This window comes from Lytechinus pictus, chromosome 7 (assembly GCF_037042905.1).
Source record: "Lytechinus pictus isolate F3 Inbred chromosome 7, Lp3.0, whole genome shotgun sequence".
Lineage (NCBI taxonomy): Eukaryota > Metazoa > Echinodermata > Echinoidea > Temnopleuroida > Toxopneustidae > Lytechinus > Lytechinus pictus.
This window is the reverse complement of record NC_087251.1, coordinates 24,734,408-24,878,586: the sequence shown is the minus strand read 5'-3', so window position 1 is coordinate 24,878,586 and position 144,179 is coordinate 24,734,408. Positions and strand designations below refer to the sequence as shown.

General features: G+C 35.9%; 5 protein-coding genes across 8 annotated transcripts in view; 2 read left to right on the top strand and 3 right to left on the bottom strand.

Moving 5' to 3' along the window:
* The first annotated feature begins 39,686 nt into the window (after positions 1–39,686).
* On the top strand, positions 39,687–53,445 carry LOC129264698 (uncharacterized). The gene is made up of 5 exons (XM_064102301.1): positions 39,687–40,809; positions 41,265–41,531; positions 42,961–43,062; positions 47,890–48,102; positions 49,500–53,445. Exons 1-5 carry the CDS (start codon positions 39,753–39,755, stop codon positions 49,826–49,828), a joined length of 1,968 nt encoding a protein of 655 aa, XP_063958371.1. The 5' UTR covers positions 39,687–39,752; the 3' UTR covers positions 49,829–53,445.
* A 3,902-nt stretch (positions 53,446–57,347) lies between these two features.
* Positions 57,348–71,215, bottom strand: LOC129265359 (dynein regulatory complex subunit 7-like). The gene is made up of 14 exons (XM_064102300.1): positions 70,388–71,215; positions 68,248–68,542; positions 67,551–67,745; positions 66,976–67,134; positions 66,281–66,499; positions 65,110–65,229; positions 63,508–63,712; positions 63,057–63,185; positions 62,555–62,778; positions 61,800–62,126; positions 60,999–61,109; positions 59,870–60,064; positions 58,927–59,066; positions 57,348–58,406 (listed from the first exon to the last, which is right to left on the bottom strand). Exons 1-14 carry the CDS (start codon positions 70,561–70,563, stop codon positions 58,325–58,327), a joined length of 2,577 nt encoding a protein of 858 aa, XP_063958370.1. The 5' UTR covers positions 70,564–71,215; the 3' UTR covers positions 57,348–58,324.
* On the top strand, positions 70,936–112,589 carry LOC129264700 (tetratricopeptide repeat protein 27-like). 2 transcript variants are annotated; one of them, XR_010294131.1, is made up of 22 exons: positions 70,936–71,350; positions 78,379–78,553; positions 79,479–79,602; positions 86,722–86,862; positions 87,172–87,274; positions 87,966–88,130; positions 89,467–89,600; positions 90,156–90,268; positions 91,151–91,217; positions 92,396–92,509; positions 93,230–93,325; positions 94,084–94,206; positions 95,029–95,256; positions 95,860–95,958; positions 96,951–97,003; positions 99,081–99,159; positions 99,909–100,056; positions 100,535–100,671; positions 101,529–101,640; positions 102,288–102,388; positions 110,002–111,421; positions 111,551–112,552. XR_010294131.1 is itself a non-coding variant. In XM_054902620.2 (21 exons), exons 1-21 carry the CDS (start codon positions 71,185–71,187, stop codon positions 110,122–110,124), a joined length of 2,601 nt encoding a protein of 866 aa, XP_054758595.2. In that variant the 5' UTR covers positions 70,936–71,184; the 3' UTR covers positions 110,125–112,589. The 2 variants fall into 2 exon arrangements, 1 of the variants encoding a protein (XP_054758595.2); XM_054902620.2 differs by having other exon boundaries at positions 110,002–112,589.
* Positions 112,590–116,533: 3,944 nt separating this feature from the next.
* Positions 116,534–137,288, bottom strand: LOC129265360 (uncharacterized). Of its 3 annotated transcripts, none has more exons than XM_064102298.1 (11): positions 136,992–137,288; positions 131,919–132,035; positions 130,480–130,620; positions 124,398–124,616; positions 124,079–124,156; positions 123,462–123,584; positions 122,760–122,900; positions 121,921–122,097; positions 119,759–121,039; positions 119,278–119,382; positions 116,534–118,613 (listed from the first exon to the last, which is right to left on the bottom strand). In XM_064102298.1, the coding sequence occupies exons 1-11, from the start codon at positions 137,023–137,025 to the stop codon at positions 118,234–118,236; spliced, it is 2,796 nt and encodes a 931-aa protein (XP_063958368.1). In that variant the 5' UTR covers positions 137,026–137,288; the 3' UTR covers positions 116,534–118,233. The 3 variants fall into 3 exon arrangements, with proteins under 3 accessions (XP_063958368.1, XP_063958369.1, XP_063958367.1); XM_064102299.1 differs by lacking the exon at positions 136,992–137,288 and adding an exon at positions 136,791–136,966; XM_064102297.1 differs by lacking the exon at positions 136,992–137,288 and adding an exon at positions 134,494–134,586.
* Positions 137,289–142,052: 4,764 nt separating this feature from the next.
* LOC129264701 (heparan sulfate glucosamine 3-O-sulfotransferase 1-like) overlaps positions 142,053–144,179 on the bottom strand; it is a 5,103-nt gene continuing 2,976 nt past the window's right edge. The window contains exon 1 of the mRNA XM_054902622.2: positions 142,053–144,179. This exon is cut by the window's right edge and continues 2,976 nt beyond it. The gene's annotated coding sequence lies outside the window, so the exon portion shown is untranslated.

Here is a 144,179-nt window from a genome sequence, read left to right as displayed (position 1 = left end):
TCAGGTACAGGTTACACTGTGTTGGAAGGATAGGATATCTGTGTAACAGCACAGAAAAATTGAGATAATGGGGCCAACTTTTCACACACAAAAATAACAGGAAATGCATATAGCCCAACGACAGAGAAAAAAAATGGTTACAAAAATATATTTCAAGCAAATGTTAATATATTAAACCAAAGATTTTTATTTCAATTTCTTATTGATTTTAGTCTTTTAAACCAATATTATTTCAACAGATAGCATCTTTATTTCTTCATCAACTAAACCTCAACTTAAATTTTGAAAGCTGAATCATAATTTAGTAATATATTAGTTTGGGGGAATGACCTGTTATGGGTTTGAATAATAATATTCAAATTTTATCAGTATGGTTCCACCAGCAAGTCTAATAACACACACACAAGACAAAGGTAATGGGTGCCAGCAAAAAGGTATCAATTTCCTGTTCAGATGAATGATTAATTTCAAAAGTGTTTAAGAGGGGTATGCATCGTAATGCATGTGTACATCACAGGGATGATATTGTGAATTTAATGTAAATCCTATAAAAAAATCTGTATCGTTTGGTGACTATAACATCTAGATGGAATCTGCTTCATCACACTGTGAAGTGCAAATTATACTTCATAATATTTTGTTTTGTTTTGCTACCCATATTTTGACCTGCCATCTGTTTGGAATGAAAGTATGAAATGATGGACTTGCATGGTCTGTATGTCTGCTATGTTGTCTTGAACTAAAATTAAGTCCTGATTAAACAACACTTGAATATCAGGAGGGATGTCTGAAATATGATTTACATGTACATGTAGTAATGCACTAAAACAAACAGTATTATACGTACAGTGAATTAAAACAGGTGCAGATTAAAAAGGACAAGGGGCCATGTGGACCTCTTTTTCATCAAATTGAGCCCCCTTTGACAAGAGCCTGTCATCCATTTGGGAAGTAATTTTTTTCTCTTGGCAGTGGGTGTCAAGTTTTTGTGCAACTTTTCATTTTGTAGCAAATTGCAACCTTTTTGAGTGATTTTCTTTTGTTGAAAATTTGAAAGCTATCAGCTCACTTTTCCTTCTGCACCCCCCCCCCCCCTCTGGTTGAAATCATGGATAAATCCTAGATCCATACCAAGCTTGAAATATGCGCTGGTCCAAGCCTACATATATCTTCATCATAATGATTATGAACTTGATGAGAAAATGTTTGAGGTACAATTGAAGCTCCACAAAATGACAACTATTTCCTTATTAATGATTTGAAGACATTGGCGGCGGAAGGCAAAAAATTTAGGGGGGTCCACCTGAAATTTTGGGATGGACACAGGTAAAAAATTTGACCAAAAAAAAGGTTATCAACCAAAATTTTAGGAGGGACCACCAAAAAATTTTGACAAGCCAAAAAAAAAAAAGGTTGTCAACCAAAATTTTAGAGGAGGACCACAACAATTTTAGGGGGGCCCACCTGATTTTTTTTTTTTGGGGGGGGGGCGCAGGAAACAAAATTGACAAGCAAAAAAAAAAAAAAGTGGAACGCCTCTGGCAGTCTCGCCTGCATTATTAATATAGCAGCAGTGCTAACTTTGAAAACTACTATAAAATAATCATTCACAAAAACATCATTCATATAATGACATAATACCACGTTCATTGACCATAAATGACATTTGAACGAAGACTTAAGACTGTCAACTACACCCATGTCCACATTTCATTCACTCTATCCATAAACTTTCAAAGTTATGATGGCACTTCAACAATTACCCCAACATGGCCTAAGTTTATTGACCTTAACTGACCTTTGACTTGGTTTGTGACCTGAAACTCACAGGGGATGTTCAGTGATGCTTGATTACTCTTATATCCCAAGTTTTATGAACTAGATCCATAAACTTTCAGAGTTAGGATGGTAATTCAACAAATAACCCCAACACGTCCAAAGTTAATTGACCTTTAACGACCTTTGACCATGGTCATGCGACCTGAAACTCGCACAGGATATTCAGTGGTACTTGATTAGCCTAATGTCCAAGTTTCATGAACTAAATCCATAAATTTTCAAAGTTATGATGGTAATTCAACAAATACCCCCAACTTGACCAAAGTTCATTGATGTCCCTAAATGACCTTTGACCTTGGTCACGTGACCTGAAACTCAAGCAGGATGTTCACTAATACTTGATTAACCTTATGCCCAAGTTTCATGAACTAGGTCCATATACTTTCTAAGTTATGATGTCATTTCAAAAACTTAACCTTCGGTTAAGATTTTGAAAATAATTTTCCCAACATGGACTAAGTTCATTGACCCTAAATGACCTTTGACCTTGGTCATGTGACCTGAAACTCAGGCAGGATGTTCAGTAATACTTGATTAACCTTATGTCTAAGTTTCATGAACTAGGTCCATATACTTTCTAAGTTATGATGTCATTTCAAAAACTTAACCTTAGGTTAAGATTTGATGTTGACGCCGCCGCCAGAAAAGCGGCGCCTATAGTCTCGCTCTGCTATGCAGGCGAGACAAAAACAGGTTCTCAACAAAAAATTTAGGGGAGGGCAAGTCCCCCCCCCCCCCCCCCCCGCTTCCACCGCCTATGTTTGAAGAGAACCTTGGGCTGGAACACAGTCATGAAGAAGGTATTTTCACGCACACTTTTTTTTTATCAACTACATGTACATGTATGTACCTTACTTCAACAATCAATATATTTTTTTTCTTGACAATTATGAAAAAATGTTCTGCAAATAATAAATACAGAGATCTGTAAATATGAAATATGCTGAGTTATCTACAAGTACAAATATCAAGTAGGAGTTGTGTAGTCTGCAGACTCATACCCTGATTGAAACTTCAATCAACAAGTGGGTCTCAAAACAAGTCTAGCACAAAAGCAAATTGTTTCACTTTCAAGCAACGCAATACACAGTTTAATACAACCCCTGGTAGGATTAAAATTGAGACAACCTGTGACAGATCAAGGGCTTGTCCCTACAATCAAGGAATTGTGCTCATAATATTTACACATTTTAAAATCAATGATTCAAACTGTTTTGCTTCATTTTTTCCCTGTCACCACCAGCAAGTAGGCCTACATACATGTACTTGTATCAAATTTGAAGATTGTCTAGACAAGATTTCTATCCCCCCCCAAAAAAAAAAAAAATATATATATCCATAAGTTTACTTAAAGTTTCATATTAAGATGGTGAACTTTGTGAAATAGTAAATTTGATGATGACTTACAGATAACACTGTCATACAACTTTAGAAATGAAGGAAATTAACCTGACTTGTTCAAACAACACCAACTTGTTGAACTTTAGTCAATTAACTCATGGCAAACTATTTTGTCATACTATTGACTTTGTGTCCATGTTTTACATTATCATGTTTTCCAACAGTGATATTTGAAGAACCAATCTTAATATTTCAATGTACACGTACAATCACTGCATAATTACAAGAGCTCCTTCCGATATGAAAAATCTACATGTAAGAACAATCAGGTGGCAGCAGGCCAACTAATGTACATGTACAGTATAGCATATTTCTCAAATCTTCAGAGTGATTTTCACTTTCAGTATAAAATTCAAGATAAACACGTTTAATGTCTTGGATGTCACTTGTTTTCGTGTAGAAACATCAACACTGTTTTACAACAAATCACTACTGTAATTTGGGAATATCTTTTTTAATCTATATAGATTTATCTGCAAAACAATCATAGGCAATAAAACCCCCTCATAATTATACTATGCTGTAAACAGTATAAAGGAAAATCACTATAAAAAGCAAGTAATGTAAAATAATACTGTACACTTCCGACTCTTTAATAATGCTGATAGCTTCTTGAGTTGCTCTTTAAAGAAATTTTCAATGCTTCATTTTAAAATATATGACTTTAATTTTTGCACCCAAAGTGGTACCAAGAGTGTATGCACCCCCTGCCCTTACTCACATTTTAAAGCACTTTTAGAAGAAAAAAAAACATTGTATAAAAGTAAACATTTGTTAGGATGAATCACTTCCTAAAAAGAATATAAAGAACGAACATGACAAAGTTTTCATAATCTTATATGCTTTTCACACTGCATTTCCTTAACCCCATACTATCCTTAACCCTGGACTTTCCCATACTATACTATCTTTTTTTCGATCCACACTGTCTTTCTTAACCCCGTACTATTGCTTAGCCAGGGTTAATGCCTTAACCCAAGGCAATCACACAGCTCATAAATATTGATGATTTTACCATACAGTGCGCGATTAACGTGCAATTTCGACTTTCGACTAACCCTGCTTTTTTGCAGGGCCAGATAGTACCGTACTAGCCCACTTTGCTAAAACGTAGTGTGAAAACGAAATGGGCTAAGCTTAACCCCGGGAAATTGGTGGGGCTAAGACCCCCCCCTTAGCCCCACCAATTTAGGACAAAAAGTGCAGTGTGAAAAGCATATAAGATGAAATTCGCTCTCATGCAGACATGAATCGCGAGTTCATTTTTACAAGTACTATCAAGTAACTTTAATACATGTAAGCAGCCTACTAAACTTTCAAAGTTTGTTTACAATGTTCGAAGCCTCTCTCCCTGAATCTCATTTTTCTTGTTGGAATGATTACTTTAACTTCCCTGTCTGGGATGAAATTACTTTGAGAAATCTCAAAAGCACAATTGATACCTGTCTACACTTCTTTATAAAACCTTTTTTTACAGAGCAATAGCCCTCAACGATTTTCTTTTTAATATAAAAAGAAAGGATTCTCCTGTTTGCTCGTAAATTGTACTAATTCACCAGAGATGTCCTTGCTATTGTTTATTTCATGTCCTCAAATACAAGCGTTGTGGCAAAAAATGGTTGATTTAATCATCAGAAGGAAAAGAAAAATATATTCTTGTCAGATGGTGCTCAGGGAGACTCTTTTATATATGATACATTTTCTATCGTTAAAATATTTGATATATCTCTGCAAATTTAAATTTCTGACTTAACTTACTTTACACCTTACTTAATGAGTATTACAAAGAAATCAAATATAACATTACTATAAAGAAAGGTTAAATTTCTGCTCATTTTCATAAATGGAGGTTTGAATTTTGAACATTCTCTGTCTGTACACTTTATGCACTGTAAATATGTTCATTACTACATGTACTGTATGTATGGTCATAATTCTCTTGAAATATTTGTAATTTTGTGTTGATTATGTCATTTGTTGTTATATTCTCAACAAATACTTAATAACAAAAAAAATATCAAAAAATTGATAAATGTGGGATAACTTGTTCATGAAAACAACATTTCCTTCCCATGTGTGTATTTGCAACATTTTAAATTGCTGTGAACATGTACATACACTTATCATCATCACAATCGATAATGTCGATGACATTTGTTGACCATAGTATCCATGATACTAACCAGCTTCACTTCTTAGGGGGTCATACATCTACAACCATTTTTTTATAATGTTAAACGATACTGCAAACTTGACTATATTTCCAGATAAATTTTATCATGTGCAATGAATTGAACACACTATGACTATGAAGTCTATACTGGGCCTGCCTTACTATGCACAGTTAGTGAAATACTGGGATGTGACTCGTGTACAGTAGGCAATGCAGCAGTAAGATCAACACACATCCATGAGCCATAACCCCTTGGGATGACATAGCAAAACCTGTACATCTGCCTCACCTGGTTCTTGAGTACAACTCCAAGGTTTCCAGCCTTCATGATATCTCTAATGATCATCCCTGCCCTACTGGCTATAGCATGGGATGCTGACATCACCTGCATGAGCAGAGGCACACCTGATGCTGCTGCCGCCGAAGACATCTTTACTTTCAACACCTACACTACCACAAGGAAGCCAAGATCACACTACAAGGATAACCGGTAAGCGTTTCCAACCTGCTTGGCCCAAACACGCCTTGAAGAATGATGGTTCGTGCTGGTGGGGAACCTACGCTCCTCAGTCTGAGTGACTGTGTACGAACACTATCATAAAGCTTGCTGGTACTTATGGCAATTTATTGTGTACCTATCCATCCAGAGCTATGGTACTTGTTTGCTCTCCCCAACCTGACCTTTGTTCCTTTAAAAGTTATAGTAGTATATAGGCTCCTCCTCCAATTACAAGCTTGTAACAGGGGAAACACACAGATATTAAAAGTCAACTATGACAGCTGCACTCCCAGGGCCTTCCCACAGGGGAACTAAGGTTCAAATGGGCTGTCCCAGGCCAGGGGTATCACAAGACAGACACGCCCATTTCAAAACTCAGATCTTAAAAGCCTTGGAACAAAAGAGGATGTTAATCTATCCAGATATGAGATCTATTTGAATAAACTAAGAAATTAAGCCAGCAAATCATATCAAAAGTTAAAAGCCTATCTTTAGTTTTGGTAAATCCACCAAAAGGGCATGTCACTATCCAAATTAATTTAATGTGAATGTTTGTGTCATAAAATGATAAACACGTGAAGGACGTGAAATGAAAATGTATTTTAATGGATAAATTTACTGGCCCGAATTCTGAAGTCAGGTTTAAAGTTGTGGTTTAAGTATGGATAGCCAATTGTTACATAAATCACTAACAGTAGAGAAACTAAAGATATCATATTTCAGCTCATTTGGCTTTCAAATCATTCATAATTGTCTAGAAAGTATAAATAGATTTTTGCCTTCACCATTGAAGAATCAGGAAAGAGCACAGTAAATATAAGAAACATACAACTTAATAAAAATGTTGACACTTTTGGCTTCCCATAATTTTAGCACAGACAAAGACCATGGTCTAAGATAAACCCGACTTCAGAATACAGGCCACTGATTTTACATCAAGATTTACTTTGATCAAAATAAAATATCTGGGTACTTTTGTCTAGTTTTTAAAAGAGCTCTTTTAAAACATAGAATGGGCAAACAATTTTAAAGATGTAATTGCTGTAGCTTTCTAATATACAAATACTAAATTTGTAAAGTTATTTGAATTCTAACAGCTTAAAAAATGCTCAATTGAATTCTAAAAGCTGAAGAAAAATCAAATGAATACTGCACTTTTGTAAAATTGAATGTTAGATGATACTTGAGTACAAAGCTTTAGACAGGCTTTAAAAATATTGAAATACAGTTAGTGCATTTTCTTATAACAGGGATTTGACAATACATGTATCAAAACAAGTGAGCCAAATCTGGGAAAGATATGTATCTGTTAACTTGCTTTGTAATGATCTGTATACTGTAAAGCCGTTAGAGACATTCTGGTAAGTTACATCATACTTACAAGTACATGCATGATTACGCATACAAAAGCGCAATATTATTACTTGTCTTTTGTATTTACTAAAACAATGTTTTCTCTTCTTTTTTTTTTTTTTTGGGGGGGGGGGTGTTTAATTTCTGCCGGTACATTGGATGGCCTATGTTTATTCAATTATGCAACTCAAGTTGACTTTTAAGACACATCAACCGTGCATGATGTACCCAAAATGACAAAAATATGTATTTGTTTACAAAGAATCTTATTTCAAGTGGGATTCGACAAACATATTTGATTGAAATTGTGTGATTTATACCCCTTTCATAAACCCATCCTCCAATTATCCGCCTAAGAGTAATGCGGATAATTCAATAAAAATTGCATTCACAAACTCCGAAAATAATCCGCACTATTTTTTACGAGCGCCCGACCTGAAAAAGGCGGATAATTGTCATGGCAACTGCACACACCCCCTCCGATGGGGTTGTGTTGAAAAAGCGTGACCTTGTGACCACACCATGGCAATTATCCGCATTACTTTGGAAATGCGTTCATAAAGTCAAAATCTGGTCCCGATGCCGCTATTATGCGGATAATTGCAGCATCGAAATAATGCGGATAACTCTGGTCCCGCTCCGATTTTACGACCAAATTATGCGGACATTATCCGCATAATTGGGTTTATGAAAGGGGTATTAATGGTTTTCATGAGCTTATGTCATTCTGACTCTAAAATAAACACAATATATGAATATAAACTTTTTATAAATTTCATCGGCTTTTGATTAGTACACGCTGTATATTAGGGATTTTCCCTAAGTTGAATGCTTAATAGAGAAAGCAGCTTATTATTCGCCCCCAGTGAGTGATTCACATACTATCATCACTCCATTAACTACTGAGATAAATCAAACATTCAACACAAGATTGGCCCACTTACTCAAAGGTAAAACTCAATGTTTGACTTTTATTCTCCTTTGCGAACCTCACAAGAAGAAATGAAAGGTCAAATAACAGTTCAGCCTTTTCATGACAACTTGGGAGAAAAATTAACAACAAACTATTAAACCAATTGACAGGCCTTAAATTTTGATGTTTTAAAGGTAAGGCCACTTCTTTTCCCTTTTTTTCATTTTGCACTGTATCCCTCTATTACAATGAAAAGGGCACACAAAATCTCAAAGACCAATGAGACATTTAGGCTGATGAATGGGGCATCCAAGGACAATGTCATGTCATTAGATGACCTTGGATTAAATTAATCCCAGTTGATAATCTGGATAGCTAAATGGCTTGATGCCTGGTTACAAAATCGGAAGGAATATTTAGGGCACACAGGAGAACATTGTGATCATTTTTCTTTCTTTAATCTAAATCAAGATGAAATATGTACATGAATACATCTAATTTCATTTATCTAGATTTTTCACCTAGCTTTGTATTTATGAATAATTTCTTCTTAAACTAAAAAGAAAATGAATGAAAGTGTTAGAAAAGGTAAAAGATATTCTGTTAGATTATCTTCTCACTGGGAGACAAAATTCGAAATGCCCTGAGAAAAAAATGATTTTTTTTCGAAATCAATTTTAAACATTGACTCAGATCTATATATCTATCGAATATCTATACATCTCTCTATATATATCTATTATTTATGACTATGAGGTTGGCCTTGTTTTAATATGTCTCACATATTACACCATTAACTACATTATCATTTTCCAAAATCTAACAAGGAAATGGCTGTCACAAACAAAGATCAATATCATTTTCATATAAAGGCTCGGAATATAAAAAAAGAAAAACATCTTTGCCTTTGGACTCACATGCTCATCCCATTTTCAGGATGGAGCATTTTTGTTTCCTCAGGCAGTTTATTTCAAGTTTTGGATCCACAAACGTTATACCTTTTCTCATAGCAATATTTTTTTCTGTTCATATGGGCTAAAAAATGCTAAATTGTCTACCTCAAAGTCAATCTTTGGTAACCCCAGACCATTGGTTTTCTTTGTGCTTTCGGCATGCATGGAGCTGCAATCCTGCCTTAGCTGGGTTTCTGAGAGCTCCTAGTCCCCTTTTACATGTATGCCTTAGCATCATAATCGCCAGGCTAGCCGCCTTTTTATGCCTTAGCACAATTGCCTGGCTAGCCCCCTTTTTAGCACCACAATGGCCCGGCTAGCCCCTTTTTAATGCCTTAGCACCACAATTGCCTTGCTAGCCCCCTTTTTTATGCCTTAGCATCACAATTGCCCGGCTAGCCCCCTTTTTATGCCATAGCACCACAATTGCCCGGCTAGCCCCCTTTTTATGCCTTAGCACCACAATTGCCTGGCTAGCCCCCTTTTTATGCCTTAGCACCACAATTGCCTGGCTAGCCCCCTTTTTATGCCTTAGCACCACAATTGCCTGGCTAGCCCCCTTTTTTATGCCTTAGCACCACAATTGCCTGGCTAGCCCCCTTTTTTATGCCTTAGCACCACAATTGCCTGGCTAGCCCCCTTTTTTATGCCTTAGCACCACAATTGCCTGGCTAGCCCCCTTTTCATTTTTTAGCACAATTACCCAGCTAGCCTTCTTTTTATGCCTTAGCACAACAATTGCCCGGCTACCCTTGCTTTTTTGCGCGGTTACAGAATCCCATACTACAGTTGGGGTTAGTGCACTTTGCAAAAATGTTGTGAGAACAGAAGGACTCGACCTAACCATGAACTTAAGATGGGGCGAAATTGCAAGTTCAGGTACAGGTTCAAGATAAATTTTGCTTATGAGAAAAGGGTATAAAAGCAGAATTCTCAAAGAGTTTTTATAGATGAAGTTTCTTTAGAAGCTGCTTGTCCTACACTTTGAAATTACATGGATTATGAAGATTTACTGAATAGCAACCCAAAGACCTGGATTCAAAGAAAATCTTCCATTTGATTGCAGACATAAAAATCCGCTTACATTAATTAAAAAGTAAATCTGAATGAAGATTTGAATTAATATACAAATCTTGTTAACTTTGGGTGTTTTTTTTGCAACATTAAGAGATTATTGAACAATTGTAAATTGGATTTAGAATCGGATGTACTTTCTTAAAATATTTGGAAGGATTTAAAGAGTTTTGTAGGCCTATCTTGAAAGCTTTCAAAGATAGGCTTGTATAATTAACATACACCTTTAATAAGTTATCCTTTTCCATTATTTAAATTAAACATGTATCTATAGAAGGATCCATGATTAAAGGAATGCATCAATGCAATGTTCCATCATTCTCAAAAGAGAAACAAATCACATTTACAGATTCTCCACAGAGATTGAAGAAACAAATGCTCATCCCTTGCATGTTTGCATGGCCCACTCTTCCACCCATGCTATGATCTAGTATTAGGACGTTAGATCCAGTTGAGGACGTAGGCTAAAAACCAAGATAGAGGAACCTACATTATAGGCCTACACTATGGTTGATACTAAGGGTGTGTTAAATGTCAATTTTCATTTAAACAGCAACAGGAATCATGATTGAAAACTCAATTACAAAACACATAACACAAACACGATCAGCGGTGCACTGTTCACTGTTGAAAATATAAAGCTGATTATTATTCTACCATCTTTATATTTCCCCGCTTTCGTTAGCACAGCTTTATTGTGATAGGGGGTCTACATTTTACAAGCTTTGCTTTTTAGTAGACCCCTCCACTTTTTTCATTTCATTGCTACGTTTCAATCCTGTGTGTTATGCATTTTTTTTTAAGTGTTAAAATGATTTATTATAAATGTACTTTGATGATTGTGGAATATGAATATATCAATAAATAAAAAATAAATAAATTGTGCAGTTTGACCAATGACAAGAAAGGTCAATTCTGGCACCTGCTTGTGCAGGCTTCTTTGAGAGAGCATGACGTTTCAAAACTCAATTGTGTTCAATGTCGCATTTGTGATGCTGAAGGTTGTAAAATCCGAGATGATCGCATTTACAAATGCATCTTTTTCGACGTTTGAATTTTCCTCTGAATCGTGTTTTGAAAGATGTTTACTTTTACGGCGGAATGGAGGACATTGTCATTATATCCATGTTTTGTAATCACGTTTTCAATTATGATTCATGTTGCCATTTAAATTTGGGAACCGACATTGAACACAACCTGAGTGTCTATCTAGGCAAGAGATCTAACATATACTAGTAGTGTTAGTGCAGCAGTCAGCACACCTACATTGTATTTCAGGTCTAGAAGGTCTAAGTCTAAGGATGAGGAACTAAATCTAAAGCTAACTATAGGCTATGTATCTTGCGAAAATGTTTAAATTCATTTCATTTGGATAGGATATTAGATTGGTGTAATAAGGCCGGATGTGCCCATGGTAAATAATTGAACTTTTTTGTTTTGCTGATCCCTTCTGCTAACATAGTCATAATCACGCACTATGAATGATTTTGAATGAATGCAAAAGAAGACATCACAATTACCTCGCTAACATAGAGTTATTTAAAGGCAGTTTCCACAATACACAAGCAACAAGCATCTATCTGCATTGACTCCATTGATTTTTTTTCTTCAAAAACCTATCTTTATTTTTGGTAAATCCCCCTCAAAGTTGCATGCCACTACTCCATTACATTGTATGATGCCCCAAAATGGCTGTGATGTGGATTGTGAATATCAATATAAACTAGAAATTTATTTTATCGGATAAACTTACAGATTTTACATCACAATTTAATATGTTCAGGTACCTCATTTAAATAGAATATCTGCATTCTTCTTTTTAAAGACCTTCTCAAGCAGGGAATGGGCTGAAAATTTCAGGATATAATCATGTCATTAGCTTTGAAATATGATTAGGTTGGTGCACAAATGGCTATTTTAAATATAAATAAAAAAAATAATGAGAGAGGGCACTAGATTTGAATTAAATCATAAGTGCCAGAAAAATGCTATATAGGTAGAAATGCATTCAATGACCACTACTACATTGTAATATTACAATGTTCTATGACACTAGTATAGTTCAAATTACTGATCCTTTGCCAAAACCTTTAATAGACATGCTTAAATAGGGATTAGGAAACCTTAATTTTTACATTTAATTCTTTTATTATTAATATTGTATTCTTCAGTTATATTTAAGATAAAAGCAAAGAATCACCTCTTGATTCCGGGAGACGAGATGGACTATCACTTCTTTGTGGGCTGGATGTACAAACTATCTTTCTTCCGCTTCACTTTGGAAAGATAACTAACATCCAAAAGATATCTACTTCCAGCGTGCCTTGGAAGTGATAGTTTGGCCATCACCTTGCTATTGGAGTAAAGCTATCAGTATATTTTCTTTCTTTCAATATTGCATAGTGTTTGGACACCCTTAGAAAAGGAAATTGTTGATTTTGTCTAACACCTTCTGACTGTGTACCGATACATTTTCAAACATCATAATCTTATATAGCATGTACATGTATACATAGAACTACATGTAGGCCTACAGGTAACAATTCTGCATAACATTTTTTTTTGGGGGGGGGGTTAACAGTCCTTTCTCACTTCAACTTGTAAATCTCTAACAATAAAATAATTTTACTACCCAAGGGTTAACTATTTTTTGGTGAAATATCAGAAAGCAGGGCTTTTTTTTGGGGGGGTGGGGGGCACTGAAGCCATACATTTGTGGAATTCTGTTATCATTGCACCTAAAATTTACAATAGAATAAGAATTTCTGTAATAATTACAAAGAAAAAAAATCAATAGGCCTACCATATCATATTTTGAAGAAAAATATACCAAGAATCGCAATAAAATTATAGCTGTGTTAATTGTAATGTTTCATTTTTAAAGGAAAATCATCCATACATGTATATCATTTTTTACATTAAAAAAAAATCACAACTCTTCTTCTTCAATTAGAGTACATCCCTCTTGTATAGTTATTGTCTTACTAGTACTCATCCATTTTACACAAACTTCAATTTCTTTTATGAGAAAGATTGCATCTTGAGCCCTTTGCATGAATAAAACAGAACTCAATTTTTTTTATGAATATCTGTCACCCTAATGCAGATGGAAAGTTTTAGCTTATTGCTAGTCTTGTTTGATTGAGATCATGTGGATATATGCACGTTTGCTACTTTGCTGAAATAATGAAATAGTCACTGTGCTGACTGCACCAAACATTTAACTATAAACACAAAATTTAATGTCAAATCCATTCATAAATCTTAATCAGCCTAACATCATTATTAATGCTGCTTAATAATAAAAAGAGAACATTAGAGATTAATATGGCATTAACAAACATTTCTGATAATGATATGTGTAAATTATGTTGGATCTCAACTTTTGTAACCCAGTCCATTTTCAAGTTCTTCAGTTTTGGTCCACCATGATAATAATTTTGCACTTATTTCTCTTTCACCCCCCCCCCCCCCCTCGTATCAAGCATTTAAACACCACAAATCTTTCAACCTTAAAATGAGTAGATCTTCATGCATACACATCGCATCACATCCAATCATGGTTTACAAACATGCGACATGTCTGCACCGTTACTACTCTGACTTTCTAGTTCCTCTTACCTGATTTTTCATGACAACCCCCAAATCTCCTGCTTTCATGATATCCCTCACAATGGACCCTGCTCTGTTTGCTATCGACACTGATGCCGACATCAGTCGCATCACCAGAGATATTTCACCGGCCATCTCGATGCTGAATGAAAAAGAAATAACTCTGAATGTTCAGTTTCAATGTCAATTTTCCTTCCACAGCTCGGTGATCAGTTCCGCGAAATACTCAGTCATCCACTCTTACTTGCTCCAGTATTGTGATATGGTGAATAGCGCACAGCAGTTTCATGCAGCAGGCAGGGACGACTCGACAGCGGCGAAGCGAGCGAGGAGGGGCGCGGGCGCTGCAATACACTTCACTTTCTGCGGCTTGCATGCCTGCAATACTGGCGATGGCCGATATCAGAGCTGATTACGACGTACGCATCATCAGCGCAGCGCGGCAGTACCGCGCACTGACCTGTACGCGTGGGAAAACGGAAATGGTGTTCGAAGAATGTAAACAAAACATTAAAAGGTAGGTCAAGGTCATTTGCTCCATGTTTTGTTTTCATCAAGTAGCGCTTTGGTGCCAAATGGTTTGTGCATGGATAGACCGCCCTGATTTAATTTATGGAAACAGCATGTTTGATTCAAATTTCAGAGACCTCATTATTGCGAGACTGCTGTTATTTGAAAAAGAAATTGAATTTAAAGCAGTAATGGCGCAGTCACATTTCCCCTACGACGGCCGTACGGCGAGTAGGTTCGAATAAAAATAAATAAAACTGCTATTTTCGACTCGCCGTACGGCCGGAAATGGGACTGCAGCATAATCAGTAGTAGCCTTGAACCTTGAAGAAGCTAAACTGGGATGGGATTGTTGTGACGGTAGGTGGTGGTGCACGCAATTTTGTTGGAATTCGGGCCTAAGCAAATATTTCATAACTCCTTGAAAATGCTGTCAGATATTAATACTTGCACAAACCTTCACAATCATTTTTGCTATATTGCACATGTGTGATGACAAGAATTGATATAGAAGGTCAAATTTCTAGAACTGCATAAAAGAAAGAGAGAGGGGGGGTGGGTCGATCGGGAGTAATTAAATTGCCACCATGTCTACTTTATATTATTTTGTTCTCACTAGGATCCATGGTCTAATCCTACTTTGTCTGTTACCACTTTTTCTACTTACCATTTTGGTTCATTGGCTTTTTTTTTAAATTTTGTCTAACTTCGATCCAGTTAGGCTATACCTTCTTGGTCTAAAAACAACTTGTTCTATAATGATAATTTGAACTTCCTATGAAGCAATTATTATTTTTACAAAGTGCAATATAATTAGAAGATGAAGTGAGAATATTCGATCTGGCCATTAGAGCAAATGATCATAAGACTAATTGATTATTAGACTTATTGGTGGTTGGGTCAAATATTAATTAGACCAAATGAATCGGATCAAGTGGATTGAGCCATGATCTGAGAATTATGTTGCTACATAAACTGAGAGAGGGGCTGGAGTGGAAAGTGGGGGGCGGGGGACAGCGGCGTAACAGGGGTCGGTGGCCAGGGGGGGGGGCAAGAGCCTAAAATTTCCCGGTCATATCATGCATTGAACAGGCGTAATGGTGTAATGAGGCGACTATTTTTAGAAGGCCAGATATCGCGTATTGGGCAGAATTTATCTTTAAAAAAAGATGCGAGCGAAGCGAGCGAACCAAAATTTTGACCCTTTTAATACAAAAATCAAATTTTGTGATAGATTTTGACATGATATCCAAAGAATAATATATTTCACTCTTCTCTCTTTAGATTCCTTTTTTGTGGTCTGTACGCCACTGTGAACATGATTCTTTGCGGCAGTGAAGAGTAAAAAAAATAAAAAACCAGGGGTGCAGCTACAGCACATGTGCTAAAAAGCTGTCCCGAGCGAGCGAAGCGAGTGAGAAAAAATCACTGCTTCATGAGAATCTAACTTTGAGCTATTTTTTGACATATTCAGTAAATAAAATCATATCCTACACTTTTCCTTTGCTTTTATTTCCTCCTTTTTTGTTTGTTCTTTGTAGAACTTTTGGGGCCATGGCCCAACCCTTCCATACAAAGTGCTGTGCGGTTGGGGTCCGGGGCGGAGCCCCCGAACTTCATGATATCAAAGCCATTTAAACCTCGCAGATTGCCGCTATTTTAATCAAATCGCAGGTATATATAGAATACAGCTTTTACACAACACATAGATTCAACCCAGTTGCGTAATTAACCAAATATTTTGATGGGGCAAATCATAGCAATGTGGGAAAACTTTGTAAAAAGTGCTAGCGTTCAAAGCGAGCTGGAAAAAAATTGCCTATTGAAATTAAATTCTAATTATGTGATATATTTTTCCATTATATATTCAGCAAATAACACATTTCATTGTTTCCATTCATTTCATTATACGTTGTCTCCTATAATTTCTTTTATTTCCTCTTGGGTGTGGAACCAAGACCCCCCCCCCCCCTCGCGCCTGTATGCCAGTGATTGAACATGATTGAACGGGGGGCGTTATAGAGCCATTTGAAGGTTATAAATAAAGAGCCTGCTTGGGGTCTGGGGGGGGGGGGGGCAAAGCCCCGGTAGCTTATTTGAATATAATTTAGCAAACTTATAGCACAATGTTGTTTGCAGTCCATCTTTCTTCCCACTCATGAATTTCAATCATCGGCAGCCCGGTCATGTTATTATTTTTTTCTTGTCCCTTTTCTTTGTTTTCCAATTTAGGTTTTGACTAATCCCATTCTACCTACGTTTCCCGCTATTGTTTGCCATTTTTTCATCTTTTGATTTATTTCCCACGGTGCTATTGCATTACATATAGGCCTTTTTCCGAATTATTTGTTCTTTCTCAATTGTTCTTTTTTGGTATACATTTCCTGCTTTCCTTCCTTTCCCATTAAAAAAATTCTTCGTTTTCTTTTCCCTGTCCCTTTCCTTTCCCCCTTTCTTTCCCCTTTCCCTTTCTTTCTTCCTCCTTTTTTTTTCTTTTCCCGCTTTTCTTTTCTTTTCCCGGTGAAATCCGCTAGGGGGGGGGGGCAACTTGCCCCCCTGCCCCCCGCCTGTTACGCCACTGGCGGGGGAGTGTTATCATATTATGATGTTTTTATAAAAACCTTCTTTAATATAGGTAAAATTTTATAATCAGTAATTGATTTACAAGTTTTTCTAATTTTCCCTTTTCCGTAAACAGGCAATAAAATTCTGAATATTGTACTTTGTAACTCTTAATGAGATTTTTAATGATTTTTTTTATTTCATTGTCAGTGATTTCATTTAATTTTAATGGATTTAGTTTTATAAATGACAATGTCTTGTTATTCATGTTTTCTTATACATTTATTATCTTCTTTTCTTTTCCATAAATTTCATCACAGCAGGTTTTGAATAGAAGTTGATGTAACAAAAAAATTATGAAATGTTAAGAATTTCTAATCAGTTATGTATGCACACAGGTGATATGAAAGTGACAGAGTTGATTATTAAAATTAGGCCCACTGTTTTGACATGCATGTGAATTATTTGATAAAAAGTATTTGCGAGGGAGTGAAGTGATTAAGCTTATCATAGAGACAGGGGTTTTCTTCGTATTTAAAAAAAAATAAAGAAGAATTTAAGGAATGTTTTGTGAATTGGTCATTCTCTATATGGGCAAAAATATAAAATATTTTGTTGCATATACGGTTGTCTATAATACTTCAAACACTCTCAAAGTTGGCTCCTCATCTGGTGCATATAGTTAAAAGGGAAGTTTACCCTGACGAACAGTTTATGGTAAAAATAGCAGAGAAAATAAAACAAAATATTGGTGAAGGTTTCAGGAATGCATAAAAGAAGAAATAAAGTTATTACAAATTCAATTTTTTCAATTTGTGACGTCATATGCAAGCAGTTTATCACATAGTAAAAAATCAATAAGTTATTATTTTCTCCCCAAATCGACAATTGTTTTTATTGTACCTTAAATAGGCTTATATCAACAGACAAATCATTTCACATCCACTCCTGAAAGGAACACATTTTATCATGAACCATTTTTATATTATAACATAATGGGGCATCTGCTATTCTGCTTGTATATAAAGTCACAAATCAAATATTAATATTCTAATAACTTTCTTAAACTTTGATGAATTTTCCTCAAACCTTCACCAATAATTTATACTATTTTTTCTGGTATTTTCAATTTGTCAGGGTAAACGATCCCTTCAAGACGGGCTTTAAGATCAATCAGAAAACGATTTTTTTTTTCCATAAATGTGATGTTAAAGTTAATGCTTTTCAGGAAATCTTGTTTTGTACACCCTATCACCTTTCTGTTCATTTTGAAAAGTTGCCCTCAGTTGGACTTTCATTTCCTTCAACTTCATTTTTTTTTAAATTTGATCATCTCCAAAGGTGCTGGTCCTGGAAATTACACGGATAAATTGGTGGGGGTACGGTGGGCCTGCTAGCTAGCGATAGCTGTTCCGGTACCGTACTGAGCATGCAGCGAAAGTAACGTTACCTAGCTGCCTAGCAACTCTAATTGATTGCGCCGTACTGTGCTTTATCGGAAACCCGGCCCTAGATCCATCTCATACTTATGTGAGTAAAATGTTGTGATTTACATGGAGTTGATGAATGATATTTGTAGAAAATAATTAAGGTTGTGCAAACATATTGTGGTTGATAAATTGGCTACATTTCAAAGGTAATTTGTGTGTCAAAATGGGTATGTTTTCGAGCCTTGGTGCTACCACTGGTATCAGCTTTGTGCCGCATCCGTCCCGCAAATAGCTGCCGAAGCTTGCCGGTGAAAGAGAACGGGCGTGTGGCTTGTCGTGTGCTAGCTGTAATCCCAATCTAACACCCCGAGATAGACCTCTATTCGCTCTAAGACTATATTTTATTTTAAGATTCAATTAATGGTCATGCCTAACTAGTAAGTGTAGCTAGGCTACGTAGGAAGTGTTTTCATGCAAAGATGACTGGGAATAGTACGGTAGTGGGTTCGGCTAGACTCTTATTTTTATTTTAAATAATTGTTTAAATGTTGACCGACCGCAGCTCAGTGAGAGTGTAAGAGAGGAGAAAAGTGAAACAGGATTGTGAAATTTTGAAGAAAATCGGACAAGTAATTTACCTAACCTTGGAATTTACCTTGGAAGTAGGCACAAACTTTTTATGCACAACTTATTTGCCCCTCTGCCTCCGAAAGTCGGCATGGCCCTGGGAAGCGGGGGTGCTCCCCCAAGATTTTCCCCAGGGGGTGTTGCATGTATTATACTCCATAGGTTAGGCAGCACCCCCAGGAATTCTGGTAGGTGCGGAAAATCTGGAAAAAAATTACCCACATTTTGTAGTGGAACTTCTTTTTTTTGGCTTGTCAAATTTAATTCAGTACCCGGCGCCCCACCAAAAAATTGTTCCAGGGCCCTGATAGTTGGAACCTAAAACTTACTTGGTGTTGAGTGGCATTGGTGGAGCATAGAATAATTTCATGGTTTAATTCAAGTTGGCAAAAAAGTAAATGACAAGTAGTAGGGATAGCTTTCCCATAGCCATGTACTTTATTATCAGGGATTTCAGGGTTTGCTCCACCTATTCCCCCTGTGACAATAATAATCAAGGTATATTATTCTTTGTCTTCATGAAAGAAAAATATAATTTCAAGTATTAAAAACTTTTGAACAAAAAAAAAGAATTTTTTAGCTTTCTATGTATTGGATTAAATGGAAGAGTAGTCATTGCCTTACTTCACTAGGCCATCACCAATATGACCAATTTGAAGTCTCCATGGTATAGTGATTACCATTTTTTACAAGTAAAAAAAAAAAATTGTTTGTCCAATATTGTTCAATCTATCACCTATCTACTTGACTGATTTTTCTTTTCCTCCTAAAAACAATGTTTTCTTTGGGTTAGATTCCCCTTTAAAAGCAAGTTTAAAAAATACAGTAAAGAGAGCTCCTGTAAAATCTACATGTTTTCCAGGCTACTCTAGATCTCCCAGTCTCAACCCCCTCAATTATTCAAATTTGTATTCTTTTCTCATGTGAATATTTAATACTCATAACATAGCTGTTAATGAAATTGATTAATCTTCAATTGCCTTGTTCATACAACACATTTTTTTCTTCAAACCAACGTTTATATTTTCATACTTGATAACTAAACAGATCATTATAGAAAGGTTTCCATAATTGTTACCAGAACCTAGTAACAATTCTCTGCTGGAACAGTATATTTAATACTACATGTTGAATTTTCTCTTCATTAAAAAAAAATAATGCCATGAGAAGAACAGTTTGAGATCTATATGTACATGATAAAATATAAGAAGTCAAAGAAACGTGCAGAAGCTAGAAGCTGTGGAAAAGACAGTTGATCTAAGAAAGAAAAGGTAAAGAAAAATAATATGCAGTGCATCTTATACGTGCACATGAGTTGTGCTCTTATTGGTTAGACTGCAGTATAGGCCTACTCAACAAAGTGATTATAAAACCTAATTTAAACTGTACAGTTTTCCTGGGATCTCTAATCCTTATTCTTCCCTATGGTCAAGAAGATTCATTTTTCAGTTAAATATATATTTTTTCATATTTAATTTTTGCTCATGGCCCGTGCTATCTTTTATATCTTGGGAAAAGCGGTTTACCCACAAGCCATAAAATGATAGTTGAAGTTGTTGACATAATGTATGTATCACTATTATGAAATGCACATTAATCCATCAATATTGACTGGTTTGAATTTCTGTACTGGGGAAAAAACATCTGTGAAGTTGATGTTTGTAGCAAAGTGTTTCATTTAGAAGCTTTTATTTATTCCAAAGCTTTTTTTGTACATGTACATGTAGATATAAATCCATCCATTAGCTTATGTTGGTTTAGATTTTTTGTTTAAATTATAATATGCCTGTAGTAGACTGACAATATTACACATGTATATTGTGTCTTTAAACTAAATCACCATAATAAAAGTTGATTTTAATAAACAATTAAGAGAAAAATCAAACAAAAAATTAGCATAATGCTGAAAATTTCATTAAACTTGGATGTGAAATGATATAAGGTCATTACATTTGAAAATATTGCTTGATTTCACCAAACAGTATAGATGATGCCTCTTACTATTTCTTTTGTAAATGAAATTTGATGTATCCTTGTAACATTTTTTTTTGGGGGGGTGGACTTGCTCTTTTGCTGTTATTGGTACCAAAGATGGTATAAAATCTTTTGTTCTGTCAGCTGTTTGACAATATAATTTATGCCTTGTTTAGCACCATAGATCTGTAACATTAGTTGGCCAGACTCTCTGAATGTATTGCACTGTTGAAAGCATTCATACTGCCCTCTGGTGACAATATGGAGTATAATATTGTTTAAGCTGCTTTGATGATGGTATACACAATTGTTTCATTTTTTAAATACATTCACGTGTCACTGAAAACAAAGATTTTTTTTCCCAATGATATTGTCATGTGAGGAGAATAAAGATCAATCAAGATATTGATCAGTTTTAATGAATAAAAAGGAAAGATGATTTCTTTATTTTTAATAGTTACAGAGGTAAAATAAACATGTTTCATAAGAGGAGGGAGGATATTATCAAGTTTTGACAAAGACTCCCTTTAGGCTCCAGGTGATCTGAGTCATGGTCAGTGCCCTGTTGAGGCAACCTCCTTGGCAGCTACACTGTACCAAAGAGTGTCCCCCATCTCCTCATCTTGTGCCTCACCTTGCATAATTTACTTTTACTTTACCTGTTAATTTGTCAATATTAAAGTATTTTATAATTTTGTTTAATTTTTAAAGAGGGGGGAGGGGGAGATTTTGAGTTAACATGGGTTTTTTTCTGTCTCCCTTCGTTACTTGCACTAATCATAGGCTGAGTTGTGAGGCCTTGTCATAAAGCAAGTCCTACTCTACATAGCCTGAAGGCTGAGGCTTCATCTGCAGGGTCTATCATGACTTTACAATTATAAATCCTGCTGCCATCTCCGGGAAGTGGAATTGAGTGCACAAACAGAGTAGGTGCTTACATAGATTTTGACAAGGCCTTGCAACTTGGCCCTATTCCTCGTCCAGCGATGGCTGAGACGAGACTAGCAGTCAATGAAGAGAACTGGCGATATCCGAGTGAGCACGAGCGTGAGCGATTTTAGTCGCGAGGTTTTGGAATCTAGTGAAGACGTGAGTATATGAATTATGAGCATGCTGATGCGCCAATCCACATCGTCGGTGTCTATGAAGTCATGGGACCGGGTTTGTTCGCTTCTGTGGCACAGCTAGGGTTATACGAAGTTCACTGATGCGAGAAATACACTCGCTGATTAGCCACTACCTCTCAGGTAGCGATTCCGATTCGGAAACAATGGTAACCTAAGAAATCCAAATCAGGTTCCTAAAGGCCCTGTGACTGAAATCCTCACACTCACTCGGCCTTTTGCGAATAGTCTTTTTTTTTCCAGTCGGTAGGTATGTGATATAAATATCACAACAGACACAGGGCCTTGTTTAAGGCTGATGCTTACATGAAATGGTAATAGTAATCTCTAAACAGTGAAGACATGCAAGATACATGTTAGACTATGTCCGATACTTTGTTGCCATGGTAATTACATTATGGGAAAAAATTAATGCTGGATGTACTTCTTTCTCATGTTTTGCCCAATACTCACAACACTTGGTGTTTTGGAGTGAAAATGTGCAAGACACAATATTTAAGCAAGCCAGAAACTGATCACATAGAAATGACCTATTATGTTATTGTCACCATCAACGCTCATACGACTTGGTACACTGAACACACATTTGTCTTGGATTGAAGATGTGCATGACAAAATGTGTTGGTTATTGCATTGCCACAAATAATGACATGGCAATAAATCAAGAAAAATCTTGCCAGCAAACTGCTTCGATCCTCACTTTTCGTCCAATGCTCTTGAGACTTGGTACATACATTGGTCTTGGTCTGAAGACATACTACAAGGCACACTTTTTTGCCATGGTGACAGCGTATCAGGGAAAATCTTATGGATCATTCTACTTCCCCTGTTTTTTTTCCCCAATGCTCATGAGATTTAGTGCCTTAGAGTAAAAATGTGGAAGACACATCATTTGAGTGTGACAGACACATTGCCATGGTTTGGCATGTATTTTCCAATATTCATGTTTCTCACCCAAGTCATTTGTGATAGGGCTGGGGTATTTAATAATTTATCACTTTTCATGATGTTTCTCGGTTTGATTAGTTCAATTTAGTTTCTCTTTTAGGTTTGAAGCTTAGAAAATTAGAAAAATGAAATTTTCATATTGATGCATTCTCTGCCTGTATTAAAGTTTGATGTAATTTAATTCTTCGTCTGTTTTGTTAATTTCTAACAGGTGGTTCTTCCCACATGCTTGCAGCTAACAAATCTTTTATAATGGATGATATGTGTGTAGATCTGTTTGGAGTGAGTCACTTGTCAAAGGCACCCCAGGGTTGCTATCTGAAAATGGCCTTGTATAACTGACAACTGTATCCAAACCACTTGCAGAGGCTCACATCCAAGGTAAGAGGGGGAAGTGGGGGAAATAATACCCCTAATGAAAACTTGGTACTTTCCTTCCAAGTATAATTTATACCACAAGTGCCATGATATAAAGAATCTAAGAAGTTGGCAAGGAGCTGCACTGTTCTGCCATTGGGTCAAGTTTTTCTTTCCGAGACCCTGGATATATATTGTGTTGAAAGCCAAGATTTGATCTTGTGCCAGTTGTGATGTAAGAAGGAGCTATGTAGGAATCCTTTCAGAGAATCTCTGTCATCATTTGGTGAGTTTCTGTCAACAGACTTTTTTTTTGTATTTTCATTGGACTTGTTCTTTATTCCTTGTTCCTGTTTCTGTCGGGAGGTATTTGCCAAGTGTGGCTCTGGGTGGCCATTATAAAAGCAAGCTGTAACGTTACACATGACTTTATGCGTGATTGAAATGTATTCTTAGGTGCTAATTCAGCTACATAGGGATATAGTGTTACGGCCCAGAGTTATGTGTTTCATGACTTAGTTATTAAGCAGCTGTTGTTCGCCCCATCTTATTGAAGTGTAAAGTCTGTTTGTTATTCCCAAGGGGTTTTAGTTCATGTAATATTATTAATGTTAGTAATATGGGAATGACCACTGAGTCAATGCTCCCTTCCTGCTTAACAGGTTACTCCAGCATTTGTTTGCATTTCCCATGGACTGTTCAGTTGTCTCCTCTCTTTCATGTATTCTGCTCTTTTGTACACTCCATGTGATTATCCTTTGTTTACTACTTAATTCTTGTTAAGCTTTCTGTTCTCAAGGGATTGAAATTGGGTGTATTGTTCCTTATATAAACTGTTACAATTGTAGTCCATATGAGATCAGATCTGCTGGTAGGTTCAATACTAGATTATGGTGATTTGGACATATTGAGTCAGTCTTGATTTTGAAGTGAACAGGAGAACATCTTAACTTGTACCACGCTACCCTCGTAAAATAAAGCAGATGAAATCGTGAACTATATTGTGCAGAGTCTTTTGTGCGTCCAAACAAGTTTACCCAAAGAAAACGTAACATTTGGTGGCAGCGGTGGGATCAGGACTTGCACACGTACATTGATATTTTTATTGTCAGATATTTCTTTGGAAAATTGTGTAACATCATTATGCCGAACACAAGAAGAAAGCGACAAGAGGATGTGCCTGTGGAGGTCACTGATACTTCATCAGAAGTAGAAGCCTTAAGAAATGAGATACGGCAAATCAAAGCAGAGAGGATTCTGAAAACTGTGATACCACTTCCTCGGCAAAACTCATTTGATGGAACATCATCACTACTTGCGTTCAAAAATCAATTTGAGACTCTCGCATTTTCAAGTGGATGGAACTCAGAAGAAAAACGAATAAGGCTTGCGTCAGCTCTACAAGGGGAGGCAGCCGAATATATATTCGAATTGCCAAGCTTTAATGAACTGACTTATGACGAGCTCATGACTAGTCTGCTGCGACGCTTCGGAGACCGTCGTCGTGCTGCGTCATACCTGGCGAAATTGGAGTCAAGAAAATTGGAAAGGACTGAATCCATTGCCGAATATGTAGCCGACATACGCACATTGACAAATAAAGGCTACCCAAGAGCAGACGCTGTGACAAGAGAGTCGATCGCCATTCGGCATTTTGTGAAAGGGTTGAATGATCAACATTTGACAATAACTGTGGGGATGAAAGAGCCTGCATCACTAGAAGAAGCCATGGACATTGTTGAAATGTATAGGAGTTTGAAGGAGGAAGAAATGAGCAGTGCAGGATCAAGAATTCGACAAGTAACTGCATCAAGCCCGGTGACGGAGGAGCGTCTCAATGCATTCGGGGAAAAGCTGACGTCAGAATTGTCACAGAAAGTAAGTGAACTTGCTAACGTATTATCAAACATCTGTACAGACATTCAAGGACGCCAGTATGGTGCTCATACTCGTGGTCGTGGAAGAAGTCGCGGACGTGGGCATGGGAGAAATGCGAACTACGGTCGAAATAAAGATCACATTACATGCTACAACTGTGGTGTTCAAGGACATTTCGCGCGGGAATGTAGCCAACCTGAACAACCATTCAAGGTGAGTGGACAACAACAAAGCCAATCTTCGATGTCGGGAAACTAGTGATGACCGGGTCATCCGGCTCGACGCCGGTCACACCAGTTGTAGAGATTGAGGTGAGAAGGAGTGGAGCAGTCGGAATGTCAGCATCTATACGAGGAAAAGTAAATGAAACTGATGCAAATTTGTTGATTGACACTGGTGCTGCTGTAACAATCCTTTCCCAAACTTTGTACAATAAAATGCCCCTTGATTGTCGACCTCCGCTTGTAAAACCCTCAGATAAGACCATACTAAAAACAGCAGATGAAAGCACCATGGATATAAGTGGACAGGCAACATTTCAATTTGACATCAATGGTAGCGTTTTTACATGGAATGCTTTTGTGGCCCCTATACATGACGACGCTTTAATTGGATATGACTTTTTGTATCATTTTGACTGCATAATTGAAGCCAGAAGGGGACTGATGATTGCTGGTTTGTGGGTGGACTGTGACTTAGGAGGAGTTCCAAATATTGCGAGAAGAGTTACACTCAACTCGTCTATTGTGGTTCCCCCACATAGCGAAATACTGACTGTTGGACTTGTCGAGGAAATCGCTGGGAGCAGTTGCAGTGACGTTATTATTGAACCATTGCCCGCTGGACTTAGCAATAAGGATACTGTGTTGGTTGCCGCCACACTTTGTACCGTGGAGCAAGTCAAATCGGGTGCTCCAATACGATTGATGAATACTACTTCTGAGGAAATATCAATGGAGAGGGGGAAGACTATTGCTTACGCAAGTGATATCATCGATCTCCATGAAATTGATAATCAGGAGAACTCTCAGAGTGTGATCATCAATCGTGTAAGCGGCACAAGTGTCACGGGGACTAGCAGACCACAGTCAACCCCAACAATGGAAATAGAAATTGAAAAACAACAACTACATGAGAATTTGTATGAACTTTATGAGAGAAGTTCAGAAGGACTAAATGACACAGAAAAGGGAAAATTGAGTGCATTGCTTCAGAGGCATGCAGATATATTCGCAAAGTCCAAAAGTGACCTAGGGAGGTGTGGTGTTCTTCAGCATGAAATCAATACCGGAGAAGCCAGGCCTATTCGCCAACCTGCTCGTAGACCACCTCGTGCTTTCGAAGGAGAAGAAGAAAAGATAATTCAGGAGCAGCTGGAATCAGGTATCATTCAACCCTCAACCTCCCCATGGGCATCTCCCCTCGTCTACGTGAAGAAGAAAGATGGCACCACACGTCCCTGTGTGGATTATCGTAAACTCAATTCTGTGACTGAATTTGACTGCTTCCCACTCCCCAAAATTGATGAATGTTTGGACAGCCTAAGCGGCAGTAAAGTTTTCTCCACTCTCGATCTCCAATCAGGATATTGGCAGATTGAAGTTAAGGAAGACGACAGGCCCAAAACTGCTTTCCGAACAAAATCTGGTCTGTATGAATATATTGTAATGCCGTTTGGACTATCTAATGCACCAAGCACCTTTGAGAGATGCATGGAACTAGTGATGAAAGGTCTGCAATGGAAAACTCTGCTAGTCTACCTGGATGATCTTATAATCTTCAGTAAGACTTTTGATGAGCACCTGTCCCATCTCGATGAAGTATTGCACCGCTTGAGCAGAGCCGGGCTCAAGTTGAAACCCAGCAAGTGTGCATTATTTCAAGAGGAGGTTCTCTACCTGGGCCATATTGTGACAACAGATGGAGTAAAACCAAACCCTGAGAAAGTTAGTGCTGTGACCGAGTGGAAAACTCCAACCACTGTAGGAGATGTGCGTTCCTTCTTAGGACTTTGCTCTTACTATCGAAAGTTCATTAAGGGTTTTTCAACAATCGCGCGTCCATTAACCCGACTGCTTGAGAAGGGCGTACAATTTGAGTGGAGCGATGACTGTGGGAAAGCTTTTGATGAACTGAAAAAGGCCCTGACTGGTGACAATCTGATGGCGTATCCCAGCAACTCTGGCAGATTCATCTTGGATACCGACGCGTCTGCATTTGGAATTGGTGCAACGTTGTCACAAATCCAATTTAATCATGTGAGTGGGAGGATGGAAGAACGTCCCATTGCTTACGCCAGCAAAACTCTGACAAAAACCCAGCGGCGATATTGTGTGACGCGGAGAGAACTCCTAGCCGTCGTCACATTTGTCCATCATTTTCGTCATTATCTGCTGGGACACAAGTTTACCATCCGCACCGACCATTCGTCACTTAGGTGGATCATGTCTTTCCGAGAGCCGACGGATCAGATGGCCCGTTGGCTCGAGATCCTTGCCCAATTCAATTTTGTCATGGAGCATCGATCAGGAAAGAGTCACGCCAATGCCGATGCACTGTCACGAATCCAATGCAGCCCGGAATCATGCAGCTGTTATGACTTCGAACCTATTTTGGACGCTTTGCCGTGTGGCGGCTGTACAGCTTGCAAGAGGAAGCACCTGGCATGGTCCAGCTTCATTGACTATGAAGATGTTGTGCCACTTATAAATATGCGACGAGTACAAGCAACAAAATCGACCTCAACTGACACTGAAGTCCAATTTCAAGAACCCGATAAAGAGAGTAAGATGTATTGTTCAGAACTAAGACTGATGATCTGGTATGTTTTAATGATTATACATCTTGCTCTCTCTTTCTTTTCTAAGAATATGCGATCCTTCTATCATTCAGTCAAATGTGTTTGTGTAAAAATGTGTAGCAGTACTAGTTGTCAATATGTTAGGCAAGTAACCACAAGAGGAAGGGCAAGAAATACTGCAAGCTCGAATGAATCGAACAAACCAAGTAATGGAAGACCAATTCTAGATAATTTAGGGGTGACTGCATCAAGCCTGTCAACAATTCAAAGGCAAGATAAAGATATTGGTGTTGTTTGGGTTTGGATGAAAGAATCAAATGTGAGACCTAATCGTGAAAAGATACAGGACAAGAGTCCAATAATCAGAAATCTGTGGTTATTGTGGGACCAGCTTGTATTAATTGATGATGTATTATACAAGCGGTATGATGAAGGTCCATCCAAATCACACTTGACACTCGTCACACCTAAATCATTGATAAAGTTGATTTTGGAAAACAACCACGATAATGTGATGTCAGGCCATTTGGGCATGAAGAAATCTTTGAGTCGAATCAGACATCACTATTACTGGTATAAGATGAAAGAAACAGTTAGGAATTACATTCTAGCTTGCAGTGTTTGTGGTGCGAGGAAAAGACCTCACAGGACCCCTCGTGCCCCACTCAAAAACTACCAACAAGGTGCTCCTTTAGACAGAGTTTGTATTGACATCTTAGGACCTTTTCCTGAATCTGAGAGTGGTAACAAATATGTACTGGTAGTGGGTGATACTTTCACTAAATGGATAGAAGCATATCCCATCCCTGATCAGTGTTCAAATACAGTTGCCGATAAGGTAGTTCATGAGTTTATTTCGAGATTTGGAACACCATTCGAAATACACACTGACCAGGGAAGGACATTCGAATCCGCTCTATTTCGTGACATGTGTCATGCACTTAAAATACATAAAACTAGAACGTCAGGTTACCACCCTCAATCGAATGGATTCATAGAGAGATTTAATCAAACTTTAGTCAATATGATTTCGTCATATGTAAGCAAAAATCAAAAAGACTGGGATGGCAACATTAAATTGTTAACAGCTGCTTACCGCAGTACGACTCATGAAACAACAGGGTTCTCTCCCAATTATTTAATGTTGGGAAGAGAAGTGAAAACCCCCCTCGAAGTAGTCCTAGGGTTGCGGCCTGACTCTGTGCCTAATAAGGTTGAAGAGTATGTACTCAAGATGCAAAATGAGTTAGATAGGGCATATGATTTGGCCAGAGATCAAATAGGGAAAACGGCCGAACGACAGAAACAGGATCATGATGTCCGATTGAGCGAAAATGCATTTAATGTTGGTAACCTGGTCTATTGTCTTGATAAGACAAGAAAGAAAGGTTTGAGCCCTAAATTGAATCCAGAAAAGTGGCAAGGGCCATTTGTAGTAGTGAGAAAAATAAATGATTTGTTGTTTGAAATCAAACAAAATAAGTCACAGTCAAAAGTAGTCCACCATGATAGGCTCAAACCGTATGTAAGTAATGACTTGCCTGACTGGGTTTACAAATTGCAAGAACAAGTTTTATCAGGCAAGAACAGGACAACAAAGTCACGTACTGTCCAAACAATGTTTTAGTTGGTATTTATGAGTATATGTTTTGTGTTGAGAAGGGCTTGATCTTTTCTTCATTTTCTTTTTCTCTTCATTTTATTCTTATCCCTTGTTTTCTTCACTGGCTAACTTTCATCGAATATATGAATTATGTTTCCTTCCTGAATCCCCCCCCCCCCCCACTGCACAACCACCTCTTCCACTGATAATCGTTAAAGATTGTTTCTTATTTTGACTGAAGTGAGAATATACACCAAAATCCTAATTTGGGTTCATATTGCTTATAGTTTAGTAACTGTTACTTATATTATATAGAGAACAAAGAAGTGTATCGGGGAATCAAGTGATCTCAATCTAACGTTGTGTTAATTACGACACCAAGTAATTTGATGTGTATTGACGAGGTGATGGTTGTTTGTAATTTGGGATACAATAATGATGGAAGTCGCCAATTTGATGATGCCCTGCACCTACACAAAGGTGCCTGAGCTGGTGTTTCCAGGCCGTTTGATTCAAATTGTGCTGATTTATGTATATAACTAGCAACAAAAAGTGTTGACTATTAGGATTGGGTATATCCCTGCATGTTGGTTTCTACTGTTATCTATAATATATTTCCAGTTTATGAGTTGGTTAATCTTATGACTGACCCTTACCCCCCCCCCCTTTCTCTCTCCCGTGAAAAAAAAAAACACTTTCCTTCCCACATCTTATTTTCATTATTTTTTTTTTTTTCACCTTTTCTATCTCTATCCTTCTTACCTCCAGCCTTAATGAATTTATGCATATGTACATGTATATGGTTTTTTTTCTTGCTTTCTTGTTAAAAATATATTTGTTCAGGAATAATGATTTATGTTGTTACTCTGAAGATGATGTAAAAGAAATTGTTCTGAGAATATTGTACACTCATTGACTAATTTGGGTAAATGTTGGTTCATATCTGATTCTGTCAGTTTCCTTCTCAAATTTATGTATCCGCAGTCTATCTCTGCCTTTTTTCTATATTGTAGTCTTTCCTATTAGATCTAGAACTTACTCATGAAATACATATCAATTATATTCACCTTTCTTTGATTTCAGCTTCAAGATAAAATGTTCTATTAGTTAAACAGTTGTTTTTATCAATGATTATAAAAAGTTTTATTTATTCATTTTTTGTTTTTCATTATCTTCTGTTCTGGGTAGAAGTATATTGGTATGCATATTACGTAAACCGTACAAGCACTGATTTCATAATTTACATTATTAATTGCCTTAAGTGTTGTTGTAATCATATTGGGTGTTTGGTTTTGATAGTTATGTAAATGCTTTTGTTGATGTTGTAGTTTTAATTCGGTATAGGTGATTTAATCCTCAGCTATAGACCTACGATACATTCAATGCCTTTTGTTAGGTATTGAAATAGATTCAGCCACCTCTTTTCCACAGTCTTGAGTATTGATATACTCCTTATAACATAAATACTTGTGATATTTGATTTGGTATTTCATTAGTTTATCACTTAAATACTCAATATCCAATGCGATGTATCGACCATCAATCATCAAAAATAAGTTCCTAATTATTTTGTATTGGGTTTTGTCATTACTCGCATGTTCCTAAGTACATTATATCTTTGTACATTCACATTTCCCCTTATCTTTTCTTTTTTTTTCTTTCTCACGCTTTTAAACTGCTGTAAAAACTATATTATAAGATGTGTGTATTGTTGTTACTGTTATTGTTTCAAACCTATACTACATAACATGTATATATAGCAATTGTTTTTGGTTTTATTTTTTTTTTATTTTTTTTTTTATTTTTTTTTTTGGAATGCCACTATGTTTGTATTGAGGGCAATACATTTTTATTGGAGGGGGAGCAGTGTTACGGCCCAGAGTTATGTGTTTCATGACTTAGTTATTAAGCAGCTGTTGTTCGCCCCATCTTATTGAAGTGTAAAGTCTGTTTGTTATTCCCAAGGGGTTTTAGTTCATGTAATATTATTAATGTTAGTAATATGGGAATGACCACTGAGTCAATGCTCCCTTCCTGCTTAACAGGTTACTCCAGCATTTGTTTGCATTTCCCATGGACTGTTCAGTTGTCTCCTCTCTTTCATGTATTCTGCTCTTTTGTACACTCCATGTGATTATCCTTTGTTTACTACTTAATTCTTGTTAAGCTTTCTGTTCTCAAGGGATTGAAATTGGGTGTATTGTTCCTTATATAAACTGTTACAATTGTAGTCCATATGAGATCAGATCTGCTGGTAGGTTCAATACTAGATTATGGTGATTTGGACATATTGAGTCAGTCTTGATTTTGAAGTGAACAGGAGAACATCTTAACTTGTACCACGCTACCCTCGTAAAATAAAGCAGATGAAATCGTGAACTATATTGTGCAGAGTCTTTTGTGCGTCCAAACAAGTTTACCCAAAGAAAACGTAACAATATCTCTTAGCACAAGATGGTCACCAGTCATACATGACATCATTCATAGCTTACAAACAGCTTTGTGAAACAGCCCTCAGTTCGTGGTCTCTCTTATAAAATGCAGTTTTCCTTGACATCAATTATTATGTCTGACATCGGTTTGAATCTTTTTTCAATATCTTATTGTAATCACCACAAAATTAATTAAATGGCAATGTGCCCAAGTCATTCTGACTTCTCTAATCTCTATTGAATAATGTGTACAGGACTTGAAGACTCTAAATGTCATAACATCTAAATCTAATGAAGTAAATAGATCATCTTTTATGTCTTTGCATGATAAAAGTTCATGTTCTCCCCCCAAATAAATTGATTTTAAGAGAAAAGTCAAAGAATTATTTTTGTATTACTGAAAATATCAAAATCGGACTTCAGAAGTGAAATAAGGAAGTTCTAACATTTAAAATTCACTGAATTTCTCAAGAGTTTGTGTATGTGATATGAACAACATGATTGATAGGCTTTTGAGTTGATGTTGTCACTCACTAAATTTTGTATAAAATATATAATATTTTTAATTGTTGTCTATTTGATATCAAAGAAACAGTAACAATAATGAGAATATTGCATACGTTCAAGCCAGGTGAAGTAAAACCATGTTTTTTTTCATTTTCGGAGTCCTAAAAAAAATTGAATATTTCACATACAAATACAGTTGTACCAGCTTGTGCTGTGCATGTATATGTATAAAAGGGTATTTTTTAATATAAAATGTTATCAGTGTTGACTTGTTTGATTTCACTCTGTTTACTGACCGGATATGGTGGCTTAGTGGTAGAGCATCCGCCTCATGAACGGGAGGTCGTGGGTTAGATCCCTGGCCGAGTCATACCAAAGACTTTAAAAATGGGACCTTCTGCCTTCTTGTCAGGCTATAGATGTATGATAACGGAGAAGGGTAGTAATAACATAATGTTATGCAGGACCCGTTTGAAGAAAAGCTTACAGCTGAGAGTGGTTACCCTGGGTATATAAGATTTATTATTATTATTAAGTCAACTTGATATTGAAATTCAATTCGACCCTTAGAGTTAAAACAATACAATTCCCTCTTTAGGTTGTTAAAAAGATTCATTTCAGAGTAACAATCATTCATGCCAAACAGCTTCAAAAATCATACCAACTTCATTGACATGTATTTTAGGCAACTCAGTTTTACATACAAACCATCTTCCCAATATTTAGAACTTTTAAATGGTTAAGAACTCTCCCTGAAACAGTGGCCCCATTGATCCCAGAAAATGCCTTTTATTGGCAATTGGTTCTGACTAAGCTTAGTCATGACCAATTTCCAGATTTATTATATCTAACCCACTTACTTCCCTGGTCTTGTCAATCATGATGAGTGATTTATGATTTTATTCCTGTATTTCTTTAACAGTGCTAGGGGTCCATTGCCTAATTTGGTTGTAAAAAAAACCTTCAACTATTTGGAAGTAGCATCTTAAGTCTTGCTTTGATTTTTCAGTTACATTAAAGTTTTCTAAAATGGAAACTGTTCGAAGGTGCCATATATGAAAAAGCACAGTTCTCTTTGTTTTTACTTGAAATTTCCAGTCATGTGCTTTAATTTAAACCCACCCGCACTTGACATGAAATGTACACTGCAATTAGAGAATAAATTCTGGATATATATTATTTACTATACATTCATTAAACAGATAGCTTTGAAAATTGCATTTGGATCCGATTGTATTGAAAAACTTAAAAAAAAATAATCACTAGGCCTTTGAAATTCATGTATGTATCCCGTATAATGATATCAGTTTGATGATATTTCTTCTTGAATTTATTACACGTCACCAATGGATAAAGAAAAATCATTTCCAGGATTAGAAATATATATATAGTTTAATTTTTCTTCAGATGAATTAATTAGAATTAATTAATTAATTAAAAAGACAAGTTACATGTATGTTTGTCTCTCTAAATCTTTTTTTTTTTTGGGGGGGGGGGGTAATATTTTTAAAGGCCTTTTCATTTTTTTTTTGGGGGGGGGAGGTAAATATTATAATTAAGTCTAATTATTTTGGTGAGTCTGGGATAGGAAAGTTTCTTCTGAGATTAGGGATGAATTATCTAGATTTTATGTTGCTTTAATTTAAGTAACTATCAAATTTTCCTCATGACCCTGAAACATTATCTGTCTTGCATCATTACTGGGGAGATTAAGTAGCTTATTTCCCCTTAAATATCCTGTCAAATATCAAGCGCTACTGAGTAAGATATAGATCTATAGGAATGTAACAAATTGTAAAGACGAGATTTAATGACCTGAAATATCCATTGTTTATTTGGCTCGAGATCTGCCCTCATCTTTCACCACAATTAAGTGTTGTATGAATAATGCAGAAATGGTAACAAAGCACATCTAATCCTTTGAGCAGACAGAATAAGTCATTGGATCAAAGCATATGACAGGAATGTAATTGAAGATCAGGTCATAATCTATTTCATTCTATGAGTTGGAAAAGATAATGACCTGTTCACAAGATATAACCAGCTCAATAACCTTTTTAAATCTGATGTCAGCATCCCTTCAGCATCCCTTCAGCATCCCTTAAATACAATTATAGTTATCTCTGGTACTCTACAGTTAATTTTTTGAACAGTTGAATACTCAATAGTTCTTTGATTAATTTATAATCATTTAGTAAGCTGAACTCTCAAATGAAGTGTTTGATTGTCAGATCTGAGGACCATTAAATTTTACATTAAAAAAATATGCACTATTCATGTTCTGTGAGATATGTAAATTAAGTGGGCAAAATTATTCTTTAAATACATTCACCAGTTGGTCTCTTTTAGTTTGTAGCGAGAACATGATGGAACATGACCAGCTGCAGACTACTAGGTGAAAAAATACAGTTTCGGGCATAAATTTGTGATGATGTTGATGTTGTTGAACCAAGAATAAACTTGATGTGAATAATCATGATGACAGGGAAGAAGAGTTTCCTATAACCTTAGATGGCCTCTTGTAGATCTTGGTCTTTTGAGATAAAAACCCTCACCACTACACACCACACCAAACTGTGGTTGTGACTGAATTTCCTTCCTTGTCTTAAGTAATCTAGGGTGTGTTCAGAGAAAATTTGAAACCAGAGTGAGGTACATGAAATGTTGATTAAAATATAGTGGATTTGAGACACTAGCCCATCTGCATCAGATATTGTTTGGAGGCAAGTGTTGTGCTCAATAACATCCTATGCTTGAAAATTATGATTTTTGTTTCACTTTTATTTTGCTTTTTGTTGGTGATGAATGTCAACCATTAATTGTTTTTAGAGTTGAAAGGGATGATTGCTTGCAATGAAAATTGATCAGAAATTGGAACATGCAAGTTGTCTCACATATTCTCTTGTTAGAGTGGTATATCAGACTGATTTTGTGCATTTGTTTTACTCAATACATTTTCTACTCCCCCCCCTCCTGTTAAATGCACATTAAAAATTGGCAGGTGAACTGAAACTTATCAATTGGAAGTCAGGGAACACTACATTTTTTTAATGCTGGGACTCAATGATAACATTGTCCATTTCCATTTAATATAATTTATGCTAAAAATATGACATAAATGCAATTCAGATTGTTGATTTTTGATGAAGCAAAAGAAATGTTTAGCAGAGAAATGTTATTTCTGAACTCAACCCTGGATAGGTACAGGAGATAGAATGATTTGGTAGAATCTAATACCTGGCATATCTGTCATCTAATATATCATGACAAAATGAGATATCAATTTTTCTATCAAGTCAAGGATGTTTCATCATTGTTAAATGCACATTAAAAATTGGCAGGTGAACTGAAACTTATCAATTGGAAGTCAGGGAACACTACATTTTTTTTATGCTGGGACTCAATGATAACATTGTCCATTTCCATTTAATATAATTTATGCTAAAAATATGACAAAAATGCAATTCAGATTGTTGATTTTTGATGAAGCAAAAGAAATGTTTGGCAGAGAAATGTTATTTCTGAACTCAACCCTGGATAGGTACAGGAGATAGAATGATTTGGTAGAATCTAATACCTGGCATATCTGTCATCTAATATATCATAACAAAATGAGATATCAATTTTTCTATCAAGTCATGGATGTTTCATCATTGACAGATATGTGATTCTTAGATTCTTTCTCTCTCCTTTTGAAAAGTACAGTGCATGTACAAGTCATATTTTCATGTCAATTGTTTTGTTTTGATTTATAACTGGGATTATTTTACTCTGACCAGGAGCCCTGGTTAGTCTTGATCACAATGCATAGCAATTGATTGTAGGGCCGATATTAACAATTGATTGTATTAATCATGAAAGGCAATCAATCGGATAAGTCAACTGCAAGAGCTATCGCTAAACTTCAATTGTGTTAGTCCCGAGGAGTGATGTAAAACACTGAAGTTTAGGTGAGAAAATGTAGAAAAAATATTATGATAGTCTTGGACGTTTGAATTGTTGTTCTTACAACTCTTTGAGGTTTGTCTCGAAACAACAATTGCTTCCATTATAAATCCCATTGATGATTTGCTTATAATATGAGACCAAATCTGACCCTGACTCTGACTCTATAACCATGGTCCTACTCTAGTAGGCCCATGCTCTAACTGACTATCTATTTACTCATTTAAAAAATGATTTAAAAAAAATCCTATTACCTTAACCAAGAGTACCCAACAGTTAGAACTCTGTTTTTTAAATGGCATATTCTACTTCCTTTGGTATTATGGGAAAAAAAACATGACGAAGCAATTGCAAAATTTGTTACTAAAAGTTGACTTTATCTTATGGTTAATACTGCAAATAGGTTTGATCTAGATTTCCTGCTGATGACTGGAGGGTTTTTTTATTGGATTTTTCTTTGTTCATTAGAATTGTTAAATGCTTTATTTCATTTTGGTGTTTATTGTATTTTTTACACCCCCCCCCCGAACCTTATTTTCCATGAAATTCAGTATTTTCCCTAAATTTCACATTTGTTTTCCCCTTTGTTCTCACCTTAACCCAACACTAATCCTAGACTATACATAGTGAGTCCTATAAATATTTGTAATTTTAGATATTGGAGAGTGTCCTTCAGGAGCAAAGGTCAGGACAACTTTTGCATACTGGATGTTTCTTTTCTTTTTATTCTTATTGCATCTGGAGCGTCGTGGCCCAGTGGATTAGTCTCCGGACTTTGAAACAGAGGGTCGTGGCTTGAAATCCCAGCCATAGCATAATTTCCTTTAGCAAGGAATTCATCCACAGTGTGCTGCACTCAACCCAGGTGAGGTAAATGGGTACCGGCAGGAAGTAATTCCTCAAAACAGCTGTGTGCACCGAATAGGTAGCCTAGCTTAGCCGGGTAATAATAGCACGGCCCGCTGGGAGAACAGTTTTCGGAACTGAAGTGGCTACCCTGGGTAAATATACCTTTATTATTATTATTATTTGGGTCCTAAGCATAAAAATATGATTGATTGTAACATTAAACGCAATTAAATATTGGCAAACTATACAAAACAATCAAATTACTTTTGAAAATAATTGTATCCCTTCATGTTACAAGCCATTGATGTGGAAAAAAAATCCTGATTTAGACCATTTAGTAAACATATTTTGAAGAAGAAAATCTTTGAGTTTTGAATATATCAGTATTCTTATCAGCCATCAATGATATGTGATAAACAAATGTGAATTTCTTATAAATCAGAACATCCTGATTTGAAAAGTGGATTGTGAGATTGAGGTATGAAGGTTGCACATTCAGCCAATTAGAATGTTGACAGAAACTTTCATCTCTAATGACTTTCATATATTTCAAACATATGTTTTTAAATAACAAGCTTTTCCATGGCATACAGTATCCCCAATGATGACTTTCATTTTGTGTAGTTGTATACTGTTACCTTAGACTTCAAATCAGTCAAAGATTATTTTTATTGTAGGATACACATATTCAAGTTTTTTAATATTAAAAGTTATCTTGCTAATGTTTGCAAGATTTTTTTTCAGTATACATAGGCTCTAATGTTCTTTAAAAAAATAAACATATACTCTGCACATTTTCATCAAATGAAATGTTGAAATTTAAAAAAGTAGAATTTTATATAGAAGTGCCTAACATTTTTCTGTGATTGTATTTTTGTGAATTCCCAACAAAGCAATCACACAAATGTTAAATTCCGGACAACGACTAGTACAAAGTGAATTAAGAAGCAATAAGATCATGAAAATATATGATTTAGTGTACAAAAATTTCCTGTGTTGAAACAAAGTTGCAAAATATTACCTGGAATATTTATATAATATTGACTGTCCTTGAGGGGAACATCAAATACATGTATGTCGCCCACCCGCAACAGAATCATATTGGCCCAAGTCTTTAGACGAGGGCCAATATTGACCTCTGTTTTGACTTTCATTTATCTCCTAAAATGCTTTGTATAGGTAATAATGTGGAATATACTACTCTGTTCATAAAAAAACATATCTCAGTCTAAGCAGAAAATCTATCTTTCAGAATCAAAATTGATTTGCATGGTTATTGTCATATTTTCATTGATGATATTCATATGTATATTTTTTTCCATGATTTGATGTAATGATTGTTGTAACGGTATCCAAGGAAGAATACAATAATCAACCATTTTTTAAACACAAACTCCAAAACTTGACAGTGACATTGCATCATGTAATATGGTAAACTTGACGTCTGTAGATGATTAATCAAATTAACCTTGCATTGTGGCTTGATAGGAGACGGATATCCCTTTGATCTTATCTCTATGAAATTGAATTTTCATAAATTCACTGACTTTATTACTGTTACACTGATTTTCTCCACAAGAGGACGAGAGGAAAGCCGGTTTGCATTCTTGTATACTGTGTTATACCAAGGGGAATTAAGATAAAGCAACATTTTAGGCCGAAAGTAGGTATCGGTATAAACTAGCATGCAAACACAACTTGGAAATTGCTTTTGGCAGGTTCTCAATGGTTATACGAATTGGATGGAGATCAAAATAATATTTCATTTTTCAAGTGACATTTCATCACAAAGTCTTTCTTGTTTGCATGAACTGCATGTTACATTTTGTGTTTGAAATGATTGATATATATAGGCCATATCTACACATTATCATTCAAATCAACTTAATATATGAAAAGCCAGCTCGCAACGCCATAATTCTTCTGATGTCGGAATGAAGTGCTGTAAAGAAATAACATACTTTTGTGGTCAAATAATAATGCTTCTTTTTGTTTACAAAGGAAGAACTCTTCCACCTGCATGACAAAATTATGGCATCACTGTCTTTCTGTAGATGAAATTTATATTTGATATATGAAGAAAAAAAAAACATTGCCCTTGTTTGGGGCAACTTGCCAAGCCTTGAGATGCACAGGGTGTCAACAAATGCAAGTAACTTGTATTGTTGCGTGACTGGTCAGTCAAGTCACAGAGTAGATCCAAGCATATGTCAACCTAGTGACCTTTCCTCAAAATGAGTCAGATATCCCATGTATTTGATATCCGTACATCCACCTTAATTTCTAATCTCCGTTTGTCTCCCCCTCCCCCAATCGTGCAGGGTCTCTGGAAGCTTGAGTGTGCCAAACAAAAAAAACTCAACCAGGAAGTGCCATCTACAGCTGCACCATGGGCACTGTGATGAGTAGTCAGAAGAAGGGTCGGAAGGTGAGAGGCGTGGATCAGATAGATATGCCAGCAGAGTTGGAGAAAACAGCACCAGATAGAGGGAAGACGGACCTAGAGGAGGATCTTGCTTCTGCAGCAAAAGAGAAGTTTGAGAGGTGGATGCAGGAGACTTCTGAAAATATGGAGTATCTGCAGAGCAGCGATGACTACGCTACAGAGGACTGCTTCAAGATCTATGATAACCTTCGAAAGGCCAGTACCCTGAAACCAAAGTCTAATCGAGTCTTGCTGGCAGATCATCTACTCTCTTTAGGATTTGTGGAGATATTTCCCAGGATGTGGAATGACCTTAATAGTTATCAGATGTATATTGATGAACCTGTTACCAAAGCCAAACAAGCACTCACCAATCTCAAGAGAATGCTGGGGAGTTATTGGAACTTTACAGATTGTTCAGATAAAGTCTGTACTGAATTTGGTAAATTGAAATGCTTAGACTTATTAATTGAAGGGCTAAAGGATCCTGAATTGAGTGTTGATCGTTTGAACGATGATGGAAAACGTTATGTCGTTAAAGGAATTCTGGGAATCTTGCATAACTGTTGTAGGAGAAAGTTCAAGAACTGTGCTCGTTGTTATGGTGCCATAGAAAACCTGCAGGAGTTATCAACATCATCATACCTTATTGTTCGGGCAAAGGCTTTCATAATTCTTGCATACGTTGCCAAGAAATCCGAAGTAGAGAAGCTGCAAACGAACGATGCATGCATGAAATTCATGCTGAAGATGATCGAAGAGGCTCTGACGTACAAGAATCATGTGACCAAAAAGTATGGCTTCAGTGCCTGTGAAACCCTACAGGGCTTGAATCAGTTAGCAATCAATGACGAGAACAAGAAATTGATTGTTGAGCTTGATGGGTTGACATTGATTGGCAAGATGCTGGCAGAGAAATGCACAGATGAAGAGAAAGAGACTGCAGCTGCTGCTATTTGGCAACTGGCTTTTGTGGATGAGAACAAGGAAAAGATAAGACAGGATCAGCAGATAATTAAGTGTATGTATGTTTTGTCATTCTTACAAACATGTGCCTTGGAGAGTGAGAATGATATTTACTCATGTACTTGTCACTACATTTCTATTCTGTATGTGCCAATACGAAGTGGTGTTCAAAATAAATGTGTACATAATGCACCTCTGGTTTCAGACCTGGCATTCCTTGATATTTCAAATAAATCAATAAATAAATTTCCCAAAGGATGCCCATTTACTACTTTGGTTGTAGATTGGCTATTCCCTTGTTGTCATGGCAGGAGTATAAACTTGTTATATCATGATACCAACATTCACTTACTAAAAAAAAAACACATAATGTTTTTTAATATAAGAACAGTTACAAAAGCTGTGTGTGGTATTGCTGCAGTATCACCATAGGTACTCTTTTAATTCACTTGAATTCTTTTTTTTTTATCAGCATAAAAATGTATGTTTCCTTTTATTCCTCTTTGACAGCTCTAATGTTCTTGAAGAACAGTGAGAACGCAGCCATCAGGGATGCATGTACTGGTGCATTATGGGAGATTTACGACACTAAGGTTCCTCTTGGTGTACACAATGACAAATCTGAGAGATCCTTGTCATCCTCTACCATTTCCATCAGTAGTGAGTCTCCACACATCATGATCAGCTACCAATGGGACAGTCAGCAGAGAATGATAGAAGTCAGGGATCTACTACAAAAAGCTGGATTCAACGTATGGATGGATATTGATAAGATGGGTAAGTTTTAGGAAGAAAGTAACCATACTGGTTGGGGTTTTCTCAACTGTTAAAAGGTTGTAATTTTAGTCCTAATATACATTTTGCAATCAACACCTTTCTTCTTAATTTTAGAGAATAGCTATTCATCTATAAACAGAAATCGTAATAATAAAATCATTGACCAGTCCAGTGGCCGATCTTTTTTTTTTTTTTTTTTTTTTGCATGGAGAGTTTTATTGCAGTCTCCGTGGCTATATTTTATATTCATATGGAATAAGGCATATTCGGATGATGCAGTTACATGGCTTTGCCAGGAATGACCATCGACCGTCTCAGTGGTCTATTTTTAATGAGATGAATTTAAAATAAAGATGAAATTTTAGTGTGAAGGAATTCTTGTTCACTCACACCGCCTCTCTCCATCTCATAATTTTCATTTTCCCTGTCACTCCTTATTTTTAATCTCTTTTAAAGCTCTGTTCCTCTGAGCCTTACAATATTGAGATGTATCTATAGGACCTAGCCCCCCCCCCCCCACTCATTGTGACCCCTCTTTGTACCACACACCTCCTTTTCTCCATCTCCCACTCTCTTTCTCTATATGTCTGCCCCTCCCTTTCCTCCTCTCTCTCCATCATCTTCCTTCTCTCCCCACTCCTGTCTACCCCCCCCCTTTTTTTGGTCCATTTGCCATATCACACTCTAATTAGTCTAACATATCTCCCCAAACCACAACATGATCCAAGAACCAATCCATATCCTTAAACGATGAGATCTGGTTGGTCATTCATAATGGGATTCTGAACAACATGGACACCCTCAATCAGTATCTGTAGGATATTCGTGTTATAGCCTGTTTGTTTTTGCTGATTAGCGTTGGAGGATTAACTTCTTTCACTTGGCTGCTGATGGATTAAGCAATATGTGAAGTCAAGATTATCTCCCTAGTAGAGGTGGAGTAACAAGCTGATGAGTGTTGTCTTAGTTTTAGAGATACACTATATTTACTGATTAGAATGAATTTAGAAGATGTCTGTTAATGAATCCAAGATGTCAAGAAGTCTTTACCCTAAATGCTGTTTAAATGACAACATGAAGTAACCATTTTGACTGGTAGTCCAGTAAAATGACAACATGTCAGAATAAACTAGGAAGATAAACATGCCTATAACTTTTGTCATAATCTGATGAAAATCAGAGAGTGGAGGTAAAATGAAAAATAAAAAAAATTATAGGATTATACAGATCACAGAACTTCTAATATTGAATACATTTTCTAGATTTCATTTTTAAATGCTAGTCCTGAATATGGGGGAATATACTTTTTAACATGATTATTATTCTTTTTCAAGAGGGAAAGAAAAGTATTGTTCATTTACTGTTAATCAAGATCCTGTAATTACAGTACTTTGTTGTTTTAATCATGAATATTCATTGTTTGATATAGCTGGAGACATCTTGGGTGCGATGGCTCAAGCCGTGGAGAGGTCTGCTCTTGTTCTGGTGTGTATGACTCAGAAGTATTTTGAGAGTCATAATGGGCGCACAGGTAAGCTTTATCACTTTGGTATGGGTAACCTGACCCATTTGGTGACATCCTTTATAGATACATGTATAGATGTTTTCAACAAAGCTCAGTGACATTTTGTATACAGAATCGTTGAGATATGAAGACTTAATAATTAAGTAATTGAAATATGAAGCCTTAATAAAGTCATTGAGATAAAAAAGCCTTAATAAAGTCATTGAGATATGAATCTATAAAAAGTCATTGAGATTTGAAGCCTTTAAAACTGGGGTTCTCAAACTACGGCCCGCGGAGCTTCTCTATCCCGGCCTGCGAGATTCTGCTGTTTTAATCACTTTTAAGTCACAATATGAAACATAGCTCAATATGATTACATTGTGTATCCATGAAACTGTAATGAAAATAATGGCAGTCAAATTAATTTGACTTTTAAACAAAGTTTAGTGGAGTTTTTTCTGTCTGTTCTACTTTCTTATAAATTACCAGGCGGCACTACATTGAAAAAAGTAGTTTCACGTCAAACGTCAGATAACACGTTGCATTTGAAAACACGTGCGCACACATTCCAACACGCGATCAATTTGGTTAAAACGTAAACTTAATTGCTGGTTCAGTTCTGCGGATTTTCTTATGAAGAATGGACAGACAAGCATGCATTCATTTTGCCGCAATCGAGCACAAGGCCATGTGTTGGCCAATCTACTTTGACTAAAAAAATATTGATAGGCCTACTACAAAACATTATCTGTCTCTTCAGTTCAAGGTATGTGTTAAAATTGACATAGGTACAATCTACATTCCTTTTAACAAAGTACTACTCTCGCTGTATTTGAAATCTTTTCTAATTTTGCCTGTGTTCCATATGAAACTGTTATAAATTTGTTGGATTAAATTCTTCCAAAATAAGGGCCAGATTGCACCAGAGAGCTTCTAGGACCCCGGCTGCAAGTGTCTTCGCGCAGATTTTTTTTTCTAAGTATCCACTTCACGTACCCTGGCCCTTTCAGGTTTAATTCGAGTCTCATCTGGCCCTTCAAAGAAAAAGTTTGAGAACCCCTGCTTTAAAAAGTCATTGAGATATATGAAACTTTTAAAAAGTCATTGAGATATGAAGCCTTAAAAAATCACTGCATAGGCAGGAGGGTGTTTCATAAAGCTTGTTCGTAAGTTAAGAGCGACTCTAAGAAGGACTGGTGAACCTTTCGCACATGCTATTTAATCACCAATGAACATTTAATGGTGAATATCATATCACAAGAAAGGATCGCCAGTCTTCTTAAAGTCAATCTTAACTTACGAACAGCTTTATATATATATCTGTTGCCTGCCTGCAAAACCATCTATGTTGTCATGAGTTTATCCTTACTGTATGTTAAGACAATTATATTTGATACTTGATGTGTTTGATAAGTGTCACATAACATACACTGTATAAGAAACAACTTGTTATGCCACTAAAAGAAAAATTTAAAAAAATGTTGTCATGCCTTGTTTGTATTCACTTGGGCTGCTAGCAGATGGTATACCGGTAATTTTCAGATCGACATTATCATGGTTAAACCAACTTGGTCTACGATCAGTTTGCCAAAGTGCCGTTTGATTCAACCATCACTTGGGCCAATTGTCATTTAATCTAATGCCAAGATGGTCTAATGTCCTTGCTTTCTTAATTTTTTTACTGCTAAATAAATGCATCTTGATTAATAATAATGATTATACTTGCTATTTAGCGCTCAACACTTACTTTATATTAAAGAAGTCTCTAAGCAGTCTACAGTAATTCAGCATATAATTACCCTGGCTTTAGCAGAGGAGCTGTTACACGCGTTGTGTTTCAAGGAATAAATTCCTACCAGGTACCCATTGACCTTACATCGGTTGAGATCAGAACAATGTGGGTACATTTCTCGCTGATGGAAAACACGCCATGGCTTGGAGTGGAACTTACATCCCTCAGATTGAAAGACGAGTCATGCCTTCAAGACCGCTTGTTTTGGCATTCTTGTTTTATCTCAGAAAGATTTTGTTTTTGTTGTTACACTACAAAAACCTGCCACCGGACATTTGTCATAAAATAGAAAACAGTGACTAAAGCAAAACAAAAAGGGTATATTAAAGGCAGTAGGTGAACCCACCGTTGTGGTCTTGCTGCATGAGACGGATCATTTAGCCTTATAGCAAAGATAAAACTGCAGTCTCCACCTAGATTGAGCAGTTTTAGAAACACAAGTCCACATAGACAACTGGTATGAGATGACGTCATTTTTTGGCCTGCCACATGCGTCAGGTCCTCACCCTTATCCACTTCCAGAATTGAGAACCTCGCCACATCCATTTTTACCGCTCAAGCTCAGCATGAAGATCAACCTTTCCCTTTTAAAAACAGTTTTCTGTGACTTTTCACAAAATTAATGTAAGTTGTAAGATGCATTATGTTTATCATATTTGAAATTGCTTTCTGATCTCCAAAATATATATCGATATATATCCTATCTCGCGTAAAAATGAATCAAAGCAAGTGAAAGAGCAAGTGTTCACAAGTTGCACCTTCGCATCACCCGACCGGGTCGCCGGGCGATCTTCCGGGTCGGGCAGCGTGTTATGACCTGCTGGTTATCACGCTGTTTCACGTAGACGTACGTACACGTACAAGTCAAGTGAAATCTGAAATTTGCATCTGTGTTGTGAACAAGGGCAGACGATGACGTTGACTCGAATGATCAGACGACTGCCACGCCGTTCTCGTTCACTGCTCCTAAATCTTTCGAATGGAGTCAATGTGTTCGTTACCCAGTGGCCATTTCTCATTATTGAGCTATTTTTTCATGACACCAATTTTCTTTCTTTCATTGTTCCTTTCTTTTTTCTTTTTTTTCAGTTTTGTGTGTTTGCAAATTACTTAAACCCATTAGCATTTAGTTCAACTGAAAGACCTTTGTTTGATTATAAATCAATTAAAAACTTAATGAAAGAGTAACATAAGGCATCTAATAAAAGGATTTTTTCTCCAGATAAGGTGACTATCCAATTACTCAGCAACGTGTATGTTGGACCGACATTAATTTCCTGTGACAAATTTTGCAAAATTAAGGGGTAACTGCATAATTCACTCAAACATGGATGTATATTGTACCTGTCAGGGCTGCTACCTCTTATTGCTTCACATTTTTGGGGTGGATGTGTTTTCATTTAAACAGGAAATCTGAGTCAATTAGACCTTAGTGGTTTATTTTCATTCTTGTGTTTTAAATCTTCTATATCTATTTATTCAGAATAATGTTCCCTTTATGAAGTCTTCATATGATTATAGAATAATTGCTGCTACAGAAAAATGTTTGCTACTTAAGTACTTATCTTTCAATATAGCTGTTACAGAATAACTGTGTCAAGTATAATAGACCTCATTTTTTTCAATTTCAAGGAACCTCTCATATTTTCATCCACACATGCTGTTCCCAGCAAAGCCTGCCCACGCAGGCAGCCTATAAATGTGAATTTAATTTGTGATTTGATTTGTAAATGCAAGTTTGGCTTAATTTCTTGAATTTCCTGGGAGCATAATAGTTTGCTGTAGACCTCAAACCCTAGCCTACTTCAACATGCTAATTGACCTTTGAAACAATTAGGACAGGAAAGTAGGCAACTACACTTCTGTAATTCAACCCTGTTGCCCTTCGATTGCCTCCAAGGAAGTTATATAAGACTATGTCATACACCAATAGGAATCTTAGATACTTTTATAAGACAAAAACATAGTTCTTGAAAAAAAAAATTTGCCTGTCAGAATGAGAGCATTTATTGTTAACATTGTGGAACTGCCTTTTGTGTTGTGACTGGGATATTTGGGGGTTAACTAATGAGTAAGAGGAGCAGGCCTTGATTGTCTAGAGGGTGGTTGTTTCATGGTTGTCAGCGAAGCGTTAGCAACATGCCATGGTAAATTTCAGATTTGACTCACACAGGAAGTCATGTCATATCAAAGTAGATTAATGCAGAGCAAAGGAGGTGCCACATGCTATTGATTATGTTTAAAGGGATAGAATTGTACTCTCCAATTTAGCTTGTTCTTTGGGTAATGACAGTTTAATTATGGCATCCTATTTCAAGGGTAAATGATCCCTCTAGCTGTAGGATTAAGATTTGGCTAACCTTAAAATCCCACTGCAAAGTTTGAAATATAATGAATTTATAAAAATATGTATCCAAGCTTGAAAAGTGTATGTGCATTTTTTTCCATCAAAAGTAAATATGTCCTTTAAATGAAGAGTTTTTGTATGTATTTATTTAGTTTGTTGATTACCGTTTTATTTCGTCACCATCATTATCATCATAACAAGTATTGAATATACTCAAGCATTCTTGGATATAAGACTATTGATTTTATAATAAATCTATTATATATGAGGGAAAGTTATTTTTCATTTATCTATAGATATCTCTTATCCTTTTTATACAAACTGTTAAAACTTTCCTGTTTTTCCTAAGAACTGTTTCTGTATTCAATTATTCAAGCGGAGAGATTTCAATGTGTGTTTGTTCCATTGTTTTTTTTTCCATTTTCTTTTTTGTTTTTTCATTCTGATTTTTAAAGTGCGACATATTACACACCTTCTTTCTATCTGGTAATCATTTAGTTCTGTTGACATCCTTTAAGCATAGCAGATTCCATGCCGGGGATTAGGGGATCTATAAAGCAGGACCATTTGAGTTAGATTCCAGAAGAACCCTGATCCCAGCCTCCTTCCTCTTAAAACTTAATGAGTCATGACATCATCAAAACCATTGTTTCCTTGCTACATGTATTTCTCTGTTTCTCATTCTGTAATCCCCTCACATTCCCTTATACAGAAGCGACCTACGCCTACAAACTGAAGAAGCCCATCATTCCTCTGCAGTTGGAAGAAGGTTACGAGGGAGAAGGCTGGCTTGGTGCTTTGGTGGGGACCCTTCTGTATTACAAGATGTATTCCAATGAGGTCATCCCAGGATCATTCCCGGCACTCATCAAGGAGATAGGAGACAGAGGGAAGGTGCCCAAGAAAGTATCAGTCAGGCAAAATGGTGAGCATGCAAAACCTTGTTCTCTTTTTCCAAACTTTGGTCTTTATTTTGGAATATACTATAAATGCCATGGTGTGTATGACTAATAACGTATTGAAAACTTTACATTCCGATTTGGGGAGGGGGTTAATGTACTTGTATGAGTCTCTTACCCCCGGGGGCGGGGGGGGTGGGGTACTCTACCAAAAAAGTGGTAGGTATGTGCCACATGCGAGACAAAAACTGGGGCTTTGGAGCGGGCTTATTGTAAAAAGGAGGGTCCTCGGAAAGTGCTTCGGAACTACAAATGTGTGTGAAAACGGGGGTTCTTGGAACGGGTCGCCTGCGTGTGAGTGCGTATGCATCCCTATGGAATGGGCATACGTGCATGCAGCTAACCTGGTGGCACGGGCGCCGGGTGCGCTTGCGCAGAGGCGATGGTTGGACAGCGCTCTACGGCTGCTTTTCACCAAAATTGCAGCTCATTGTAGCGGATCAATGCGGCCGGAACGGCGTAACAAAAAATTTGCGAAGCTTTGGAACGGATTTCTTTCTTCTTTTTTCTCGATATAAAGAAAATGCTATGCTTTGGAGCAGCTTTCTTCGTTCTTTAACTCAATGAGATAAAAATGCTATGCCTTGGAATGGAAATTTAAGTGTAAAAAAATACTGAATGCCCCCCCCCCCGGGCTCTTACCTCTGGAGATGGGATGAATATAAGCAAGTATCCTTAAATGTCATTTGCAAATAAGTGCAAGATTACATTTAGAAATATACATGAATTTATTTAATTTACCACTCTAGATTGAGAAATGATTACTGGCTTATTTTTCCTCCAACTAATATGGGATGGCTTACTTTAAAGAGAAATGCCAGTAGTTGCAGTACACTGATTTCATGAGAAAGTCTGTAAACCAGGCTTAATTGTCAGTATATAATCGAGGATCTAGATCTGGTACAGTTACATAAACTGAACTTTGTGAAATCTTGAAATCTACGCTGAAAAATGTTCACACTGAAGATCACCAACACAGATAAGCGCACGTGGGACAGTGTATTATTATTGCCTTGAATGTCGGCCCGACGCTTAATTGACCCGAATCTTGTGCTTATTTGCTGATTTCTCAGCAATTACACAATTTCTTCCAGAATTCTTTGGCACATATGTTTTATTTATACAAACAGACACTTTGGTGGTCATTTCATTGGATTTTGTACAAACTCATTTTAATATCGTTACCACAACTGGCATTTACCTTTAACTGTTTGCATGTTGGCAAGGGTACCTTTGAAGTATTTCTATAATGTTTGATTGAATTGATCAATATACGTACTGGTATAACATTGCTTTAAATTATACTATTTGAATACCTCCCCAGCGTCATATTAACAAATATCATTAATTATATTCAATCCAGGAATAGAACCGCAGAAATCCATGATCACCACATCACCTCCACCCCGCCCAGAGGCTCCTGTTCTTCCTGCCAAGTCTTACAGCAAGGGCTCTATGAGTAGCATCATCTCCAAGTGGAGCAAGGAACAGGTCGGAGTGTGGCTGGAGTCCAACAACATCCACAGACTGCATTCTACCCTCAACAATCTGAATGGAGAACAGCTGGTCCAGATGCGCAAACAGCTTGCCAGGGCTCCAGAGTTCTTTCATAAGAACCTGAAGGAAGAGCTCAAGCTTGGGTTCATCTCCATCTTGTCTCTGACAGCTGCTCTTGATAAACTGGCAATCTGAAGAGGTGCTAGATTCAAGAATTGTAAGGTACCAATATGGTTTCAATGAAGCGGAAAGAGTGGAGTCCACAGGGTAGGAACTTGCCGGTGGTCTTTGCTGATGTGGACAGCGAGGCTGATCGTATCAAAATTTCACCAATACGGAAGCAATGAGTTGGATGTCAAGTTTAAGAGGGAGTGAATTGGTTTCCATGAAGCTATGATTGGACCAACAGTAAAGTGTGGTCACTTAAACCTGGTAGGATTTGTAAGTTGGTTTTGTCAGTATAGCCAGGAGGACTGGCCCTATCAAAGTGTGGCAACAAATGATCTTACCAGCAATCAGACTACTGTATGGTCATTTTGGAAAGATTAGGATATCCAGGGATTCTTGCCATCAAAGTTTCAGTGTCCAAATTGAGAGCACTTGAAGAGGGTCATGCAAGGTTTTGGTAGGGACTGCTTTTGTGTCAGTAAAGCAGCAGTTGTACCAGTCAATGTATGGTAATATTTAGAGACTTGGATTTGATGTAGATTGTTGCTTTGAGGTTGAAACAGGATGGTCCGACCAAGGCATGAAATATTGTGAGGGGTATAAACAAGTATATTCTTGTTGATATAAAAAAGGTACATATATTGCATAAAAGTGTGTGTTAAAGTGAGAGGGGTTAGAACTCACTGTTTACTCTTCAAGCAAACCTTGATCAGGTAGCCAATTTGATATTGGATTGAAGATTCAGGCCAATCTTCAAAATGCTTTTACAAGTATATGTAAAAATAAGATGATTTGGAGTTGGTGAAGATGAATGTGCAATAGATGAAATACATGCATTAACTTGACTGTTCAAAATGTTTAGTGTTCACTATATCTATCATTTTTTGTGAGACTCTTAAAATGTGTGTCATATGGATCACGTAATGTCAACCACACCCGATTACTTCCTGTTCTTGTGATATCAGTTTGATTGATAGGAACCTATGAACCATGCTTCAATGAATTGGCTGAAATATAAATGAAAAATGTCCATGATATTCTGAGATATGGAATGACTGGAGCCATGTTCACACCAGTGAAGTTGGCAGAGTATGTTATTAGTCACTGAGGTTTACCAAGTTCTGGCCCTCATGATGAGGTACATATTCTCCAGGTCATCAACATCAATATCTGATTCCATCCCAAGGCCATGCATTATATCATAATACTTGTGCAATTAATGAAAAAGTATGGCAATTTTTAGGTCTGTGTTCATGCATTCATGATTTTAATACCCAATTAAAGTACCTTTTTACTTTGAAAACTCATAGGATCATGTATAGATGCTGTGACGAGAACATTATTTTGATTGCAAGCCAATATAGAATTTGAAAGTGAATTTAATGATTTCATGCTACAGAAAATCATGTATATATTCTTCTGACTGTAAAATACAGTGCATTATCATTTATACCAATTATTAAGAACACATACAATTATGCAATGAACCAAATATATATATGAGATTGAAGGCTCGAGTTTCTAATTTGATACACAACCGGAAGAGTTCTATTCTATGCCTATATTTAGAATTTCTGTATGTGTAGCAGGTTTGCAATTCTTTGATTGACTTCAAAAAGAGGTAGATGCAATTTTCATTTCTTTATGAAGGAAATATGAAAACCAATTGCAGAATATTTAATAGCATTTTATCAAAGAATGTATACCAGATGCAATCATGTAGTGAGCTGTGTCCAATGTCTTTCTCTGATATGAATTGAATTGAATGTGCAATCAAACATACAAATCAACTGTATGATGAGTCGGTAAAGCTTCGTCTTACAGGCTCAAACCTCATTGACTTTGGAGAAAGGAATCTGTATTATGACCTTTTCAAGCTTGTTTTCATGAACATTTTCCTATCACTTTTCACTGTTTAAAACCCTCTCATAGGTATGGAAAATGCAATTTCTTTTCTATATTTGAGCAAAACCATCCCATTTTCAGCAAGAAATATTATTATTACAAAAATATTTATTTATCTTTAGATAACCTATGATCTGTTATTTACTTTTCATATAAAAATTTTCACACAGAGGTCTTATCCTTATGGTATGATTTTTAAAAGAAATTCTCTGCGATTAATTATGAATTCAGATTTTAAGTAGAATTTACTTTTGAAGTGCTGGTACATATATTACATTTGGATGGTAGAATGAAAGTAGAGAAACCAATTATCAACAAGCCTTGTTGATATTTGCAATGGACTTTATAATATCTTGATATGAAACGTACTGTACATAACAGGGCTCTGCCAGGGTTGCGTTCTGCCTCTTAGGCGGTCTCACAGAACCCAGTTCTGATTTTCTACTCCTTCACCCTCTTCCATCATATCATTGGGACCCATTTGCATGGAATCTCCTGTGATATCAATTTCTTTTGTCTTCACTTTCCACTAGCATCTCTGCTATGTTGGTCGAGCATTTTTTTCTCTGTTGCTTCCTTTGTTCTTTCTCGTCCAGCTCCTCCTGCCAGTATCCTGAGGCCAGGTCCAGAGTGGAAAACCATCTTGCGCCTCTAAATGTATCAAGCGAGTCATTGATAAGAGGGATGACTTATCTGGCAATGCAAAATCTCTCTGACCCCTCTTTTTTCTTCACAAGTACAACATTTAATGACCAAGGACTATCAGAACGCTCTGTGCTGTCATTGGCAAGCATACCCTGGATCGGACCGTCGATCTCTTCTTGCTCCTTTGGTGGAAATCTATGGTACCTCCTTACTCCTTTTGGAGAGATCTGTGTGATGTTCAGGGACTGCATGATTAACATCTGATGGTAGAGCATTGTCTGCCGATTCCTCTAAATATGCCTTCCTAATTGGCGAGAGATGGCCTACCAGGGTACCTCTGTGTGGCCGCAAGTGCGTATCCTACATGACTTGGTTCCTGAGTTGAAAACTCAGATGGGTACGGTTGTTTCTTTAGTCTCTACTACTACACGTGTAACCAAAATCCCCTTGCATAGCAGTTCACCATTGTCCGATGGTTTTATGATGGCGGGACCTGACCCAGTTGATACCCCGGTAGTGTGATATGGAAGCACAGCTTTCTGACCAGGTGGTACCCTGGCACTTGTCCCCACTATGACCCTGGAACAAAATGCTACCCCTTGGCCATCCGTGAGCACATATAAGCTATACCTCAGGTGTGTAGGCTAATTCGTAGGATAACGTGTAGGCTATCTGTATAGGCTATATAACTATGTCGCTAGGCTATCTGTATAGGCTATATAACTATGTCGCTATGCACAGGCTCTAGTAATTGTGTGCATAGGCTTGTCTCTTGTGTATAGGCTAATTCATAGGCCAACTCGTACTAGGCTGAAGTTTAGCCTGAAGGCTATGTTGCTATACACCGGCTCTAACAATAGAATATATATCAACTATAATTTAAAAAAAAATCAAGGCCCGGCCTTCTACCGGCCATGAGGTAGTTATGTTACAATACCTTGAATTTTCATTATATTTGATTTACATTCTAAAATCTAGATTTTAGTCTTATTCTTATAGTAGATGCCTGTAAAGGCATACTTAGTCAATTATATGCAATGATAGAAATCATCAATTGAGTATATCTCTACATGATTGTTACTCATACCAGAGAATGGTCATTGTGTTCTGTCATTCTTATTGGTAGTATAAAATTAATTCAAGCTTTGTAATTAGTGACACAAGTGCCTGTTTTACAACACTTTACTCTTGGCAAATTTTCAAGAAGTAGAGTATTTGAGTAAGAGATGGAGCAGTAGTTGTAAACCAAACTTTTCTGCCAAAGTGACTGAGATTAGAGGATTGATTGAGTCTGTAAGTGAATGACACAAATTGAAGCCAACTCGATTACACCTTGTTCACACACTCACTCCAGGTGTAGCAAGTTCAATGTGGACATGAATAGAAAGTTTGAACACTTTTGAACCGAGTGTGGATATCCCAAATGTGTTTCTTGCAGTCTGGAGCCCAGTTGCATACAACTTGCCATCCATGATTATTTTGCTCTCAAAGGTAACAATCTAGGAGTAAAGCAGAAAGATTGTATTGGGCAAAGGAGTCAGTTGTAAAGTAGCTTTATGTTATGGTGGTAACTGTATTCCTAACTAAAACAGAAAATTTATACTCTTCATTGGATGAAAAATGAAATTGGATATTTAGCTTTAACAAATGTCTGGTTATTACAAGTGAATGATGAATGACTGGATAGATTAGACTGCACAATGCTGCCTGAAAGAATTCGACCATGTGTCTAATGCATACAGCATTTAATCAATGGCTTATAACCGGCAATTGTTACAAGCTACTAAAGGGTGCAATCTGATTTGCCTATGAGATTTTTTTTTTGCATTTGTTATTGATAACACTGATCATGAAGAATAAGAATTGTACCATTAATGTGATCACTGCCAGTAAATTGCTGGAATTCAATAGATTATAATATTCGTCGATCTTGTGACTTGAGATTAATCACAAGTTTCATGTAACCATGCCCAGGTACATACACATTATCAGTGATGTCTACCGTGGTAACAGTGCTCCACATTCTATCAAACTCAAGATATACATTGAAGTTGTCTCATTGGTGGAAACATTCGCCATTGATAATTACATAGTATGCAGTGACAAAAAAAATCTTACTTCTAAGAACTCTGCATACATTTAAGTTTTAAGACATTACATGGGAAATGGTTTTGACACAAAGTTGTATTACTGTATTTCGCTATCGCAGAACACTGGTTGGGTTTTCACAGTGAATGTGAATGAGGACTTTGGTGACAGACGATCATTGTGGGTGGCTCAGAAGAGTTAATCCTACTTAAACCTGACCGCTGGTTTGGGGGTAAGTGAGGAAGTTCTTCATGGAGAGGGCTGTTAGAATTACAGTAAATTGAAGCTTTCCTGTCATTTGGCAGTCTACTTACCATTAACAGCTATTAACTAGGCTGCTGTCCTATTTCAGCAGCAGTATGATATACATTTTTTTTTCTTTCATAGTTTCGTTCAGTATTTCGTATCTCTGAGCTTCATTTGAAGTCTTATTCTTTGACAGACAAAACAACTAGCTGGATTTGCTATCATTTATTTTAGAGAAAATGTATACAGTGTCTAGATTTTGTGATTTGTTTTGATGAGAATGTATCGAAGTCAAACCCTTGATCAAATAGTCAACTTTGAGAATGAACAAAATGCAGAATTCTTGTTGCAAGAGTTATGAATGATTAAGCTTTTACCCAGAGATGTATACATTGAATATATTAGTTTTGTTTTGTTGTAAAATTACAATCTGATACAATAATTGTACCCTATTGATGCATATTATTAGTATTACAGATGTTCTTACACATGTAATTTCTATGTCATGACCTGTCATCATTTTTTTCTTTCACAATGTTAATTTTCTTCTTGCTATAGTCTTGCCTTCTTTTCATTTACTTTCATTTGAGCTTTTACAATTACATGTATTTGTTTCTCATCTGGTACCCAATTTCCTATGTAAACACGTTTTTAAATTAGCTATGTCATGCTGGTTTTTGGAATGCATTGATGTTTTAATTCAAGCACAGATACTAGCGACATTGTAAGTAAGCAATTAATTACTGTTGATGAAAGTGAAGAGACAAACTATTATTTGGAAGTAATTTTGGATGTAGCTATCTCTCCAAAGCAGAACTGAGGAAAGGTGTCTACATTGCTGAGTTACTTTTCACCATTTTTTGTGGTATGTGATTATTTACCTATAAATATATTGAAAAAGGAATATTTCCATTCCATCTTTCTTCTTTTCATTTTCTCTCATCCCAGTTTATGACCTTTCCTTCTATCTTTGTGGGCCCCGTCTTACAAAGAGTTGCAATTGATCCGATCAATCACAACTATGGACGGCCAGCGACATCAACATCTACTATGCATGTGTTCAAAAAAATTTCTAGCTATGATGTATTTTCATGCATTCATTGTTTTCTTGAAAATTCACTGCTTCCCTTTGTTTACAAAGGACATTGTGCAAATTTCCTGTAGAAAGGATTATGACACTGATGGATTTCCATAGTTACGATTGATTGGATCAATCGTAACTCTTTGTAAGATGGGCCTCTGATGTACTATTTCTCTCACCCTTTCCCTCTTTAAAATGTGAAAAGGTGTCTCTCCACAATTAATAGACTGAGAATTGTTCGAATTAGTGCCTTGTCATGTTAAACCATTAATGCATAGTATTTAGTAAGTGAAAAAAATCTATCAAGGATGGAGTTGACCATTCAGGGTGTTTTCCAGAACTGTATAGCTGGCCCATTTCATGCCATCCAATTTTTTAATTTGTTGATCTAAAATATAAAAATCACGTTTAAACTCTTTTTTCCCCGTGAACTTAATTCCAGAGAAATATTGCTGATGAAAAAACAATTTTAAGTTACACACAAATTTTCTGTATGAACAAGAATCTTCAAGCCCTTCTGAGCTGATTGAAGTAAACATTTCAGAAATGAAGTACTTGGGCAAGATATGTCTCGAATGGCGAGAGGTGAAACTTTGATAATGATGTGCAGTGTGACTAAAGCAGCGTTACGTCATAATTTATTAATAAATACTAAGGATTATTTTAAACTAGATGGTCAAATATCTCATGTTAACCTTTAAAAGGAACAGTGAGCTTGAACACTGTGTCTGTCAAAGTAGTTGATTTTTGTATTTTTTTTTCATGCCTCCTATACAGGGTACACTGGGTGCTAACAACTATTTATCTTTTATATCAAACCATTGGAGATTGATAAGTGAAATTTATATTGAAGGAAGAGTTCACAAATTCAAAAGTTATTCAAAATTACTTTTGATAACGGTGAATATTCAGTCTTTCATTTGTACCAAAAAGATTCTCTGTATTTTTGTAAATAAAAGTTTTATTCACTTTTGTGCAATAGCAGTAACTGTATGAAGTGTCTTTTTTAATGATTTGGAAGAATTGAAGATGGACATTTTATTTTATTTTTTTGGCAGGAAGGGTTCTTCTCTGCTCCTGGTAAATTAAGCTGATCATTTTTTGCAAAACCGTTTCATAAACTCTAAAGCTATTTGTAAAGTTATGGATGATTAACATGACTGAGATGAGTTTTCCCTTAATGGTCTCCTGAATTTTGTCTACATTTCCAGTACAGTACTCCTTTAAAAGAGTGGCAAAAACATGTTTTTGATGATAGTAACTTTGCCTTGCAATATTAATTTTTTGTCAAAACATTTGTAATTTTACAAAGAGCCTCATGAGTGCCCCACCCCCCCCAATCATATAATACTTTTATGATAAAACAGAGATGAGTGAAGAGAGCAAGAAATGAAAAGATAATCACAAAAGTCCTGAATGTTATGAATGACAAATCAAATTACTCTGTCCAATTTCAATTCTGTAAGTAGAAAAAATTCCCCATCATAATTTTTGTCATTCACCCAATCTTCAATTCATTTTGAATATCAAATTATCTTCTCAACAACATTTTGTATTAAAAAGAACCTGACATCAAACAAATAAGATATGCAATATTTTCCATAATTTATTTTCATACAGTCCTTTGATATACAATATATACTTACAATTCCATTCACAAAATACAAATATCTCTAGCAAAAGAATTTACATACATGTATATATACACATCCATCTTTAACATATCTTGATATTCCATGTGTAAATCATGCAACACAATGTAGAGAAGGTATATTTACATACCTAGATATGCATAAACTTAGTTTTCAAGGTGTTTCCGTCCTAATTTTCATCACACACCTGTTATTAGACCATTTTACAAATATCCTTTTTCAAGATAAATCATGAACCAAAACCAAAGTTTTAAGATTTACTTTGTAAAAGGGTATTCAAAAGCCATTCAGTGAATGGTGATTCATAACAAAATTCAACTTGCAATCTGTTAATAAAAATACAAAGATGTGAAAACCAAATGCACAGAAATTAAAGAAGCACAGATATTACACATTTTGGACGGAATATCAAAGAAAGAATTAAGAACAGTTACAGAATTGTAGGATATAATTTTTGAGATACTCTATTTAGGAATGGCTACAAAATAATAGGATTTGTAGTCACAGCACCAATCCTAATATTAGGCTGGTTGTGGAAATCATATGACTACCTTTTGAGCAAGTCAATTATAGCCTATGTACTTTCAATAATTTCAGAATAAATTTGTGTCTGATATGTTCGGAAGAATGCAATGATGGGATGTTTCTTTTATGGACGATGACATCAAATACTAGGAAAGTGCAGTCTTGGAAGTAGACAGGCTACCAGGGCCCCATAACACAAAGCTAAGCATTCGATCATTGGACATTTCTAAGATTGATCCAACTGATCATTATATGCAATAAAGCCTTTCAAATAGGCTTAATATCACTGAGCGTTGTCTTCTGGGCCTCAGTAGTTCAGTTCTTATAAGGATAACAAAAGTGTGAGTGGTTCAGTTTCTAGGTCCAATCGTCCATCAGCGCTCAGAAGAATTCGGACAATCTTTGGTCAGTTTTCAGCTTCTGATCAAGTGCCATGTATTTATGAGGTGCCATCTCCTTGTGCCTGAATAAATATAAGATTAATAATTCAAGATGTTGAAACACTTGTCATATCTAGAAGATTCAGACCAAGCACATAAATTAGTAATATGACAAGAGAAAGATTAAAGCACATTATGAAAAGCAGTATATTGATTCCAAAGTCTCAAAACACTAAAATTTACAATGAAAAACTTCAGTTTTTAAGTTAGAAGTATTGGAGAAACACAAAATGCCCTTTAGAATCTTTTGATTTCATATTTTTGGTCCACTACAGTCAAATTCATGTGCCCCAATTTCTAATTGTATTGGCAAAGATTGACTAATTCCACAGAATTGTGAACAAATAAAGAAACCGATTACATCCACATAAGTAAAATCTGGGCCAATGTACACAGGAAATCTGGGAAGCATTTCACAAAACCTTTCAATGATAAATGATAGAAATCTATGACAAAGCTGCTCTAATCCAATCAAATTGAAAGATTTCAATGGCTTCTAACTGTATCGTGTAACATGCCATTGATAAAAGCCTTCTGACTTACCTGTTGAGTCTGAGCTCCAGGATGTGAATGCGGAACATTGCTTCACTGCAATACTCTAGATACTCCTCTTCATCTTCTTTCTGCATGTTCATCTGGTTGTTCTGATACCAAGTCTGTTTCTTATGAAGTTCAACGGTTTCCTAAAAAGATAGGCAATTATATATGTTATCATATGACTGCAAACTGGAAGTTATCAAATAAAACATTACATCAAATAAATATTCTAGGTAATTCTTCACTTTTAAGACCTGAACTGGGCTCCATACCTGGATATTCTTATTTCATCACCTGTAAATATCACAATAAGGCAATAAACAGTGACCCATAAACAAATGTTTAAAAATTGTTTATATAAAATATATAATTCAGCTGCAGCAAAGAAATTATGCCACATATTCAGTCTTCAGTCAAGGTGCATGGAGTGGGAGTAAAAGTTGATTGGAGCTGATTATTTTTATAATCCTCCCACTTGGACCCTGATGAGTTAGATTAGGGTAATATACAGAATGTAAAACGAGCATGGCTTCTTTCACTAATTTTTAATAACTTGAGATGGTATTTTTTGTATGCCACATAGTGACAATCATTTTTTTTGCTACCATATCATGAGGTGACATATATAGTGTAATGAATACAATTAATTATTCACTCATTTCAGTTTTTCAGGTCACCATATTTCAATCACATTGTGCAGCTCTAAATCAAAAACAAAATGAAGCTTGTCCCCTAGAATTTAGAAGACACATTGATTGCAGTACATGAAGATAGTAGAGGAAGAAGCTGATGGAAATGAGATCCTCCTTGAAATAATGTGGAAATGCATGTGAACTTGATGAAACTCTTCGATTGATTTCATGAAGCAATCAAATTTTGAAATATCATTGATGATGTACAGGGAGTGGGGAGGGGTAGATTCTGAACTGTTAATAATTTGGTATCTTACCTTTTCAAATCTGGATTGAATCAGGTTAGCTTTGTCAATGAGTCTCATCTTGAGGTCTGCTAGGCAATCTTCTTTGAGCTTCAAGGCTTGCTGTCGGTTCAGTTTTTCCGGGTCTCCAATCTGGGCCAGGAACGGGGCAAGGTAGTCCAGCTCCATCTCCTCTCTACGCTTCTTTTCTTCCATCTGAAGTCTCTCCTGAAGAAAATAGAAAATGATCAGGGATGAATATGTACAGTATGGGCCAAATTAAAAAGAGAGCGGGACATGAATAAAAAAATAAATGAATAAAAATTTACACTGAAACAAAAACAATAGTAATTATAATTATCAGCGATGCCTCTTAAATCAATTTAAAAAGTAGGAAAATAATTGATGTGCCTCTTTATGTTTTCTGTTACCGAAATTAAGATGGAGAAGTAGAACGAAATAATTTTTGAGTTAAAAGATAACTATGGAAATAAGAATTTAAAAAATCATTCAATACTGTATATCATCATGAATCATTATTTGTAGCGAGTCATCATTGTGCTTCATGATCATGTATCATTGAGTAGAGTTTATATTCAAGTGATGAGTTCTGCACGTGCTTCAACATTCATTAGTTCAAGGATACCATAACCCACTAATCCCCTTCACACAGTTCACACAATGTTGAAGGACACATTATTCTGAAGGCATTTACATTATTTGTCATCATGATGCAGCATCATCGGTAATTTCAAATTTGGTGTTGACAACTGGTGTTGGTGTTAGGAACTGGTGTAGGTGTAGGGGTCATTTTTATATCAGCCATGATACAGTATCAAACTTGGGGAGCATTTCATGAAGTGTCTTGTCAGTGGAATCAATGACAGAATGCTAACTTGCCTCAAAAAAAGACTAGCACTGGGACGGACAAGACTCTATTGAGATATCAATAATGCTATTAATTTTTTTTTTTGGTATTTGCAATTTTGGTGTTTGAGCTTGATTCAGGCTCTATAGAAACTTGAAATCACTGTACTCTCTTAGTTATTTTCATAACAGACTGAAAGGGCAACTTAATTTAGTTAAAAGAAGAAAAAATTAGTGAAAGACATGATGTAAAAAAGGTAAAATGAGGGGGGAAAAAAATCCATGTTGTACTTACCCTTTCAATCCGATGTTGTTTTGCTTTCTCATTACGTTCTGTATCATAAACAGATATGTCCAGTTCTGACCGAACCTCCTCCTCTTTTCTTTCTGACAGAATTTCTTTTACCTGTGAACATTACAAAGAAATCATTTATGATGTACAGACATCAGTCTTGGTGAATCTTTCAAAGGAAAACAACTTTTAAAGTTGAGGTAATTGTTGGATGAAATAAAGATTGTATCATAAAACAAATAGGACATGATCGAGGGATCAGATTCTACACAAAATGAGCATACCTAATAATGTCAAGATAGTTAAAATCATTCATATTATAATCAACTGCTATAAAAAGCAAGTCATTTGTAACTGTTGAAAGGTTTCTGATTGCATTATTATAAATTGATTGAAACTGAAATTGCAATTGCCATGGTCATATTTGGGTAATTTCAATTTGCAGCCATCAATAATGTTTCCTCAACACTGCACATCATTTATTTATCTTTTTTATTTTTATTAAGTATATTGTAGTTGATTTATTTTTAATCCTTATTTTTAATCAATACTAAAGTGAGATATTTTACAAGTAGTGTGAAAATAATATCAATGAAATAATATATAAAGCATGAGCAGAAATTTTACATGCTTTAAACAAAACAATAAGACAGTATATAAATAGAAGTGAATATAAAATAATGTAAATATTAACACAAATGACAGCTTAGCCGAGGTAATATCGGAGCACCTTGAGCACCTAACAAGGTGGATATATGCTCTTTACAAATGCCCTATATTATCATTATTAACAAGGTGACATACCTCATCCTCTGATTCTCTCACACTATGTACAGTCTTGTCCTCTTTGTCTACCAACTCAACCAATAGGTTATAAATAAACAGGTCCTTTGGGGGTGCAGCCAGGGGATCCACCCTGAATGTAGAGGTAATATCCTGTGAGAAGGTCAAGACTGCACCTTTGTCGTTGGCATTGGGTGGTTTGATGAAGTCTCGGGTGGAGGCGGTGATCTTGTCGTCTTGATGATGGAAGGTCAACTGGATGCGGTCTTCTGAGATGAGGTAGACGCATTCCGCGATATCCTCGTTGGCTTTCTTGGCCTTGTTCCGACGGAACTTCTCAACGATTTTCTGCAAGTAGATATAAAAGTTAATACAAGCTTTTATTTTGAGTTTGACCTTAGGACACTATGAACATTTAGTTTTCTTCCTTTTACCTGATCAGAGTCAGGTTGCACAAAACTTTCAAATTAACTGCAATTTGATTTTCTAGCAATCACAACAGTGCTTTTAATGATTTTGTATTTTTCTCTCAGTGAAGTGAGATTGCAAAGTTTATGCTCAAAAATGAAAAAAATTATGGGTAACATGATGGATGCATTGAAATAATTATCCACAGCAGTTTTATGGTCAGATTTTACACTAGAATTGCCTAGAGGTTATGCCGGATTCCCTTTTGAAGTCAGCAAGAGTATTACTCACTGTGAAAGATTCATTACAATAACCCAAACGTATTACTTCCAATGCAATGAATAAAACATATATTGATGTTGACTTACCAAGATGGGTCTTGGATTTGATGAAGGTGCGGTTCCAGCTGGTTCTAGCTTCTTTAGTCGTTTACCAAACACCACATGACGATATAACAGGAAGTCATCCCTGTTATCAAAGTGTTCAGTCATTTCTAGTGCATTCTCTTCTCGCCTTGTCAAACCATCTACTCTAGCATGATGATAGAAGATCATGGTACGTTCACTGTCAGGCCATTGACCGTAAGATTGTTCTGTCAATAAGATAACAAAACCAGATAAAGAAAGTAAGAAATATTCAAGCAAAGAAAAAATCTATGGAAAATAGATAATGCCACACATAGGTATCTCCAAAATACAGTATAAGGAACATTGTACAAAATTCAAGACTTCAGAAAAATATGTTGTTAATCAATTTATTTTGGGGATTTTTTCCCCAGAGTAACCCCATATTTAAGTTCATTTTTCACTACATTTTGCCACCACTATCTCATGCTTCAATTACGCTTCAATAATTGACTGTAGTTAGTACCTTTAAGATGTAATGGTCTTCCCTGGTGGTAATACTCCGTGATCAGACCTGTCCTGTGGTTGTGCACCCGTAAGTGAAGTTTATCTCTTCGATGTGAAAAGGTCTCCTTTACCTGTATAAGATCTTTCACTGCAAAGGAGATAAGAAAGGATATTAATAACTACAAAAGCTACATTTATTACACATGAATAACACTTGATTTAAATTGATTGTAATTTTTTGATGGATAGAGAACTAAAATATACTGGGAAAAAAGTTATATATTCCGTCACAGATAATCACGTAATCATGAATTCTACAACATGATGCAAGAATGATCTAACAAAAGAAAAGGCAACCATTACCAAAAATCAATACATAGTGTTCTTCTGGGGAAAAATTACAATTCTTACCAAACATTTGAAAACAGTGAAATGTAAAAAAAAACTACAACCATACTGACTTGACTTACTCTCTTTATCATGATAAACAGAGAGCCTGATGACAAGACCATCTTTCATAAGATAGTGGGCAAACTTCTCTAGCTTGGCTCGTTTGTAGGTGAGAGTCTTCTTGCCCTGAGGACAGCGATGCTGGAATTCCTTGAGAGATAGCTCCAAAGGACTGACCCAGGATGGTGGCATGTCTAGATGCTTGTCTTCCTCTTTCTCTTCATCCTACATTAAGAAAAAATAAGCGTGCTTTGGGTAATCGCAATAAAGAGAGCATACTTAGGTAATCACATTAAACAGACCATGCTTTAGGCAATCACAATAAAGAGCAGTTAATAATATTAGTGTGGAATTATTGATCATCCTTGAAGTCCCTTCTTCACTTGACAATGATTGCATTTTTTATTATAGGGATGATCAAGTGACAGTAATTAGATCAAAATTAATGATAAACTAGACTTCTATTATAAAAGTCAAATTCAAACATCTTACAAAACATACCTGTAAAACTACCCACCAGAGACAAGAAAGGTGATTTTACAGGTTCCTTTACTATATGTGATTGCTAAAGCAGGTTTGACTGAACAGATAAAATCAAATTTCAAATGCAGCCACAAAAGATTTTGTTCAGATATGAAGTGGATTTAAGAATATAATGTCCCATAGTTGTCATTTGTCAATACACCCCAAAGAAGCACTGCAATTTCTCTGGCCATTTAAATACAATGTGTGATCTCATATTTGACTTTGGAGGCCCGACTCAGGTTGCCTTCCTCACCTCAAACACCTAATGCGAGTTACAAAATGATCTAAATCACAAACTGATCTACAGCTCAACACCTAGTAAGATTTTCCTACGATATGCTTCACTTTAAAATCAGTGCTAATATTGGTCCAACACCAACACCAAAAGTCAGCAATAAACTTGAAATCACCCAAATTTCCCTCATACGTGTATGTTGCAAAGATCTACCCTGCACTTTTCACATTTGATAAAGATGTTGCTGTTAATTTCTGTACAACAGAAATCATAATCTACAGTCTTATTCTAAATAAACTTAACTTAGATGTTGTTTGAAGGTTTGCATGGTGGTATGTACAATCGCTGATGTGGTTTACGGTACACCATGTGAAGTGTTGTAGAAACAGTGGATAGGAGAAGAGAAGAAATGGATAGGCGAGAAAGTGGAGATTTGAGAGTAGAGTATTCTTTCTTGAAAGTAGTCCTGAAAAGGACTGTAAACCAGGAAAGATTGATGAGTTGAGAACAGCTTGAGTAGTAGAGCTAGTGAGGAGATGCTGGCTTGAGTCGGCGAGTAGAGATGATGAGTAGTAGAGAGACTTGACGTTTCGGGCAGGTTGACTGTCCGTCTTCAGGAGTGAAGACTCATCATCTCTACTCGCCGACTCAAGCCAGCATCTCCTCACTAGCTCTACTACTCAAGCTGTTCTCAACTCATCAATCTTTCCTGGTTTACAGTCCTTTTCAGGACTACTTTCAAGAAAGAATACTCTACTCTCAAATCTCCACTTTCTCGCCTATCCATTTCTTCTCTTCTCCTATCCACTGTTTCTACAACACTTCACATGGTGTACCGTAAACCACATCAAACTTAACTTACCTCATCGTCATCAAAATCCAGAGCATCTTCATCCATGTCAGGTATATCCAGGGTTGGTTTCTCATTGCTTGGAAACATGAACTCCCACCTGACACAGTCACCAAGATCAAAGGTCAAGTCCTGACACAGATAAGAAAAAAAGTTGTCCTTGAACTATTTTTTACATTCACAAATTCAAAATAATACTTTAATAATACTTTAATTTCATTAAAAGATACTGCAAATATTATGAAACTTAATAATCCACATTTCTTCTACTTTCTCCTTTTGAAGAAAAATATCTGTTTTACTAATCTCATTTACAAAGCTCATACATACATGTAATTGAGATTCTGTAGGTTTAAACTTAAATCTAAAACATGAACAAATATTTTCTCAAAAGAAAATAAATTCTTTGATATTTCATTTACCGAGGTATAGCAATAGTCCTGACAAGCCCATGGTTGAATAAATTAACCCAAGTATTAATGGTTATTCTCTAGTCATATGACATAATATTTTGATGAGAAAAAAAAACTGATAATGAAAACAAGTAGAAATCAAGATCAGAAGAATTTAAAAGAGACAACTAATTGTACAAAAAGCTGTAAGTTTAAGACTATGTACAATATGTCTGTCCATTAAAGAGCCCTGGGGCCATTTCATAAAGTTCGTAAGTTAAGAACGACTTTCAGAATGACTGGCACCTTTCTTGTGGTAAATGATATTCCCCATTAATGTTCATGGGTTATCATTTTGCGCACAAGAAAGGATCACCAGCCATTCTTAAAGTTGCTCTTAACTTACGAACAGCTTTACGAAACGGCCCCCTGGTGTTTAATTAAGCTCTTCATAAGTTACGCATGACTTCACATATGACTGACTAGTAACCTGTTCTTTGGTGCAAAATCAGATTCACAATACTTTTTATTCATGTCAGCTTGTTGAAATCAGTTCTTTGGAGATCAAATTATTGTTAATAAACATCTGATGGAACTAACTTATTTTCAAACTCTAATTCATGGTTTTAGGAAAATCACTCCCACAAAGTTAACAGAGAAAATACATTTTCATGTAGCAAAAGAACAGGTTACAAGGCATGTGGAAAGTCTTGTGTAAATTAAGAACAGCTTCATGAAATAGATGGTACAACCTTAATATGTGTCCATTATGAGAAGACTAATGCATTTACCTTGCAGCCATTAGAACAGTCCTGCATGTTGACCCAATAGTTATGATTGTTCCAGAGTGATTCTATTCCAAGATAGCCGTCGTGTTGTGTGGAGTAGCTGTTACCGGTCAATGGTTCAATGAAGAAGTTTTCAGGAACCTCTCTCTTACCACTAAGAACCAGTACCCAGCAGTGTACTCTTAAACCATACAGGTCATCGGAAGGTGGCTTCTCAAGTTCCTACAAGACAAATTAATGTTTAAGTGTTAATCTGTTTACCACTTTATCAATCTGTGTTCCACTTTACCTATACATCTACTCAAAGTTCTAGAAAGACATGTAAGAATATTCTCACATCTAGCCAATAACGGTAAATTCCAAAAACAGTGTCAAGACTCCAATGACTCTATTACTCCCAATTATGAGAATCAATTCCAAGCAAATGTTTATCATCACAATATCTACAAACATAATGGAACTAATAAATGTATTGTTCATAGCCATCTATAATTATAGTGCAAATATAAACAATTTTTTTTTTTTTTGAAAAATAGAGGAAATTATATTTAAATATCATTAAAGTAATCTACAACTATTCTTTGTACATGAAGTATAGAATATATTAGAACATCACAAGACCTAAAAGAATTTGAAAATTTTAAAGTGATGAGTCAAAGAAAGAAAGAGTGGATCAGTTGAAGGACTTTGACACTCACCTCCTGTTTTTCTTCCATCTCCTTTTTCCTCTGTTCCTCTTCTTTAGCTTGTTCAGCCTCTTTCCTGGCTTCCATTTCCAAGATGAACTTACTTCTGAGATCCTTAGGAGGTTTTACTGAATATTTCTTCATCTCCTTCTTTTTCTCTTCCTTTTTCACCTTCAAGCCAAAGACATGAGATTGATCCTTCAGTTTATCATTTCATTGAACAAAGTGATGCAAGAGTTACAGGAATTAATTACATTTTCATCTGACCAAAGTTTTTCTAAATTTAAATTCACTTCACAAACTTCTCAAGCCATGAGAGCATTATAAGTTTTAATATTCATGAATAAGTAAAATAGATTTCCGTAACTTCCACATTTTAGGAACTTCTAAATATGGGGGTGAGACTGGATAGAATTATCCCTCTGTAGAATTCTCTTCAATTCAACCAGTAACTTATCATAAAAATATTTTTTAGAATATATTTCAGAATTTCTAAAAGATACTGTATTTCACATTAAAAAAAATTCCATATTTCATTAATCAAAATAGACATGAACACATGCACACTTGAACAAATGCACACTTACCTCATTCTTCTTCTTCAAGAGTGGGCATATTTCTCTGGTTTCATCACATAGTGTCATCTCTCTTGTTGCATAGCCACAGACTACATAAGCATCATAACCAGCTCCGAGTAGCAAAGAGCACAGCAATGTACTCATCTCAAAGCAGTTCCCCCTCTGTCTTCTCAGTACGGTGGTTGAAGATAGTAATGATTTGGGCTTTTAGGGAGAAGAAAAGAACAACATACATGTATATTCAAGTCTGACATAGATTTTGAAATATTTCTGTACATATATAGAAAAAAGAGCTTTGTGATGGAAGTTCTAAAAGCCACAGTGAATAACGGGCATAAATACAATTTCATCTCAGTGGAAATCAAATGACCTGTCAATATTTTCCTATCTTTTCTATTCTTGAATGTTTTTCCCAAAAAATATTGCATTTGAAGAACTGCCAAATGAGATACCCCTAGGCTTAACTTTACTTGATTGTAACTTTTATAGACTTGCAGTTACACTTGATTGTAGAATCCTATCTTTCACATGCTACAGATTCCCCTTTATACAATATGAATGCAATAAATCATACCTTAGGCTTAAAAAGGGCTAAAAACATTGTAAATATGGAAGTTTAATGTAGTTTTTACCTGCATGTTTCAACAAAGTGAAAAACAATTATCATAATAGTCAAAGAATCAGCAAAACATCTGAAGGTGCTCACCAAGTCTACAGAAGGATCAAGGGGTTCAAAAGTGATATAGTCAGAAACGAATTCTGCACAGCCGTCATAGTCATAAAGTTCCTGGTATGGTAGTGTTGTGGGTCTGATTGTGGTACAGACAAACTTTTCTACCCCACACTCATTTAGAGGGCACAGAAGAAGTGGTTTGCGGTCTCTGTAAAGATGAACATACTGTCGTCGGAAGTTTTCTGCATAAGCCAACACCAGCTTCTCTTTGTTGTCATTCTCCCTGTAAGTTAGAGGGTAGCTTTGCAGAGGAAGGTCTGAAGGAGTCCTGTAGGATTTTAAGAAAAAAATTGAATAAACATAAATTCTTGAATTCACAAAGGAGATAGAGTGGACTTCTGAAACTTTTTCAATGGAAAATTCCAAAATCCTTCATATAGTGAGTGATAGTATTAATGACCCGCCTTGCATTTAAGACTGTGAGTGCTACTGTATGCATCAGAAAATAATTTCAGATACTTTAAAGATAGAACTTCGCAACATCCTTCCAAGGGAGTTTAAATAAAAAGATGGAAAATGGTCAAAAAGTACATTTTCAAATTCTTTATTTATTTTCCGCTAGCATAGCGGATAGAGGTCTTGACAGCAGCTACATTGGTTTTGTTAGAGTCCCAAGCAAGGTAAGAAACACTAAAAAAAAAAGACAGGCCTGACAAAAGTTAGAGAAATATGAAGTGAACAAACCTGAACTTCTGAAGACAAGTCTCGACAATTGTCATTTTGGGTGGTAGGTGCATGGAACCTCAATGTTCGGCGGCCTTACTTCAATATTAAATTGATTATGGGGAAAAAGTTCCATATGCACCCCCACCAAAAATAACAAAAGATTGTTGAGACTTCCGGTTCGTTCACTTCAGATTTTTCTATCAATTTTTCACTCTTGCTTACCTTAGTTGGGACTCACCTCATTTTATCTGCAGTCTAGACCTCTTCCCACTATACTAGTGAGAAGCGCTGATACTGAAAGGGGTATTTTAATGATTATCAGCCAATAGGTTGACTAGTCTAGACTCACAGACCCTTCACTGACTAAATAAACCAATGTCTATGGACAATTACATGCACTAGATCCTGCTCAAAATTTGACGGAATAAAGCCATATTTTGGTATGTATTTCCACTCCTCCATCATATATATTCTATATTATTAGGTCTAGATATTAGGGAGACCGCAATATATTTCTATCTCATCATCCACTTCATTGGACTGTCTGATCTTTTTCAGATCTTGATGAAAATAGTTCAAAATAGAAATCTACCAAATTTCATAGTAATCCATGAATCGGTTTTAGAGTAATAATAAAATGAATTTTGAATGAAATTCAGCCAAATGCTCCCAATACTAGGCTCTGACTGTAGACTGTAGTATAATTTGTCACAACACACACGCAGCTGAAACACACGACCACACACAGAGTGCAGATATTTTGTGTGCAGTTTTGCATTTGGTCTTTCTACTTTAATTCTAAAGTGATAGAGGAAGGGTATTTTGAAATTAATTCTGACACTTGATCCTAAAGGAAATGTGAAAAATGAGTACCGTACTTCCATTGGATTTGCAATTATTACAAAAACCCACCAGTTTACAAAATATGGTTTACAAAATATGGTAGGCCTATAGCCTAATAGGCCTACATTTATTCACAAGATACAAAACTCTGAACTTCTTTTTTTATTGCCACATCAAAATTATGGCAGTAACCCAACGACATGTAAACTAAGGCATGTTGTAAGGAGGTTATTTGGAATTGGAGTACCGGTACCGGGTATTTATTCTCTTTAATTTGATACCAAAATCATTAAATTTGGATAACGGGATCATGTCAGAAATGCATTGAACTTTGATTTTTTCCTCAAAACTATGACCATTTTTGGCTGTGTGAATGCGGTGAAAAGGCTTTTCACCGCATGATCCCATTATCCAAATTTAATGATTTTGGTCAAAAGGGTGAAATTTTTTGCTCTGTGTGCATTCACCTTTAGTCCCTTCTCCACGTTTTTATTTTCAATTTTAGTGGGGGTGCATATGGAACTCTTGCCGATTATGGTTTAATTTGTATTCATTGTTAAGTCTAAATGTTAACCCTTTTCATACAAATGCAATTCATCCTTACATGTCTATTTTAGGAGGTTCTAAAACAATCTGGTCAAGCTCGTCTTTCAACTCGCCGACTGCTGCCAAAGCATCAGCTGGAATCTCATTCTCTGTGCCAGTTCCCTCTTCTAAAATTGTCCCATCATCAACTCCACTGTCAACAACTATAGATGGACCATCTCCTACTCCTTCCATGACAGAAATTTCTCAGGAAATTACCCTCTAAAAGTTACTGATTTGTTTAATATTTTAAGAAAAATGGAAAGGTCGAATTGACATTTGTTTTGAACGCTAGCTCTGCACGACATCACGGTCTAGTCTGACGTCTACTCACAGCTTATTGTATACAGATATCCCTGCACCATAGCAACAACGTATAATATAGTTCTTTATCCAGGCTCAAATATTGAGAAATTTTGAACTAAAGGAAATCCGAAAAACAATATTCAAAGGATTATTGAAATAAAAACGCATAATTAAACGATTTTAATGTTGATTTAATACTTTAATATGCGCGGAGGAATAACATATTTTGTGAAACACAAACTATATTACAGACAGATCGTTGATGGCAGTATATTTTTCATTCAGACAATATGGCAGCGCCCATGGCCATAGCATCAACACGCTGGCAGTGTTTTTCATTGAATCCCGGCTTCATTAAGTTCTGATATTTTCAGTGATAGATCATTGATTATATCGAATTTTGAGTTTCGTGAGTTATTCAGCCAACATTTTATGAAACCGTTATCTTTGTTTTTAGAAAAAAGGATCCTATATTATCAGTAACTGAAGCTAAAGCCTAAGCACACAAAAATGTCGATGTCGCATGAGTTCCCGTGTGTGTGGCGAATAGAGAAAAGGATTGCGCAATCACTCGGAAATGAAAACATCGGGGAGTTGGTGGAGGACAGTGAGTTGGAGCTCTGTGAAGAATGGATAAGGGAATTTGTCCCCAATGACATCGATCTGGACAAAGAGGGTAATGATTGGCCTAGTTATCCGAATTCCCTAGATAAATAATTAATTGGGAAGGAAGTCCATATTTAACATATTTAACAAGAGATGGCCTTGCGTTTTATGTTGGGCCCGCAAATACACTCATTCAATGAACAAGGTTATGATGCGCAAATACATGAAATAGGTGGTAACTGGTATTGTTACATTTGCATGACAAGCACAGACATGATTAATGTTATAAAACTTGAAATACATGTGCTACATGGGTATATTTGGTATCACATTAAAGGAAATCTTTATACCAATTACTTTAAAGATTAAAGGAATACACGAGATTACTTCATTTACCAGTAATTAGCAATTATGTAACATCAATTGGCCTTTTTTGCATGGTGGGTCAAATTAGTTTAAAGGATACCTAATTAAGCTAAATAATAGTATAAGTAATTGATGTCAATCATGAAATTAACACGATTGAAATTGTGGCTGTCTGATGTAAAGAAAATGAGGAGAGATAAAGTATAGTTGTGGGTTACACCTTAAATAAAATTTAGAAGCTGCAAAAATTTCAAAGGGAAAAGCACAAACTAAAGACTTCAGAGAGAAATCAATTTATTGTTAATTATGACCTCATGGTTTCAATTTTGACAGTTTAGACTGACAGTGATGACTTCAATGTGTTCGAATCTTCAGATTATTCTGGTAACATAAACACCAGTACACCTTTTATGCAATTTTGATTGCTGAAAACTTGTTTGGAGCAATAAAGACCTCATCTGATCTATTTTTTAACTCTTTTTTTCTTAATGTTACATCACACTGCGTCTATGAATCAGTAGATGACACATTTGGCTGGCACAAAAGTGTTCAGAGAATATTTTTCCCAATTATCAAAAACCTACTTGAGAACGACACTGGTACAAAGATAACTCTAAACAGAAGCAATTGTACCCATAGAATGTGTTTTGTATTGGCATTTGGTATCACATTAAAGGAAATCTTTATACCAATTACTTTAAAGATTAAAGGAATACACGAGATTACTTCATTTACCAGTACCAGTACGACCAAGAGACCATGTCCTGCAAGAGGATATATTTAAAATACATACATGGGCATTTTCACCACAGATGGACACAGAGGCAAAAAAATCAAGTTGATATTCATGTCAAATGCTTTATGTTTTTTAATAATACAAGACCTGAAGTTTCTGAGACAAAAAAATTTTCCGACTCTGGCAGCCATTTTTTATTTCAAAATGGCTGCCAATATATGGATACAAATTAGTGTTGAAAATAGTATATTGATACATAATTTGTTTTGACAGATTTTTAAAGAACAGGTTTGATCATGATGTTTTCGCCTGTGATTTAGCTTGCTATTATAACACTTTTTAAAATCCCACAGAAAGAAACACCAGTAATTCATTCATCTGATAAAAAAACATTGATGAAATATGTGATATGGTATGTAATGTCAGTTACCGAAAACATTAACTTTTTTTTCTCATTTCCTGGAAAAGAGGATATATTATATGAAACTTGGTGGATTTCCTCTCTAGGTAACACCCCTCCCTTCTACACCAAAATTAAAGATTACCAATTAACAATGAAGCCATAGCGTACCATTGAATATATGTAATGTCAGTTACCAAGTGGAAAATGTAATGTCAGTTACCGATATGTAATGTCAGTTACCATGATAAAACGTTGGTTACCAATATTGAAATGCAAATATGTGGTCAATTTTATGGTGAAGAAATATTGTATACTTGTTATTCAAGTCTTTCACTTTAATAGACTGGGCTATTTCAACGCCTAAGAAGACTGGGGGGGGGGCTGATTCAGCCCCCCCTTATGATCTCGGCCGTCGATTGCGCGATCACGACAAAAATTGGCACGCGCATTACCCATGGCATTATCTACAAAACTATAAAATCAAATTTTGCGAAAAATTTCATTGCTCATTAATTATGCTAATTTATGCGTAAAATCATAAGTTTGCTCTAATTAATAAAATAATGCACCTAAAATGCTTATTTTTGTTTCACATACTCTAGATAGGCATCTGATCAAATTTATTTTTCAAAATTTTCAACATTACATTTATTTTCTTATGTATTCTATTGTTTTCTAAATTTCTTATGTATCTCCTTGTTTTTCGACTTTTTGTTTTTTATTGTTTTTTCAATGGAAATCGTCAGGGACTTTATTTTGACCATAAAAAAGATAAAATTTATTTATTTTAAGCAGTAAAAGTAAAAATAATGATACATTTATGAATTTTGGCTAAAAACACCATTTGCATTGGATTTGTACACAAATTCACGTTTTTGAGTAATTTTAGGTCTGCATGCACTTACGAAATGTTGTGTAATTTTGGAACCGCGTACCCGGGGGTCACAATTTTGGTCTCAAAAGTTGCGCGAGACTTGAAAGTAAAAAGTCAGCGAGTGACCCGGTCAAAAAAATTGGCACGGCGGATTTATCGCGAAAAATGTCGAGGGTGGGGGCTGAATCAGCCCCCCCCCCCAGTCTTTTTAGGGTTAAAAGTCACACCAGAAGGAGCTTGCTATTGTATTGCCTAAATCTGCAGTATTTTTTAAGCTTAACATTGTGATGAAGGGGATTTCCCGGGTCGCTTTTTTAGTTTCTAGGATTCTTTTGAGCATTGCCTCGCTAAAAGTAAATTTCTGGTTTTTATGCCTGTTAGTAGTGTGGATGTGTGATACAATTTTTGTTTTTGGTTCATAAGTATAGAGGAAAAGTGAAATTTGACAGTTCTGATCAATGTTGCATGGATCTACTAAAACTTTTTTTTTTTCTAATTTACAAATAGTTCAGTTTCAGTTTAGAAGCTGGAGTTTATTTTTTGTTGACAGCTTAAAAAAGAAATTAGCAAAGAAAATGATTAAACAAATTATGAAGAGAATAGAAATCCGACAGATATGAACAAGCATTGCTTGCACTGACCAGAATAGAAATCAATAAAACTACATGGCTGCATGAGATTCGGGGGAGGGGTACGTGTAGCCTAGGGGAGGAGACCCTTATTCATTTTGCCTTTTTTGAGGGGAGGGGGAGGTTGGAGAAGGAAAAGGTTTAAAAAGTCGATATAAAACTGATGAATATATTATGGGTGTATAGTCCGAAAAATCCATGTGTACAGTCAATGCAATATTAAATTACTATAGCAAAACATGTAGCTGCTATGACCCCCCCCCCCCCCCCCCCGAGTAAGTAAAACATAAATTTCTTATCTTTTGATAATTAAAAATGTGAATTATTATGAAACTTTTATGATTTTAAAAAGCCTCACATATAAGTACCAAGAAAATTATGCCTTTGAAAATAATATAGCACTGGTAAATGTCAATGTGCATTGTCAGTTACTGACAAATTTGATAAAAATGTTCAAATCAAAGAATGGAATTAAGAAAAAGAAAAATAAAATTCATTGAAATGTTCCTAGAAACTCGGGTATACTTCCACACCAAGCTCACTTTCATGTGAAGCACTGCACAGAAGATACAATGCAATGATTCCACACATTTGACTTCCATGTGTTATCTCTATGGCAAATTAAGTGTAATGTCAGTTACCGTAATGTCAGTTACCAGCATGGTTGCGGAAAAATTATCATAGCCCTCAAAAGACAAAAACTAATTGTCTAATATTTTGACACATCTTAACCTAGTAACGGAGGTATATTTACATATTCAAATTATTACTCTATCTACTCAGGGACATGAGATATTTCAATTTCAATGAACACCCTAAAATTGCATGTCCTTTTTCGTAATGTCAGTTACCGACACATTTTTGCTTGCTGATGCGTAAAAAAATGTGGTTACATAGAAAAACTTAGTATCAGAGTATACAGCAAGGTTCACTTTATTAACTCTATCAAAAGCAAACTCCCATCATTTGTTGTTTTAGAGATACACACAATGAAAGGTGTGAAAACATTGTGCCATGTAATGTCAGTTACCGTGAAAATGCCCACATGTATAACACTATAAAATAACATAATCAAAGTATTTTTGCCAGGTGATAGATAAATGGATTTATTTATAACATGTTAGTTGTTTTTGTTCACACTAAGTTTAAGCTAAACCAGTTATGAGAAGTTTTCATTGTGCATTCATATCTTTTCTATATTTATGTTAAACCTGACTCTCAGTTGTCAACCTTTGGTCCACTGATCTTTGAGCCAAGAGATGACAAATCCCACGATTTGAGTCAAATAAAATAATTTTTTATTCATAATAACCACAGTAAATATATTATAATATACTGGTTAGTGTTTGCAAACTGTATTTATGCAACTACAGGCAAGACTACATAATATTTTTGGGGTAAATCAAGTATTGTTACATATTTACCCGAAAAATTGTGATGTAAAATTTTGTCTTAAAAGATGATCGCTTAAAATTATTTTGGTAAAAGTTATCCCTAACAAGTTATATATCATTGGAAAGGCCTCACTCTAAAGAGTTGAAATATGCATGTTATTTTCATATAGGGTGTAAAGTTTTTCTGATTTTAAGATTTATTGGGAAGTATATGTTTTCACAGTTTTTCACATATTTTGACCTTTAACTTTTTATGACATTACCCTATGCCTTTTCTGATTGCATTTTTGAATTCCTCAGACAATTCCCTTTCAGAATATATATACTTTATGGGTATAGGATGTCAAACATAAGAAAAAAATGCAATTGTATGAAACAGTGTGATTTTGGAGGAAAATTTGAGTTGTAACGGAAATGGGCCCAACTCAAAACGCATGGCCAGATATAAATTTATAATGAAATAACTAAAAAGTTGTGACATCTTAAGTTAATTTTTAAATTTCGTATAGGAATTTCACAAAGTACCAAAACTTCCAAAAACCTAAGGGAACCAATGTCTAAAGTTCGTCCACCCGCTTTCGCTATGTCAATGTATTAATATTAAGTACAGGTAACTCTGATTAAGTCAATCGTCGACCTTCCATTAGACGAATAATCGCCTTTAAACCAAATTATTCACAAAAGTTATGTGTTATACCTCTTCTAAGTCAAACAGATTTCTGATTCTGTAGTCCAAAAGATTTGACTTAGTTAGGCAGGGTGGTTTGTATTTTCAAAGATTTTTCTCCAGCCATGTGTATATGTACATGTACATGTAACATGATAGAATCTGAAACAAAGTTTGGTTTGTAGCGTACATATAGCTTTCTGGACATGTGGAATTGCCATTGCCATGGTTGAATGTATTGTTATATGATTTGATGAAGACAAATAAATCCTCAATATTGAAACATGGACGTGTAATGTTAATCATAAAATAATCATAATAAAGGAAATAGTGGCTGAGTGAAAATTTCATTACTATGTACATGTAATTTGCATATCTTTTTGGTGAATAATTAAGGGAAATTTCAAAATGCTATAACTTTCTTTGATTTCAGATTTCTATGAAATGACGCCAAAATCATTATTTTTTATTTATTTATTTATTTTTTTTTTTTTGGGGGGGGGGGGGCTTGTTTGCTCTATCTCTTATTCAAATCATTTTTTTAGGGGAAGTGAGGTCTTCTCCTTTCAAGGTCATCATAGTGATCATTTCAGAAACAATGGAACAACCTTCAAATATAAGTTGATCTGAATTCAAAGAGAAAAATAATAATCATAAAAATGAAATCCACTCCAGTAAACACCTAGAACAAAGTTACACGGGTAAGGCATGCATGTAATTGAAAAAAAAAGAAATCACAAATAAAACACACATTGAAATTAGGGTCCCATTGCATAAAAACTTATTAATCTATTTTGATGAATTTGCCGTTATTGTAACAACCATGGGAATTGTGTTCAGCAGCCAATCAAAATTAATATTTCCATGCTAGTGCTAGTTATCTAAAAAAAAGTTAACAGGAACACGGGACAGGACCAACCCAGCTCAAGTAAATATTTTGTTTCTTCCTAGAATAAGGCTGAAAACATGGTTATCATTCAAGCTCCAATTATTGAAAACTAAAAGGTGTAAAAAATATCAATAATTTGTATTTTATCACCATCCACATGACTTGCTTTACTTCTTGGTCTTAAAGGACAAGTCCACCCCAGCAAAAATTTGATTTGAATAAAAAGAGAAAAATCCAACAAGAAATAGCACTGAAAAATTCATCAAAGTAGGATGTAAAATAAGGAAGTTATGACATTTTAAAGTTTCGCTTAATTTCACAAAACAGTTATATTCACATCCTGGTCGGTATGCAAATGAGGGGACTGATGACATCATTCACTTCTTTTGTATTCTATTATGAAATATTTTAATTTTCTCCCTGTTCTGTGAAACAAAGTTTTATTCCTCCCTGAACATGTGGTATTAACATTGTTTTAACATTTTATGGTTCAATCAAGTTGGAATTATGTCACATCTGTAAAAATTAAAATATTTATTAATTCAAACAAAATACAAAAGAAATAGTGAGTGAGGGACATCATCAACTCTCTCATCTGCATGTCATTGACTTGTGCATATAACTGTTTTGTGAAAAATAAGCAAAATTTTAAATTGTTCTAACTTTCTTATTTTACATCCGATTTTGATGAAATTTTCTGCGTTATACTTGTTTGATTTTTCTCTATTGATTAAAATCAACATTTTTGGTGGATGGACTTGCCCTTTAAGAAAGATCTGCTCTATTAATCCAGAAATCCTACCAAGCATAGTATTATGTTCATGACACCAATTAGCATGTGTTAAACACTATTGTATTCTAATCCAAATTAGATATATCACATATAATTGTAGATATCTAATTATTAATTGGCCAATGTTACAAAATAAAGCAAAATGCTTAATTTTAAACAGGTATCCATGCAAAACATAAGCAGTTTGATCAGGATTATGAAGCAAGAGAGTTAATGCTGCTGCTTTTTTTTCCTTTGGATTTTTCATATTGATCTATAAAAAGTTAATAAAAACTCAATTCATGTAAAACATTGTTAAGCATTCAAACATCGATTTGTATTGATAAATGTTCCTATTTTCATTGCAGAAGTAAGTAAGTTCCTGTTATCATTATTGACTGGCGATTACGAACAGGTGATTACTTCAGTCATCACTGGTCAGATCCTAGCCAGAACTCCCCACCAAGATGTTACACAGCAGATTTCAAGAAATGTCACAGATTTTGTGGGACAACTTGAACAGCCGAGGGAAAAAGTTTTCAGGTTTGTTAATACCCAGATACTACATCAATGATTAGGCTAATGATATAATCCACAGTTTCTTTTAAATGTATCTTAAATAATGCATTTATTCATACATATATATACAATAAATCTCTCCCTTATAAAAAAAAAAGTTATTGTAAGGACAACTCTCATAAGGAGCCAAACCATGTTTTAAAGCAATATGTTAGTTTTGTCCTGAATTTACAATCATGAATTATTTAGCTGAAAATTCAATCTTAATCACAGTCTTTTGGGTCAGACAGGAAAGTTCAGAGCTTTTTAAGGTCAAGGAGTTGGTTATTTACCAAATTATCTGCAGTGATTAGGGTAAAGGTTGCCTTTGTGCCATTCAGGCATGATCTCTCTGTCTCACAAGCCACTGCCATGGGCCACCCACCCCGTCTACCAACTAGTCACTCTCAGACTTAGTAAACTGATTTTTTGTTGCCTTTTTTAGATAGTGAATGACTTCTTTTTTGTATTAGCAGTTTAGGTACTGATGATTCTACACTAGGAAGAGACAAAGTACCTCTCATTTTGTCAGAATCATTTTTATTCTTATTTTCAATAACATTGATCCATCCCTTCTTGGAACAGAAAAGCTAATGAAAGATGGCTTGTTACAGGATCAACACACTCATTTGGACACAGTCTAATTCACTGTCTTTATAAACAATGCAAACTGTAAGGTGCTATGTCTGAGTGGTTTTCCATTAAAAAAAAATCGGTAATCATTTCTGTTTTGATGATTTAACTTGCTATTAAAACCAATGAATGGAGTAACCCATTAAACATGAAAAATGATAGTTCCTTATCTCTCAGGGGGTTTTATTTGAACCTTTAGTGATTTCCGATGTTTGATATTTCGGAATAGACTGAATTCATTCAAGTACATGCCCTTACTTTTTATTCAAACTTGCAGGCAGTTCTTAGTAGCATGCGTGGGTATCTCAAGTTTGCAGCTGTTTGTTCAAAATAATTGGACTGGACCATTGACGGGCAAACCTGTGATTCATCGTCTAGAAAATCTTCATATTCTGCAGAAGGTAAATCACAAATTTAAATAAGAATTTTTTTTTGCTGGTACTCTGATTATTGATATGATCATGTACTGTTGGTAGAGAATATACCTTCTCAATGGGGAGGTAAATAACCTCCCTGATATTTTATTCCATAGACTAGTTGACCAGTCGGGGACATCCCGATAGACCGCGGGTCCGATAGACCGCGGGTCCGTTAGACCGCGGGTCCGATAGACCGCGGGTCCGATAGTCCGCAGTGTGTGTAAAATTATGATCAGATATATCAAATGTCATCGAGAGGTCCAAAGGTCAAATGATACGAAGCCATGGGGTTCTATCAGGTGCGGATCCATGGGGGGGGCCGAGGGGGAACTGCCTCACCCCCCCCCCACCCCCAGCTCAAAAAAGAGGGGGAAGAGGGGAAAAGGGAGAGAATAAAAAAAGAGGAAGATGGGAAAAGAAGAGAATAGAAAAGAGAGTAAGAAGGAGAAAGGAAGAGAAGAAAAAAAGATAAGAAAAAGGGGAAAGGAAAGACAAAGAAAAAAATGGAGAAGAAAAGGGGAAAGAAGAGTAAAAAAAGAGGAAGGAAAAGGAAGAGAAGAAAAGAAAGGAGAAAGGAAAAGGAGGAAAAAGAAGAAGAAAAAAAGAGGAAGGAAGAGAAGAATATTTAAATAGAGAAGAAGATGGGAAGAAAGATAAGAAAAAAGAGAGAGAGAGGAAGAGGGGAAAAGTAGAGAAGAAAGAGAGAGAGAGGGAGGAAGGGGAGGGAGAGAAGAAAAAAAGATTAAAAGAGAAAAAAGAGGGAAAGGAAAGAAAAAGAAAAAGGGAGAAGTAAAGGGGGAAAGAGAAAAAAGTGGAAGAGGGAAAAGAAAGAAAAGAACAGAATAAGGAAAAGGGGGAAAAGAAGAAGAAAAAAAGAGGAAGAGAATAATATTTAAAGAGAGAGGAAGATGGGAAGAAAGATAAGAAAAGAGAGAGAGAGAGAGAAGAAGAGAGGAAAAGAGAAGAAAAAAGAGAGAGTAAGGGGGAAGAGAGGAAAAACGAGAAAAGAGAGAGAGGAAAAGAGGGAAAGAAAAGACAGAAAAAGAGAAGAAAAGGGGGAAAGAAAAGATGGGGGAAAGAGAAGAAAAGGGGGGAAAGAAGAGGGGGAAAGAAAGAGAAAGGAAGGAAGGGGAATGAGGATAAGAGAAAGAAAAAAGAAAGAAAAGGAGATGGGAAACGGAAGAGGGAGATGTTGACCTGGACGTCGATTTGATGGCGCCAAAATGACGTTCGAACTATGGGGCGCTGAATTGATGTTCGATCTAGCGGGGCACCAAATTGATGTTCGAACTTGGGGAGCGCTAATTTGAATTTTGACCATAATGCGTCAAATATATGTTTCAGAGAGGGGGAGGGAGGACAAAGTTATATTTCACATGGGGGCGCCAAGTTTAGGTTCAACCGAGGGCGCCAAATTGACCTTGAACTTTAATAGGGGGCTTCATGCAAATTCATTTTCGACCGGGGGTGCAACATTTCTCGTATTGCCTGTTTATAGTGAAATATATGTCCTGCCCAAAAAACTTAAATTAATGCGGCTGAATTAAAATATCCCGTTTTTACGATAACAGAAAAAACAATGTTTTCGAGTTTTAAGTCTGTTTAGCGAGAAAGATACACTGTTCAGGGTCACAAAAAAGGGTTATTATCAAATTCAGCTCGCGCTACGCGCTCGCAATATTTGATTAACGAGGTATTCATCCTCTGCTTCAATCCCACGTGTTAGTGTTTTTCAACATACATAGGCCGATCCAGGGGGCAAAGATTTTGCCCCCCCCCCATGGTGGCGCAAAAAAGGGGTAAGAAACAGAAAAAAGGAAGAGAAAAAGGACAAGCAATTAGAATAGGAATTATACCTTAGTCCTTCTTAAAGGAGAATGAAACCCTTGAAACCAGCTGAATCCATATCAAAGAGAAAAATCAAAGAAACATATTGTTGAAAGTTTGAGGAAGATCGAATGAATAATAAGAAAGTTATGAGCATTTGAATGTCGAGATCACTAATACCATGTAGATCCTCCAATTGGCAATGCGACCAAGATCTGTGATGTCACACACGTACAACTCCCTCATTACTTTAGTACTTATTTCACTTATATTCTCACTTTTATAGAGTCTAGCTATCACAAGGTGAGGTGTTCTCTTTATGAGAGGACAAGTACAGAGGTTTCACAACATTATGATGAATCGTTTGTCATATGATTAGAATGGAGCAAAAAGAGATGTTTTGGGGTATATTTTCAGTGTCCAAAAGGGGAGAGTTGTTCATCTGTGACATCATAGATCTTGGTCGCATTGCCAATAGGAGGATCTCCATAGCATTAGTGATCTCGACATTCAAATGCTCATAACTCTTCTATTGCTAGTCCTATTTTACTCAAACTTTTGTTGATCTTATTCTTTGATTTTTCTGCTTTCACAAAAGCTAACTTGCTCCAAGAGTTTCATTCTCCTTTAAGTCAGTATATAAAAAATTGAGCTCGCGCTTCGCGCTGGCATCAATACATTGTTTAGTTATATACGCATCCCGACCTTACAGTTTTTTATGCGAACGAGAAGCACAAGCTGAAAATATTTGATATTCTAACCTGGCAACTGAAAATGTATTTTTCATTTCATCATTATAAAAGTTTTCAGCTTGACCTTTCATTATTTTGTTTTATTTACCAATTTATGTTTTTAAGTGCTCTGGAAAATGCCCGTTTTATGGTTTGAATCAACATTTGCAACATTTTTGTGCGCTCGCACTATTTGCCAAGTAGGCCTACCTATTGTCTTTTTATATTTCCTATAAGATTCTCTAAATATACCTTTTCAGGTGTCTCGATTGTAAAAAAAAATAATAAAGGCCTATGAGCTAGCGCTGCGCGCTCGCATTTTGATTGGTGAGTTATGTATACCTATATATTAATTCTATAACAAACTACTTAAATCCCCCCATTAAAAAATTCCGGATCGCAAATTGCGCTCGCATTATTTGCTAAAAATATATCAACCAATGAATCCTATTTATGATTACAAAAATACTTAAAATATCCAGTTTTCAGGCCTCATGCACTGTCAACAAATTTCACACACTCATTAGGCTTAACAGATTAATAAATATGAAATAAGATTTGTATGAATTCATAATAACTAAATTGTCCCTTTTTCAGAAATAAATATCAACAAGTTTTAGGAAAAAAAATAGAAGATAGTCATCATTCATATATGATGACAAAATGTCCTTAGGCCTAAAATGTCTCGATCCTAGGTCAAATAAATAATAAAATATCAGCTCCCGCTTCGCGCTCGCATTATTTATATAGTGCTATCAAATTTCCCTATATACACAGTGCTGTAAACAGTGCTTAAATTGACCCTTTTCATATCGGAATTTCAAATATTATTATCAGCTCGGGCTCTGCGCCCGCATTATTGATTTTTATGATGAAGAATGAAATGTATTCAGATTGCCAGGATTCTGTCTAACTCTAAAACACGTGCACGCATGTTTTTTGAGATACAAAGCTTGATCTTATTCAAAACGTGCTAGAATTATCCAGTTTCAAATCAGAATGTCCAAAAGAATGTCCATTATTATTGTAGGGAGATACCAAAAATTACCCATCCTTTTTCATGATTGACAAACATGAATCGAATGTCCCATTGGGGGATTTGAAATCTCATCTTTTTAGGTTGGAATATCAAAAATGTTCAGCTCGCGCTTTGCGCTCGCATTATTATTGTAGGGAGATACCAAAAATTACCCATCCTTTTTCCTGATTGACAAACATGAATCGAATGTCCCATTGGGGGATTTGAAATCTCATCTATTTAGGTTGGAATATCAAAATTGTTCAGCTTGCGCTTCGCGCTCGCATTATTTAATCGTTGAAATGTGTATCGTCTTAATGGCTAACTGCAAAACATCCTTAACTGGTCCCTTTTCGACCAGGCCAGAACGAATATTAAACATTTCTGCTCGCGCTTCGCGCTCGTGGTAATTATCTAGTTACATACGCGTCCTGTTCAGGTTCACAAACATTGCCCAAAATGTTCAATTTTCAGGACAAAATACAAGATTTTTCATTTTTAGATTACATAGGGCTTAAGAGATTATTACACATTTATGTTGCTTATAAAGTAAAGCTAGGAAATGACTGTTAAAAAAATAGAGAGAATCAAGACTAAGAAAAAATAGAGAGAAAAGGAAAGGGATTAGGATGAAATAAAATATTATTTTCCAAATATTATGTCAAAATCTATCACAACCTTGTATTTTTGTAATAAAAATGTCAGGATATTTGCTTGCTCGCTTCGCTCACTGGCAACTTCTTATTAATTTGATGCAATACACCATATCGAGCCCCCTCGAAATTGTTGGCTCATTACGGCACTGGGACAACCCCTTCAAAGAAACAAAAAAAAAGTCAACTTTGAGCGGCCGATCGGGAAAAATATGGGTGAAAAAATGGCCCCTCACCCTATTGGCGGAAGCTGGGTCCGCCCCTGACTTAGGCTTGCAGGATATAATACATTAAAAATATATTTTTAAAAAAGATGGCGCTTCGCGTTCTCATTATTTATTTAGGCCTTGTGAGATACCTCAATTTGTTTTTAAGAATGAAATCTCAGATTTTCTTTGACGTGTACCCCCCCCCCCATTTCATTTATTTTGTTTAACTCGGTGCCCTCGCCATCCCCCCCCCCCCCCCCCCCGTGCACCCATGCTGAATAAATACGCCACTGATGAGGAGAATTAGTCGATTGCTTCGAGATTGCATTATTCCCAAGAGGTTATCATTAATATTATTGAAGGGTATTCTAACACAACAGTACAGAAACTACAGCTCCCGTTCACACAATATTCTAGTAGGGCCTACTCTGGTTAGAAGTTAAACCAAATTGAACCCCCCCCAAAAAAAAAAAAAAAAATCACTCGTGCTTCGCGCTCCCATTGATATTACATTATATATTTATGGATTTTTTTTTTCAAGAACACATGAAAAAGTGGTCTTTATTTTTTTTAATGTGATTATAAGATAATTCAAAATCCATTTAAGGCACTTAATTTAGCCTTCCCGGGAGGGAGTGGGCGCTTTTTTTCGAAAAGTACACATATGGGCACCAAAAATCAGGTCAAATTTGGCCCCCCCCCCCCTTCCCCACGAAATCCTGGATCCGCGCCTGGGTTCTATAACAATAACCCAATTGGGGCAATCACCCCCTGACAACTACTTCAAGGAAAATATTATCCCCATATTTTTACCGCCGGGGACTGATACCCCCCCCCCCCCCCCCCGGAAATTTACCCTCCAGACAATTACCCCGGACAATTACCCCTAGTACGGAGCCTTGAAAATGCCATCTTGCCATGTCTTAATTAATCATTGGCGGCGGAAGGCAAACAAAATTAGGGGGGTCCACCTGAAATTTTGGGATGGACACAGGTTAAAAATTTGACAAGCAAGTCAACCAAAATTTATAGGAAGGACCACCAAAATTTTTTGACAAAAAAAAAAGGTTATCAACCAAAATGAGGGGGGGACAAAAAGATTTTAGGGGGGGTCCACCTCAATTTAGGGGGGGGACGTAGAAAACAAATTGACAAGCAAAAAAAAAGGTTCTCAACTAAAAATCTAGGGGGGACCGTCCCCCACCTCAAATTTAGGGGGGAAAGGTCCCCCCCCCCCGCTTCCGCCGCCTAAGTAAGTAATACGCTTATTATTTCGACATAGCGATATATTCTATCTTGTCAAGTCGATATGTCCACATGGCGAGATATGAAGTGTACAAGTCCCGGCGAGAATCCCGATATATCGCTATGTTGACATGTAACTTATTTAAGTCGACTTGGCAAGATAAAATATCTCGCCAGGTTGACATATAACTTTTTATAAATTATCTCGCCATGTCGTCAAGTCGATGGCATTTTAGAGGCTCCGTATGGCGTCTAGAGGGTAAATTTCCGGGGGGGGGGGGTAACAGTCCCTGACGATAAAAATATGGGGATAATATTTTCCTTGAAGTAGATGTCAGGGGGCGATTGTCCTTTGGGTCATCGTTATAGAACCCCATGGACTCGTATCATTGGCCTTTTGACCTCTTGATGGCATTGGATCTAATTATATCCTGACCATAATTTTACACACACCGCGGACTATCGGACCCGAGGACTATCGGACCCGCGGACTATCGGACCCGCGGTCTATCGGACCCGCGGTCTATCGGACCCGCGGACTATCGGACCCGCGGTCTATCGGACCCGCGGTCTATCGGACCCGCGGACAATCGGACCCGCGGTCTATCGGACCCGCGGACTATCGGACCCGCGGTCTATCGGACCCGCGGTCTATCGGACCCGCGGTCTATCGGACCCGCGGACTATCGGACCCGCGGTCTATCGGACCCGCGGTCTATCGGGCTGTAACCGACCAGTCTCCCTGTTGCATGGCTAATTTGTCGAAAATGCAAAATATAGATTAATTGAATAGTGAAAGTTTCAAGTTATTTGTCCCATGGTGTTTCCCCCTGATCTATGATAGTTTGTAAATCTTTATGGTTTATGTGTGTTCTTTTAATATGTAGAATTTCAAATATTGTTTTTATTAATCTAAAGACATAGAAGAGCTGCTTATTTTATCTGCTTTTGTTAAAACCGTCAGGGTGATCCCATTTAATGTACAGTTTTCCTGTTTATTTTGTTTTGTAAGAATAGAAAGTATTGTACTATACTAGTATTATTTCTCAATTGGACTTAAAAATTAGAGAGAAGGTGTTCTACCTTTGGATGCTACAAATGCCAATATAGTATGCATGCCAATTGAGTTATGAAACTTTTGTCGGAATGCTCCCCAAAGACTACAGACATTGTTTATATTACATGTACGTGCTAGCAAGCCAGCATCTGATGTATTAATGATTTAATCATTTTTTCCTCTTAAATGAAAATAATGAATTATACCATTTCTTTCAGATTCATTACCCATTTGTTTCAATTCTTTCAATTTTTCAGAAGAAACGGGTAAATATACATCTACACTGTAAATACATATTTATGTCTTATGATGTAAAATTCATTACCTTTTCTTGCCTTGTCTTTTTTCAAACTTTCCACAGGATGAAGATATACGGGACGTAGCCAAATCTGCCCTCTGTCCTGATGATTGTTCAATATATCCTCTAGTTTGCTTGCCGGAACTACTTCTTATTGCACGTTGTGTTTTTATAGAATCCAGTGATCATGTTGCCCTTTGTAAGGTGAGCAATATTATTATCATTATAACATTTAGTTTGCATAAAACCTAATGCTTTGCTAATTGAATTATCTTAATGAAATAATTATAGTTTAATAATTTCTTCTTAACTTGAAGCACAGTGCAATTGTAACCAATCCTTTTTATGTATTGTCTCTACGTATAATCTTCATTGGAGTAAACTACTGGAAATATGAACATTGAAATTTTTGTGATATTTAATTAAAACAAACAATGATTATTTTGAGGTTTGTGGTACTCTAGGTATCATTTATAATTCTTTCTCTTGATTTTTTTTTTGGCCTTTTTTTAGACAGCAGATTGGTGGAGGTTACGATGTCTATGGGTACAGCAACAACTCTTAGATGAGAGATCACCTCAACTCTTCAGTCTCATATTACCATTAATCAATTCAAGTAAGTGTGTTTTCATCAGTGGCAAATAGAGGCACAGATTTGTAGAGTTGATGTTGTAGGATATGGTGCACTATTGGTGAAAATTTATTTGAAAATTTGTGAACCAGCCTAACAATAAAAAGAATTTGAATAAGTAATCAACTTTTTGTAGATATTGCATGTAGAAGCCAAATCAGTCAGTTATTTTAGGAAATCCAATGAAAATAACGATATTGACTTACAATGCAATGAGTATTTATCAACCCTGATTTTTTTTTTTTTTTTTAGGGCTTCAAATTCCTCTGCACCATGCTCTACAATAAAGGTCATCTGGAAACCCTTTCCAAAGACAACCCCTCATCTTCTGAACAACCAAATTTTATTTGTGATGATATTTCACAAAATGTAGAGTGAAATATCACAAATATGATTTTTTTTATTTTATATGTTTTTTATTTAAAAAACTTTCTATCACACTCATAACTACGCCCCCCCCCCTCCAAAAAGAAGGAGAGGGGTATAAATGCAACTTTCTGGCAGAAGTATGAAAATATAACAATTTAGAAGTATGAAAAAAAATGATTTGTTCAAATTATTCCTGTTAAAAAATGAATGGAATTTAATGTACACTTGTTCAGTGAAATATGCATTATATATTTGCAATATTGTTTCAATGTAGTGATTTATTTCTATTTTTGTTAATGTAAAATAGTCCAAGAAGATGAGGTACTGATGTCTCCTGAACCAGACTTCTCTATTCCTCTGATGTTTCATCTGGAATGTAGTTATATCTTTACCTATTACTATGAATACAAGAAGGGAACTGAATGCATAGCAAATGCCAAAAAGCTGGCTGGAATAGAAGTGGGACTGACAGGTGAGTTACAAATTTAAAATTGATTGTAAATATAGAAACGAATGTTTAAAAAATTAATGTTAATGAATTTTAGTGTCAATTAGGTATAAAACTTGTATGATTTATTTATTATATGTCATTTTATATGTACAATTAATGCATACTATTGTCTTGTCCAGTGCTCACATTTTTATGCCCCCGCAGACAAAGTCCGGAGGGGGCATTAAGCGTTGCCCCTGTCCAACCGTCCGTCCCCCAACTTGGTTTCCGCGCAATAACTCGAAAAATATTTAATGGAGATGACACCAAAATACAGGCTAAGTTTGAATTCAGAGTCCGCGGTTCAAAGGTCACAGCTCATTAAACATGCGAGTTGGTTTCCGCGCAATAACTTGAAAAATATTTGATGGATTAAAAAAAATTTTGGTGTGTAGGTAGATGACACCCAAAATACAGGCTAAGTTCGAATTTGGAGTCGACAGGTCAAAGGTCACAGCTCATTAAATATGCGTGTTGTTTTCCGCATGATTACTTATGAAATATTCAACAGATTAAAAAAAATTTGGTGTGTAGGTAGATGACACCAAAATACAGGGTAAGTTTGAATTCGGTGTCTGGAGGTCAAAGGTCACAGCTCATTAAATATGCGAGTAGGTTTCCGCATGATAACTTATTAAATATTCAACAGATTAAAAAAAAATTAGGTGTGTAGGTAGATGACACCAAAATACAGGCTAAGTTCAAATTCGAAGTCCGCAGGTCAAAGGTCATTAAATATGCAAATTGGTTCAAAGGTCTAAATTATATTGGTTTCTGCACGATATTAAGTTTAATCATATTGAATGAATTTCTGATCGCATTAAGCGGGGGCATCTGTGTCCTTTGGACACGTCAAATTTCTAGTCTGTTTTTAACTTTGTTCATGAGTTTATCAATAAAACATTGTATTGAATGGTGATACCAGACAGTAGAAGAAGAGAAAGAAATACATTGTGAATATTTCATATTTGCCCCCCCCCCCTCCCCCCAAAAAAGTATATGTATATATATATATATATATATATATATATATATATAAACCCGATTTAAGGATAGGTTTGAAAAATCAAATATTTTTCCCTTTTTCTGTGAAAGTGTCCTTGCATAAATATAATGTTATGGTTTTTAAAGTGAATCTTTTAAATATATTCTTCATAATTTTTTTTCATAACACAAAATATGTCATATTATTTACTAAAGAGCAAGAAGGAAATAAATTTGAATCAGCTCTAGAAAAGATATCATTATAAGGATTTATTTTATTTAGTTATTTATTTTTTAATAATGGAGTATATAACCTTTTGTGCTATGATTGTAGGTGCCCTCGGGAAGAGAACTCGATTCCAGGTTGATGATAAACCTCAGCTTATTCTTAAAGTGACAAGAGATGATGAAAGAGATAGAGAATCAGCGTTACAATCATTACCTTCTTCCACAGAATGGTTGCCGAAGGTATGTAATTAGTGGCAAATGGCCAATGATGAAATGTTCAAATAAAAGCTTTTTCAGAGCTACATATTGGCCAATGAGAGAAAAACTAAATTAGTAATTGGGAATTATGGCTTGAGCCTGTCATAGATTATTTCTAGATAGATAGCGCTTTATAAATGCCTGTTATTATTATTATTATTATTGTGATGATGATGATGATGATGAAGATGTTGATGATGATGATGATGATGATGATTACCGTACTGTAATATGTGGTAACACTTATAGTGGTTATGATACAGGTTGAGTTACCTGTTGATGTTGAAGGGTGTTTTACAGATGCATATTGATACATTTATGATGTATTTCAAATTTGGAGAAAAAAAGGCACTTTCACTATGTATGAAATTTCTAGCATCTTCTTAATTTCAATTTTTATCTCATTATAATGGATAAATGAAAGTGTTGATCGGGGAATTGAACTGAAGACATATCTGTACCTCTACTGCTCTATGATTTATTCACATTAAATGCTTTTACTGATTATTTGTGTGAAATCATTTTTTTTTACTCCAGGATTTGAATCTTGATGATGATACCGTATTGAATGCCATTAAGTTCAAAGAAGAGACTGAAGGAAGTCTCCCTCCTCTAACGAGTCTAGAACAAGCAATCGTCCTTGGGGTGTGGTAAGATAAGATGATTCACTTTTGAAATGAATACTGTGATAAATTAATTTTCTCTCCACTATTCGTTAGAAAATAGCCCTTGCGCTAGCCAAAGACAACTATTCATTTGCCTTGAGTCCCCATATCACCTGCTGTGCTGCCCTTGTAATTTCTATATTACCTGCATTGGTTTCCTGATGGCTTACTGAGAGGGCGCTTTTATCAAATGCATTCTGGTCTATTGGATATTTTCATTTCAATATTACTAATGGGGTGTTGCAAGAAACTTGCGCTCAATTGCAAGTCTATTTTTGGTCCCTAAATCAATTATATGTCTTGCAGTTAATTGCAAATTAGTGATTGATTGCTAATCTGCTCCTTGAAACGAAAAGTTTAATCTGATTTGCTACAGCTAACGTAAAATCAGTTGTGTAGTTGCAACAGAATATTTGCAATTGATTGCAAATATTTTCTTGCAACACCCCGTAAGATGATGTTATGAAGTTATATGATGATGAATAATATAAGTTATTTTTTATATAAAAAAATCCTTTTTTTTTAATTGGAGGTTTGATTTTGTTTGTGATGTTTAATCGATTTTGTACATGTAAAAATAAGGATGATGATGTAAATTGGCCAGTCATCTAATTATAGATGAATTCTTGTAATGTTTCAGCAGCAATGTTTCAAACATTTTACTTGTGCTTTTGTACCCATTTTAATATACATGTAGACGAAGTATGGGTCATCTCAATATTGCATATCCAGATTTGATAAGATTTGCAACCATAACTAAGTAATAATCTTTCTTAAAGGAATAATTGTTGCAATCCACATCAGGGGTACAATTGTTCCATCAATTAGATGCATTTTTATTTTCTTTAATGTTCAAATGGATTACAGTATGGAACACAAGCGATCAAGACCAAAGGATCTACTTGTGTCTGAAGAGTTGATGTCATATGCAGTGGTAAGTAGTAATTGAATCTGACGATACTCGTTGAAGATGGTCTACAAGAATACAGTAGGGCAGTTGGTCGGTTCATCAATACACAAACTACTTCCCATGAGGCTTTGCACACACATCATTGTTGGAATGAAGAAGTGTAACACATAGTTTTTTGTCTCACCTGCATAGCAGAGCAAGACTATAGGCGCCGATTTTCCTACGGCAGAGCGGAGGCAGCAGCGTCAACATTGAAATCTTAACAAAGGGTTTATGAAATGTCATTATAAGTTAATAGAAAGCACATGGACTAAGTTCATGAAAATTGGACGTAAGGGTAATGATATATCACTGAAAATCCTGCCTGAGTATCAGGTCACATGACCAAGGTCATTTAAGGTCAACAAACTGTGGCCATGTAGGGGGCATTTATTGGAAAATTGCCATCATAACTTTGAAATTTTATGGATCTAGTTCATGAAACATGGACATAAGAGTAATTAAGTATCACTGATTATTTTGCACAAGTCTTAGGTCACATGATTCAGGTCAAAGGTCATTTTGGGTCAATTAAGATAATATTTTATTGTCATATGAATGTTTTCTTTTGTGAATGATAATTCAATAGTTGTTTTCAAAGTGAGCACTGCTGTTATATTGAATTGCATAATGCAGGTGAGACTGCAGAGGCGATCCACTTGTTCAATGTTTTGAATACCGATACTGGATTGAACTGGATACTGCGTTGTCATGGTAAAAATGCTGCTATATTGCTTGTGTAAGGCCATCATGGTAGTACAGAAGCAGTAATCCCCACCAGTGATATTTCTTGTATTATTGAAGTCTCCTAATGATATTCCTTGTCCATCTTACTTTTGATCTGTTGAATAACATTAATAAGTAGTATATCAATCCTGAATGAAAACATATTGATTTCCTATCAAAAAGCTATATAAAATCAATTTGTGACCAACAACAGCTACAATAATGCATGTATACGATATTAACGATAATAGTAAAGATTGCATTTGATATATTTTTTATGACATTGCCCTAGACATATCAAATTTATCATATTTATACTCCAACATAGATGACAGCAATATTTTCCATTTTATAAACATAAAGCAATCAAGCATGCTTGCATTCTTTTAAAATAATCTGAACATTTATTGACAGTTTGTTTTAATCTGATTTGAAAGGGTTTGCTGAGACAACCGCAGATGTGGATAATACAAACCCTGTCGTTGAGACTCAGATGTTTGCTTGAGAAGGACAAAGGAAGGACTGTGGAACGTGCTATGATGCAAATGCAGGTACTGTGGGGCAGTTTTATTAAAATCTTCGTAAAATAACAATGACTTTAGAAAAGACATATGAGAAAAGTGTAAACCAAAAGTTTTTAAATTGTTTAAAAAGAAAGGAGAAAAAAATCAGAAAAACAAATTCGTGAAATTTTGAACACAATATGAAAGTGATAAATTTTTAAAGTGGTTCACCAACACAAATGATAATTTTCGAAAGTTTTGCTCCATAACATATATTTTTGTTATGATGACATATACATACAAATGTGCCATCTATATGTTTTCATAGAGGCACCAAGGGAAAAACTCGTAATAATATACTAATTTATTTATTTCCTTAAAAATCTATAAAATCATGACTTTATATGCGAACATATATATCTTGAATGATAAATCATTACACAGATTAATGTCATGATTATAATTGATTAGCTTTAACTGAAAGAAATGGATGCCCATGAAAGCTTTTATTTGAGGGAGAGGGTGAATCACAAAATCAACAGGACAGGGTGAAATTACTTCATATGAAAGAAGTGGGCAGAATATCTTGCCATAAGTGTGCATTGATTGTAAAGTACTTATGAGATTATATTGCATAGACTTGATATTTGTATCCACTTACAAAGGAAATAAAAAACATGGAAGCATACTATCTTAACCTTCCTGTCTTATTTAGGCAATATTTGTAGCATATAGAGTAATGGTAATTTGTATTGATCCTTTGTTCAGGTTCTGGTGGATCAAATTCTGAGTACAACTTGTCCTGTAAGAGAGAGATTAAAACTCTTCTATGCTGTCAACCTACCTCCTAAGTGGGCATTAGAGGTATAACAGAATTGTGTATAGTATTGACCATTTATATATATAACCTATGATTAATTGTGTAGAAATGAATTTGTAGTATCTGAATAGCAGCACCAATGGCATTCCATACTGTGGTTGCTATGAGTCAGAATGAGCAGATACTAGTACATGTGTACAATGTATTGTGATATGCATGGAGCTGATACACGCATTAATATACGCTACCAATACCATGTAATCATAACTGTTGTGTCATTATTTCGGCTACCAAACTAGCGGATAAAAACATCATAGAATTCAGTAATTAAATTGTTTTTGTTTTTATCCAGCATTGTTTTATTAATCTTGCTTCATTCTGTCTCTATCCATCTGTATGCACATTTATCCATATTTGGCTGTGATGTGTCCATCTATCCATCCATGTAATCTATTTCATGCATTTAATTGTTTTTATTTGCCTTGTACAAATTTGCTGTTGATTTTCATATATATGTGGAAATAAATGAATAAATATTCTTCTCAAGTATATTTCACAAGTATTTCATGATCAAAGAACTTTCCTTGTCATCTCTGATAAGGACCTTATTTCAGAAAACTTGTTATAATAACAAATTTGCAATAACAGATTGGCTGATGGTAAACTTGGTATGGAAATTGTGCATTTGTTATAATAACAAGCCTTTATGAATTAGGACATTAGAATGAAAAGATTGTTCCTCCTGCCATCTATCAATTCATAGACGTCTAATATTGTTGATATGTATTTGTTTGATATTAAGGGGGAGCTAGCAGGATTGCTTGTAAGCATAGGCTGTGTGAGTGATGCCTTGGAGGTCTACATCAGACTAGAGCTGTTTGAAGATGTGGTGAAATGCTACAAGATCATGAAGCAGCCTGAAAAGGTATGCTTCTTGCACTTTTACCATTTCTTTTTCCGACTTCCCCTCTCCCTCACTCTCCTTCCAAATCTCCATCTCTCTCTCTCTCTGTCTTTCAGTTTTTCTAGCCTTTTTTTTTTGTATTCCCCAAAAGTGCATGTCACTATTCCAATTCATTACTAGTTTATGAATGTGTATGGCATAAAATGGTCATGATGTGAAGAATATATTTCTAAAATGTGTGTTATTGCATTAATTTTTAGATTTTACATTGAAATTAATTTCAATTGGTTTCCCATTCAAAATAAAATATATGTGTATTTTTTCCTTGTTTATATTATGCCCCTTCTCAAGCTTGGAATAGATTTAAAATTTCAGGATATATTCTTTGTATGTAGCTTTCTAACACCTAAGTATTAGAAATGTAAAACAAGTGCTAAAAGGGCTATTTTTAATTAAACTAAAAACATAAGAGAGAGATAGAGGGGTGCTAGATGCCAAATTTGAATCGTAACTGCTGACAAATATTCTTATGTAATATTTGAATGTTAGATGATACTTATAATTTACATTGCTGATACTTTACCAAAGCATTAGGAGTAGAGGGTTTTAAGAAACATTGTGTATTAAATGCCATTTCTAAAATTGATTTAGTTCACTCTTTGATATTGTAAAATATGATACAGGCTACAATGTCACGATTAGTCAGTCAAGAGTGATTTTGGGTATCTTGTTACTTCAAAGTTGCATCGCAAACTATACAGATGCACAGATCTTATTTCTTACTTTTACAGATTTACTCGTAATATGTCATTGAATCTTTAACTTTTGAATATATTGGTACAGGCCATCCACATAATCGAGCATGAGCTGGCTAAGAAGGAGACCGCCCTCATGTGGTGCCTCTTAGGGGATGTGACGCTTGAGAAGAAGTATTACGAGAAGGCATGGGAGGTGTCTGGTCAAAAGTCAGCAAGAGCGATGAGTTCACTAGGTGCACTCTATCTTCATGAAGAGGAATTCCCCAAGGCAATAGAGTGTTTAGAGCTGTCATTAGAAAGGAACTATCTTCAGGTATGTGTGGACTGCGTAAATTTATCTTTTGTCATGCAAGTCTATCTCTTTTTCTATTTTCATGCTGTGATATTATTTGCTTTATTGTTCATTCTTCACTGCTCAATGCATACCCGGAACTGATAAGGACTTTGGTTAATTTCAAGTATGGTGTTGAATTTGGTGTTGGATGCGAGGCAAAGTAAAAATCAGCCACAATACCTTAGTTGACCAATGAGTGGGGTAGTAATGATCTCTCAGTGCTTAGATATATGCAGCGTATGTCTTAAGTATATCTCAAGATTATTATAATGTGGTTAGAATTTTTTCATTTCCCAGAAATGGGGCGGGGGTCATTTCATTTACCTGATTTACTCAAGACCGACATTTAACACCCAATGCCTCACTTGATGGTAATATTCAACATTTTTAAATCACTTGAGTATACAACAGGGTTGTTATAATGCTGTCATCCACAGTTCATACTTAAATTTACCTTGACTGAATAACATCAATTGATATATAGTCCTTAATTTTTCAATACAATATCAAAATCAAACTGATCAATAGTTGCATTATATTTTGAACTTGTGTTTCATATATTTTATTGTTATTATTATGCAGTATAGTACGTGGTTCAGTCTTGGCTATTGTGCATTCCAGAGTGAGAAGTATGAGATAGCCATTAAAGCTTACCGTCGATGTGTACAGCTTGAAACAGATGTGAGTAATCAAATAATTAACGTTAGTGACAGTAATAAACATACTATGAATTCCATGATGATCTGCAACCTGGGCCCTATCTTACAAAGAGTTACGATTGATCCGATCAATCACAACTATGGACAGCCAGCAACGTCAACATCTATTATGCATGTTTCTTCAAAATATTTTCTAACTATGATGTTTATTCATGTATTCATTGTTTTCTTGAAAATTCACTGTGCTTCTCTTTGTTTACAAAGGACATTGTGCAAATTTCCTGTAGAAAAAATTATGACACTGATGGATTTCCATAGAGTTACAATTGATTGGATCTATCGTAACTCTTTGTAAGACGGGGCACAGGTCTTGTTTAGTATATCAAAAACCATTAAGGTTGTGAAAGAAACTGACTTATTATTATCAATAAAAATGCATATAGCCCTAGGTCAAGTTTTAACCAGGAAGTGATTAGAGAGGAGTGATAGCTAGTTATTCTCATTTGATGCATGTGTGGCACTGCTGTGGAAGTTTATGTTCTAATTTTCAAGTCTTTTCCGTACCGGCTGCACAGAAACGTTTGTAGCGCTATTTAAACAGAGTACTAACAGTAGACCCAGTCACATCTTTCAGATTGTGATGTCAAATGATGTACATGTAAATAACACGTTGCTGTGACATAAGGCATTGCTGTTGCATTACCAATTGTAACCGGGGTCTGTGTTAGCGCAATGTTAGCACTTTCAACAATTTCTTGAATAGTAAATTATATGATCAAGCTATGAAAAATGTTTACCTTTCAACCTTCAGCTCTTGTTTTGAATGTATAGCACATTAGATGTTTATTTTGTATTATGTAATGTGGCCTGAAATAAGATTCCATTGTGACAGGATGAATGTGCGTGTGTGTGTATTTATTTTTTTTTTTCAAGGAAACACATCTAATCTGTTTATTACTTGTTATTTTTCATTCTCACTCTTTCCTTGTGACGTATGTTTTTGTATTTCTATAGGATTATCAGTGTTGGAATAATCTCGCAACAGCCTTCATCAGGCTCAATGACAAGTAATTATTCATCCATGTTGGTTTCTTCATCTTTAAGCTTTATTTCTGATAGACATTGTAATCCAAATGCTTCTATACCTTTGAAAAATATTGAAAGAAGTTTGGTAAAGTTTTATGAAAAGTGGCCAAGGAATAACACAGCTTTCACAATTTTAAATTACATATTGCAGAATAAATGTATGAAATCTTGAATTTACCTTTACTGTGCGAATAAAATTATATGATATCAATGGGCTGTACTTTCCAGTCGCTGTTTACACATAATATCTTTAAAAAATCTCACAAATCTCTTAGTTTTTGTCTCGCCTGCATAGCAGAGCGAGACTATAGGCGCCGCTTTTCCGACGGCGGCGGCGGCGTCAACATCAAATCTTAACCTAAGGTTAAGTTTTTGAAATGACATCATAACTTAAAAAGTATATGGACCTAGTTCATGAAACTTGGATATAAGGTTAATCAAGTATTACTGAACATCATGCCCGAGTTTCAGGTCACATGATCAAGGTCAAAGGTCATTTAGGGTCAATGAACTTAGACCATGTTGGGAGAATTATTTTCAAAATCTTAACCGAAGGTTAAGTTTTTGAAATGACATCATAACTTAGAAAGTATATGGACCTAGTTCATGAAACTTGGGCATAAGGTTAATCAAGTATTAGTGAACATCGTGCTCGAGTTTCAGGTCACGTGACCAAGGTCAAAGGTCATTTAGGGTCAATGAACTTTGGTCAAGTTGGGGGTATTTGTTGAATTACTATCATAACTTTGAAAATTTATGGATCTAGTTCATGAAACTTGGTCATAAGGTTAATCAAGTATGAGTGAACATCCTGCCTGAGTTTCAGGTCACATGACCAAGGTCAAAGGTCATTTAGGGTCAATGAACTTTGGCCAAGTTGGGGGTATTTTTTGAATTACCATCATAACTTTGAAAATTTATGGATCTAGTTCATGAAACTTGGACATTAGTTTAATTAAGTACCACTGAATATCCTGTGCGAGTTTCAGGTCACATGACCATGGTCAATGGTCATTTAAGGTCAATGAACTTTGGCCATGTTGGGGGTATTTGTTAAATTTCCATCCTAACTCTGAAAGTTTATGGATCTGGTTCATAAAACTTGGACATAAGAGTAATCAAGTATCACTGAACATCCTGTACGAGTTTCAGGTCACAAAACCAAGGTCAAAGGTCAGTTAAGGTCAATAAACTTAGGCCATGTTGGGGTAATTGTTGAATTGCCATCATAACTTTGAAAGTTTATTGATAGAGTGAATGAAATGTGGACATGGGTGTAGTAGACAAGTCTTAAGTCACCGTTCAAATGTCATTTATGGTCAATGAACGTGGTATTATGTCATTATATGAATGGTGTTTTTGTGAATGATTATTTTATAGTAGTTTTCAAAGTTAGCACTGCTGCTATATTAAATCGCGTAATGCAGGCGAGACTGCCAGAGGCGTTCCACTTGTTGTTCTGTACTTATTAAGGTGCTGTTTATTCATAAATTTTGCAATGTATTCCAATCAAAAAGGTGTTTTGTAATAGCTGAAAAAGTAGAGCTTATACTGTCATAGAATCCCAATCCCATAATAGGTATGTGTGAATTGTTAATTGTAATTCAGGGGTTTTATTTTATTCCCTGTCCTTCTTTCATAAATCAATCATTGAAGCTCTTCCCAGTTATTTCTGTATCTGGTAAGAAGTATCCTAAGAACAGTTTTGTTGGACATAAGTTCAACATAACTATGAATCAATCAAAAGTTGTGCAAATGAACTTGATAGTGTGATTTGCAGAGAAGTTTCATACTTAGGTGCTCTATGTACTAATTACTATATTTTCATTCTAAAGATGGGGTTTATATATGGATGTATCTGTTTGATTGGTTTTCTGTCCTTTTGTGGCTGGCTCTGTATATATTACTCCCAAATATTACCTTCTCTATTTACATCTCTGTCTCTCCTTTTTTTTTTACTTTGCCCTTTTCTCTCACTTTCTTTAACTTTCCCTTTCTCTGTTGCTTCTGTGTTCTCACTTTTGTTCAACACCACTTTGTATGTTTTTTTTAAAACAGACCCAAAGCCTTCAGAACCTTACAAGAAGCTCTCAAATGCAACTATGAAAACTGGAAAATATGGGACAACTTTCTCGGAGTAAGTATATGGGACTTTATATCAGATCAGCTTGTGCTTTCTCATGTAACATGTCCATTCTCAGAAACATGCCGTATATAAGTTTATAAATGATAAAAGAATAAGAATAGGTACTTAGATGAGGATGATGATGGCTCCTAAATTTTGTTTCCTCTTGTTAGACTGTAAAACTTATTGGTTTGATATTGTTTTGTTTTTTTATAACAAATGTAAAAGCAATGGAAATACTTGTAGCATACAGTACCTGCATAGTTAGGACCAAGCCAAATATGCCGTACCATCAAATCACATCAAAGACATTCCTTTGCCTTATTTCGGCCATTACAGATCAGTGATCGTGAGATTATGACTTTTTCATACCATAAGATGAATGGAAAAGAATATACATAGCAATTATATAGCATAAAAGTCCATTTCACTTTGGATGATAAACAGCATCTCATTATGACAATTCCCCATGGGAGCTTAAACCCGACAGTCTTGGACTTGGTCAAGGAATGTAATGGCTTCACTCCTCAGAAAATGGAAGAAAAGAAGATGAAAGAGAAGGAGAGAATGTTAAACAAAATTAAAGAGTGAAAGAGGGGGAGAGAAGAAGAAAGAGAGGGGGTATTGACAAAAGCAATGTATTTTGTATCAGTGTTAAACTCTGAACTGTAACTTTTCCTATCACTTCATCCCTTGTTTTCATCACACCTTATTTTTGTCATTGCACCCCCCCCCCATATTCTCTTCACCCCCTCCATTAGGTGAGCATTGATATTGGTGAGTTTGCAGAGAGCATCAGAGCTTTTGGACGTCTCCTTGACCTAAAGGAGAAGTATGTTGATGAAGCGGTTCTTGGGGTCATGGTGAGAGCAGTGCTTGAAGACATGAAGGATCGCCATGGTGAACCGGGTAGGGATTTTACATTTTCAGATCCTTTGTGAGACAGAGACAATTGTGTGCTGCTTAATTGATGATTCATATTGTGGTTTTATTTTTCTGGAATCTTGGCATCAGTCCTTGGATACATAAAGCTATATTATAATTTCAGATTTTATTCAGGTAAACTATGAAAACAAAAAGACAGACAGACAGGGGGTCCAAACACGATAAATGTCTTTGTGTACAAAGTAATTCTAAATGTATGGTGTATGTTTGTAAAACCATGCAGATACAACATTGTAAAATGCTGCAAATATATTAAGATAACTATTATTTTTCAGATTATTTCATTTATGTTAATTACAGTATGTTATTTGAACTTTAATATTATCCTTATGTGCCTAGACATTGGAATGGGATGTAGCCCAGAATTACTTGTTTTTCATTGCTTATATTTTGAATGTCAGAAGTAAATGAATTTATTGTGTATTTTCCCATGATTCTCTAGCTGGCTTACTGAAACCCAAGATCTTAGAGCTATTTGGTAGGATCACATCACAGGTGACGGCTAATCCTATAGTGTGGAGTCTATATGGGAAATTACTAGGGGGTTGCCAGACAGATAACCTTGTAGAGAATGACAAAGTGAGTAATTAGGACAAGGTTATATTTACAAGAAGCCCTAAATCATAACGTATCTATAAACAAAAGAATTAAGCTACATTTTGAGAGAACTTTTCAATAATTGTTTTCTGTAGATTTTCTTTCAAGTAAAGAAACATAATTTCTTTTGGGATTTTGGGATATTTTTCACTGATCTTATATCTCTACACTTGTATCCTGGATAATGCAGTATTATATTTATAAGACATTATCATTCAGGTATTGACAGTTGCATTGTAGTTTGCCCAACATTATGAGCATGTCCTATAGTGAATGGCTGGAATGCTTCCTAGCAAATGAAGCTTGAGTATACATAGTGTGTATGCTAGTCTTATAAAATCCAATGATAAGTGTGAGGAGAATTTGTAAGCACTAACCTGAAGAGAAGACTATTGACATTACTGCATTTTGTTGTTGGAATACATTTTTCTCAAAGAACCAAATCTGTTAATATCTTCAAGTAAAAAGAAATATTTTATATTTTCATCTATACCATTGTGATTTCATTGTGAATCTCAAGTCAGGCCTTATATTTGAATATTTTTAGGGCAAGGCTACTTTCTAAAGGACACATTTTCATATTGCAGCTTTTTTAATGGAAAATTAAAAAAGGACACAGTCAATATCCAAGGCAAATGAAAGGAGCATTGAAGCCAGTCACAAGTGCATGTAATGCCATGGCAATCCCTGTCAATTGTCAAAAGAATGAGCAAACTTGGAATCAGTTGACAGAATCAGTTGGAAAAAAAAATCTTTGTATCAAGCAATATGACTTCCTACAATTGTAGGAATTGTGATGGAAAATAAACATTTTCAAACTTTGTTGATGAAACTTTCAGGCTCTGCAGTGCTTACAGAGGGCTCATCGACTAATCACACAGGATGAACAGTGGCACAAAGAGGTTGACAAGGTCAAAGAGGTCATAGGTCAAACACGAGAACTTGCAGAAGGTAAGAACAGAATCAGAGGAATGTTATGACTCAACAATTAAAAATATGCTTGTGTGAAGAATAATTTCAACCATTCGGAGTGCACGTTTCGGACTTGCGATTGACATTGTCATGTTTAAATGCATCTGTTCCCACAACCAGCCTCTGATCATATTTAATATTTTCACTGTTTAATTCATGAAGAACGTTCCTTTTATACCTGATCCTGATGAAGAAAAAATAAATTATGATTTTATATTGACATTCTGTTCAGTTTAATCACCCAAAGGAGTTTTCCCTGTCTGTGAGCACTATCCTTACCCAAACAAATAATTATTTTCCATTTATACATGTACGTTGAGAATTTATTCAGCTTTTTATAATTGATGATATCTCCCCTTTGAATGAATGATGCCTGATCATATCAAATTTAGTCAGTGTATTGAAGTGTTTATATCACATGTATATTCAGCTTTTTCATTTTTTTTGCCAGTCAGTTGTGCATGAAAAAAAAAAAATTCTTTCCTTTTATGATGTTTCTTTTTATTCATTATGTACATATATTTTTTCAAACCAGCAATGATTCCCCCCCCCCTGCATTGGTGTATGGTCTTAACCCGATGATTCTATTCAATTTATGATATTTTTTCTTTACTTATTTTGTTCAGCTTATGAGCACTGTAGCAAGCAAAAGACAAGTAATCCACAGGCTGTCCAGTTACTATCATCAGCTAAGCTTATGATCAAATCAACCATCTCAAAGATCAAGGTTCGTAATACACTCATTTTTCTTCAAATTTATGATTCTAAGTATGATCAGAGCCCTGTCTCGTAAAACTTGTTATCAATGATTGGTGATGGGATGAGATGAACTATTACTTTCAATTTTTCAAATAGCTGATAATTGGAAAAGTATTTCGAGTATTTATTGAGAGTCTTTTATCTAGTTAAATTCAGTAGCACACTAAATACCTTAATGCTTAGTATATGCAGTCAATCCTGCTGGGTACACATGTATATCAGGCCCATTCATTTTATTCAATTCAATGTATTTTCATCTCAAAGATGTATATGTATGAATGAATGAAAACAAAGAATCATACACTAAAATCCACCTCATTGAGCACCTGTCTGTAGGCCATGTTTTCTGTTTCCCATGGACATAGTGTCTTATTGAAGCATATGCCAAAAGGAACCGCCCCATGAAGACCACCTACCAATAACGATCAGTGCATATCTTCCGGTAGTCCTGATATACAGGTTTGCCTACAATTATTGGCAATTATATTCATAACTGTCTTGGATGCCATACCCCATTTACTCTCTATTCTTCACTCCCTGAAATGTTCAAGCCATGGTAGTTTAAGTGACTTACTACCTTTGATTTGAACAGGAAATCAGAGGAAAATCATTTCAGGAAGATTGTCACATTGTGTTTGATGTGAACTTGACTTATTAGTCTAAACAGGTTGTTTGACCACCCAAGAATTAAACTATAAGATAAAATTGTACCTTTCAATCAAAATGAGTTTATTATATATATCAATATTGCCATTATCGAGGCTCACAAGCTGTCAAAACATAAAGTTCAATAAACCAGTATCAATAAGTTTTGGAACAATCTGTCTCAATTTAAATTAGTATAATGTAAATAAACTAAGTATTGTGACCTGCTATTCCTATTCAAAGGAAAGAGCATAAACTCTGTGTGTGTTTATGAAAACAATGTATATACTATACATATACCGACTTTATATTATGGGGAAAGTTCAGTTTCTCAAGTCTTCACTCATCACCCGGTGTCAGACGCAAATGGATGAGCAGTGCCGAACGGAAGACGATATGAAGATGAACTCGCGAATGCGATGAACTTGCCAAACTAGAAGAAACCGGATAACCTAGATCTCGGGACTTTCCCGTGGATAACGTAGCAATCGTAGAACGTCGTAAGACGTCGAAGAGGCCGTGAACGTCACTAGACGTAGGACGTAGCTAAACGAGGAGAACTTTGGCGATACATGGAGACACGGAACGTCAAAAGACGTGGATAAACCATGGAGAAAAACGGCCGTAGTCTGGACCTTGAATTCCAACCAGTGAACCAACCACTGCTGGCTTACATGCCACTCCAAATATCAAAGGCGTGGCACCAAAGTGCTGGCTTTCCCAGCCAAGGAGCTGCTGAAAGGTGCTGCTGCACCCTATGCTTGCTTATCTGCAGTCTGCTGAGCATTTGCTTGCATTGCCCTATGCAGTGCACACACACAATAGCTATCAAACACAGTGAGGGGTTGCCTACTCTAGCAGTCAGGTTTGGTCTATTCATAAACAAATTAAGGAGTTACTCAACCAAGTAGGCTCTTCCACTGGCTAGTAAAGGGGAGTTTGAATAAGCTTCTGACAATTACCCCCTATTTGAAAAAAAATGTATCACATTTTGCAAAAACCAAAATATAAGAGCTTATTTCAACTATAACATTAACTTCCTGTCTTTGTTTCAATATCGTCAGTAATCAAATTAAACACGACTCCTTTTCTGGGATCGAGGTTTTTTTTTTTTTTCTTCTTCAAAGAAAATCATCAACAATGCATATGTGTGTATATATATATATCTATTCCTATTTAAAACATGTATACAGATGTCTTAGTAATTATAGTTAATACTTGTCACAGTGTTCAAGAAACTTGTATTTATTAGACATGTATGTGTATATATTATGTATATTATGCATACTTGCTTACTATAACTGAACATTACACTTCAATACCTACTGAATTTATGCCAATGGTATTGGTAACAAATTTGTTTTCATTTTTTTTTATAAAGAGAAATTATCGAGTAAGTTAATTACGCTTGATTTATTATGCGGATATTTCTATTCCTAACAAGACAAATAAAATCTCTCTTTACCTACTTAATATCTTTTCATGGTATTAGACAATCTTTTTTTTTTTTAACACAAAACTTTAGATCAAGATAATTAAAAAAAAAACACTAGCTCACTTTAGCTAGTAAAATATTAAATTACATTAAACTCTACTTGTTGACAACCCAGTTGACATTTACTGGGCCGAGCAGTCAGTCCTGCTGCTCGCAGTCTTCTCAGCAATTCTTGTAGAATAACAAGATGCTCTTCCCATGTAGGGGTGTGGATCAAGATGTCGTCTAGCTTCGAAAAGAAGCGGGACCCTGACAAACTAGAAAATATTTCTTGTGTATTTGGAAGGGGCTCAGCATCAAAAACAGTCACGCGGTTCAACCGCCTAAAGTCTATGCAAAAGCGATTACTCCCATCTGACTTCTTGACAATAACATTTGGGGATGAATATGGAGAATTAGACTTTTCTATTACATCCATCTCAATCATCTTCTCAACTTCATTATCAATTACGCCACGGAGGGCATGAGGAACTGGATATGGCTTCTGTCGGACGGGGTCGTCAGACGTTAGCCGAATCGAGTGTTCACCTAACCGAGTCTCACCAGGTAAATCAGTCATTACATCTCTATAACTACCAAGCATCCTCTTCAACTGACGCTGCTGACTAGTTTCTAAGTCAGGTCCTAACTTTACATCTTCAACAGTCTCTTTCGCTTCCAATCTTTGAACTTGTATAGTAATTGGGTTTGATGTTGGAGATGGATTGTCCTCTTCGTCTTTCTCTTCATGGTCGACGATCGTGGCCTGGGCAATCACATCCAACAACCCAGCAACAGTAACATTGGGATCTGGATTATTACTACTACTACTATCTGAATTTGCCTTTGTTTTGTCAAACCTATCAATATATCTCCTCAAAAGGTTTGCATGGAATGTCTTGTGGTTTCCATTAACATCAAGACGATAATCATTATCGCCAAGTTTGTGTACAACCTTAAATGGACCTTTCCACTGGAGGAGCAACTTATTATGATCAGTGGGGAGGAGGATAAGTACCTTATCTCCAGGGTCAAATTTACGCTGCCTACTCCTAACATTGTAGTGCCTTTCACTTCTAGACGTTGCCTTACGAAGCTCATCATGAGCAGCTTCTAGAGTACTCTTCAATCTCTCTTTAAGATCGACTACATATTGATAAGTAGTCTTCAACTCGGGATCATGAGTTTCATCACTCCATAAGTCCTTGAGTATTTCTAGGGGACCTCTAACCTGCCTACCATAGATCAATTCGAAAGGGGAATACCTAAGGGATGCCTGAGGGGCTGATCTATATGCAAACAACACTGGTCCTATGTACCTGTCCCAATCATTGGGTCGATCCGCACAAACTCTTTTCAAGATTTGCTTTAGGGTCTGGTTGAAACGCTCAACCAAACCATTACAAGAGGGGTGGTAGGGTGTTGTGGTCAATTGTTTTATTGACAACAACCTACTCACCTCCTTCATCATGTCAGACGTGAACTGACTACCACGATCGGTAAGGATTTCCTGAGGAACTCCTACCCTACAAAACACTTCAACCATAGCCTCAGCTACAGTGGTTGTTTCGATATTTGGCAATGCGACTGCCTCTGGATAGCGAGACGCATAATCAACAATGCTCAGGATATACCTGTTCTTCTTTGTAGTCATTGGATGGATAGGGCCTACTATATCAATAGCCACTCTGAAAAATGGAATATCTATTACGGGCATTTTGCCAAGTGGCACTTTGGGAACTCTTCCCTTTGGTACTGTCCGCTGACAAATGTCACAAGAGCGACAGAAACGAGTAACATCGGCATGAATGCCGGGCCAGAAGAAACAAGTTAAAATCTTCTCAGTGGTTTTGCCTATGCCTTGATGCCCACTCATTATTCCTTCATGAGCAAGTGACAACATAACTTTCCTAAAGACCTGAGGGACTACCAATTGTTTCACAGAATTACCTCTCTCATTCTTAGGTTGAAACATTCTGTACAACAGTCCATCATCTACTACGAAATAAGTGTTCTTCCTATCATCATCTGACAAACTAACTTGAGCGACTTCTCTCGCTCTCTTCAAACTAGGATCCTTTGCAGTTTCTCTTCTAATTTCTTCAGGAGAAACATCTGGGATTTGAGATGGAACTTTCAAGGGCCGCTGGGGGCGTCGAGCTTCTCGACTCTGAGACCTTGTCTGCACAGCTAGGCCTACATTAGTACCATCATCACAATTAACTTCACCTATCTCATCCTCAGAATTAGAGTTACCATTGGAATCTACATTCCTAACATGACCTTGAGTAATATCATCATCATGAACTTCAACTATCTCATCCTCAGAATTAGAGTTACCATTGGAATCTACATTCCTTACATGACCTTGAGTAATATCGTCACCCTGAATTACCATTTTCCAATCTGGATGGGGATTACTCACGGAACGGACACCTTCAATGTCCCCTATTATAACATCAAAAACTGGTGTCTCTATACACAGTGCTTCTATTGTACCTACAAACAAAGGTGAGCTAATATGAACATTAGCAGTAGGAAACCTACGCAGAGTCTGATCTATCAAAACACATTGTCTATATTTACCAATAAATTGATCTGACCTCACAAGACTTTTCTTAACCGCAACACCGGAACATCCTGAATCATAAAGAACATCAACCTTGTGTGATCCAATCCTACCTTCAACCACAGTCAACTTACCACGCCAACGACGCTGACATGCAGCACACATCATCGGTGATTTTTGTAAGGTATCTCTATTAACTATCTCTGACTTATCTTTCTCACTAACTAAAGACATTAACAAAAGTCCAAGTGTCTCACTTCCTTCCATATCTGGACTAACAAGCGAACAAGTTGCACAAGAATCTGACCTACTATCAACTGACACTTTACTATTTGTTTCATACTGAGTTGATTCTCTTTTCTGATTTTGGCTACTACTTTTTGAATGATCAGTACTACAAATTAGACTTGCACCTTGTAATTTAGTGTTACATTTAGCTGCTAAATGCCCCATCTTGTTACAGATGAAACACGGACCAATTCTTTTCCGTTCAGGAAGTGAATTTCTTAAGTTCCCCGAACTTGTTTTAGCTTCACTGTCTGACTGAGGGTACCTACTACCTTGTGGCTTTCCCTTGTTATCGTTCTTATTTTTCCTGGTAATTCCAAAGTGACCACTATGGGCCTCTACATATGTGTCTGCTAGACTAGTCATCTCTGAAATATTCTTAGGTTTCCTTTCCTTCAGAAAAAGACCTAGAGAGGTTCCACCTCTCTCAACCAGTTGTTGCTTGAGCAACATTTCTACTACACCATCGAATGTACGTTGCGTACCTGACAGATCAATCCAACGACTCAAATAATGTTCTAACCTAACAACAAATTGAGTGGGGGTCTCCCCAGACTGTGGATTGGAATACCTGAACTTTTGACGAAAATCGTCACAAGTAAGTTCAAACCTTAACAACAATGCTTCCTTGAGGGCATCATAATCTTCAGCTTTATCTGCTGGAAGTCTTGAATACACATCGAGTGCCTTACCCTGCAAGAGTGCACTTAAACTAATGGCCCAACTACTTCTTGGCCATGACTGAACTTTCGCATACTTCTCAAACCTTTTGAGATATGCGTCCATATTATCTTTTCCTTCAACAAAATGAGGGAGTTTCGGGGTTGGTACCAAACTGCGACCGTTTCCATTACCATTATCAATCATACTATCAGACCTACTCTGGCTTTGAACACGAGCCAATTCAAGTTTCATCTCCAGAATTTTTTCTTCCTCTTTCCTAACTTCTCTATTAGCCCTACGTTCCTCTTGCTCTAATTGTTCCCTTTCTCCTACAAATGAAAGAAGCTCAGGCCCTGACAGACCTAATTCCTTGCCAATCTCAAACCACTTAGTACTCATGTTTAAAGGTTTAAACTACCACTACCTAAGTCAAAAAACTATTGAGTAACTATATACTATATCAACTATTTCTTATAGGGGTGTTTGATAACTTGTGTGGCACAATTTTCATACATATTCAATTTTGCAACTCACCGACAATCCAAAATAAACCTTTACTCGCACTTGACCTTGCTGCGCATGCTCGTCGCTAGCAGGAGTGTTGGTGCACTGGATGGTCCTTGGCCCACTGACACAAAGAACTTGAAGGATTTCGGCTAAATTCTGAAAATTGAACAGAAAATTTTTCATAAGTACATATCACAAATTTTGCGAGGGGTCATGTCATCGACCAATTAAATCTTATGTTTGTTGACCAATAAAACAAACAGAAAATCCTAGATTATCTTCATCAGTACATTATACAAATCTAACAATCAAATCCTATACCAATTAATTCAACCAACAGGGTATGTTATGGCCTAAACTTCTCGGACAAGCCCCCAAATTGTCACATTGGGTTTGATGTGAACTTGACTTATTAGTCTAAACAGGTTGTTTGACCACCCAAGAATTAAACTATAAGATAAAATTGTACCTTTCAATCAAAATGAGTTTATTATATATATCAATATTGCCATTATCGAGGCTCACAAGCTGTCAAAACATAAAGTTCAATAAACCAGTATCAATAAGTTTTGGAACAATCTGTCTCAATTCAAATTAGTATAATGTAAATAAACTAAGTATTGTGACCTGCTATTCCTATTCAAAGGAAAGAGCATAAACTCTGTGTGTGTTTATGAAAACAATGTATATACTATACATATACCGACTTTATATTATGGGGAAAGTTCAGTTTCTCAAGTCTTCACTCATCACCCGGTGTCAGACGCAAATGGATGAGCAGTGCCGAACGGAAGACGATATGAAGATGAACTCACGAATGCGATGAACTTGCCAAACTAGAAGAAACCGGATAACCTAGATCTCGGGACTTTCCCGTGGATAACGTAGCAATCGTAGAACGTCGTAAGACGTCGAAGAGGCCGTGAACGTCACTAGACGTAGGACGTAGCTAAACGAGGAGAACTTTGGCGATACATGGAGACACGGAACGTCAAAAGACGTGGATAAACCATGGAGAAAAACGGCCGTAGTCTGGACCTTGAATTCCAACCAGTGAACCAACCACTGCTGGCTTACATGCCACTCCAAATATCAAAGGCGTGGCACCAAAGTGCTGGCTTTCCCAGCCAAGGAGCTGCTGAAAGGTGCTGCTGCACCCTATGCTTGCTTATCTGCAGTCTGCTGAGCATTTGCTTGCATTGCCCTATGCAGTGCACACACACAATAGCTATCAAACACAGTGAGGGGTTGCCTACTCTAGCAGTCAGGTTTGGTCTATTCATAAACAAATTAAGGAGTTACTCAACCAAGTAGGCTCTTCCACTGGCTAGTAAAGGGGAGTTTGAATAAGCTTCTGACAAAGATCATCAGGGGGATGTAATCCCTGTTCTAGGAAATTCCTCTTTATGTATGACTTTTCTTGTTTTATTTTCAGAAAGAGCATTATGATGAAACGATTCCACCACCGTCATGGGCCGAGCTAAGTCAACCTGTTGAGGGATTAGAGTCCAAACTACAAGAACTGCTCGATAGAATATCACAATTGAAATCAGGCTGATAGTTCCCTGTCCTCTTATCAAATTCATTTTGAGTTTTGAGATTTCTTGGTTGATGTTAAGAAAATCATTCTCAATAATGTAGCAATGGAATGCACCATCATTCCATTCAGCATTCCATAGTTGTCTCCAAGTCTTACTTATGTACATTGTCAAAGTGAATTACACATATTTGATTATCCCCATTTGTAACTTAAAAAAATACATCCCTCAATGGATAATTGTCATCGAACACTCACATATCATTTTTCTTTAGCTCAGGTTAATATGTAAAGCATTTGTAATGGATTAGGAAGTTGGTTGTGGATGGCACTTTTCTATTGCCGGTATGAAACTGCCCTTTGACTCTTGTGAGTTTGATTTGGTTGGAAATGGGAATAATATCTGGGTTTTTATATTTTCTTTTTAGTGAGTTATATATCTGAAACATATTTTTAAAAGTCAGAATACTGTGAGAGGTGATGTATTGTTTACCCAGTTAATGTTGTTGATTCATTGGAGTCAAAATATTCCAATGTTATATCATACAGCCATTTATATATTCCTAAAGTAAGAGCTGCTTATGGCATCATCTTCTAGGAGTAATCCTGTGAAGCATCATTTCTGATTCAATTCTCACATTGTTGTGTCTATCCTAAAACAGTTTTATGAACCATGTCTTGCTCTCTTCAAAGAGATTTTTTTCCATTAAAAAAACAAAAAAATTATCATAGAAATATGAAATTGAAGGCTTGTGTTTTATCCAGAGAATGTAAAATGTGGAATATCAACTATTTGTTGCCTGATTATGAATATTCAACTTTACTATTTTACCATTCCTAAACTTGTCAATAATGCTCAATTTTGCTTGGATGCTGTGTCGATGAATATACAAGAGGAAAGTTTGTTTTGGAACAAATCAAAATTGCCATAAGTTTATTCAAAACTATACTAGTCTATTGTACATGCACATCTCTACAGTATATTGTTTATGTCATAAATATGCCTCTTTTTGGAACGAACAAGGTTATTAGCCATATCACTCATAAGTAGGCCTACTTATAAGCATCATTGGCACATCTGTAAGGCTGTTCATGTCTTGTGACAGACTGAACTATTTTATGTTTCAAAACGTGTTTACAAATGTCTGAGCTACAGCCTGAGAATAATTAGACCTCTTGCAGGCATATATGTACATGATGTGATTCTTGGTATTTTATTATACATTACAATTCTGGGACTGTAAGATGAAATTTACCTAACAATGATATCATTGGTAATGACTATTAAAATCTTGATTTTGATTGACCCCTGGAGTTCGTTTCATATAAGTTAAGAGCGGCTTTAAGAATGACTGGTGATCCTTTCTTGTGGTAAATGATGTTCACCATTATATGTTCATTGGTGATTATTTTGTGTGTAGGAAAGTTTCACCAGTCGTTCTTAAAGTCACTCTTAACTCATGAACAGCTTTATGAAACACCCACTTGAACAGTTTTATTATGGTGTTCTACTGATGATGGTGTCACCATAAACAGCACAAGACCCTTGTGGTGTTTCATGAAAAGAGGAACTCTATTTCAAGTAAATGTTTATTTTTCTTGGTCAGAAACGTCTAGAAAGATTTAGTGAGACTTAGTCATGTTCAAGTGAAACCAGGCTTCAAGTTCTGGTAATCATCACAGATTGAATCAAAATTAATTTTTAAAAAGGAATCTAACAACTGACCGAGTGTTTGCATGTATAATAGGTAATTAAGTACCAAATGACTGAGGGGAACAAGGTCCCATTGATGACCTTCTCAAAGTTATGAAACATTACCCACTTAGTTGTAAAGGGATGCTCCAGGCTGAAAATATTTATATCTCAATAAAAAGAGTAAATTCAAAGAGCAAAATGCTGAAAATTTGATCAAAATTGGATAACAAAGTTATTGAATTTTAAAATTTGCAATATTCTGGTGAAACAGTTCTAGGCATTTTCTCTTAGCCTAAATGTCATTTCCATCCCCAAAACAAAGTGTTTTTATAAGAGAATAATTAGACCAGCACAACACTGGAAATGCCATTAATATTGGATATAAATTAAGAAATTTATGACATTTTCAGGTTTTGTTTAATTTAAAAAAAAAATGATATGCCGTCTTGGGTTTTAATGCAAATGAGAGGACCAATGATGGCACACTACTTATGTAATTATTTTATTATATGAAATATGAAACATTTCATTATTTACATTTGAAAATAAAGATCCTCTTGATTGAATCATAATAGGTTACACAAATGGGAGTTCCACAATTGCAAGTTGGAAGCACACCATGTTGTTCATTAATTGGAGCAAAATTTAAATATTTTATGTATTAAGCTTCAAAAGAAATAGTGTGTGGGGAATCGATTCCCCAATTTGCATAAATGCTTTGTGAAGCTATAATAAACTTTGAAATGCCATTAACTTTTTCTCCATCCACTTTTTAATGAAATGCTTAATAGATCTTTCTATTTGTAGTCAATCATTTTTGTTTGGGTGGATTTTTGTCTTTAAACTAGGTCACGATATGATTGCAATTCCCTTTAATTTTCAAGACTTTCTTACAACTAGTTGAGTTTACCTTTAAAATTTTGCTTAATCTGTCACACACAAATTACACCACAAAATAGTAACAATACAAAAGTGATAAATTCTTGATTTAGAGACATTTTATTCCTTAGCATCACAAACGGCAGTACAAACAGAAATGGATGTATATCTCACGTACCAAAAGTGTATGTAACCAGTAGTTCATTGTATTATATATGACAAATATCAACATAAATCAAAGCTGCACATGCAGAAATATATTCTCTATATTTTCCAAAATTACTTAGAATGATACTCAGAATGTTTCTGGGTATGAATGGCTAAAATATTCCACCTGTCCTACCTACTTAAAAGGAAAAAGCTATGAGAATCAAGTATTACAGGCTAATATGAGGATTGAATTATGATGACTGGAGTGTTAATTTAGAGTCACAATATCAAAGAAAGTGGAATATATTTTAAATGAGGAAATGTACAAGTCAAAATCTGGTATGTAGTGTATCAATCTATAGGAGAAGAAAAAATCTGCACTAAAGTTTATCCTTTGCTGAATAGTACAATCATTTTGAGAACCTGAAAAATATCCACCATTAAAGCAGAACAGGTATGGGTCTTTCCAATGGCAAAACAATTCATCCCCCATGATTACCTGTCAAAGGACCATTTTCTCAATTCAGTTAAGGACAACAAGGAAACCAAGTGCAATTGCTATGGGAAAGGGTTGGTTAGGCTTTTAAGTCCATTACCCCTTCTGTAATTCATCAGGCAAATACATGAAAACGTAACCCGAACATTTTATGACAACAAACTCCTGAATTTATGAAATAATGGACCCAACATTTTTGTAAATAAATGGGGCTGTGTTCATGATGGGTTTCATGCTTACCCAAACATCCCAAGGTTTTGAGTATGCCATTCTCAGATCCTAGCAAGTGAAAAATGACCACAAACCAAATTCGATATGTAGGCCTATTGTTCATGGTGGCCAGGCAAAGGTAAAATGAATGCCTACGTACATGTATCCCAACTGAAATCAAGTGTCAATTGCCTTGGTTGATACTTGGATTGGAATGAGGCCAACCTACAGTGACTTCAATGGGGCTAATTACATGTAGACGTTCATGCGGCCACATCTCATGATCCGATTCCTACCAAAGTTTGGCTGTGAATGTTTGTCATTGATACATGGTATCCAAACCACTGAAATACAAAAAAAAAGTTTTTGTGGCATCATTGCCTTCATACTTATGAGAGGAAATGTCTGGGTTTGATGACCTGTTCTGGCTGATGTTCCAGGCAGGTTTTTCTTGTCTGAAACGTATCATACGTCTTGTTGTGTACTTAACATTGTGAAAAGCGATTAATTGAAGTTTCAATGTCACACTATTCAGATACCATGCATCCTAGACAATAATCACATCACTGTCAAGTGGTTGGAAATTAAGACAATTATTTTAAAATGCAACATTTAAGTCACTTATGAAGCACACCCAAATCACTTGCAACATACCGGTAATCATTTCTCCGACTTGAAAATATAGTGTTCTGCATATCTTTCTTATCACTATGCATTAATTTCCAAAAATAAATCTGGCAATCTATAAAATACTCAAAATTATACAGGTGTGTTCTAATGGTGATAACCAATGAATATGACATGCTGTTATTACATTACATAATAATAATATAGGTATATTTACCCAGGGTAGCCACTTCAGTTCCGAAATCTGTCCTCCCAGCGGGCCCTGCTATTATTATTACCCCGGCTTTAGCTGAGCTGCATAGGAACTCAAGCATTCAAGAAATTTCTTCCTACCGGGTAACCATTCACCTCACCTGGGTTGAGTGCAGCTCAATGTGGATGAGTTTCTTGCTGAAGGAAATTACGCCATGGCTGGGATTCGAACCCACGACCCTCTGTTTCAAAGTCAGAAGACTAATCAACTGGGCCAAAATGCTCCACATGCAAGGAGTGTATTAAAATTCTTTCTCAAATTGATTGCTGTATCTTACCATAACAATGTTATATCATAGAATATGCAGATTACATCACATACATGAATGAAATTCACACTGGAAAATGGCAAAATCTGTGTACGACACATGTTTAAAATTGTATTCAATAATGATAAATAAGAAACAAGAATGAAGAAGGAACAGAAGAAGGCAGGGATTAAAACACAGAAGCAATGACAAGAACAAATTATAACAAATGCCCAACTTTTCTTCACATATTAGGCATTAACAAAAATACATGTTCATAAAAACGATAGCTATACTGAACAAATAAAAAGAAAATGAGAAAATTTTAATTTTAAGAAAAAATTTCCTTCCTCTGAGCAAATGGCTTCTTACTCCAATGTTAAAAAGTAGAGTTTCATACAGGTAAAGAAATATACATTTGTATTTACAATCAGAGTTCACCATCACTTGCCTCAATTTTATCCACATTTAGGCTATTTACAAACAAAAACCTCAATACATGGCAAAAATTCATGTACATGGTTTTGAATTCAATATTTTCACAATTTCACTTATGTCTGCTTATACATGCAGTTGGGGTTAGTAAAAAGTAAAAATTGGTCAAACAAGATAAAATAATGTTCACTATGGAAGCTTAAAAGTGCCACCCAGATGTTCAGATAATCATCTTGTCATGTCTACATCTCTTAGAGAAAAAGATGAGATGACAAGATCTTGGATCTAAGATCTTGTCATCTCATCATCTCTCCCACAGGATGGCGAGATCTAAGATCACATCTTCTCATCTCTTCTACAGGATGTAGACATGATGAGATCCAAGATCTTGTCATCTGATCATCTCTCCATGATATCTAAGATCACGTCATATGATCATCCTTCTTACAAGATGCAGACATGACGAGATCTTTATCTCACCTTTTGACATGACGAGATGATTATCTGAACATCTGGGTGGCACTTTTAAGCTTCCTTAGTTCACTGATTACCAAATTCATTCTAATAAAACAGAGTTGTATTGAAAGGATAACGATCAAGTAAATAAAAAAATAAGGGGGAATACAAAATGAATAAATTTCTTTAAAAATCAAAAATTCAATTTCACATGCTGATGCTCATGATCATCAATATCATTTTTATTTTGATTGATCCTATACAACATATCAAGTGCTATGGCAGGCAAAATTAATTATCCAAAGTTATATACTATGGCCCGATTTCATGAAGGTGGTGTCTAAAAAATGTCCAATGCTGATGCACGCTTTTGTCACAGTGCGCCGAACTGACGCCTATTGTCATGGTTTAGTACGCTATTTTATTCATGAGTCCACTGTTTGGAGAGTGGACTGGTTAATTTAAAACAGTGGACTCATGAATAAAATAGCACGGATAACCACGGCAACAGACATCAATTTGGCGCACTTTGACAAAACCGCACATCAGCATTGGACATATTTTAATATGAGGGGTAAATAAGCGTAATTTATACACGAAATCTGCATAAACCGTGGGTTCAACCGATGGTTTTAAACACCACCTTATGAATTCGGACCTATAATTCTTGTTTTGCGATATTTTCACATATATACACATGATAAATGTGCCATGCATAAAGTTCCATATAAACTATGATATTCTACAATGAACCTTGTAAATTAGAAAAGATTAGTTCTTGTATGGCGCATATCACATACCATTTAACATGATTTCCAAAGGGACTTGGATGTTATTACCCTGGCTTTAGCTTGACAAGCCTTTTACAGCACAAGCATTTCAAGCAATAGATTCCTGCTAGGTAACAATTTACCTCATCTGGGTTGAGTGCAGCACGATGTGGATCAATTTCTTTCGGAAGGAAATTTAGCCATGGCTGGGATTCAAACCCATGACCCTCTGTTTCAAAGTCAAGATACTAATCCACTGGGCCACAATGCTCCACCAAGATAGAGAGATACACTGAAGAGTGTCGGTTACTTTTTAGTTTACATTGCTCTTACAGGCAACCATGAGTGCAAAATTCATACCATTTCATGCATAGCTGCATATCATCCAAAACTGCATCCTCAAAATGAAAATGTGTATTCAACGCTTTGAGCTGAAAGCATTATACAGCAGCAGAGTCTGCCTATAAATAAAAACTCTGGAACTTTAGAAAAATTGAGGTAAACCACACATACATGTAATCTCCGTGAAATCTAGTCAGAAAAATCACTTTGCAATTATTTAACAGAGAGGGTTAAACCAACGCAGACTTCAGTTTGTACTCCTTGTCATAAATGTTGTATTTTTTTCTCAAGGTCACATTTCAATTTGTATTCTGATAGGTACTGTGGTCTTTGCTACCGGCTAGGGGGACAAATATGTATATATGAATTGCATGTGAAGAAACTACAATATGTACACATTATTTAGTACTAAAATGTATTTCATTTCTACATTATTATCAATATTTTTTGTCTTTTTTTTTTTTTTTCTTCAAACCTTTTTATTATAATCTTTATTTATGTACATTTACTATTAAAAGGTCAAAGGTACTAAATTCCACAGTCAAATTCTAGTTTCTCATGAATGGTTGAACCAAGGACTAAAATAGCCCTGATCAACACATATATAGTGACACACCGGTTTGGAAATCAAGGAACAATGTTGTATTTATGAAGTCAATGCCGTGAATGTTTCCTTCTTATATTAACAATAATTTTAAGGCATCCAAGGATTCACACAATAGCAATAAAAAAATTTTAAAAATGAACACGTAAATATGAAACTCGGACTCCTATCAATCACTAACCCACTGGGTAATATGCTTATGGGCCAATGCACACTGAATTTCATCTGGGCTACTCTTTCTCCAAACTGTATCAAATCATACACAGAATGATTGCATAATAAGTATTATAGTAATCATGAATGATTGGTGTGAACAGTCTCTTTAGAAGAGTGTAAATTAATAATTCATTCAAGTACTCTGTGTGCACACTTTTTTTATATTTATGACATTAATACTGTAAGCAAAGAATTCATTGAGGACAGTTTTGTTCCTGCAGGATCGAATATGATCTGTACAAAATGAATGAGTAGATAACAAGTAATCCATGAAAGTGTTGTCCAAGATAAATTACAGACAAATTTCAGATCTGGTCAAGAGATTGTAATATGAAAGAAACTGCCTCAAAGTAAAATTGGAAAATACAATGAATGATTGCTATGCTTTGAAATATAGGTGAATGATGAAAGATTAGGGAATCACCAACGCCAAAAGATATTGACTCTCTAATAGAAGTCACCTGTAATGCACACAGAGAGTATGAATAGAACCAAAGACACACATTCAGCCCAACATTTCAGCTAATCATCATAGCTCGAGTGTGCAGGCACCTGAGAAGCAATCCTTACTTATAAAATATTTCCTCAATTAAAGAGAAAATAACTTCAAAACTCATGACTGTTTTTGTCTTTCCCACAGCAAAAGATTCTTTTTAAGCAATGACAAGAGAATACTGACCACTTTCATCTTATTGCTCCTGTGCTACATCCAACATGGACTCATCAAACTAATGTCAAATAGCTACTGATCAATAGTGGAATTTGTTCATCCTTCTGACGACATCCAATCGTTGATGAATCTGCGCACAATTCTTGAAATCCCCGCAGGTTATTTCAGGTCGCTTCTCATGCAACCAGTTAAACAGATAGAGTGTTGAGCTCTTTTGAAGGGAATCGACGTACCTAACTTCCTCAAACTTCATCTTGAAGAAGTACGCGAAGACCTTCCAGTCACTGCCCGTATTGGTCTCAGGATCTAACATGATCTTCAGCATCTCTCTGCATCGGTAGTCCATGTCCTTGATAGGGAAATCTGGAGGATTGGTAGGCTCCTCAGGAAAGCTGTTTTCCATAGGGAAACCTTGGTTATGATTGATCCTACCTGGAGAGGTATGCACCCTTTCATCATCTGTGGAAATGCAAGGAGGCAAGGTCAAAGGTCATTTAAAGACATTCATCAAAAAAAGGTACTTTCATCTCTTTTGGGGCAATCAGCAATAAGATATAAAACTAAATTTCATCCTGCAGCCTCCATCTTGATTTCATCATTGACTTTGGGATTAAAAATTCAATTACTTTAATTCAGAAAGACTGAAAAATCCTTATTCAATATCAGCTAAGGTAGTCTTATTTTAAATCCATGAAAATGATATTAGTATCACACCAAATAAGAGACAGAAAATCATCAATTACTCAAAGAAGTTGTTATGCACATTTTTTATCAATCACTCCCTTTGTGTCTTAAAAATATAGATTTTCCTGAAGTTGGAAGTGGATTTTTCAAAAGCCCTTGTAAAACTTTAAATAGCCTGTAATAAGAAAGATACAATCAATGTTTACCATCAGTATTTACAATAATTGTACATTTTGTACACAATATGCCATAGACTAGCATGTCACATCCTGATGATGAAGAACACCAATAGTCTATCAAACACAGGATTACTGTCTGTCACTCCTGCCACTATTCTTCTTTATCTTTCTGATCAAAGACAATAAATTACATTTTCTATACATTGTATTCCATTCTTCAATGACACCCCAGAATCACAGGTAATAGTGAGGAATCTTACCATTTACAGCACCCTCATTTCTCACTCTCCGGCCTGCACTTGTTGGAGGAAGAGATCTGAATTCAGCCCCAATCACATTGTTGGGTAATTTCTGACCAGAACCCTCTGTAAAAAAAAGGGGGGTTGATGGGAAAATAAGTGCAGTTGTTAACATAAAGTTTAATCAATTATGACCTCCTCACCCCCCCCCCAAAAAAAAAAAAAAATCCATGCAGTTGATGAAATAGATTTTGATTCTTAATAATAATACACATGCCATACTCTGAGAGATTCATGGGGAGCACTTCATCAACATTTTTCATCTGATAAGTTGTAAGATCTGACAACTTTCCTCGAATTTGATTGACTGTAAAGCACCGTTACCATGGTGACTCGGATAAAATAACACTTGTTGGATAATATGTCGTCCGAAAAGTCCCTTCGTCAAATGCTCCCTTGGATTTTAGAAGTATTTCATTACAAAAAAAAATTGTGTGCTCACCTTGGTAATCCTCTTGTTCAAAAGCATCTTTGCTGTTCATATTGGTAGCATAGGGGAGTCCATTCAGAGATTGACAATCATGTGGGTTGTCTTCTGCAACTTGAACAAATGGAACCTCTACTGAAGAACATGATGCATTACCTTGCCTTGACACAGGACCGGGCATGTTGAGGGACGTTGTTGTAGGAAGAGATGCAGGTCCGTCCCTGATGATGCTCTGATTGGGGATCATTTGTAAGGATGCAAAGCCACCTCCATATGAGGCAACGGAACCTGTTGAAGGAGGGATTCCACTGGGGTATTCTTGGTGAGGAGAAGCACTGGCTTCAGGAGAAGACATGGAGATGTCTCCTGTGTTGTCTCTTCTGGGGATCTTATTTCCAGTAGGTCTCTGTATACGGTCGTCATGTGGGGCAGGGCGAATATTTGGAGCTATCTCTGCTGCCAAGTACTGGCCATTCCTAGAGGGAGCACATAGATTATTAGGGAACTGACTGTTGTTGCTGTTAGGGTCCATGTCTTTAAAACCTGATGGACATTCTACGGTTGCATCACTCTGTGGCAGCACAGGTTCCTTGGATCCAAACGGCATGGAATGGATGGAAGTGAGAGGCATTGAGTCTCCATTGGCAAGATACTTGGCAGTATCTGAGGATGATTCTGAAGGTGTAGCTTGATGATAGACTCCTGATGAACCGTCTCTCGATAAAGGCAACTGTCCCGAAGCTTGCTGACCCTCCTGGTTGATGTCTATCTGAGATGGAGTAAGTGGTGGCCTGCTTTGATGATTAACGACTCCCATCTGCATCATCATTTTGCTCTGGGATGGATCCAAAGACCCTGCAGGCAGAGCATTGCAATTCCAGGAACCTCCGTTGACACCAACATACTTCGAGCCCTGGTTCCCTGAACTGCCCCCACTTGAGGGTTGTGCATGGACTGGTTTACCATTGCCAGGGTTGGGATTCCCACCTGAAGCATAACCTGCAGAATCCTTGCTGTGTGACGAACAGGCAGATGGGACTACTCTTCCTCCTTGCTGGTTCTGGTTACTAGGGTTTCCTACCAATCCCATGGAAGAGCTTAGACCATGTACAGGACTGGTCCTCATCTGGGTAGGTGCCTTGCCGTCTTGAGACGAGAGATAACTGGGTTCACTCATCTTACGTTCATCCATGGCATGCTGGTTACTGGCCCGAGAATATTGTCCAGCTGAAGGTGGGTTGGCTTCTGTACTGGAAAAAGCTAGTTCTTCTCTTGACAGATTTCCATTGCATTGATCTGGGATGTAAAAAAATCAAATTTTTGTATGAATGATCAAAATCAAAACGAAACTTCTATTTCTCAACCCAATTCAAATTTATAGATATGTATCTCCAAGACTATTCTTGTGAGAATATTCTTCCGTTGTCATAATCATCATACCCTAGGCATCCAGGGCAGTGAAAAATGTAAAGATATGTCCCTCACTGATCATGTACTATATCCACATTGTCATGTTTAAGAGAACTTACAAGTACATACTTAAATAAGTGTGCTTACCGGTATTTAGACTTTATTAGAGTGCCATGCACTGGCCTAAGAATAACTCAGGTTTTTTTTTTTAATAACTTCATATCAATTTTCCACATGAAAATGACCAAATCATTTGACTATACACATATTCTCTGACCCATTTGTTACCATCATGACAGGCTTAGTATTATCTTGGAGTTATTTCAGAGAAAATATCTTGAGACTTATTTAATGACTGCTATGGTCAATGTGGATATGTGTTATATACCCCAATTTGATATAAAGGAATTATAGTGAAACTTCAAGTCATTTAGTTGTATTCCATGAAATAAGAATAATAATAATATAAAATATTTATATAGCGCTTCATACAATGTTTCTAAGCGCTGCATCCCAGTACTATTACCCCGGCTTTAACATGGCTACACCTATCGGGCTCTCGAGCATTCAAGGAATATCTTCCAACCAGGTAACCATTTACTACACCTTGGTGGAGAGTGGCAAATATAGATAAATGCCTTGCCAAAGGACGCGAGGGCTGCTTTGAGATTCAAACCCGGAACCTCGGGGTTCAAAGTCCGGTGACTTATCCACTAAGCTACAGCACCTCTATGAAATGAACCATGGAAATGGTACTTTACTCTTACCCAATGCAAGCTTAACTCGGTTGATGAGATCTGTTGTATCAATGGTGCCATCATCAAGTCGCTCAAGAGAAATGAATGCCAGATTAACCAGTTTAGGGAAATGCCTCCCAATCACATGACGATTTACTCCCAGACACATGTGGACCACTCTCTTCTGAGAGGTGGCTACAATCAACGCTGACAAATAAAACACATCAAATTATTATAGATATTATCTATTACTATCCATTTCTTTTTATATTTCCTCTTTCACTGTAATAATGTTGACATGATGATCATCAACATTATCAGGTTGTCATCATTACTGTTACTATCTGTATATGTATCATTGTGTCAGCAAAATACCTGGGGGCTGTTTTATAAAGCTATTTGTAAGTTAAGAGCGACTTTAAGAACGACTGGTGATCCTTTCTTACGCGCTAAACCATTGCCAATTACCATAAGAAAGGATCACCAGTCGCTCTTAAAGTTGCTCTTAACTTACGAACAGCTTTATGAAACACCCACCAGGATTGGCATATAATGCTTACTTGCAATGAAAATAAAACAATAATTTTTTATATTATTCAATTTAAGAAAAAAACATTGTAGAGAATACTCTAAATATTCAAGTGCACAGATGTGTGTCATTCACCACATAACTTCTGCAAAGCCTTTGATTTTACATTGTCTATATCTAATACTAAACTATCACAGTTGAGCTACATGTACAATTCAGTACAATATTTTCAAGTTTTGAATGGACAACAAAGGAGAAAAAGACAATAAAAGAGATATCATAAAGTAAAAAAAAAACATTAATTCCCCTTTTGTGCCATAACAAATGTGTTATTATTTACCTTCAAATTTATCTCTAAATTTGTATGGTAGCAAGATATCAAGAAGCCTCTGGCACCAAGTAACAACCCCAAGTGTATTAGGACCGTCGTTATCAATGATACTCTTTACTTCAGACATCACTACCTCGGGAATCTGATGGTCTTTGTGATAGAAAGACAAATTGTGATAGTTAAATGTATAAGAAGGTGTAACCAGTGAGGGGAGGGGGGTGGGTTGGGACTGGGGCGGGGAGAGTACGATCTGAACGAACAACTCTTTCACTGTAAATCATCATGCTTCACTAAAATTTCATTTTTATTGGTCTTCATTCGGATAATATAATCACTGAACTGTTAATTTAATGTACAGAAAGACAAATTTATTCCAAGTACACTCGATTTTACATTTGCCATAATTGGTAGGTACATTTTTTTTTGGAAGATCGTGTAATAAGATAAGTGCAAAGCAATATCAGTGCTTTTATTGGATAGGGTTTCAGTCCACACATTGGTGATTGGATATTAACATAATAAAGTTATGCAAACCCCAAAAATCTTTAATTTTGGGCCAAATACTGATGAATTATATCCATTCTCATCATGTCTACACAAAGTTCATGAAAATATATTTCTTTAACATCCTATGGGAGATGTAAATGAATTAAGATATGACTACCGAAGTAGGGGAGAAGAGTGTCCTAAAATAGAAGTTTAGATACCTACCTTGGATTCTATTGTAGAGTTTATATTTAGTAGGATCCATTAATTGAAATCCATCTTCAAGTTCTCTACTGATTTCTCTTACTGCTTGCTTGGCTGCCTTGTCGCCTCCATGGACAATATGAACTGGGAATCAATTAATAAATAGAATTATTATTACATTTCTGGTCATTTAATCCTGTTCAAAATCACAAGGGTAATTTTTGGATAATTTGTGATACATAATTTTGTCTAATTCCATTTGTGGCATATGACTAGGCACTGCTCATATTACTCATCTGTCATTTGACACACTAACCTATCTTGACACTTTCATACTTTAAACAGTCCAGTCAATTTTAAGGCATGCAAACTTTCTCACTTTTTACAATTTAAAGTTCTTCAAGTTTATAAAAAATTAAAATTTGATATTTTTCAGCAACATGTAATTTCACAGGAATGAACATAGGAGCTTCAAACCATGTCATTGTTGTGGGAGCATACTCTACAAATACCATTTACTATTGTCCCTAGCATAGTTACTTGATGAGCACTGGAACACTAATCTGCAACATTGTTTTGCTAAACAAATTTTGTTATTGTATGTTGAAAAAGGGAACCTTTTCCATTGTTTTCCTCACCTGAATCTATATCAAGTGTAGTATCCTCATTCATAGGGACTCCTGATGAAGAAACTTCTGACTGTACATCCACTGGAGCTGGTTTTATATATCAGAATAGGATGATAAATTAATTGATAGAAAGTGTTTAAGATGAAGAAAAAAATTATGAGATTGGAGTACATTAATCATAACTTTTCTGTCTACAGGCTTATTTACAGTTATGTCATAGTTCAATATTAGAGTTCTGAGTGTAAATCACTTTGGCATTGTAGAACTTATTTGTGAGAAGTTTGAGGATATTAAAGCATTATAACAGTAGTGTCCATGACAAGCTCACCTTTCCACTGTTTTACAATAGCATTCACAAAACTTGGTAACTTCATGTCATTTGGATCTGCTCTGCACTTTACTCCACAAGTGTTGAATTTGAAGTGATTTACAAATGCCATGGTGAAAGCTTCTTGGAAAATCGCATCTGATATGGTCAAATCTTTGTCCCATAACAGTGCCAAACGACGATCGTTTCCCGGTGTGACTTGGTCTTTCAATACTAGATCTGAAAGGAAGTACATTATGATTATGACAAATTGAGTGAATTACCACTTTGACAATGAATTCATATTTTAGGGTACTGACTCAGAGGTCCACCATTATACCATATCCTGAATACTATTTAACTAAAATTATGGGAAACAGAAAATGTCAAAAATGTTGTTTAAATTGTATCTTTCATATGTTTACAGTACCTTATCGTCATGTTATCATGGATGGTGAAGGAAATATTTTGCTATGGTTTTTATTCACAAAAATATTTGAGCGTCAAATGAGCTTATAAACTTAACCTGTAAAGTAAGAGGCCATTCTCATTACGCTTTCTAAAACTAGTTTACTGGAAACCAGTTTGGAAGATCACTTTGCTAGCGTTCCCAGTTGACCACACTAAAGTGGTTTTCAAAATCACTTCACATAAAGCGATCTTGTTGCTATGGAAACGCTCTCAGTGGGGTCACACGTTTCGCGCGAAATTCGAAACCACAGCGTAGGCATTCCACACCTGTCGTGTGGAGTAGCGCGTTCAAAATGTGCGAAGATTGCTTCCTGAAGAACGGTTGTGTCCACACTTACGCTAAAACCAGTTTAACGAGTCAAAGCGATCTTGAAACCTACATCGTAAGGTGGTTTTCTGAACCGGTTTGGAAGATCGCTTTGACCGTTCTCACTACACGTTAAACTAATTTTCACTAAACTAGTTTCCAGTACACTGGTTTTAGGAAGGTAGTGAGAACGGTGTCTTAGAGATTTGTGTCGCAATTGGCTATCTACAACTCTTCACCAGAGTTTAATGAAACCCAAGTTCAGTATACAGGTCAGGGACACTCGGCTCTGTCAGATGACATGCAAACAAAATCATGAATTAAATAATAAAGCTTACATGTATGTGTACATGCTTTAATAAGATTCATGTGTAGCATAACTTTTAAGCATTCATCTTGAAACCTCTTGAATTTCAAAGAGTCACACAATAATATCCACTTTATCAAGACTAAATATCACAATCATACTCTGCTTTGCTTTAAAAAAAAGCTGATTTTAAGAAAATGAAATTGAAAAAAAAATCTGTGAAAAATGGCATTAGAAGAATCACCCTAATGGTAGAGAGATGTTCATTTCACACCCCTTGCAAATTTAATCAATACATATTTGTTATTTTAGAAGATCATTTTAATCACCTACCTCTACTCTATTTCAGGCTATTAAGAATCTATTCAACGAAGCTGTTCAAGTACAATGGAAACGCTACTCAAGCTATCCCGTTTTGACATTCTGCAGTCATTTTATAGCGATGAACATAATCACAAGCTTGCAAGTTTCTCAACCATATCATGCCATCCCATGGTAATTGTAGCTAAATAGTTACTACATGTACATGTACATGTATGTAAAGTAGTTTGGTGAGGAAAGCTCACAATGAATGTGGAAATCCCCACTTTCTTTGATTTCTCAGAATACATGTACTGTACATGAACAGGCCACCAACTTAGACATTGTCACCGATTTATTTCATGAAAGTATGAAATCACAGATCACTGTCAGATAATTAGTCATCATGTTTTGATAAGGAATGCCAGGTAACATTGCCATTAAATTTAATAAAACAGTTTAGGCTGGTTTCACAACATGATGCAGAAGGAATAGGATGTTTCATAAATAATTTAAAACTGCATGTATTTTTGCATAGCTTCTGCATTTATGGTAAAGTCAAAATAAATCTAAAATACATAAACATATTTGTAGTATGACATTAAAAAGGGCTCCACACTAAACCTTTTTTTTCTACTGGTCCAACCTATTCATGTTGGACCAGTAGAATTGCAGTAGATACCCAGTTTTTCAATTTTTTACTGGTCCGAACCAAAATTTACTGGTCCCCCAAAATAAAGGAAATCATGTTTTTTTGCTGTCTTTTATTGCTTTATCGCCCCCCAAAAAAAAAAAAAAAAACAACAACTAATAAACGGTAAACACATACACACACGCAAAATTATTCATGAGAACCATTTATCAATTTTGGAAAACCATTTTTTAAGGTGCCAAAGCCATTTTATTATTTACTAAAGAATATATCATTTATATTAGTTTGATATGTTTTTTTACTGGTCATGTCGGACCAGTATATCTGGCTATTTCTGAAAAGTTACTGGCCCGACAGCAATTTTTACTGGTCTGGGACTGTCGGACCAGTGCCAGTGTCGCGCGCTGCATTACAGTACATTTCAATGTGACCGACAAATCAGAGCAGGGGAGCAATAACAAAATTTAGACATAAATTCAATAAATAAGCATAAGATAAAGTAATGAAAAAAATTCAATGGCAAACTACAATTAGAAGCAAAAAGAAATGCTTGAGTAATAACAGCCAATATACAACATGTATATTACACCACAGTCTAACTTAAATGAAATCTCATTCTAATTTCAAATATTTGTAATAAACCAGATGGGAGATTTGTCATTTTAGGCTTATCTGGGACCCGTTGCATACAAATTTTCTATAAAAATGCTCTGGCGAATAAACAAAAACTCTGGCAAACAAAAAATAATGCCATTGAAAATTACACATTAAAAATGACAAAAGTTTTATGCAACGGGTCCCAGGTATAGTGAAGAGGTAGGTTCATGAAAAAAAACCACATTAAATAAAAACCTCTATACCCAGATAAATAGCCATCAGATGGATATCCAGGGACTGTTTCATGAAAGTTGTCAGCAGTGACAAGTTGTCTTTCTCTGACAGTTACTATAGCAACAGTCAGAGCCAGTGCCTTTCAGCCAGTCAAAACAAGGATTTCACTGAAATTGTCAGCACTAACAATTTAGTCAGTGCTGACAACTTTCATGAAAGACCCACCAGGTATAGAGGCTATATCCTTAATATTACTGTTCATGAACTAAACCCTACCATATTGAAGCCCAAAATGACTGATCCCTCCCCATCTAGTAATACATGTGATTTTTCCACTTTGAAAAAAAAAAAAACTTCTGGCAAAGAAATTGCAGAATATCTTCAAAAATTCATGTAAAGTAGAGTATCAGAAAATTATTGCAGGGAATAATTTCCTGGTATCGCATCGCAATTTGCTCCACATTTTTGAAAGACTGCTATGCATAAAGTCTTTTGTATATTTTTTTAAATAGGAGTCTGTACATTACTTAGTTGAGAGCTTTTCTCTTATGACCAAAAATGCTATTTAAATTTTAAAGCAAAATTATTTCCTGTATTGTTAACTTCCTCTACACTTCCGGAACCCACCATAAGGCCATTAATCCCATCCATTTCCAACTGTATGAAAACGTTCTGAAACCACAGCTCTTCTCAGATTTAGCAAGTCATTTATTATTAAATTGATACAGACATATTAATGTTTCCAAAATGTGAATTCAATGTAAATAATTTCTTAATCATCTTTTGCAATTATTGCATACACACATGGTAAAATATACATGTATAGTATACCATGAAAGCATTTTAAGAACCCATGTCAAAGATTGACCTCTGATCTTGTGCTTCATGACAGGAAATACCGGTAAGAGCTATAATGTATACATGTACATCAATAAAACCTGTGGAAGCTTGACAACCTGTATGAACATAATGCCAAGTGTTTGACAATTATTTTAGAACTGAACTTGTTCTCAGAGGCAAAAATGCTGATATAAGAGTATAAAACTTACCTGAGATCATTTTAAGGAAACTGATCTCAAACAAGTTTGAAAGCAACCCAAGACCAGTTAGGAGCACATATAAACAGTACATGTAAATTGCCCTCTACAGAAATTTAAGCCTGCTGGTAGTAACTAGCTCCCGAGGGGGGGGGGGGCACTCACATATATTGGTGGTACGGGGACGTGCCGCTTTGATGACCCTCCTTTTTCAGACCTAGTTTTCAGTTCTCTAGATACTCAGAATGACAAAAGTTCAGTTCAGCAGCCGTCCAGCCCCGTTCACAAGGCCCCCATTACGAGACATCTCAGTTCCCCAGCCCTGCCAAAATTAACAAGCGCGGGCGCTACATGCAAGAAATGTACGCACGGCTTCTCAACTCCCTCCATATAACTAGTAGCCGCTCCATGCAAGGCTGGCGCATGCACAGCGCTAGCGTGCACCGTACCTACCGCGATCCTGTTACCTAGACCCCGTTTTTCACACCGCTCGGAAAATATTTAGTTCCCAAGACCCCGTACTTTACGCTGTTAGCGTAACATTTCACTAACACCGCGCTAACAAAGGACCCTGTTACAACCGGTAATCTCGCCGCGATGGCTATAATGCATTATTTACATCTGAGATCAACGCTTGACATCACAATCTGTATACTATCCATTAACAAATCAGCTCCTAACAACATGGGTAGAATTACCGCACAGAAAGTTGTTGCAAAATCTATAATTTGTGCATAGTGATCTAGATTTAACTTGGATTTAGTTATGATTATTTGCACATCCTACAAGTTTAAAATTTTGTCTAGGAAAGGGTAAAGGAATGTAATTCATTATCATATTATAGGCCTACAAAATTGAATTATTACATTTTAAACATGAAATGGCAGCAGGTAGTAAATATATATTTGCTAATTTAATTTTTAAAATATCGAATAAGCTTCAAAAAGATAAAAAAGATTAGCCTATCATGATATTACGATGGAGATTCTGTACAAAAAAAAATGCGATCCCACTTTTCATCAGTTTCTTTTGTTTGAAAATGCTCTTCACAGACTTCACTCATCATGCTCATGATATAGTATTTGCCAATGATGGTTATCATGCGATAAATTTCATCAACTATTGTTCTTCTTTCTAATGTAGGGTCTATTCATAAAAATGTCTTCAAACACCTAAATAAATGATATATCTTGGAAGAAAAAAATCTTTGAAAAGGATCATATATCTTGGCACTAATCAACATCCCCCGCTATATACCTATTCCTAAAGGGGTACTCCAGGCTGAAGAAAATAATACGGTTTGAACAGTAAAGTGAGACAAACAAAACACTGACAAATTGATAAAAATTGGAAATGAATACAAATAATTATGGTATCTTAAAATTTTGCATTAGGCCCTATTTCGGTGAAATTTATATTCATGTCTTCAGGAATATGCAATGAGGGTCTGTTGTATCATTCAAAATTAGGTTTATTTAAATTTTGTCCACACAGAATATTGCTTCAAAGATCATAATTTTGTTACTCGGGCGACATACACACATTTGAGACAATTACGAGTTCATTTCAATAAAATCAGAAAAAGGGGAAAGAGCTAGAGGATATGGCATTATCTTTCCATTTATTGCATATTCATGGCCACATGCTGCTCAGTAATATCAGTTGCAAAATACAGAGTTTAATTTTTAATATTCAAGAATTTTGTTTTTTTTTCTTCAGATTTTGTTGAAATTTTCAGCGATTTGCTCATCTAATTTTACTCAATTTATTCATATATTGTTGGGCCCAGAATACCCCTTTAATTCGGTCAAGTATATTTTAAATTACTTGGTATAAGAAAGGGAGACAAGTTTTAAAGAGAGAAATTATTCACTAATATCGTCACTATTGGCGCCCTTGGCACTGTTAGTGATTTGTATTAACATTAGCGCCACTGTTAGCTTCTGCTAAGCCTTTTATTGTTAGATTATTAGGAATTCGGCTAAGCTTCTGTGAGTTTATCGATACCGGTAGGCCTACTTTTAGTGAAAACAATGCGTCTAGGCGGTGGTCATCCGTGAAAGGTGTGACTGGCCCTAATGTTAGCGTTCTGTTACGCTAACAACGCTTCTGTGCGGTCGCCACTGATGTTTATATGCTTCTGAGCATACATGTAATACCACGATCATTAAAAAAAATTATAAATTACAAACACTTACCTTGGAATGCTGTGGAAATGTCTTTGTTATTTTTCATGACTTCACAGAGACGTGATGATAGGAAAATGATTGCCTTACAATGGAGATCATCATCATCAAGCTTTCTCATCATCTCTACAATCTCGGATGCAACATTATCTCCTTATGAAAGAAAGAAATTGTGTTTCACTGAATAACATGTTGGTATATACATTCAAATTGTTGATTCATCTTCATATAACATGAAAGAATACTATAAAGCACATTATGCATTAAATTTATTGAAACATCATGGTGAAAGTTTAAATCAACATGTCACATGTTTTATACGTTTGTATACTGAAGTGGCTCCCCTGGGTATATATACTATCATCAATATCATGATTATTATTGTTGTTGTTATTGTTATTATTATCATTATTATCATCATTATCACTATTATTTTTATTTAGCTCTCTTTAAAAAAAATAAATTTACTTCTCGAGTATGGAATGTTATGAAAACAATCAGGTACGTATACAAATCATAATCTGCACATATTATGTAGCTAGATAATCTAAATGTTTGTAGGGTCTTTGGTAAGAAAAAATTGAAGATAACTTGAGGAACAGACTATTAGATTAACTGCAACATTCAAAATTTCTTAAACAAGGAAAATTATGGTCTGTAATTTTGTAAGATTGGAATGTTAAAATGATAGATCAATATGATTTAAATTTTACCATAGCTTTGAATGATAAAAACTTTGCAAGAAGCCCAACATCTACATGAAGCACAATGAAAAATCAACACATTTAATGATAAATTGGAAAATATCTACAGTAATTGAATTATAGCTCTGATTATCACATTAAATACTTGGATAGTTGCAGGACATTGCAAGAAGTTTTATGGTTTTTTTTTCAGACATGATGTACTATCATAAAGTGAAGAAACTGCATACTGTGGCAAAATTGAATGTACATACATTTTATCAATACCTACAATTTATGAACTTGTTTACAGACAACTTATTTCAAGTTGCTATGAATATTTAACTCTTGATTGAATCAAAACTTACAATAATGGTGATTCAACAAGCTCAATGAGAAGTCAATAAAGTTTTACCTTACATTAAAAAAATGAAATATTAACATTCAAAATGTAATGTAAAGTTATCCATTGCCTAGTATGTTATGCATATTATGCATATAAAAGTTTGTGAAAATTAATGAAACTTCATAGTCGTGATTTTTTAAATTTAATTTTGTATCCAGTTTCAATCAAGTATTAGGTAAGTGTTAGGCTTGTCTGATTTTTATTCTCTATCAAATAAATTGTTGGTGAGGTTAAGTTGGCAATTTTTGGGATGATTTTTATAGCACTTCTCATATGGTATCAGGTAAAACATAAAGAGTCTCTGCAGTGTAAGGCATAAAGTACTTCTTATTTCATCTTCTTGTAGTATGATTGCAACTTACTCTCTTTGTAGCGACGTTTGTAGGATACTTGGTCTTCCAATTTCAACTCATCTTCTACTCCGCTTATTACAGCACGGATGGAATCATTTATTTTCTTCTCCGCATGAATAAGACACACTAAATGTAGAGAAAAGACAAGTTGACAATGTAGAAAAGATGTTAATTCCTTTAATATATTTCATTATCATCATCAAGCAGAGGGGTTCTTTTTGACTTCTAGTTTGATCATCTTTTTTATAGAGAAGGGAGTACATGTATGAAACAAATCCACTTTCAAATTTTTGAGAAAATGGCAGTTTAGGTATATGGAGGAGTAGCCCCAAGGATGTCACTACGGAATCTAATAGTGTAAAAAACTAATACAATATTATCATTCTCAATAAAATATACAAAACAACAAAGCTCATTTAATTATCTAACTGCTATGAAAATTTTATTGGTCTCACTTCAGTGGTCATGCATGTGCACAGCAATATACCATAGTCTAGTTGATTGCCCTCCCCCCCCCCCCCCCCACCCCCGGGAATTCTTCCTTTACATGCTGTGTCACCCATGCCCAGTCCAAGAGGCATGGTTGTTTTCTAGAGGCTCAAGGGGACCACAACGCGACAATTAAATCTTAACTTTTAGGTGCGCAGTCATGGGGCCCCCCCTTCATACTAGGGCCTAGCTAACCAGGCGCGGATCCAGCCGGATTAGACACATACTATTTTAGGGGCTATATTTTTTGCACAATAATCCGGCTAGATCAGTTCCTGCTAGCTTTTTATAACTAACAATCCGCATAACTTTGAACTTATTGAAGGAGTTTATTAAATAAACCTTTTTCAGTTTCTTTTGCTTTTATCTCCAAGTGAGGCAAGACATAGTCCAGCGGAACAACCGACGAAACAGACACTGAAGCTTTTGATCTAGGCCTAAGATGGGGGCCCGTGGGCGGGCACTCGTATACATTGGTGGTAAGGGGATGTGCCGCTTTGATGACACCCTTTTTCAGACCTCATACTCCAAATGACAAAATTTCCTTTCAGATTAGCTGTCCAGCCCTCTCACAAGACCCCGGTATGTTTCAAAACATCTCAGTTCCCCAGCCCTGCCTAAATTGTCCATCACAAAGGTATAGCTGCACACATGCGCACAGCATCTTATTCCCTCTATCTATACCATGGCGCTTGAATGGCTGGCACCCAGATGCACAGCGCTAGAGCTACAATCGTGTACCGTGAGATACCGTTCGAGACCCCGTTTATCACACCACCCGGTATATTTTTAGTTCCCAGGACCCTTCACCCTTACTTGTAGTCAGTTCCTTAATTAGAGTTACCGGTAGACCCCCATTTCAGGGTTTTGTGAGGCACACCCCCATCAAAATATAATTTGAGTGCCCCCCCCCCCCCCCCGGATTGGGATCGGGTGTCCAGACACTTAATATTAAGGCCTATCCTGCCTTTCTCTAAAACAAAAACTATGAAAAATTGAAATCGTCATCAATATTTGATCTCTGCGTAATGCAGAATTTAAATTTGATTATAAGGTTCCTCCCCCGGACCGCGCCAATTCTTCAGACGTCACTGTTTATCACCAGGAGCTAGACATAGAGGAACAGAAGAAGATCCTGCGTCCAGAACTGAACCTTAGCTTAGCTTAGGCTAGTCTTGAGGACGCAATGATGATGACTTTTAAAATCCTGTCATATACTTCTTCATCATTGACGTCTTGAACAGGCCTTCATAGACATGTAAGAGTACGAAGTAAACAAAGATGGATTTGCTAGGGAAATCCATCTTTTCATAACAGAATCGCATGAAATACGTTTATTTTATTAATTTCTACACCTTCCTACGCCTAATGCGTAGGAAGGTTTAAAAAAATGTTAGATAAAAATGTAAAAAAATAAAGGTTTTTTACCTAACTGATGCCGCGTAGACCCCTCGATCCACATGTAAACAACGGAAATACAATAGCGTCGACCCTTGAACCGCTTATGTTTGACGTACTTCCGGCTAGCAATGCCGTCTTGAAGAACAATTTATAGATAAAAATTATTATTTCACAAATACTATAATTTATTACGTAATTATAAATAATTAGTATAATACTAAAAATTATTTATAATTACGTCATAAATTTTAGTATTTGTGAAATGATAATTTTTATCTATAAATTGTTCCTCAAGACGGCATTGCTAGCCGGAAGTACGTCATACATAAGCGGTTCAAGGGTCGACGCTATTGTATTTCTGTTGTTTACATGTGGATCGAGGGGTCTACGCGGCATTAGTTAGGTAAGAAACCTTTATTTTTTTACATTTTTATCTAACATTTTTTAAAACCTTCCTAAGCATTAGGCGTAGGAAGGTGTAGAAATTAATCACTCACACAACATGCGAGGTTAGTATTACTAACCTCGCACAACACATGTGATTTCATAGTGCATTTTGACGTTTTCATTCATCACACGAATGTGAGGGACTAAACTACGCCAAGCCTTTCAATATTTGTCCACTATGTTAATCTTGATCGTATTATTTGAAAAAGGAATTATAAATTATTTATTAAGGTGTTTTATCGCTTACCTCCAAATCTCAACCAGGATACTTCGTTCGATCCGTCCTTGGTCATCCTCATACTGCGGTGGAAATTACGCAAACAACAATCGGAATGCGAAATTTTCCTATCGAACATTCTCGATTCAAGTCGTAGGGGAGGGAGAAAGGAAAGAAAAGAAGGGAAAGGAAAAAGCGAGAAAGGGAATGGAGGGGGCGGTAAAGGAAAGGAGAGACAATGAAAGACAGATCAGGGGAGGGGGAAAGGTAAAGGAGAGAGAGGGAAAAGGAGACCATAAAATAGAAAGAAAACAAAAGAAAGGAAGAGGGGAAGGGAGAGGGAAAGAAAAATGGAAAGAGCGAGAAAAGAGTAGGGGAGGGAGAAAGGAAATAAAAGAAGGGAAAGGAAAAGCGAAAAAGGGAAGGGAAAGGGAGAGAAGAAAAGAAGGGAGAACGAAAATGGGGAAAGGGAGAAGGAGAGGGGATGATGAAGGGGATAGGAAAATGTCAAGTTTGAAGATCTGAATATTAACACTAAAACAAAATTAGACTCCCATGTTTTATTTATAAAAATACCATCTTTTTCATGATTATAAAGGTTCAACGTCCCTGTTCTAGGTCTAAACTTCAACATAAATCTACTGGCGCTTCGCGCTTGAATTCTGGAGGTCATTCCTCTTTTAAAAGTATAGGTAATCTGTCGGACTTTTCAAATCCCAAATTTAAATCTTAAGCGCAAATGCCCTCGCATTATTTTTCATTTAGATACAGTCCTGTCATCAATATCAAAAACTCTAAGCGCGAGCTTCGCGCTGGCATCATTTTTGTAAGTGACATTTATGATGTTGTTCATATTTTAAAAATGTCCATTTGTTGAGGTTTAAATGTCCAAGCGCTTGCATAATTTGTAAGGTAAATAGGCCTACCCTTTTAATTGTTATACAAAGGCGCTTATACAACGTCCAGAATGCAGTTCGGAATATTGAAAATAACTATTGGTCCCGCTATTTCTGCCCGTGCGACAAGCATTTATCACTTTGAATCATGAGATTCACCTTTAAAATATGATGAAAAAGTATCGTTAAGACTGAATTAAGAAAAAAAGAAGCTCACGTTTCACGCTCGCATTTTGATCCGTTAGCTTGTGATAATAATGGTGACTTCGTTAATATATCTTAGCGGACATGTCCACCTTTTGGTGCTTCAAGAAAAATAAACACAACACACAAATAATAATAGAAAACGAACAAGGATAGAATAGATAGTTACCTATCCCACTCATGAATTCTTATTTAACAGTCCCCAAAACGTCTTTTTTTCGTGTTAGCTTATTTCATATACATACATATACATACATATATATATATATATATATATATATATGTATATATAGGTCTCCTCATCATGGTTATAAAAAGTGCTCAGAATGTTTTATTTTCAAGTCCTTGTATCAGAATTTTCAGCTCGGGCAGCTCTATCGCATTTTGATTACTATCCTGTTGATTTATTTACTTGAACAAAATATTTAAAATGTCCAGCTTTTAGAACAGATATAAAAAAAAGGTATTCACCTTTGATCATAGATGAAGAAGAAAAAAGTGCAAAAAAATAGGAAACAAACTAACGAATTAATGTGACATAATTTTTCTTCATTTCAAGGCGACTCTTTACATTTCATCATCGCTGATGGCGCTACAATAGAAAATACCGCTTGACAGCAAAAAAAAAAAACAGAAAGAGGAAAATAATGCTGAGCGTCTAAAATGCAGCTAGCAGTACAAGCTGCAGAACCGTAAACAAACATCTTGTGAATAACATCGCGCGCCCTCTTTAAGCAAAAGTTTACAACCACGATTACCCTGCGGTATCTACGTGAAGATCACGAGAAAATGCTTTTTTTTTCTTAAAAACACACCAAAGAGAAGAAGAGAAACGATCCATATGGTTCGGTAAGTGTCATAGCACAATTAGAAACATTATTTTAAAAGCAATGGCATAGTCATTTTAGTAAAAAGGGTGTGAAAAATTCGCGTGCACCATGTGCATATGAATCCTTCGCACGCGAGATGCATTGATCCCATGAGTGGAAATTAATAAAATAAACGTATTTCACGCGATTCTGTTATGAAAAGATGGATTTCCTAAGGAAATCCATCTTTGTTTACTTCGTTCTCTTGCATGTCTATGAAGGCCTGTTCAAGACGTCAATGATGAAGAAGTATATGACAGGATTTTAAAAGTCATCATCATTGCGTCCTCAAGACTAAGCTTAGCCTTGCCCTTAGGCCAGGTTGGCTTCGGCCTTATGAAGTTATGACTTATGTAACCTTTTTATAAAAAGTCTAAATATTTCCTAACAACACTGTTCTTTTATAGTTGTAGAAACACTTGAGTGCAAATTTTGTTTGAAAGCGATTGTCCAGACTCCAGATAGGGGTACACAACAACTGGATACAGGAGAATACAACAAAGCAGCTCAGCTCAGTCACGTCAGACTGCAGACAGCATGCAGCAGCACACTCACTCACCTCTCGAAATGTTGCTGTTGCTGGTCGCCATCATCGATGCACCGTAGCGTAGCCGTTGCAAGTTGCATGCAGCTGAATGAAAATTAATATGTCATAAATGCTCTCAGTTACTCAGTCGATAAGTCCTTGATTCACATTATAGGAAATCGAACCCTGAAACACAAATTACATACAATATAAAAGTGTAAGTAAATGCTTCTCTCGGAGTCTAAGCTAGCAAGAATGATCGGAATGATTTTTGTATGCGAACAGCTAACAACATCGCATCGCTCCTGCCTGATATCCTGTGACATCATTATTTTTTGCCAATTTTTTCGCAAATAATGAGTTTTTTGTGTATTTTTAATCATTAATGAAAATACATATGTAGTAAATTCTATTTTCAATATTCTATTATCATTAAAAATCATTATTTTGTATCTAAATTTTGTTCCAGATGTATTATCAAAAATATTTTAAGGTATTTTTTACAACATATATTCGGATAATGACAGGGGGATTCCCCAGCTCTACCACCAATTGATGGTGAGCTTTGCATCCTACCTGCAATAGGCAGGGGCCGCGGAAGCGGGGGAGGGGGGGGGGGCCTTCAGCCCCCCCCCCCCACTTTTTTCCAAAACTGTGTACAAAATCGTACTAATGACCATATGATTGTGATTTTTTACATGGTCAGCCCCCCACAAATATTTGAAAACCGGGCCGCGGCCCCTGAGTAGTACCGTACTACCATGGATGGGGGTCATATGAGCGATGACGTCGATTCTTCCCTACTAATAATTATGTCAAGGATGCAAGTGATCAGAAATTGATTTTTTTCTTCAGATTTTTACATTCCGTGGCTTCTTCTTCCAAGCCAAATCATCATGCTAATGCAATGACATAGCTCTTTCAAAGGAAAGAGCACTATATTGGTACAGCAAAATCGTCGAAAAAATTGCTAAAATCATTGGTGCTAGCTATTCATTAGCGTCCAATGGCTCTTTCGATTCGATTTTATAACTTTGTTAGTCATTCACGCGATTTTACTCCCGGATTTTACTCCGATTTGTGCATGTCGAAATCAAAGCTTCAGTATGTCCTTTTTTACGGCTATTTACTTTCTTATTTTCTGAAAGTAGGGAAGAACTGCTGGATGCTCATTTTCTACAGTGCATGTTTCTCCATTCCGGGCTCCATTCTGATAACCACTCCTTTATTTACAACTCAGATAAATAAATAAAAAACTACTTTTTTTATTGACCTCTACAGTGAAACACTGAAATCTTCCTTGTTCACTGAGGTCATTAGGGTAATTTCTTAATTTTGTTATAGAATCAGGGGATAGGGTGCAGTCGGTTGCCCCCCCCCCCCATCAAATCAAGGAATGAATAAAGAATAAATAATGTATGACAATTTTTTTTTCTTTTTAAATCTGTACCAAATCTTACAGGAAAGCACTCGGCTCTTTCTGCTATCTGATCACAAGCTTTTGTTGTTGTTTATAGGGTTTTGTTTTGTTTGTTCGTTTGATTGATTGTTTGTTTGGGAAATGATAGCCAATGAAAGAGAAATGTTGATGTTGCCAAAAGATAAATCAATTCAGGCTACAATTAAACAATAGTCCTGAAATAGTACAATTTATAGCAGTGATAACAATATTATAGGGCTTTATTTCTTTGATGATGTCTGTATAATATGTCTCAAGGGCGGAAATCTCTCCCCAAGGGTAGGAGGGGGACCAGGGGCTGGACAATTTGACGATTTGAAGAAAAAAAAGTAATCACCCAAAAAGTAAGGTAATCTCGTCGTCCAAAATACATGTTTTATTTCGATTTTGAATGATGTATTTCTTTCCATCATAAAAGACCAAACATAGTAGGGGGACATTTGATATTGTGCCCTCCTACTATTTTGGGTAGGGGGGCGCGTCCCCCCTGTCCCCCCCCCGGATTTCCGCCCATATTATGTCTGCCTCAGTGCCTCTTTTTTTTCAAGTAGAAGTGGTGCTCCTCCACTTCGAAAGAAGCTTCGCTACCACCGCTGCTTACATTAGAAAAAAAATGAATTTTCTTTTTTCATGACACAAGGGCCGCGGTCCGGGGGGCTAGTTGGTGGGCTACACCCTCCCACTTTTTTTCTCCAAAATCGTGTACAAAAACGTAAAAGTACCCGATTGTGATTTCTTTGCATGGTCAGCATAGGCGGCGGAAGCGGGGGGGCGGGGGGACAGGTCCCCCCTAAATTTTTAGTTGATTACCTTTTTTTTTTTTTTTTTTTTTTTTTTTTTGCTTGTCAAATTTTTTATTTGTGTCCATCACTAAATTTCAGGTGGACCCCCCCTAAATTTTTTGGCTTCCGCCGCCAATGATGGTCAGCCCCCTTCCCCGCCACTTTCAAAACCGTTCTGCGGCCCATGTAACCCTTTCACTCATCATTGACTCATATAGATACACTTAAAATCTGTCCTCTTATGTGTGTATTAATGCATACCTCATCCAGCCCATCCGCATTTTTTTCTGTCCATTTGTCGTCAGCAACCATGTTGATATGAACTGGTAATGGTAATCATATTATAATCAGGATGGGAGGTTGAAATGAAGTTTCTATTTTATGACGTTATTACGATTTGGATATTTTGTCGCAGATTTCATTCGCCTTACTGGTTACTGTTATTATGCAAAAGTTTGCCCTTTAGCATATAAAAAATATATGCCTGTTTACAGGGGATGACCCCACAAAAACAATAATGATAAGAAATAAATGAATATAATAAATGAATAAGATAAATAAAATAAAGAACACATGAATGAATTAAATGAATGAATGAATAAATAAATAAATAAACAAATAAATGAATAAAAGATAAATTAATGAATAACAATAATAAGTAAATATGGCAATTCCCTCGGGTGTTATCCTATATGACCAGCGGTATGTTTCCCATAATCAAGTAAAACATTCTTGAGGTATAGCGCCGTCTATCGAGTAAAAAAAGTGGCCTATCTCGTTACACCGTCGATTTGGAGCCGACCTATCGGAGGTCACTTGGGGCCAGATCGACGTCCCGTATTTCAACTGACAGTCCCGTATTTCAGCAAATTTGTCCCGGGTCCCGTATATGACCCTTCCAGGGACGCCGTTTCGTCCCGTATTTCACGATTTCGTACATATTATGTGAGAATATTACATATTTTCTTAATTGACCAAATTATTTTCAAACACCCCCTAAACGAGTTTTATCTCTGTGTGCAAACTAACCCCCTAAACAAGTTTTTCGCGGGCTTTATTTACACATTTTGGCCCTAAACAAGTTGTCGCCAGAATATGACCCCGGGGAAAAAGCTTGGGGAAAAAACCATACCCTAAACACGTTTGGCTACTCTTAAAAAAAAAAACCTTTGGAAAAAAAAACATATACCCTAAATACGTTTGACCCCTCGATTGACCATTGACCAGTGTTTCAAAACCACAATTTTTCTTGAAAATCGGTGTTTTGAAAATTGTGAAAAGGGTAAAGTATGTTATTTACTGGTATTTTGAATAGCATATTAAAATCTATGAAAATTTGGGCTCGCTCGCTTCGCTCTCTCTCTCTCTAAGTTTAAAAAAAAAAACAGTTTTTAGCCTTTAGCATGTTAAGACCTCTGAAAATGTTTTGCTTATTACGCAACTGATGCGGCCCCTCATTAGGAGTCAATGGATTTTGTAATTTTGTTTGGCCTGACATAATCAAAGCCATGCAGCCCCACGATGTGGTCATGCGTCTTGAAATCGCCCCCACCTAAAGGTGTTTTTTATTACGCTTTTTCAATTTTCATTTGGTTAAGCATACAATATCTCGGTTGAACGGAGAGATATTGTTATGTTAAGCTAAACATATACTCTATCATGTCTGAAAAAAATGAGCGCAATAGCAAGTTAATTCGTGACACGGCGATTGATAGAACAAAAACTGGCGAGGGTGGTTGTGGGGGGGGGGAGGTTACACACAAAATCTATATTATGGGAAAGTCACGTTTCAGAGACTTAATTATGGTCTTATTTTAAAGCTTGAAGTGAGTAACATAATCATACAACACCCTTTTATATTTTATTTCAATGAAGTAATTTTAATTAGCGATAATTAATTTAAAGAACCCTAAGATTCGAAATAAAAAACACCCTAAAACTCGCAAAAGTATTTATGACATGATTTTTCGGCTGAATGGAGACATATTATTATGAAATTGGTGTCATTTGAAAGCCGAGTATAGGCTGTATTAGAAGTGATAGTATAAGCTTATATGTATATCAATTTTTGTCATTTTGCTCGATCAAATGAATAAAATAAGGGTTGTTGAGGGGTGGTGGAAGCGGTACCCATTACATGCAACTCTATGGGACTGTTGTATCGCTAGAATTAAACATGCGTAACTTTGGTTTCCAAGAGACTGGGCCTTTGATTTTGGTCTCATTTTAAAGCTAGATATAACAGATATTATAATAATAATAATAATATACACATCATACAATTATTTATTAATCATGATTCATTGGAAATTTAAGGTAAAAACTGCTCAAAAATGTTGGTTTTCGATATTTGAAATTAACATAAATTTGCATAATAACTTTACCTTGATGAAATTATTAAAACCCCTTAAGTTATATATCATCTGAAATGAAAGGGAATTTCTTGAGCAATACAAAATCTGATAACTAATTAATGGTAAGGGCAAAGAGAAAATAAATATGGATATCTGGAATACAGTATATTGGGGGTCCTAAAAATTTGAACAGTTTCATTTACAAAATGTGAGCAGTTCACCCTTCCTCATTCTTAATGCCATTTTTGGAATCCTCATGAAATTTCTTTTCAGAAAATGTATATGGATATTTTAGGGATAGGGTGAATATTTTCAAAGTTAATACCATTTTTATACCGATAGGTGTGCTAGATTAGATTTTGGCGACGTGACACACAAATGGAGCGAGTTCAAGACGCGTGGCCCCGTGTCTTTTTAATTACTGATCTGTTTTGGATTTCTTTTCGGGATAGGCTGTAGAATTATGACTCATGGGACAAATGAAGCTACAAATAACTGGTAAGATTTTCATGATTTTTTTCTGGTATTTAATGAATTTTGAGAAACGTTGCAAATAACATGAAAACAATATATTCAAGTCAGTAAATAAACTGTATAGAGGTACATTGCAGGTATTCACCATGTCACACAAGAATAATTAATAGATGATAAACGACTGTGAAAGAGTGAATGGGATGATGACATTCAGTGGGTCAGAATGTGGTCTTATCATGTGCATGCTCACGGTAAAGTAAAGACCCGAATCATAATGTTACCATACATCAAGTAATTACGAAATGGAACTATCAATATTAATATAATTATAATTCTTTATAATCAATACACTTAAATTCAAATATTATAAAGACGTATTCATATTGTTCATGCATGGGTGAATAGAATTTACACAAAATCAATTCATTACAAAAATGATAAAATTACAATGTATACACATTTACAAAATAGATTTAACAACTTGATATATTACATTGAGTTTATCAATCATCTCTTGTGAACTATCCCACCCGTTCCACCCTTCTCTAAGGTAGATCATACTGTATATATATACGAAAGTGGTGTATCTCGAAAGGGGGAAATAATTTAATGAAAGATGTAAAGATAGGCCTACTTTTTTTCAAAATTACAACCCACTGTTTAAAATTGTACAGTGCCTATACATAAAAAATATAGGCTACAATAAAATCACACCACAATATACAGTTCGCATTGAAATTACCACTGCACAATGAATACATGTAATTCATTTTTCGGTAATTCATATTTCTAGAATGTCCATTATGGACAATAACAATAAATAAAATACATTCGATTGCTCACTCCATAGGAGTGGCTGATGACTGCATGACTCAATGAGCTTCCTTCTCATGTACTCTCATTAGCATTGTATTTTTTTTTTAATATCACGGTAAACTTAATGTGCAAAATGATTATGTTTGTTATATGTATATGAAGTTATGAAAATAAAAAATCATTGAAAGAAAAAAAGAAGAATTAATTCACCACTCCCGTCCTCACACTGACTAAATACATAATTATTTTTCATCAATTTCACTTTCAAATATATTTTGGACTTTTTGGTACATTGCATCCACTTAATCCCCAGACCGATCGTAATTTCGATAATTCTGCTGCACGATTCAATTATCATTTAGCAGAAATGAGACACATAAGTTCCACATTCTTTACAACATCACGAACTTGTACAGAAAGAGTCACATGAGCAAACTTCACATGCTCAATTCAAATCCCTGTCTTCTTTCTGTACATTGTACTCAAAATAAAAATTCATTGTATATACAAGGTATTTGAAGATTCCATTTAACAATAAGACAAATTATTGCCAGCAAAGACAAAAGGAAAAACAGACACATCTTAAGTATTCGATAATGCTTAGCAAATTTAAACAATCTCAACTTTCACTCTCTTTGCATCATCAAAGCTGTCATACCCGTTTTGTTGGGGCTTAAAGGAAAATGAAACCTTTGAAACAAGATAGCTCGTGTGAAAACAGAAAAATCAAAGAAACAGATCAACGAAAGTTTGAGAAAAATCGGACAAATAATGAGAAAGTTATGAGCATTTGAATATTGCGATCACCAATGCTACGGAGATCCTCAAATTGGCAATGCGACAAAGATATGTGATGTCACTTGCTAGTGAACAACTCTCCCCATTACTTTAGTATATATTTCACTTAAATTGCCTCTTTTATCACATCTATCAGTAGATCATGTGTTCTTTCTATAGGAGGGCATGTAATACAGATTTTTAAAGAATACATCAAGGCTAAAGAGTTTGTATCACCATAAGAAAAAGCAATCAGAGACATTTTGGGTGTATTTTATAGTCCATCAAAGGGAAAGTTGTTCACATGTGACATCACACGTCCTTGTTGCATTGCCAACGGGAGGATCTCCATAGCATTAGTGATTGCAATATTCAAATGCTCATAACTTTCTCATTATTTGTCCGATTTTTCTCTCACTTTCTTTGTTCTTATTCTTTGATTTTTCTGTTTCGACACAAGCCTACTTGTTCCAAAGGTTTCATTCCCTTTAACATCGTCTTACCATAGGAAGAAATGAAAAAAATCTAAAAGGACACTTGTTAACTTGATGGGCCTTTG

What these genes read in the sequence shown, in the direction of transcription:
- LOC129264700 (XM_054902620.2), top strand. Translation starts at nt 71,185, where the DNA reads ATGTCGATGTCGCATGAGTTCCCGTGTGTGTGGCGAATAGAGAAAAGG. An exon ending in TCATGAAGCAGCCTGAAAAG is followed by an intron (nt 94,207 to 95,028) that starts GTATGCTTCTTG and finishes ATATTGGTACAG; the next exon opens with GCCATCCACATAATCGAGCA. An exon ending in TAGAAAGGAACTATCTTCAG is followed by an intron (nt 95,257 to 95,859) that starts GTATGTGTGGAC and finishes ATTATTATGCAG; the next exon opens with TATAGTACGTGGTTCAGTCT.
- LOC129265360 (XM_064102297.1), bottom strand. Translation starts at nt 134,545, where the DNA reads ATGAGGATGACCAAGGACGGATCGAACGAAGTATCCTGGTTGAGATTT. An exon ending in ATCCTGGTTGAGATTTGGAG is followed by an intron (nt 132,036 to 134,493) that starts GTAAGCGATAAA and finishes CTCTACATTTAG; the next exon opens with TGTGTCTTATTCATGCGGAG. An exon ending in CCGAGTTAAGCTTGCATTGG is followed by an intron (nt 121,040 to 121,920) that starts GTAAGAGTAAAG and finishes TTTACATCCCAG; the next exon opens with ATCAATGCAATGGAAATCTG.
- LOC129265359 (XM_064102300.1), bottom strand. Translation starts at nt 70,563, where the DNA reads ATGGAAGGAGTAGGAGATGGTCCATCTATAGTTGTTGACAGTGGAGTT. An exon ending in TTGATCCTTCTGTAGACTTG is followed by an intron (nt 67,746 to 68,247) that starts GTGAGCACCTTC and finishes TCTCCCTAAAAG; the next exon opens with CCCAAATCATTACTATCTTC. An exon ending in CTGGAGCTCAGACTCAACAG is followed by an intron (nt 58,407 to 58,926) that starts GTAAGTCAGAAG and finishes ATATTTATTCAG; the next exon opens with GCACAAGGAGATGGCACCTC.
- LOC129264698 (XM_064102301.1), top strand. Translation starts at nt 39,753, where the DNA reads ATGGGCACTGTGATGAGTAGTCAGAAGAAGGGTCGGAAGGTGAGAGGC. An exon ending in GAGTCATAATGGGCGCACAG is followed by an intron (nt 43,063 to 47,889) that starts GTAAGCTTTATC and finishes TCCCTTATACAG; the next exon opens with AAGCGACCTACGCCTACAAA. An exon ending in AGTATCAGTCAGGCAAAATG is followed by an intron (nt 48,103 to 49,499) that starts GTGAGCATGCAA and finishes TATTCAATCCAG; the next exon opens with GAATAGAACCGCAGAAATCC.